The sequence below is a fragment of the Podarcis filfolensis genome (assembly GCF_964270895.1).
Source record: "Podarcis filfolensis genome assembly, chromosome: 3".
In the NCBI taxonomy this organism is placed as follows: domain Eukaryota; kingdom Metazoa; phylum Chordata; class Lepidosauria; order Squamata; family Lacertidae; genus Podarcis; species Podarcis filfolensis.
In genome coordinates, this window is record NC_139606.1 from 75,320,920 (window position 1) to 75,442,815 (window position 121,896).

Here is a 121,896-nt window from a genome sequence, read left to right on the forward strand (position 1 = left end):
GGGGGTGTCATAAGTACGCAATGACATGCAGCTCTATCTGTGCCATATGAATCAGCAGAGGTGGGTCAGGTGCTGGACTGTTGCCTGGAGGTGCTGTGCGCCAGATGAACTTGAATCCAGACAAGATGAGAGCATTGTACATAGCTGGCTCTCAGGTCCAAGAAGGGAGTAGATGACCTGTTATGGACAAGGTTGCTCTCTCCTGAAGAAATGAGGGAGTACTCCTCAATTCAGCCTTGTCACTTGAGGCTCAGGGAGGCTTGGAGTACCTATTTCCATTTCTGGCTTGTTCACCAATTATGGACGCCCGTGACCAGAGATCGCTTGACTGCAGTAACCCATGTTCTGGTAACCTCCAGACAGGACTATTGTCGCAAACGCTTTGTGGGTCTTCCCTTGATGGTTTGGAAGCTGCAGCCAATGCTGAATGCAGCAGCCAGGCTGGGGGAGAACACACCACACCGGTTCTTAAAGGTCAGCACCGGCTGCCGGAGTGCTTCCGAGCACAATACAAGATGCTTGCATCAACATATAAAACTCTATAAACAACTTGGGCCCTCTTAAGAAGTGCCTCCTCCCACATACATCTGACCAGATGTCATGTTCAGCAGGGGAGGCCTTGCTGGTGGTCCCACCCTGCTGTAAAGTATGTAATATAATAATAATAATTTATTATTGATACCCCACCCATCTGGCTGGGTTTCCCCAGCCACTTTGGGTGGCTTCCAACAAAATGTTAAAAATACAATAAAACATTAAAAACTTCCCTAAAAAGGGCTGCCTTCAGATGTCTTCTAAAAGTCAGATAGTTGTTTATTTCCTTGACATCTGATGGGAGGGCGTTCCACAGGGCAGGCACCACCACCAAGAAGGCCCTCTGCCTGGTTGCCTGTAACCTCACTTCACGCAGCGAGGGAACCACCAGAAGGCCCTCGGAGCTGGATCTCAGAGTCCATGCTGAATGATGGGGGTGGAGACGCTCGCTCCTTCAGGTATAAGGGGTGTAAGGCTCCCCTGAGATCTGTAGATATAGGGCAGTATACCAATAAATTAAACACATATGTGGGGTTTCTCTTTAGTGGCCCCCCGCCCTCCAAAGTATTCTGGTTCCATCATGACATACCGTACCTTTTTGCACTGGCCTTTAAGGGTGCAGTCACGAGTATCACTTCTTCTGCTACATCGCTGCTGCATCTGCTTGCTGTTTGATACGGTATAACTGATGGCTTACTATTGTTAAATACTACATGGCTCATTTGTTTTAAGTAGTGTGTAACCTGCATTGAGACTGCATCGTAAAGGATGGGTATAAACGTACATGACATCCACACATACATTAAATAAACTGGACCTTATCGGCTATGGAATACGTGGCAGGGTACAGAGAAGGTCTATTTGGAAGCAGACAGCTTCCCAGGACCCCAATTTGGAAGGAAAATATGTCCTTCCTCTATTGCTATGCGCTGGAGTGAGCCGTGTAACAGCACAGACCTATTTTAGGTTGTTAAGAAGAGCTAGCTCAATGTGCCATTTAAGCACCAACAATGAAATTGACAGCAGCCCATGAAATGCACCCCTTAGGACATGCAAGGAGCCTCATGCTGGCTGAGGGTTATGTAAGTAGAAATCATCAGACTTCCTTTGGGGTAGCTGCATGGGGAGAGGAACGCTGTCTGTAAAACAGGCAGGCCAAAGAGCCATCAGAATTTATTTTCAGAGGGGAGGGGGAATGATAACGTTCCCACAGAAAGCTTGCTTTTAAGTATAGCCCACACTTTTGAAAAACAAAACATCCTAAGGCACATCAGATTATAGGCTACAGGATACACTTCCTACTCAAACAGGCAAATTAGGTGTTATTGTTTGTTGTTTCTTTAAAGAAACATTCGAGAACAGTGTGTAGCTTGCAGTATACCAGTATCTACAACAGTATTAAATCATTTAATTCATATATACCAAGTCATCACACTGTTTGGAAAAAAAGAGAAGTCAGAATGAGCTGCATTTTTGAAAAGCCATGATTTTTGCGGCCTTATGAAACTTGACTGCTTTATGGAGTGTATGGTTTGGTATGCGGCCTGAGCAGCCCCCATGTGTTAATAGTAGATAGGCAAAGTTTCCACTCCCTTTCCAGCAAGCATTGTACTCCTTTTGAGCTCCCGATAAAAATGTAATCACCCATCTTTTATTCCCATTGTACAGGGGAGCAATAAAGGCGGTAGGGTGTGTGTGTGTGTGATATTGGCCCTTACATTTGAGTCAGTATCCACATACCCACAGATAACACCAAAGCCCTGCATACAGAAAGTTCAGAAAACCAGATGTTAACTTCTCACCATTATGAGTTTATTGTTGACCATATGCAAGCAAGTTAACATACAGAGTTTCTGTGCAATGGAAACTTATTTTCCAAGCTATGGCACTGCAGGAGCAAACATATTTTTATTGAATCAGGCTCATTTGACTCCAGTCAAGATTTCCACTACACTTTGAAGCTTTCAGCAGATGATGTGTATTTTATGCATTGCTCCTAGCACACCTGAGTCCCATAGATTCTGGAATGTTGGTTATGTCAAACTAAGTCAGACTCAAGAGTAGACCCAATGGAATTAAGTCCATGGATTTCAGCAAGTTCACCTTGTGATTTAGTTGGGATTTGGCCTCGATCTTACAAGTAGTTCAACTAGGTCAGGAGCAACATTGTAGCCAATTTTTATCAAGGGGTTTTGTAGAACCGGAGCCTATGCCTAATGAGGCCGTTAGGAAAAGACACAGCTTGATTACCGTAGCTCTTTAATAAATAAATAAAAGTTCCAATTATAGGATTTTCTATATCTGATTCAAAGTATTTGTAATGGTAAAATGGTTGTATATGCATTGAAGGATATGTACCCAAAGAACTAAAAACAAGCTCTTTTTGTAGTCATGCATCCCAAGATAAGTTAAGGAACATCATAGAAAGAAAGTCTGATGCCTCTTCTCTCCAGCAGACTTCCTGCATTCCAGAACAATGTGGAATGGGCTGCAAGATGCCACTGGAGCAAGGAGAATCACCCAGAATTGGGCTTGGATTCCAATAAACATGGAGTTTCCCATCCATTCCCTCCCCAAGTAACCCAAACCCCACCGTATATTGTTCGTGGAGGCTCCCACCCTGCAAGAAAGGCTTTTTAGGGACCACAGAGCAAACTTTCTTCTATAAACTTCCCTTTCTTTCACTCATCTTAGAATCCAGGCCAGACAGTTTTTCTTCTCCTTATGTACATACACTGTTACGTTTTCTCCTGGAGCTGGAGGGAGAGTTTAGAATGGAGGAATGGCATAGAGAGTAATAGGTTTACATTTATTTTTTAAAACCTTCCTGCAAAGCCACTGCCCCGATCCAATTTGGGGAGCCCTGTAGCTATAATTTACTCAAATCTGCAAAGTTAGGCTATCTGATCATGGCCCTCCTACATCTTGTGTAGCTTGGCCGTCTGTAATATAGATCAGTTTGCTACACTAGAAAAGGAGAACAGTCCCGAAAGGTTGAAGCATCATTTAATGTTATTTAAACATGGCGTCAATGGAGGTAATCACAGATAAGCACGATAAGACACATGTAATGCAGACTTGGAAGAGTTTGTTTTTAAACACATTTTAAGAACAAGAATGAACAAAATAAGCAGTCCGTCCAATTGTGAGGGGTTCCCCCGCTTACCCTTGATTTTCCCTTATTACCCTTACTCCATTTTGGTCTCTTTTCCTGGTTACTGTGACCTACTTTTTTATGAAGAGGGGACACCAAAATGCCTAATAAGAGGAGTTGAAAGGATTCAATATTTAAATCACACTGCAAGTGAAAGGACTCCCCCCTCTTTATTTCCCTCTGAAACTATGCACTGCTAGTTATGCTTTTATTACTTACAGTAATCAGTAACAAAACGACAGACTTATTGTATGCATTGAAAATTAAAAAAAAACAATGTAGTGTTCTACATTCTGATGGGCCATGCAAGTCTATGGTCCCTGGGAGTGTTTTCCTGGGGCTATGGGATGAATCAGACCTTGCTCTGAATATAAAAGTCAAACCAGGGGTAGGGGTGTGTGTGTGTGTTGAGATAGGACCTCCCACTGCAGAAATCTCTGTGGCCCTTGCCTCACCAACATTTGAGGTCCAACATCATCAGAGGCCTAAGGGAAGCATGCTGGGGGTGGGTCAGGGAAAAGCATAGCTTTGATGGATCTCACAAGTCCCCTTCTCAGTCCCCTGAAACTAAAGGAAACGTATGTAAGCCCTGGAAGTCGTGTCTGTGCATTCTCTCCCATCAGAAACAACAGGAGAGGAATAGTTCCCATTAAAAAAAAAAAATCTGGAAAGGCAGAAACCGTTACTTCTTCCCTCCTGCAACAAGTCCAGCAGGGCTTTGGATAACTCTGAATCTCTGCTACTGCCCCCACCATCACCACCCACTGAAAAGATGGTTCTCCCAGCTGGGCAGGAGAGGGCTGAGTCAGTCTAAAGCTATTGCCAACAGTGAAACAGGAAACTTATCCCAACCAGGTTAGGAAAAATGAGAGCCACTGAAAAAAATGTAGGCAGCAACTTCACCTAAGGCTGGAAGAAAAATACTTTAGTGCCCTGTGTGCTAAACAATTGGGCAAGTAGGTGCCTGGGATTTCCGCACTGGTATTTCTCATGTACAAGATGCAGTGAGATCTGATGTGGATTCTGTTTGCAGGGCTTGCATGTGTAGACTGCATTCAGATATAATGGGAAACCATGGTTTATTGGTATAGGAACAGGGCCCCCACCTTGAACTCATGTGCTTCCACCTGCCCCTAGCTTCCACCTGTTTGATCCTAGCTTATTCTAAGCATGGAAGCCTTGGGTTCACATGTTCTTCCTCCCCTTTCATGTGCCAACATCTGCTTTGGCTTTTGAATTAACCACAGTTCCCAAAGCCTGGACTCACAGAGAACTGTGGTTAGTTTAAAAACTAAAGCAGATGTTGGCACATGAAAAGGGAGGACAGGGAAACATGTAAATCCGAAGTTCATTCATGTAGCAGAAAACCATTGTTCCTCATTATGCCTGAATTAGGCCAGTTTAAACCTAAGATGATAATGGAATGAATAAGAAGCCTACTTTAAAGGCGGTGGCTGGTGGGAGGAGGAATCTTGACAATACAGAAAAGGAGACAATAACTTAAGGCTTTTGCGCTCATTTTGCAAATAACAGGTTCCTAAACAGCTCAATCTCCAGAATTCAGAACATTGCATTACTTAATTAGAAGAGGAATTTCTATAGGTAGATATTGGAGCAAATAATATTCCACATTTTAGATCCATCACATTGTAATCTATTGCAAGGGCAGGCCATTTTGTTAAAATATAAAATATACCTTTGAATTGTCTTGAAAGGGATTTGGGTCACCACCAAAATGTGTTGCATGTCGGCTAATGTTCATTTTGTTCAAAGCAATATGGAAGACCATAAGAAATCATGGACAAAGCATGCAGCCCAGGTAGTTACCACCACTGCTAGCCCGCATTTGTGATCATTTAAAAAAACATCATTTAAATCACTACATGAAAATTGACAGGGACAGATTTGGTATATTTTGAACCAGGACCAATTCCTATGGCCATGCATTTACCTGGAAGACTTTTCCATTGGCATCAATGGATGGATTTCCTACTGCTTATGACTGATAGCTTGCTCTAATCCCACCTCACCTTATATTGATAGGCACTGAATTCCATCATGCAGAAAGATGGCCCTATCTAAGGTACATAAATGTGCAGTACCTGACTATGTGAAAAAGACTATAATGTAATTAGTTGAGATTATCTTGTAGAAAACATCATCACATTGACTTAGACCATCAGATACATACATTTCACAGGTATTTGGTGCATCGTTTAAGGGGAGGATTACATCCTTTATAAATTGATAAAAAAACCTGTCATGGGGTCTCTAGAAATAGAAAAGCAACCCAAGGCTATTCAAAATATCATCATTATTATTATTTTTTATAATTTGGCAAGCATGCACATTTACACCATGTAAAAGATCTGTAAGTCAGGGGTCTACAAATAAGATGCAGTTATGTAAGCAGCTCATTGTGTTAAGACATCCCTACACTGTGCATGAAGTAGGCATATCGTCTTAAGAAAAATATATAGGATTTACGTGCAGATTCTGCTAAATTTATCAAACTATGGATGTTTCTGGAATGCATGATATAGTTTCTGAAGATGGCAAGACTGAAAATGGGTGCGTGGGAAGCCAAATGTCATTAAGTAGCACACATTTTCTAACATCCACCTGTCAAACTCTGTCCTCCTATAGTCTTTTCCTGGTTTCTGTGTCGCCTTGGCACCAGAGGCCTCTGCTGCAGCTCCTCCCACTTCTGCATGGAGTCAATTCCTCGGCCCAGCTTCTGGTTTCACAGAAGGGTGGGGTAGTTGTCCCTTGGCAACAGAAAACTCTACTTACTCCGGGTGGGAACCTTCCACCTAATGCACATCAACCAGCTCCCTCAGGTCCTCCTCCCACCACCTCCTCCTCCTCCAATGACAACGGATGACTTTTAGCAGCATGTAGAGCTGTGGAATTCAGTCCGTGTGCTCTGGAATAGAGAGATTTTGAGCTAATATAGCTTTGACCCGCTCCCAGTATCCAACTGCTGTTATCAAAGCCTTTGCAAAATATACTATACAAAACAGCAATACTTTTTCCACCAGGATTTGGAGAGGTTTTTCATTTTGTCTGGAGTCCGGCTTTTCGATTTCTTTGGCTGCTGCTGAGTATCCGAGTACTGAATGCCAGCAACAATGGCTGCATCAAAGACTTCTTTGAGGTTTTTCTGAGTCAAAGCGGAGCACTCGATGTAAGAGGCGGCTTTTATTTCCTCGGCACAGAGCCTCGCGGCCTCCTCCGCCACGGGCTTTTCTTTGCATTTGTCCAGCTCAATGAGGACCTTGACGTCCTCCCGGAGGTCCGATTGTGTCCCAACGAGGATAATGGGTGCTTTGGGGCAGTGGCATCGGATTTCAGGAACCCACTTCTCGTTCACGTTCTGGAAAGAGGAAGGGCTCACCACGCTGAAGCACAGCAGGAAGATGTCTGTGTTGGTGTAGCACAGGGGCCGGAGCTTGTCAAATTCATCCTGGAGGAAAATGGGGGAAAGAAGCGTGAATGTTGAGAGACCGTTTACTCAGCCACAAAAAGCCCTTCAAAGCTCCATGGTTCAAGGTGAGGGAGGGAGTTGTTCCAACTCCCCAACTGCTTAAGAAATCACCCCACATACCTAGGAATTCCTGCACAAACCCTACATCCTCTCTGTTGCCTCTTCCCCTTCTTTGCAACTTCTAAATAGGGCTGCAGCTGAACTTACAGATCAGAGCTTTCAGGGAAATGCTGGGATATAGCTCTCCTGGGACTGCACCCACTGTATGATACTGAAAGGAATTGCATGTTTGAATGCTACCCCATTTTAAAAAATCCTCATAAACCCAGCAAATCAGGGCAAAGACTAGGCTAGCCTCCATATTCCCCTGACAAGCAAAGGAGTTTTTGGCATGGGACATCGTTCCTTTTTATGATCCACCTCCTGCATTAGGAAGTGGCAAAGTCCTATAAGACTGTCCCAGATGATTCTGCTGAATGCATAGCCATACAGGAGGGATGATGCAATAAAAGCAGGCCACGCATCCGGCAAGAACTGACAGGCAAATGGGAAACTGAATTGAACCAAAGGAAAGGCTTTGCTGAAAAGACAGCTTTTACCCTTTTCCTAGTGGAATTCCTCAGAGATTACTATTGGGTTTTGTTTCATATAGCTGTTTTCATTAGTGACCCTGGAAGGGAAGTGGGAGCACGTAGATGAAACTTACAGATGGCACTAACTTAGGAGGCACTGTAAATACCAGAAGGATTGATGAGAACTCATGCGGGATGAATGGGATAGCCACCTGAACTGGTGCAACACAAAGGGAATTAAATGGAATTAACACAAACCTAAGCAAAAGGAAAGAAAATTGCCACCTGGAGATTTGGCAGCTGGAAAAGAGTCATGCAGAACCTGATCTCCGGATCTTGTCTAATCACAAGGTGGCTATGAACTGCCAGTGCAAGCAGTTGTAAAAGGGAAAAGGCAGTTCTCAGATGCATGAAGCAATGCAGAGATCCAATCTGACGTACTTGGCCACAATCCAGCAAAGAGTTAGGTAAATTTAAACTAGAAGTGACTTTGCCCCAAAACATGAGACAGTGAGATTTTCTAGGGACCGGAGTGAATAACAGCAGCACTTCTTGAACTCTGCACCTCACCAGGTGTCAGTGGGCAGTTTTCGGGCTCCAGTGCATACCAAGAGACTGGGTTTTTGTACCTCTGCTTAAGCCCATTGATAAGATTCTCACCAATGGTTAATTAGGACTAGCTCAGAGTAAACCAGCTACAAGGAACTACTACAGGAAACAAATGGGGAATTTCTCCTGTAAGCAGAAACTAAAAGATCTTGACTTGTTTACTTTAAGATGCTGCAAACGTCCCACAGAAAGTAGCACAGCGATCTGATTTCCAACCTAACTGTGTTGTACCAATTTTGCAACCACAGTCTTCAAACTAATATTAGAGTAACACTTAATTTGGAGAAGTGTAAAACACTCAGGAATATTCTGCGGAAGTAAGAGTTCAAAGTTCAAAAGAGAGCTGCACAGGTATTTCTGGCTATTTGTCCTGGTCCTTTGGGCTCTGTGGTGTTAGGAAGGGCTTGCTGCCCCCTCCCCCCCCCCCCCGAATATGGGAACAGTGTGGATGGGGTTATTTTGTTTAGGACTCCCCTGGTCAATCTCTGTATCAGGTTATCTATTAACCCTAAATTTGTAAACAGGCCACTTCCTGCTGCCTCTACGTGGCTTGGAACATTGTCTGAGTAATCCCAGGCTTCGTTGCTCTGTGGGTACCTACTCTCAGCTTGGACTGAGGCTGTGGTCTGAATGGATCAGGCTGGCCTAGTCTAGAAGAGCGCCTTTTGACCTCTTTCAGCATTATGCAATGCAGTCTATGTTCACATTAGCAGCTTGAAATACAGGGAGGTAATTCCCCCACCCCCCTGCATTTTAAGCCCCATTCGCATGGTTTTGTTCACATCAGAGAGAGGGCAGGGATGCCTCCACCCAACATGCACTATGTCTTTTTGTTTCCTTGCCCCCGCAACTTCCTCCCCCCGTCCCTGGAACTCTTATTCATTAAGCTCTCTCTCCTGCACATGCACGATATGCACGATGGCTGCTAGGGCATGTTCACATTGGCACTTACTCTGCATCCAGTTTTCTAGTTGTATGGAAGCTGGTTTGAGGAAAAGAACACATCAAGCAGCAGTGTTTGTTAATTAACTTACAAGATCAATATGATTTGTGTCTAATGGTCCTATGAATGAAGCTTCTAAAGCCAGCAGTAAGATAGCACTGCATGCAGAGTGAGTGGTAACATGAACGGACCCTGAATATTGTTTGTTTGCTTGCTTCCTATTTCAGTGTGTTTCTTATTTTGATTTGGTTTATCCGAATGGTTTATTGACTGAGCAGGGGAAAGCAATGGATCTGGACAACTGAGGAATTCAGATGATCAAGACTCAGTTGATGAGAGATTTCACACTAAATCCAGGCAAAGCTTGATACAGGAAGGTGCGAGGGATTTAGCACCACACTGTCATATAACGTGATCCTCTGGAAGGATTCATGATTTAATATAGCCCTTCAGAGGCCTGCTGTTCCAGGTTCATATTTATTGTTGTCACCCAATTTTCATGATCTACACTTGACACACTTCTGGTGCCATGAATAAAGAACACCCTTACGTTCACATTTCCCAATGTGCTGCCTCCCTCCCCACTCAACCTCCATGCTATGTGCCCTTTTGTAGCTCTTTCTATGCAGCAAAACACGGATTTTGCCATGGGGTATGATTTTCTGATTTGTGGATCCTGTGTGATGATCAGAGTGTTCTGGTCCTTTGCAGTTTATAGTCTGTTGCAGGGAGAGCCTAACAAAGGAGAGACCTTCCAGATCCTGTTTCAGATCACGGCAGTATGTGTCACTTCTGAACCACTAAAGATTCGACTAACTCTTACATGAAAATCTAATCGTGGGGAGGAAAGTCGCCACATACCACTCATGAAAATCAGCTTAGTTATGTAGCAGTGTTTTTAAGTGTAGGGTTACAGGTAGGTAGCCGTGTTGGTCTGCCGTAGTCGAAACAAAATTAAAAAAATCCTTCCAGTAGCACCTTAGAGACCAACTAAGTTTGTTATTGGTATGAGCTTTCGTGTGAAGAAGTGTGCATGCACACAAAAACTCATACCAATAACAAACTTAGTTGGTCTCTAAGGTGCTACTGGAATGATTTTTTTAATTTTGTGTAACTGTAGGGTTTTGTGTATGTTTTTTAAAAAATTGCCAGTGGGACTGTTCTAGATCCTAGTGTGGGTTAGATTTTTAAAAATCCTTCATTCCCTGTCCTGATTCAGAGCCCCATAAAAAGGACTCCAGATCTGGACTGAGGCCTCATGCCGACAATGTATGCAAAACACACACACACACATACACACACACGGGGGGGGGGGGGAGAGAACTCCACTCCACTTACTGGCACAGATATGCAGCTAACCAAATCTTTTGTTAGGCCCAGAGGCTTCAAGAGGAAGCAAACCAACTCCTTGCCTGCACCCAACCTTTCCTTCTTGCTGACAGCAGGACAAAAGCACAACCTCACCGGCCTCCCAAACCAATACAATTTGCCTCAGTTGTGGTAGCATTTTAATTAAAATACAGCATGCTTCCAAGGGTTTTAAATTAAGAAGAGCGAAGAGCAAACACAGTCCGAGATGCACCTCCAGTACCAATGTTTTGTTGCCAAACTGAAACATGCATCTTAACTTGCTAAGGGTCAGAGGTTCTTACTTGGAAAAATTTTGAAGGAACACAGACGTGCAGTTCTTCAAAATACATCTAAAGAAATTACTACAAGCCCCCTTCCACTTGAATACACTTCTTTTCAGGGGTACTTGCAAAAGAAGACTGAGGTTTACAGGGCAAGAGTCAGGGACACTGGGTTCATGAGCTCATTTGTTTCCCAGATTTAAGCCCCTTAGGAAGCAAGGCTAGAGCCAAAGACTCCTGTCACTTAGCTTCGGAGGCACAGTTTGAACTGAAGCATGCTGTACCGCACTGAAGCTGTGGGCCGCGGTTACAAATATTTGCACTATTAGAGCTTGTTTACATGTCCTCATAGTAATTGTCGCATTGATGTCATTGTGTTGCTTAAAACTGGAATGCGTTCCCACAAGGCGTAGAATTGAGGAGCAGATTCAGAGATTGAGATGAATTAGGAGTGCGAAAGAAAGCCCTAGATTATCAAGGCTCTTTTTCCATCTCTTATCTACAGCTAACAGGCCACGGGAACAATGGATCTAGGACAAAGATGTCACGAGCAATCATGGCTCCAAAAGGCCCTCCATAACAAGATGGAGAAGACAGCCACTAGGTGCCCACAGCTCATTTGCTGCCAGCTGCTGGATTACCCAGTATCAGCCAGCAGGAAACAGGAAGTCCCCTTATGCATTGTGTGTTAGAAGCGACCACTCTATGAAAATGCACTCAGAGAGCTTGTAAAGAGAAAACTCCCATGCGTCCAGTGTGTAGCGCAGTATATTTTTGCAAATCAGGTAGTGAGCTGCTTGCAAATTCACATGTAAACATGTGCTTTTGTTTCACACATGGGTGACTCATTGCCACCCACCTTTGCGCAACAGAAGAATACTCCCACCGCAAATCAAAGCAGGAAGTCTTTCTCCTCCCACAGTAGCCGGTCCTCCCTGTGTAGTCCTGGTACTCACATTACTCTGGCAACAAGGGAGCTGTTGCAGGGCTGTTTCTTCCCATGCCCTCAAGGTAACTGAGAAGCTACCTGGGACAAGGCCATGCTGCAGCCCTTCCCCACACAAAGCATCAAGCCTTGGGAAGCTGGGATATTCCCAATGTGGGGGGGGGACCTGCATTTGGGCTCCTGCTGCCTCCTCCCAGCCTTCTCATGTCACCCAGGGAAGCAGCCTGGGAAGAAGTGACAATGCAGAGCACACACCACTCCACCCAAAAAAGGGGCTTAGCTCTTTCTTCCTCCCCGTTCCTCACTCTGCCCCAGGTTAGGCCACCCTACCACTCAAGTAAGTAAGTAGTTTTACTGACCTGGCCAGCTGTGTCACAGAGCTGGAGCCTCACTGGCCGGCCATCAACGGATACAACAGCTGAAATGGAAGGGGAGGGAAGAGTCAGTGAAACTTTCATCCACTCATGAAGAATTAGGTGTTTCCTCGTATTTATTTGAACCAGTTGTGATTTAAGGAGCTCAAAAGCCGCCTCAGTCCCAACTCTGAGGCCTACCCAAGCCCTTCAGGGCTTTAAAAATTTGGTACACTCCAAATGGGCTAAGTAGCAAAATCACTGAATGATGCAAAAGAAAGAAGAGAGCTGCCCCCAAACACTCAGGCAGTTTTGTATCCCTATTCCCTTCAACTTGCTTGAAGATTGATTTTCTTGTCACTTCTCCCCCCCCCCAAAGTCCTGGCACAAAGGAGGCCCCTAACCCAACCCCTCATTGCTTTAAAGCAGAAAAGACAATGCAAATATTGACACATCCCTTGCGAAGCTGCTGCTCTTTTTGCATCCCTTTCAGTTCTGACTAGAGGATTTATCATTCCACCCTCAGAAAAGAACTAGCTTGATAAAGAACCACGTGTAATCACAGGCCATTGTTACCATCGCTTCCCTGTTTAAGCACAATATACTATTTTTTAATTGAGGGGGTGGGCTTTGCTTGGTTTAATCCCCTCCCCCAAAACGGTTGCAGATTTATTGCTTTTGTCACTTCCTTTTGCTGCATCAATTTTCAATACTGCAGAAAAACTGTGCCCTTCGGGTATTTGCTTACTGCAAAGCAAAACCGCTTGCAGTTTAATGTGAGGCAGTAACGTGCTCCAGAAAGGAGCAGCTGTCTGGACTGGGCTCACATAAAGTCTCTAAACTGTACTGCTGGGGAAGCAGCTGAGCACACCTAACTCCCTTTGAACTCTATGGAACTTACTCCCAAGTATACCTGCTGCAGAGGGCTGAGTTGCTCGGGTCTAAGCTGGTGCAAAGGACAGGGAGAGCACCTTTGGTGACATGAGGTTGTAAGAGCCTGTTCTTCAAAATGAGAATGTTTCACCACAAAGGACAAAGGCCACAATACAGCGGCAAACAACGAAGACGACCCCAGCACTTCCACAGCAGGTCAGCAGTGTGTTTTCTGTTTGAAGGGCATTTGAATATCTGGACAGTGAACACACACAAACCACATATGACTGAAACTCCCAATAGTAGGTGCGTGTTTATTACATGTTCTCAGACATGAAAATGCCCTTCAGATGTTGAAGAAGAGACACAGTCAGCACAGAAATGCACGGGGACACCTCTTTTCTGTAAAATCGTGAAGTAGCTCTAAGATTCGAATCTATCCCCGAAGGAGTTAAGCCAGGACTGATGACCCAGCAGCTTCCACTCAACACCCAGAAACCTTATTAAAAACTGGGAAGATTGACAGGGGCTATTTAATTACAACAATTCACACGGCAAACAGCAGAAAGCCATCTCTCCACGCTGTTCCCTGCCCCCGCCCCCAAATCAATGGAGATTTAAACTAATAGAAGATGGGGGAGGGGACTGGACAAGGGCTTACTTTTCCCCCTTCTGAACCTAACTAAAGGGATAAGGATTATGAGACAGCCAAGAGGATTTGCAAGATGATAGGAAAGTGTGACGTTTTGGGAAAATAAAGAACAGAATTATCTGTGTGGGCACAGCACGCTCAGCATAGTGCCTGAGCCCGGGGTAAATCAGACCCACACAAGCCCTTGGCAATAAAAGTACTTTGCCCTGAAAGATGACTATCCGCCATATAAAGGCATGTTTATATATACACCCACCCACTACAGGTTGCCCCCATAAGAATTAGTTATAATTCAAAGGATCCTGTTTTTAGTTGTTACCAAGTTCCTAACCCTCACGCCTGGAAATGGCATGGAAAATACTGTTATAAATGGTGGAGGCTTCAAAACTCAGAAGCAAACAAGTACATTAAGGAGTATGCATGTGTCAGCCTCATTTAACACAGTGGAACTTAATTCCAAGTAAAAATCGCTTGTACAGAGTCAGACCATTGGTCCAGCCAGCTGCGGTTCTCCAGAATTTCAAACGTGGGCCTTTGAAATCAGGGACCCTCTGCATGAAAAGTCAATGTTGCACCGCTGAGTTACAATCACCCTTGACCTCGGTTGTTTCGAAGTCCAGGTCAAGATTTGTAAAAACCTTTCAACCTTGCAAAAAAAGGGGGGGGCGTATTCCAGAGGAAGCACAGCACGTCTGCATTTTAGACGGCGCGTGTTACATACAACTAAATACGAATAATTCGGTTTATGCAGGGCACTTCTTCAGTTCGGGCTCTCAGTTATGATCTGGAACGGGCATGAGAAAGGAAAGGAAAGAAAGGAGAGTTTCTTTTTCACGTATCTCTCAGAGCTTCTTTCTCTATTAGACGATCCTCCCGAGGAAAGAGGCTTAATCTAACCCGTTTGGTCCCCTGACCGTAAGACTGATCCTTTCCCAGTATATTCGGACGTGGAGGTGGGGGGTCCTCTTTCGGCCCCTCCTTTCTACCTGCATCCACCTGGAGCTCAAAGAGCAACGCAGCTCTTCCTCGCGAACTTCCCAAGGAGGGGAGCCGCCCCTTTTTGAGTCTCAAGACTGGAAATGGACGGCGATTGAAAGAGAAGCCAGAGTCCACGCGGCGCTCCGAGGGAGAAATGCGCCTGCCCAGCCGGATCGCAGGCTGGAGGGGGCGCCTCGCCGCGACCCTGCTGCCCGGAGGGGAAGTGCTTCCTCGGCAGCCTCCGCCGCCGCCCCCTTACCTGAGAAATTGTCGAAGGCGGTGGGGATGTACTCCGTGGGGTAGCCGTTGGTGGTGTAGCTCACCACCAGGCTGGTCTTGCCCACCGCGCCGTCTCCCACCAGCACGCACTTGATGCTGCGGCGAGGCTCGGCTCCGCCGCCGCCGCCAGTCCCGCCGCCGCCGCCCGCCCCGGCCCGGCAGCGGCTCCCCAGCGCGGCCCCCAGCGCCGCTGCCCGGCTGCTGCGGACCCTCCGCGGAGGCACCGGGGGCACTTCGCAGCCGCCCGGCAGCGGCTTGCTGATGTAGCCCGTCTCGCCCTCTTGCTGCGGCGGCATCCGCCTGGCTCCCGGGCGGGAGACCCCCTCCGAGGACAGCGGAGCCACCGGGGGACGAGGGGAAGCAAGCCAGGCGCGGCGGCGCGGCCGGCCGAGGGGAGCCGTCCTAGGCAGGAGCGCCCAGCCGGCGCAGCTCCGGATCCCTGCACAGCGCTGCCGCCCGAGAGACGCGCCTCCCGGCTCCTCCGCCGCTCACTGCGCGCCGTCTCGGGGAGCCTGGCCGGGCGCTCCGCTTGCAGATGACATAATACACCAGGAGACCCGGGGAGCGAGCGAGTGAGCGAGCCGAGCAGGGCGGAGGGCAGCCGGAGGGGAGGAGCCAGGCGCAGGAGAGGCGGCCGGCAGGCGGCGCTACAGGCAGCCCAGGCGGACGCGGGAGGCCAGCCGCCGCCGCCGCAACTTGTGGACGGCGTGGAATCCTGGCTACGTTCGAGAGCGCTTCTCATTGGACGGCCGCTGTTCCTTTCGAACGCTGACGGCAATTCGGACGACGCCTATTGGCCGGGCATGTTTCGCATAGCTCCCCCTTGCCACGCTTCGCCCAAGGCTAACGCGCCGGCCCGCCCCTCCTCTTCTCACCTGCGAACGAAGCCCCTTCTCCTTCCTCGGCGGCTTCCTGACCTCTTTCCCGGGAGCCCCTTCCCCGCGTGGCCCCCCGCTTCCGAAAGGGCAACCGCGTTGAAGAGCGACAAAGAGCCCGGTGGCCCCTTGAAGGCGGCTGCATTTAGGGTGGCATTGGGCTCTCGGCCCTAGTGAAGCATCGGCCCTAGTGAATGCCCTGGTCTTCCAGGCGGCACAAGTCACTGCGTGGTATTTGCAGAACGATACTCAAATGCTACATTTAACACGCTGGGAAGCCCACCGACTGGGGGGCGGGGACCTCATGGTCTACGGAGCTGAGATAGCCTCAAGGGGCTGCTGCCGGCCCAGGTGTCCTTTCTCCAACCCCGTACGCTCACTCATTGTGCATAAGCAAAACGGGTTTCTTCCCTGCGAGCCATTCTCTTCCCTTCTTATCCTTTCCCCACCCCCACTTCTCCAGGCTGAGCTGTAAAACTGTCTAATCTTATCAAAGCTCAGCCTGTTTCACAGAGGGAAAGCAAGTTTCTTAGCCAATTTATCAGTATTAATGAGACAACTATGTGAAGCTATGTGCTTCGGTGCAGCTAAAGGCACTCTTAAAACTGCTCTAGTTTTTATTCCTTCGTGTGGTTTTGCCTCCCCAGTTCTGGATTATGCCTGAGGATGCTTCCAGGCAGGTGTTTATTCTGGACTTGGCTCTCAATGTTTGCAAATGGCTTTCCCCCCATTGCAGCATCCAGACAACATCACTGACAAAGAAATGCCAGCCCAACCCCCTGCCCCACAATTTAATCCTAATATGCCTTTTCTAGGGGAAATATGATAAGTGTAGAAGAAGAAGAAGAAAAGAGCCTATTGCCAAAGACCTGTTTATGATATCTCAAAGACCCATTTGCAACTAAGCCCCTATTTAGAAGAGTCTTAAGAGTAGAAGAGGAATGATGCCACCTATAACTATCATTTTTCCCCCAGAATATTGGAAATATTTGTTCTGGGTGGCTTCAAAGCAGAAGAGGGAAAGCAATGTTTACTTTGTGTTCTCTCAGGAGAACACAGACATTTCAGGACCAAATGCAAACAATACGTTTGATATTTAGCAGCCTCTCTCTGCTGACCCTATTATATCCCCAGCCTATGCAACAACTGGTTTTTGTGTGTTTTCAGACCTGCAAATGCCCTTCAGGCATTATAAAAAATGCACCCTCAGCAAAGCTGTGGAAATGGGTAGCTCTTTGTAACATCACCTTCAGTAGTGAGAGACCCTGAGCTTTGAAGGACAAGGTACCGTATTTTTCGCTCGATAACACGCACCTGACCATAACACGCACATAGTTTTTAGAGGAGGAAAACAAGAAAAAAAAATTCTGAATGAAACAGTGGATGTATCATTTTTGTGCTTCATGCTGCGGCCACAGACATGTGATTTGATGGTGAGTTTGGGGTAGCCCAATGCAAAGATCCTGAGGATCCATGTGGATCCATGCTTTGTAACCACGTTTTTGCACCATTGCAGCCCCACGCAACAGTGGGTGCGTGATTTTTTTGGTGCAGGCTGTAGCCATGGACATGCTATGTGATCTGATGGTGAATTTGGGGTGACCCAATGCAAAGATCCTGAGGATCCATGTGGATCCATGCTTTGTAACCACGTTTTTGTACCATTGCAGCCCCAGGCAACAGTGGGTGCGTGATTTTTTTGGTGCAGGCTGTAGCCATGGACATGCTATGTGATCTGATGGTGAATTTGGGGTGACTCAATGCAAAGATCCTGAGGATCCATGTGGATCCGTGATTGGAACCACGTTTTAAGTAGGGAGGGAAGGAAAAACATAGAAGCGACAAGGAGAGGGGTGTGCAGAGAAGCAGCTGGCTAAGAATGCAGGAGAGGGGTTTTACCGGAGGGAGGAAAGGAAGGCAAAAGTCCCCCCCCCCCCCACAAGCCAACCAGCTCTCTCTCTCCCCCCCCCCCAAACCTGCATGTTGCCTTCGAGTCCCAGACGCTTAGAAGGAAGGACGCTCTGCTTGCCTGGAGGGGAGGGGTTTTCTCTGCTCTTTGTTCCGTTTGAGCAAACACAGTAAGGAAACAGAAGCGGGTGGGCAGTAAGACCCTGAGGCAGAATGCAGGAAAGCAGCAGCTTCCTCCTTTCCTCCCTTCTCCGGACGATTTGATATTTGCCTGATTTTTGCCTTCACTCGCGCTTGTCAGCTCCAGGGACCACACATTCGCTCAATAACACGCACAGACATTTCCCCTTACTTTTTAGGAGAAAAAATCTGCGTGTAATAGAGGGAAAAATACGGTATTTGAGCAGCAGCATATCTGAGGTGGCTCAGCTCTACTTTAAACTAGCTCACACCTGTACGACAGAGATGGGGAATTGGTTGCCCTCCAATTGTTGTTGGACTACAGCTCCCATTATGCCTGACCTTTGGCCACACTGGTTGGGGCTTATGGGAGTTGGAGTCCAACAATGTTGAGAGGGCCACAGGTTGTATTTGTTGTTTTGCAATCCTTTCCTGATGTCGCCGCATTCCTGCCATCTGGAGGCGCCCTTGTGCACAACAAAAGCAGGATAAAACAAGCCCAGAACAATTGTTATATAAAAAGTTAGGTTGCTTCCACATTTTCACTATTTTCTGTTGAGATTCAGTCATGTATCAGAAAATTCAGGTTGCACGATCATAGGCTGCATGCCCGCTATACCTTTTAGACACATTTGAAGCACGTTTTCTTCCCCTTTAAAGAATTCTGGGCACCGTGGTTTGTTAAGGGTTGCTGGGAATTATAATTCTGTGAGTGGTAAAATGCAGTACCCATAATTCTTTGAGGTGGGAAACGAGTTTCGGATGGGCTGTAAAGGTATATTGTGTACACACCCACTGCAAACCCATTCCCCCCAATACTGGACATTCTGCAATAAGAAAAGTGCTTCTTTATTCTGCTCTGTGTCCCCAAGATTATTGCATTATTGCCGCCTGGTGGGCACTCTTGCACCATAGCACAACAAAAACAGGACAAACACCCCCAAACACCACAACATGATGTAGTACAAAAAGTTACAGAATTTCAGCAGGACGTTACAGTACATGATGCAGCGAATGAAGCAGTATGCCCCCCCCCTAAAAAACACTTGCAGGTGCAAACAGTATTGCAATAATGAGCACAAATAATCATGAATGCACAATAAAAAGAACATTGGAAGGGTCCCACAGGCTGCAGCAAGAGCTTTCAAGGCTTAGAGCTGTTGAAATAGTGCTGTCTCTCTAGGTGATGATATTCCCCTCACTGGGCTTCTTGCTGCTGCAGAAGCCTTTCAGTGCTGAGAGAGATAGTACAGCATCCTCTTTTGGGGGGCAATGTCAGTTCCTCACCAGGCCTCTGTCTGCTGCAGAAGCTCTTCCTTACAACAAGAGCTGATCATTTCTGCTTGTCACGAACAACTATGCTAGGATCTTTGATGCCATTGCTGGGATATTGTAGTCATGGCATGTGCTGTCAGCAGCAAGTGACAGTCTCTCATTAATGCCATTATGATCTATTGTCATCAGAGAAAACAAATCAAAATAGAGGGACATCACTGATGTAGAAAAGGAGCTATGATCCTGGGGGTGAAGAGATTATGACAACACCTTTTTTGTGTGTGGAATAAAAAACAATTGCAGAGGTAAAAATAATTTAATGGAACTACTGCATTCTCTTGACAAAGGACTTGTGTGCATTTTTAAAAAAGCAAGTTTAGTACTTGGATTTCAGTGCAAGCTCAGTACTTGGATTATGAAGTACAAATGTCTGACTTGTTCCTGCCTTTTCAGGATTGGGTTTTGAGAATTCACCCCTCCACTATGGCTGTGTTGAATTGTAATGTAATGTATCCTACTGAATACACTAGCCTTTTGTTGAACAGTATGATCAAGCTAGTTGTTGTGCAGAAAAGAAAAAGAAAAAAGCCCTAGTGAAACAATTTGTATTGTGATGGCAAATCAAAGAGAGTTTGTTGGTGACAAGACATTCCAGTATTGCTGAATCCTTATTGGCGAATGAGAACAGTAGCATTTACTTTGTGACAATTCTTGAATGTTTTAGCTTCCGGATGAAACATGGAGAGATAGATTTGATTCAAAGACATTGATTGGAGCTAATTATTTAGTCAATATTGCCAGCAAAATGTTTTATGAAACAGATCCAAAGGCTGATTCTTGGAAATTATATGTCTTTAATGTCAATGTTGATTTATAGCACTGCATTTTTGTCTTGTTAGTTTTTACTGATTCCTCACACGTCTTACATTAACGAAGCCCTTCATTTATAGGGCAAGTAGCTATTCCTCGCTGTTATTGTATCAGATCTACTACTGTATAAAATAAAATAAAAACCTCACTAAAATTAAAACCACACTTTCAGTCCTTTTATCTGGAAAAGCAAATCATTTTCTTGAAAAAGAATATGAAATTAGCTAGTGTAATCAACTTCAAATGAAACCATGGTCATCGAATCGTAGGACTGTAGAGTTAGAAGGGACCCTGAGGATAATTTAGTCCAACCCACTGCAATACAGGATATCCAGCTGTCCCGAACCTGCAACCTTGGTGTTATCAGCACCACACTCTAACCAACCAAGCTATCCAGGTATGGTGATCTGAGCTATGATTCCTACCTTGTCTTTAGTTGGAGACCTTAAACACCACTGAAATAAAACTTATAGGTGAGTCAAGCCTTGGGCGGCGGAATCCCATGGAGGTGGTGCTTCTGGTGAGATCTCGCCACCACTTCTCACTTCTCCTGTGGTGAAGGTGGGGACACCCTCCCCTTCCTCTGCCGCTGCCCCCACCAACAGAGTAGCAAGGAGAAGAGGCTGTGGCTTCTGGGTTCCAGCAAGATCTTGGAGACATCTCACAAAATCTCACCGGAACCTGGAAGCCACAGCCATGTGACCTCCAGTAAGTGGCCCCTTCTCATTTTGTCTCAGGTGGCCAAATGGGATGAGTCATCTCTGCTAACAGGTATTTTACCTAAGTCAATTATCCATGTTTTTTCTATATTGGTGCACAATTAGCTGTTCTTCAGTCATTAGATACTACTCCAAAGGACCTTCTCGGTAGTGGCACCCCCCCTTGTGGAATGCCCTCCCATCAGATGTTAATGAGATGAGTAATCATATAATATTTAGGAAAGCTCTGAAGGCAGCCCTGTATAGGGAAACTTTTTAAGATTTAAGGTTTCATTATGTTTTTATATATGTTGGAAGCCACCCAAAGTGGCTGGGGCATCCAGTCAGATGGGTGGGGTACAAATAAATTATTATTATTATTAAGCTTTGCTTTTAGAACTGCTGTTTTCATAGTTCTCTTAATATTCTCAAGAGATCTGTCCCATAATTCATTTTAAGAGATTTTACTTGTAATCCTCAAAGAACTTTAGCCCAATGGTTGCCATTAATTTGATTTTGAATTGATTTTAGAATTATTTGATTTTAGAATGCATTTCAATTAATTGATTGTGATTTTATGTAAACTGTGTTACTTTTACTGTTGTTAGCTGCTCTGAGCCTGGCTTCAGCTGGGGAGGGCGGGATATAAATATATTATTATTATTATTATTATTATTATTATTATTATTATTATTCATTACTTTACATCAGTTTTTTTGTCAGCCGTTCTTTGTTCCTGGCATTGTTTGGTATTCTTAATTAACAACTCAGACAAAATTTTCATTTAGTATATTTATAAACAAAGCATATGATGTGTTAGTGTAGTATGCATGGCTCTTGAATCTGGCCTGTTTCCGGATGTCCCATGGAAGGGCATTCACTGCATCTTATTTCCATATTGCCACTGGACAATTGTTGTTTAACACTGGGTGGTCTTCTGAATGATGCGGTGCGCCACCACTTCCTTCAAGGCAGATGGTACTTCCTGCTCCTCCAGTGAGACATTAATAATTCCCTGGACCCACCTTTTCAGCCCCCTATGGTTATCTCTAAGAAGCCAAGGCGGGCAAGGGTCAAGGGTTCAGGTGGTGTGATATAGAGGGTGTCAGTGTATTGAACCAAGGGGCAGGCTAAGATCTGTTTGAAATGTGACAAAAGAGGAGGAATAGGAGGCTTCTCATCTGAAATCAATGCCATGTGTTAACTCTGACAAGGAGGTGTGCAAGATGGGCCACAGCAGGTGCTTATGCACTTCCTCGTTAGGTAAGATTAATTTCAGACAAGACAGGAAAATGGGGAGAACTGAAAGCACAAATCAATTGCACACCTTGTTTCCCTTCCTCCTCAACTTTCCATCTAATCCAAAATGGTCCTACAATGCCAGTGGCAACCCAGGCAGAAGGTGGAAACGAACCTCCTTTCATCAGTAAAAAAAAATGGTGGCAGCAGTGTTACCCATCACCTGACTGGATATGCACCTAGAATCCTTCATGATTGAAATGATTTAATTTTTTACAATTTTTTCCTCTCTCCTAATGAACCTTTGAGGCTAAAGTTGATCCAGGGCTTCTGCTAAACAGAATCCACTGTTTTAAACTGATCTGTGTTATGTCTGAAATTGATCGCCTGTTCTGCATCCCATATATACTGCATTCCATATATGCTGATGTAGGTCTGGTGGGTCAGTTTGCCTGGGGGTCTGAGTCCCTTCCAATCCTTGGGATCCTCTACCCAGTACGGGTTAGAAGCAGATTGCTAAGTAGACAATTGTAAGATAATGGCATTGGCTTGCCATTTAAGTATAGTCGTACCTTGGAAGTCGAACGGAATCCGTTCCAGAAGTCTGTTTGACTTACAAAATGTTAGGAAACCAAGGCGCAGCTTCCGATTGGCTGCAGGAGGCTCCTGCAGCCAATTGGAAGCCATGGAACTCACGTCGTACATTCGGGTTCCAAAGAACATTCGCAAACCGGAACAATCACTTCCGGGGTTGCGCCGTTCGGGAGCCAAAACGTTTGACTCACAAGGCATTCAACTTCTGAGGTATGACTATACCTTCATGAGTATAACCAAAGAAGTTGTTCCATGCCCAGAGGGCAAACTGCTTCCTCACCTGGCTGGTAGTTGGAAGGAAAATGGCCAGGGCAGTTGTGTGTGAGCTGAGCTGAAAGCAGGAGGCAGGCTGAGAGACAGAGATGTGCTTGGTTTCTGCTGAATCCAAAGCTGTGACTAATGGAGAAGCAAGATCTGTTGGTGTTGAATGCTGTGAGCCCCTCCATCTTGGGCTCAGTGTGTATATATGTGTAAACAAACCTTATATCCTAAGGACAACACAGTCTCTGTTGACCTTCGTTCCAGGAAAAGCAAACCCTGGGTGAGCACCAGGAACCCCTGGAATCTCTCGCTGCTCAGAGATTGGGGTGGCATGTAAGACAACATTCAGAGAAACTTCAAGGAGGAGGGTGAACTTTGTGATAAAGCAAGGAAATGCAGTTTAACGGGTACATTTTATTGGGGGAAATTCATTTTGGCTCCATGTAGTGTGCAGCTGATGAACATGGCAGACCTGCTTAAACACTCATTGTAGACTGGGGGACGCAGGTCTCCAGGGAACATCAGTCAGAGCAAATAATGAGAAAAGCAGATATGCCATATCTCTTACCTATGATGTAATGCATACCAGCCTGATGAATGCCTCATATATGAATTCCAACTCAAGTTCCTGTTAAACTGTTATTCTTCTTCTCTGTTTTTCTGGAAGAATCCTCCTCCTGTAAGAAATAGGACCACTTGCTCCCAGTTGTTGCTAACTCTGCTTCCATCTGACTGGCATATAATAGTGAAAGGTGAATAAAGATTCTAAAACTTTCCCCTCCTAATTGGATTACTAACGACTTGGCATATGGCAAAGCTCCTACAAAGAAGTCACTTACACATAGGAAGTTGCATGAAACCCATATGCAGATTGTCACACAGGATGATCTTGTGTGTGTGTGTGTGTGTTTGCTTTTTAAATCTACTAGAGACATAACAGATGCATACATTTCTGTATGCACAAGTCTTTGGTCATGTAAGAACATGTGGATTTTGGACTTTAAGAATGGGTGCACAAAGTGTATTTTTCCATGGAACAGCAAACAGATCCCCACATCACTTACCAGTGTGTATCAGGGCACCAAACCACTTCACTCAAAGACATTGTAATACAATGAATAAACAGCTGAGTTAACGCTTTTGACACTTTGATTCAAAACTACCTCTGCCATGAACATATTGAGCCCAAGGCAGTAACAGTGACTTATTACCATACAGGGCTGGTGTGAAATGAAATATTCCAATTTTATTTTTTCAAATGAAGCGTCCAAAAACATAACGGGGAGTTTATGCTAAGCAAGGACACACAACACCCTTGGCTTCTTTGAAAGGGATTTGACTCAATGCACAGGAAGCGGAGATTTTGCAGATCTTATAGCTAACAAGTCTAACTTTGAAGTGTAAAATATAGTGGAGGGAATGTTTTTTGTTTCTCTTTCAAAACTATATATATTCTGTTATAGTGGAGGGAGTGCTGTGGCAGGCAGAAGTTTCTCCAGTTGCTGTGGTGCAAGGGCGATGCAGGGGACAGGAGAAGAGGGAAGTCTTGCAGATGATGGTCCACATTGATGGGCGTAGCCAGGATTTTTTTAGAGGGGCAGGCAGCGGCAGAGCATATGCCTCCGCTGCCCAGTGTGGGCACGCTCCTCTGAGGGGGCGTGGCATGCCCCCGTGGGGTGTGTGGCATGGAGGGTGCCCTCCCAGGCGTGGGATAGCCACTCAGGTGCCCGGAGCAGCATGCGTGTCCTGCAGCTGGGGGCTGAGCAAGCCACCCACGGGGGTGCAGTGAGCCACCCATGGCGGACATTCAGCGCGCCACACGCCCGCGACTCCCAAGCCTCCTCCAAGCTGTCAAAATGAAGGGGGAAGGGGGGAATGCCGCTGGCAAAGCAGCACAGCTCCCCCCCCTTACCCCGATGGCTCGGGGTAAGCTTGGGAGTTGCAGGCGGGCAGTGTGCCAAATGTTACCCCCCTCAGTGAGGGTACCCGGGGCAGTATGCCCCGCTTGCTACGCCCCTGGAGGCAGACCTTTTGTTGGGGGGGGCAGAACCTCAGTTAGCTATGCATTTTTATTGATTTTTATTGATTTAGGGGTGGCAGCTGTCCCTCCCTGCCCCCCCCCCGGCTGCACCCATGTCCACATTTGCTGGCACATCTCTAATGTTTGGACATTCTTAACCAGAATCTGAGACTTTCAACATTTACATCTGCGGACATTCACCAAATTCCAGACATTCACTGTAATGTAGCACATACCTGGACCCTGACAACAGTATGAACAAATCATTAACACTAACGTAGATCCAGTCGAAGTGAAAATATTATCTCCAATGTTGTTTGAATTAAATGTACATTAAATGTGAGCTGCATATTCGTCTCGATTAACGTTTCGTTCATCTTGCCAGGATTCTGTCCTCCACCTGAGCAGCAGTTAACACCCCTCCTCACCCGCCCCCAAAAAGTCCGTGGAAATCCTTCCAAGTCCAGAATCCATTTAATATGAAAAGAGTCATTTTTAAGTCGCACAAAAGAGCCAGTTATGAGGTAGCTGCCTATGTCCAGATGCTTCCTTCCAGGCAAGAATGGATGGAGACGTTTGCTGGGTGACCGTCGGATCACTATAGCATCCTCCTGGAGAAGGCAGCTAAATAACTGGGAAGAAAAGGCTTAGCACAAGCTTCTGCAAACAGCAATTTAATTGCAGAAGGCATTAAGGAAAATTCAGCAGAGAACCACGAAAAGAGCACTAATATTTTCACATAAGCTGGCTGCTTAAAGAGCACCATAAAACGGCTTCAAAAAGTCAGAATGACTGTTTATTTTATTTTACTCAGTGGTGCTATGCTTGCATGAATAACCCCTGGTTTATTGCATTCCACTACCAGCACAGAAAATGTGGGCTATTAAAGTGGTTCAGAATACAGCTGTGATAATTACCCCACCATCTAGCCCGATTTCCTAGGAAATGGGACTCAAGGGAAACATGGAACTCAGCATAAGTATAGTAGGAAGCCTTTGTGATTTCTTGAGCTCCCCATACCCTTGGCCCAGAAAAGCATCTTGTCCCAGTTATTTCCATGATCGGCATTTATTTTGTTCAGGTACATTACGCTGTCAAAATTCATGACAGTTAACACAGTGAAGAGAGATGGATCCTGCTTTTTTCTGGGACACCTCCCAGAAAATACCGATCGAGGGATGGCTTAAATAACCTGCACTAAACAATGATTGTCCGCAGTGCTCTGTTATTGATGGAGGAAACTCTTGCGCAGATACATGGACATACAACAGTCCCCAGATAAATAAATCTCAATTATATGCAATGTGTGAATTTTACATTCCTGGTTACTTGGGTGCCTCCAGATGGAGCCTTCATATTGCAAACAGAGAAATGTAACCAGCACTTAGTTACTGTGTATCACAATAGCCAAAAAAGATGCTTGTGATCTTTGGAGAAGGTGATGTCTACTTCTCTCTCTCTCTCTCCCTCTCTCTCCCTCTGTCTCTCTCTCTCCCTCTCTCTCTCTCTCTCTCTCTCTGTGTGTGTGTGTGTGTGTGTGTGTGTGTGTGAAAATATGTATCAATACTGAGGTCTTGCACAAAAGTGATTATCTGCTCTTTAATTCGGCTGGATTTGGGATGGCATAATCCAAAACAAGGAGTGCCCCTCCACTGCAATAGGCCCAGCAATTAACATTATGATGAAGAGATATTGTGAAAGACCTGCGTATTAAAAATTAAAAGAAAAATGCCTAAGTGCATACTACAGTTACAGTCTCCAGGGAGCTAAACCATATGGTACTGCTATATACAGGAACTCAGGAATCTGCTTTTATACTGAGTCGGACCACTGGTCCATGAGTATTGCCTACACTGACTGCCAGTGGCTTTCTATGTTTCCATGCAGACAACATTCCTAGCTCATCTGGAGACTGCGCCTGGGACCTTCTGCAGGAAAAGCGGCTGCTCTACAACTTCATCTCAAGGAATATACTACACCCATCCGTCAGGTGAGGCTAAATGCAGTGCTGCAGTCTGTTTCTTCTATTGCCTCTTCTCTCACCTGACGCTTTCGCTTGCTCCAGTACTGGCACACAAAGGCTGCTGTACACTCAGCTTCCCCAAGTGTTCTCCTATGCTGGAAAGAAAGACTGTGTTGGCAGTTGATCACAGTTTATCTCTGTTTTAAACTAGGTAAACTGCAGGAATGTGAGACCAGCTAAAGATCAAAGCCCATTTAAAGAAGGAAAATTCTATGCACTCATTGATAAGGTTTTTTTGTGATGTTTGTTGCAAGCAGCTATCTGCTGACGTAGTTAAAATGTCAACAGGGAAACAGGAAAAGAGCACCTGCAAGGATAAAACAACATTGCCCTGGCTGATTATCCTTCCCCAATTAATCACCAGGCTTAAGTTTTAATCACCCTTTCCTTCATTATTGCCTATCGCTGCTGCTCACACACTTTCCAGGAGCAGAGCACAAAGAGCGACTGGTTCTTATTGGGCTGATATTTAATTTTGTCTGCTTGCCCAAACAGCTTCAATTTCTATTCTGCCACGCATGCAACTTACTGAAACCTAATTAAGCGTCAGAGATCAAACAGTGAGATATTTCCTGGCTATCTGCTATTAATATACTTCTCAGAGGTGATAGAACTGGCTGTAGCTGCAGCCTGCATTCCAACTTAAATCGCCACAAATCCACTGGCCATAAGTGAAAGTCCTGGACCCGGATCCACAGATATTTTAGATATTAACAGGGGAAAGCTGGTTTGATGTGGATATTCTTAAAGACACTAATCTTACTTACCAAGAAATAAATTCCAGTAAACAGAATGTGACCTGCTTTGCTTCAGAGTCAATCCGTTTTAAGATCAGGCTGTAAATGGAGGTTTGGGGAACAAACTCAGTCAATCAAAAGCACATTATTTTTCAAAAAATAATAATGAATGAATGAAAACTAGCAGCCTTACACATGTTTCACCCATGTTCCTCTGAAAGCATTTGGTAATGTTGAAACCACATGTTGTCCAATCACAGAACATTTCAGGGTTTTGGCCCTTGAGTCGTGATTTGCAGTTTGGAAGTTTAGACAGCCAATCTCGCTGGGAGCATGACCCTTGTTACCAAGTTAGGCACTTGGCAGGACGGCGTTACAGATCAAGGAGAAGTTTCAGCTAATATATAAGTACAGCTCAGAATTCTCTTTTGACATTTGTGTTGCCATTCTCAGTCAACGGAAACAACCAATACATATTTGAATCTGACAGAGACCACATTAAAGTCCTACTGCATTTATTTTCTTCCCACAGCAAAGTAAGATCAAACTCTTTCTTTTCTCCTTCCATTTTTTAAATTTTGTTTTATTTGTTTTATACACACACACACACACACACACACACACACCTCACTTGATTGTAAAATCATCATCATCATCAAATCACCATTCTCAAAGCAGGTTGCAAAAAGAATATATTTTATTTTACATAGCAAGCATACATAAACCAAACATAGAACATATATTCAAAATCAAAACGTATCAAACAGGGTCATAGTACCCGGAAGTAATACCGGTACTTTAGATTAGAACAACTCACCAGTACCTATTACTTTTCTCAATGCGGGGTCCATAGAACTGCAAGCACTCACAGACAAAAGATGACCATGCCCCTATAAGTTCACGGCCATCTAAAGGCGCCACCTTGTGGCAAAGAGTAGCCATAGCGCTGTGGTCTTTTGTGACTCTCACCAAAGGTTTTCAGCCAGTGTGCCGTGGCACCCTGGGGTGCCTTGAATCACTGGCAGAGGAAGAGGGGGTGGAGGGAGTGCACCGGCCCCAACACAATCCTGGTGGGGTGCCATTGCGGCTGCTCCCTCCCCCCGCGCGTGCTGGGCGCCACACTCCCTGGACACATGCCACACTCCCGCCTGCTCTCTGCCCCCGGTGCCGGAGCATGAAGCTCCGCCACTGCCTTGAATGATGGTCAGGGGTGCCTAGGGCAACACTGGCCTCTGTCCCTCTTTCCTTCCCTCCCTCCTCTGATGTCCTCTCCTGTCTCTGCCTCTGGAGTTGGAGCAAGCAAGCAAGCAAGCGGGCAAGGGAGCCCTGCCAGCCACTCCACCAGCCCTTGCTGTTGGGAATGGACAGACAAGTCCCAAACCTCAGTGGGGCAGTGTGAGGAGGCACCTCTCTTTGGAGCAGGGAGGGGGCAGCTCAGAGACCAGGGGTGGCAGCAGTTGCTGCCCAGAACTCCCAAGGAGAGGGGAGAGGAGAAGAGGTTAAGGGAACACTTCACAAGGTTCGATAGAATGGTGAGAGGCTGCCCGCTCTGCTGGCAAGGGGTGGCATAACTGGGCTCTGGAGTCCTACAGGGGTGCTGCAGAAAGAATGTAATTGGTCAAGGGAGCCGTGGATTCAAAAAGGTTGAAAACCTCTCCTCTAACCTGAAGGCAGCCTCTCCTATGTGAGTGTCTGAGGGTCCTGCTCCTTCCTGCCACTCACCACTGGTTGATGATCTCCAGCGGGCTAGGGACAAAGGTGAGAGCTGTTTACTAGTTCTGCTGGATCTCTCAGCGGCGTTTGATACCATCAACCATAACATCCTTCTCAACCGTCTTGAGAGGCTGGGAGCTGGGGGTACTGTCACACAGTGGTTCCGCTCCTTCCTCCTGGGCCGTGTTCAGAAAGTGGGGGGGGGGGCTGAGTGTTCAGACCCCTGGGCTCTCACTTGTGGGGTGCCTCAGGGTTCTGTCCTCTCCCCCATGCTTTTCAACATCTACATGCAGCCGCTGGGAGAGATCATCAGGGGGTTTGGGCTGGGTGTTCATCAGTATGCGGATGATACCCAGCTCTACCTCTCTTTTAAATCAGAACCAGTGAAGGCGGTGACGGTCCTGTGTGAGTGTCTGGAGGCGGTTGGAGGATGGATGGTGGCTAACAGATTGAGGTTGAATCCTGACAAGACAGAAGTACTGTTTCTGGGGGACAGGAGGCGGGCAGGTGTGGAGGATTCCCTGGTCCTGAATGGGGTAACTGTGCCCCTGAAGGACCAGGTGCGCAGCCTGGGAGTCATTTTGGACTCACAGCTGTCCATGGAGGCACAGGTTAAATCCGTGTCCAGGGCAGCTGTGTACCAGCTCCATCTGGTATGCAGGCTGAGACCCTATCTGCCCGTGGACTGCCTCGCCAGAGTGATGCATGCTCTGGTTATCTCCCGCTTGGACTACTGCAATGCGCTCTACGTGGGGCTACCTTTGAAGGTGACCTGGAAACTACAACTAATCCAGAATGTGGCAGCTAGACTGGTGACTGGGAGCAGCCACCGAGACCATATAACACTGGTCTTGAAAGACCTACATTGGCTCCCAGTACGTTTCCGAGCACAATTCAAAGTGTTGGTGCTGACCTTTAAAGCCCTAAACGGCCTCGGTCCAGTATACCTGAAAGAGCATCTCCACCCCCATCATTCTGCCCGGACACTGAGATCCAGTGCCAAGGGCCTTCTGGCGGTTCCCTCACTGCGAGAAGCCAAGTTACAGGGAACCAGGCAGAGGGCCTTCTCGGTAGTGGCGCCCTCCCTGTGGAACGCCCTCCCACCAGATGTCAAAGAGAACAACAACTACCAGACTTTTAGAAGACATCTGAAGGCAGCCCTGTTTAGGGAAGCTTTTAATGTTTGATGTATCACAGTATTTTAATATTCTTTTGGAAGCTGCCCAGAGTGGCTGGGGAAACCCAGCCAGATGGGCGGGGTATAAATAATAAATTATTATTATTATTATTATTATTATTATTATTATTATTATTATTATTATTATTGCAGCTCAGCAAGGGCTTGATAAATCTTGTGGTTTTTTCTGTGTGCAAATACCTGGTGGGTGGGTTGCATTTGGCTTGAAGAATGCAAAGCTGTGTTGGCTTCATTCAAATGAGCTGATGCAAATTCTAATGCCTGCTTGAAGCAAATTAAAGAATTCCTAGCGGTACCACTCAACAATAGGAGCCAAAGTGCCTTTTTCGCTTTCTGTGGATAGCGGGTGGGCAGGGTGGCATTGGCATATTGTTCTTGCAAGGCTGCTCCATTTCCGATGGACAATGCTGCCTCCTGCTGCACAGACTGCACTGTTGCATTTGTTACTGCCAGTCTTGCACCAATGTCTCAAGTCAGGGAGGTGACGATGATGCTGGGGAAATGGGGGACACTCTGTTGTGCAGTCTAAAATAAGGAGCACTTCTGTTGTTTTAGGGAATGGACCAATCCTTTAAAACAGATGCCCTATAAATAGGACAGCTCATGTCTAGCCAAACCTTATAGTCCCAGCTTGCATATATACTTTTATCCTTACCAGGTGGCATATTCTCATGTGATTACACACACACTGTATTTTGCTAGTTGCTTGCAGTCTTCACTTATGCTGGCTTGGGGTTTTTTCAGAAAGGAAAAAGGTACAAAGCTAATCACTTCATGTTTAAACACAAGGAAAGGTAATTTGGAATATTGTTCCAGTTGCAATGGGCTTAAGGCTGAAATCCTAAATTTCTTGGGAGTAAGTCTGTTGAATAGCAGTGGGACAGATTTCCAAGTAAACATACAGAATTGTACCATAAGTGCATCAGACTGAAATGTATTCAATTCCATCCACCTCATGCCATTTTTCTGTTGTTGTTGCTTAAACAATTACTGTATTTTGCAACTTGATAGTCATTGTCTTTCCACCAATGGGTTGCTAGTATCTAAATATCTTAAATAATAGTGATTAAGACTCCTCATCATATTTCCCACACATTCATATATTGACCAAATTCCACCCACATTTTCTTATTTAAACACAATACCCATATATACATTGTCTAGAAATACAGCTCTGTTTATTATCATTTCCACCCACCCACCATATTTAGCAATGTATAAAAGCATAACTACAGAAATGCGTACTCCAACTACAGATGGAGGGCACAAGGAGAAGGGGACGACAGAGGACGAGATGGTTGGATAGTGTTCTCGAAGCTACCAGCATGAGTTTGACCAAACTGCGGGAGGCAGTGGAAGACAGAAGTGCCTGGCGTGCTCTGGTCCATGGGGTCACAAAGAGTTGGACACGACTAAACAACAACAACAGAAATGCATGCAGATTTCACAAATGCACTACTCCTGTGCACAAGTGCTGGTGGTGGGGAATCCAGCTGTTGTTACAGCAGGAATTACAAGGTAGTCTACACCCTGTAGCCAGGAGCAGAACCCCCTAGGCATTTAGACCTGAGAGTAAGAGTGGCCTGGAAGCTTCATGGAAGTCTAGTTGCTTAAATTTACTCCCTCTGGCCTATTGCAGCTAACAAGTTTTATTCTTTGGCAGGCTGAAAGTGCCGGCCCTATCATCAGGTAGAGCAAAGCTGTTGCCTCAGATGGTAGCCACTTAGGGCTGTGGGAGACATCCATTCCCTGGTCATTCCTCCTGAGCACACACCCCTCCCGCCCCCAATTTCAGGCCTGTGTGTGGACTTGTTGTCTTGCATTGAAGGATGCAGTTTCGTTGCCATTGTTGATGCAAGATCCAGCTTCTGTCTGTAGAATTGAAGGAGGCGTCTTGTCCTTCATCCAGTGGCATAGCTAGCCATTTGGGCACCCAGGGCAGTGCAAGGAGGCAGTGGGGCGGGGCAGGGCACACAAGAATCCCAGTGCCCAAGCCCCATGCTCCTGCACCCTGCAGGCCTGTGTTGTTTTCTCGAGCAGCGTGGAGCCTGCAGAGAGTCCACCCGCCACCTTCCCCTCAGCTGTAGAGCGGCTGAATAGGAAGCAGAAGGCAGATTCCAGCCCTGTGCTGGTTGAAAAAGCAGCGCAGAGCCTGCAAGCGCCTCAACCACCGCATCACTCCCGGGAGAGACACGTGGCTTGGGCACGGTAAGTGCTGCCCCCCGCAGTATGGCGCCCAGTGCCCCCTGCCCCTGCACACTACGCCTCTGCCTTCATCTCAGCAAAGAAGAAGAAGAGGAAGAGTTTGGATTTGATATCCCGCCTTTCACTCCCCTTCAGGAGTCTCAGAGCGGCTAACATTCTCCTTTCCCTTCCTCCCCCACAACAAACACTCTGTGAGGTGAGTGGGGCTGAGAGACTTCAAAGAAGTGTGATTGGCCCAAGGTCACCCAGCAGTTGCATGTGGAGGAACGGAGACGCGAACCCGGTTCCCCAGATTACAAGACTACCGTTCTTAACCACTACACTACACTGTCTCTCTCTCTACAAAATGTAGTGGACCAGCTCAAGTGGGTGGTCTTTGCCATTTCCTTCTTGGCCAGTGGTTGGGTCTGTCTGTCTGTCTTTCTGTCTCTCTGACACACACAGCCTTCTCCCCAGTATTCTTCAACTGGTCAGAGAGAATAAAGGAAAGGAACCTCAGAAACATGGTGACATGATATCTACAGATCTTTTATGACTTGGGGAATATTGAGGAGGGAAAATGTGAGTGCTGTTAATGCCCAGGGCTGAAGATGTTTTTCCTCCATCTCTTCAAGGTAAGATTTTCACCCCTGAGACCATTTTCTCTAACACATCCTTTGTAGAACTTCTGGCAAAACAGTGCTTTTTATAGCCCACTGTGACACAGACTATTTACTACCAAGCAGGAGAAATTTAAACCATCTAGTTCATCTCATTTCTAGCAAAAGCTGAGCCCTTGGGAATCAAATTATTCCCAACCAGCCCTTGGCTCCAGAAAACCTCCTTCACATCACACCTTCAAAAGCTGCAGGGAACAAGGTGCTAGGGATCTTGAACATTGCCTGGTTTTACAGGGATACCAATATTTAATATTAAATATTAAATATTTTTCCTTTTAATGCTAGTATACCTTGATGGGATTTGGGTCTGAGGAGGCAACATATTTTAAAGCAGCTTCTGGGGATCAGAACTGCTGATTTGAGATCAGCTGAATTATTGTTTTTTTATGTATTTATAGAAAAACCTTTCCTTTTAAAATCATCCACACAATTAGTCTATCACCAGCTGAACCAAATTAGGGACAGATTATGAAACAAAAAATAATTGATCATCAATATCAGAGATAGCGGAGTTTCAACATGTATGGCTTTTGCATGACGAACATGAAATAAGACCAATTTTGTTAGAAGGCAGGGAAAAACTGGTTAAAAATACAGCAATATTCCTCTCCATTTATAACTCAGGGATGAAGCTCCCCGCCTTTATTCCAAAGCTGTCAGAAATATTAGAATTAATGCCCTGCAGCAAAACACTCAATAACCATCTCTCCTCAGAGAAGGCAAATACATGGCACTTTCCAATTAACTGCTCCTCTAAGCAATTATACTGATCAAATAAATGAATAAGTGACGGGCATGTAAATGGTAGACACAGCTAATTTCATTCATCTGGAGGTTATAGCACTACTTCTATAAGCACTTAATGTGTTATTTCAAGCTTCAATGAGAAACATAAATACAATTAATATAGTCCAACAAGGAGAACTTGGGTGCACACAATATGGCTGCCCTCATTATCAAGTGAATATTGCAATAATGAAGGTTTCTGGCCTCCAGCTTGTTGAATGATGTTGGTGCTGGGGCTTTTTTGCCCGGCCCCCCACAAGGTCTGAGGAACAGTGAACTGGCCCCCTGCTGAAAAAAATTGCTGACCCCTGGCTTAGATTCAAGCTATCTGAAAGATCATATTCCAGGCTTATATAAACCTGCCCAGGATTTGAGAACTTCAGGGGAGGCCCTTCTTGTGGTTCTGCCACCCTCACAGGGATGCTTGATAGGGATGCAAGAGAAGACATTCTTGGTGAACTCCCTCCCTATATAAGCTGGACTGGCTCCCTCCTCGCTGTGTTTCAGACTTTATTGCTCCATCAGGCTTTAGGAAATTGACTGCTTTTAATGAAAGGACTGGTGCCGGGCTGTTTTATTGTACAGTGGTACCTCCGGCTGCACACGGGATCTGTTCCAGAGCTCCAGTCGGATCCCGAGGTGCCATTTCTGTGCATGCGTGCGGCACGGTTTAGTGCTTCTGTACATGCGCACACAGCGCAACCCGGAAAAATACTTCCTGGTTTGCCGCACACGTATCCCAAAGGACACGTAACCGGAGGTGAACATAAGTACAGGTATCACTGTATTTGTATTGTCTGTCTGTCTATAATTTTAATTCTATCAATGTTTAGTTCTTTTAAAATGACTTCTTCACAGTTACTGTTCTTATTTTTATCTGTAAGCTACTTTGACTTCTTGTCAGTGGAAAAGGCGGGTTATAAATAAATATATACAGTGGTACCTTGGTTTACATACGCTTCAGGTTACATACGCTTCAGGTTACAGACTCCGCTAACCCAGAAATAGTACCTTGGGTTAAGAACTTTGCTTCAGGATGAGAACAGAAATCGTGCTCCGACGGCACAGCAGCAGCAGGAGGCCCCATTAGGTAAAGTGGTGCTTCAAGTTAAGAACAGTTCCAGGTTAAGAACAGCCCTCCGGAACGAATTAAGTACTTAACCCGTGGTACCACTGTAATAATAATAATTTAAGAACATAAGGATTTGCAAGGTGAGTCACACCAAAGTCTAGATGAGCAGTCTATCTCCAATTCAGTCTTTGGACACTCACATACAGGAACAACCTGCTATGAGAATGTCTGTGGATGCATTAAGCAAGCAGGTATTTGACAGGAGAGCTTATCTACAGCTGTTGAGTGTGTAAAGATATGAGGAAAGTAAGGGCCTAAAAGGAAGTGTATTATGCTCAGTTGCACACGGTCCTGAAGACCACAATGCCATTCTTAAGTTCATCCCCAGCATCAACTATTCAAGGGCATACTGCTTCTGATCCCGGAGGCTCTATTTAGCCATTATGTCTGATTGCAATTAGTAAACATAGCTTTACAAAAGGAATAGACACTTTCATAGGATCATTGCCCTTTGTGAACCAAAATTCTATTCATGTCATCTTGTGTCTCCGCACAGCAAACATGCATGGAGAGAGCATGGGCAGTAGGCTGTGTAATATGCAGAATCCCATGCCATTTCCCCCACTCCTAATTATAGCATGGAAGTCATAGCACAAATGGTGTTAATGTGGCATACCATTGATCACTGGAGCAGATCAGGAACTAGGGTAATTGGTATAACTCTGCACAATTTTTTTAATATCGGTTTTGTTTAATAACTAAGGCACACTTGGATGACCTTGCTTTCTTACCAAATACTAAAACACACACATTCATGTGCTCAATACTCCATATCAGGGCTTACTTGACACAAGGTTGCAGAGTTCTGACCTCTGTCATCAGCAAAGGAAGACCATTGTGGCAAGAGGGAAACCAACCTGGTCCTACTGGCCAAAGACAGAGCAGCTGCAGGTGACTTTCTTCCCCTCTCCCCGCCAGAAAGAACACTGTGCTCCCACTGATGAATGACTGTGGGATGCAAAAGCAAGAGGAAAGGGCACTCTGGCCCCATCCATCAGCCAGAGGAGCAAGATCCATCAATTGCTATTCAAGCAAGAACACAATGAACATTAGATTGAACCTGGCCCCAATGCATATGAATGCTTGTGGTTCAAAACTTTGGTCTGGCCTTGAAGAACTGATCTCCCTCCTCTGCCTTTCCCCATCCTTGTGTCTCTTTTAAGTTTGTAAGCTAGATGAGGCATGTAAGCTATGGCCAGCTTCTCTTTCTGTCTCTCTTGATGAGAGGTGCTTTGAGAGACACTTAATTACCTGAAAAGTGGGATGAAAACACAGCAAACAAATAAACATAACTACTTTGTTATATATGAAGCTGCCTTGTCTTGAGACATACCATTGCTCCACCTAGACCATTACAGTCTACTATGACTGGAGTAGTTCTCCAGGGTCCCAAGCAGAGGTCTTTTTCTAGCCTTCTTACCCCAGAGTCTAATGCTCATTGTTCATACACATACAGAGGCTTAAGAAGACAAAACACAGTTTGAAAGATTGTTAGGGCACACTTTTTAATCCAGTCATTTGTGTTAATATACAAATACAGTCTGCATGTTTAGGCATTATTCTCATTCATAAATAATTTGGCCTCCATACATTCACAGGCATGATACAAACAGAATCGTAAGTTACTAAGCACCAGGACTATTTGTTATTCGTCAGAAACCCAGAATTGCTCTAGAAACATAGTTCAGTGGGCCCCTCTTCGGCAGTCTACTGAACACCCAATGAGGAGTTTCTCTGTTAATTAAATGGCAGCTTCTTCAGTCTGCTGGATGAACAGTCCTGAGGGGGATTTCCTTGTGTGTATTAAAAAAAAAAATCATACATACAATGACTGGAGACTGCAAAGCTGTTTTGTGTGTCACACACACAGAAAGAGAGAGCAAATAATTATACCGGCTATCCTTTGGCATAACTGCCCATATACCATGAATGCATATTAGACAATATGTTCAAGCAGGGATGGGAAATGTGTGGCCCTCCAGATGATGTTGGACTCCCAAATCACATCAGGCCCAGCCAGCATGAACAATGGATTGTGGGAGTTGTAGTTCAACAACTTCCAGAGGGCCACGTATTTCACATCCCCACACTAAGCATCTTCTACACCACACTCTTTTAGAGATCAAAGGAAGATGAATTGCACTACGTGTGTCACACTCAGCTGAGCCCCGTTGCCATCCAGCCACTGTCAGCGAGAGGCAAAATTAATCATTTGCAAGATGTGACTTGCCCCACAACACTATGCATTGCGCCACCCTTCTCCAACCAGATGCCCTGAAGATGTTTTGGACTAAACTCACATCTGTTCTGGCCACCACGGCCATGCTGGCTGAGGCTGATGGGAGCTACAGTCTAAAATATCTGGAGGGCACAGAGCTGCATCATATCAAGCAACTATTTGGACCAAACATTTCTACAGTGCTGGGCAAGGAAGTAATTTTTTCATATTACTTTTTTGGGGGGGCCAACTATCGGTACTCTCACAATTATGCTTCCTTTATCATTTTTATGGTGAAACCAGTTCTCAAGACCAGAGGGAACAGATCTCCAAAGGCCACAATTGTGAATTAAGGCCTTTAATACTTTTCAGCATACAATCCAGACATTTTATTTTACATCTTTTTAAAGAACATTAGCTGTTTCTTCTTATAGTCCATGGAAAAATGTCCCCTGGTGTCATTAACTATGGTTCAGTGTCAATTATGCAATCCCAGTGTACAACATGGTGGGGATTTCACAATATGTTAGGCAGTATTAAATTTGCAGACATAACACCTACCTATGCTTGAAAAGAATAAAAACCTAAACCCCTCTACCTACATTATACACAATCATACTGTGTGCAGAGCTACAGATGAGCCTGCTAGGAATAGGCCTTGGTTATAGTTCCTACAGGTTTTCATTGTCTACTGCACACGTGCCTCTACTCCCAAACCCTAATTTTCACTTATGCTAACTCAAAAGCTCCTTGCTATTTATACAAGGTCACTTCTCACCCCTGGTGTACCCTTCATCACTTGATCACAAATGGGTAGTTTTTCACATCATGAACTCTCCAGGGGTTCCCTTTATCAGGCTGATTTGGCAACATGTAAAACTACTCTCTGTTTTATTTGTTTTCAAGTCATTATTCTTGTTGATTACATAAGCAGTTATCAACCTAGATTCGATGATACACCTTTCCTTCAATTAACACATCTGGTGGCAAGCCCCCCCCAAAAAAAATGTATAGAGGGCCATAATGGGATTGTGTGCATGCTTTTGACACAGCACTTCCCACAGCTAATTTAACAATGCAGGTTTGGGTGGTGTTTTTTTTAGAAATCTGAATAACAGATTTGGCCCTTTAGCTGCCAAGGAGCTGTGACAAAACTGCAAAAAACAATCTCCAAGTGGAACAACAGTCCGTGCAACAACTGACATTCAATCCAATTCTCACCTGCCGCAAATGAGACAGGATTTGACTTTGACAGCATTTGTATTTGACCACCATCTTTTATGTTTATAGATTTATCATTACCAAGAATCAGTAATGCACACAGGAACTGCTACACGTAAGACACTGAATTCCATGCTCCTGCCAAGTTTTAATTTTCAGAAGAATTTTAAGCCACAAATTTTTGAAAAGAAGCATTTGCTGTAGTTTTTACAACCTTTTTTCAAGTTATCAAAGAGGGAATTATGCAAATTTGCTTTTTGTTTCTCAAACTGATTCTTCTCTTTCTGAAGGTCAATATAATAGAAGAACTAGGTGTATCTCATCATTTATACTTCTGTAAAATACTTATCAGAAGCTATTCTTGATCATATTAATTATATTTAAATAGTTCATTAGCCTTTGGACCAAAACACACTTTGACACTAGATGAGCTCCTTTATCTAAATGCCACAACCAGACCTTGAGGAAAATATACTAGATGTGGTTCGTCTACTAAAGTACTTGCTTGAATTCTTCTCCCTTTGTCTTTGTCTCTCTTTTTTTAGGGCATAATTAGTTAAAGGGAATGTTCATGTATGTTTGAAAATGTGCACATGTATACATGACATGTTATACTAAAAGAATGAGAGAATACATTTCACACTACAGAGGTAGTACTTTCAGGATTAACACGCACCGGTTTCGAAGTATTCCTCAGATCTTGCAGCTGCTTAGCTGGTTTCCCTACTCCTTCCTCAAACCTCTTCTCCACAACAGGAAGGACAATTTCATGAAGGAAAGATGCATTCTGCCTGATGAATGCTTTCTTCTCAGGGTCCTGTTCACAGCGTAAACTGTAATCAACATGCTGTATGGCCACAAGGATTATCTCCACCAGACTTTCCAGCAGAACCATATGCAGCTCTGGGAAGTACAGTTTGAGAGCTTCCTCCAAGAAGGTCATGGTCTGTTTGGTGAAAGCCACAACAGTATAGCTAAGATTTACCCAGCAGTCATCACCAGTGTACTGATCAAAATTGGTCACACCACAGCTCTTCATCTCCTCTCTAAGTTTTCCTAAAGCTTCAGGGGTCATCAAGTTCATTCTCCTCCACATCTCTTCAGAGTTACGATGTTTCGTAGCCTCCATTATGATATCTTTGTAGCTCTGCAAAGCCCCTTTGATATCCTTCACTAGCAGGGTATGAATGATGAAGGTCAGATCCAAGCCAATCTCACTGAGCTGCTTGCAGTGTTCCATTGCCACCTTCAATAACAAGTTACATGATTAATTTTACTACATCTTTAAGCAGTTGCACAACAGAGACACTCTAAAAGATAACTATCATCCCATTATGAACAGCAGGAAAAACACATGACATACATTCAGGGTTCGAAATGAGCAGGACGCCAGGCACATTTTGTCCCTTAAAGATTCTCCATTTGAGAGCACCTCAAAAAGTCTGGGTGCCATTTTTTGCACCCAACATATTGTCTATCTTTAACATATACTTTGAGGCTTCAAAGCACATACATTTCAGTATCCCTTGAGTGTCAGTCAGGTGCAAAAAGTCTGGGTGCCATTTTTTGCACCTGACTGACACTCAAGGGATACTGAAATGTATGTGCTTTGAAGCCTCAAAGTATATGTTAAAGATAGACAATATGTTAAGGAGTTTAACAATAAAGGGTAGAGTGTTTTGAAAACTGAAGTATGGTACCAGTATTTTTATTGTAAACACCAAATTTAACATGTCATTTCTGCTAAAAATGTGATATTAACAATGTGTCACTTATGTGAATTGTGTATTAATTCATGGTTATCAAAATATTAAATAAAAAGTGTTGCTGACCGCCCCCCACCCCGCCCAGTGGCAACTAGACATTCTGTTTTGGTGCCCACAATCCAGGTCCCAGAAGGCATTTGGCTCCTAGCTTTTCTATCCAAGTTTCTAACACTATATACATTATGGAGAAGAAGATATGACCCAGCATTAATGCCTACCATTCAGCATTAATCCCTACCATTAATCCCTACCTCAGAAAAAGGCAGTCTGTATCCCAGAGTGGGAAACATTTGTTATCCAGAGGGTTGCATTCCCTTGTGAAGAACCTTTAGGGGGGTGTCATATGCCAGTGATGTGCATGACAAGAGACAAAAGGGCCCGAGCAATGGCTGTGACCCTTATTTTTGTACAGTAAGTTGCAACCCAACAACACAAAACTTGGCGATTCTACCAATCTCTCCATCTAGGCAAGCAGGAGGCACTGTCAATACAGTCATACCTTGGGTTACAGACACTTCAGGTTGCGTGTTTTCGGACTGCGCACCACACCGAACTCGGAAGTACCGGGACAGGTTACTTCTGGGTTCCAGTGCTTTGCGCATGCACAGAAGCGCGACCTGCGTGTGCACAGATGCGGCGCTGCGGGTTGCAAACACTGCAGGTTGCAAACGTGCCTCCCGCATGGATCACGTTTGCGACCCGAGCGTCCACTGTAATACATTTCTACCAGGCAAAAGCATTTAAGGAGGATGTGGAGCAGAGCAGGTAAGGGGTATGGCCTGCGAAAGGGATATGGCTTAAAGAGAGTCCAGAGACACCTGGAGGTCACAAGCAGACCCTGGGCAACAGGTTCACTACCCTTGCTGTATCACATTGGATGGAGCAGCAGGTTAACAAAGGTTATCCAGGCTGTCTCTTTCCTTGCAGGATAGGATCAGCCACGACAGTCTCCTTCACCTACATAAAGCAAAGACATGAGATCACCTTTTCCCACTAATCAGGGCAGCTCACTGGAGGAGCAGGTTGCAGAGCAATTCTGTCCACACAAACTTCTCCAAACTTGGGTAAAAGTAATTGCTCAGAACACATTTATTTATTTACTGCATCTTTGTCCCACCTTTTTCTCTAAGGAGCTCAAGGTGGCATACATGGTTTCCCCCCTCCTTTAATCCCCCGCAGCAGCCTGCCCACTAGTGTTCCTAGTTTATTTGGGACTGCCACATGATTAGGGCAGGAAGCGGGTGTGGGCCCCTACACTCCTCACTGTTTTTGCTGGCTGCAGGGAGGAGGCACCTTGGATATCCAGTACAGACTGCCTTTTCCTGAAAAACAAGTAACAACTCCGGAAGGTCTCAATGCCCAAATATAGCAAAATATACTTTGATCAGATAGATGAAATCTGTAAAGTCATGCCATAGCTGTCAACGGTTCCCTTTTTTTAAGGGAAATTCCCTTATTCTGAATAGGATTCCTCACAAGATAAGGAAAAAGTTGACAGCTATGAGTCATGCCACACAACTCGCCCTTTCTGTTGTTCCTAATCTTAAAGGGGAAGGGCTCCTTTATGCTAGAAAAGCAAGAAATGCTTGTGCTGCTCTCCTTCAGAATTAAGCAAAAAGCACTCTAACATTATAAGAGAGTTGAAAAGGGAGAGAGGCACCGAGTGATGGAGAATGTGGAGTACAGGATAGCTAATGCTTCTACTGCAATAAATTATTTACACAGCTACTTTACAAACAGAACACCCCATTTCAGGGCTGGGAACTGGACTAAATGACTCACTGGTTTCCTCCTTGCCCTATATTCTATGACATTATCTGGAAAACTGAAGTAATTAATGTATAAGAATGAAATTGTGGTCATCCAGTGCATGTGTAGTCATGCATAATACACCCACATTTGGGCCTATATTTTCCTCATACCTTCACACACTCGGCAGCAGTGGATAAGCTCTCCTTACTGTCAAACACCTGCTTGCTAAATGCATCCACAAACATCCTCATAGCAGATCGGGCCCAGACAACAAAGGCAGAATAACATCCACTGTTGCCTGCAAAGTCTGTCTCGAACTCCCTTGCAGTCTCTAACAGGCTGGTGAAGAAGACATGGCAGAGCTTGTGAATATACAGCAGAGTGGCACCTTCAATGCGCAACTGGCGGATGGCTGTGTGTACTGCAGCTTCCCTGTTCCTCAAGAAAAGTTCACATGCTTTGGTTGATTGACCCAAGCGGATGAGCTGAGAAACAGCTCGGCGGGTAGCTCTAGGCCCACCCCGTAGAGACCTATCTGGAGAAAGTTCAAACACAAGCACATCCGTGAGCTGTCGGACTCTTTCGTCCACTTTTGTTCGTAGTTCCCTGACTGGCTGGGTCACAGGCTTATCTCCCAGGTACTCATTCAGTTTATCTAGCAAATCAACTGCCCCTTCAAAGTCTCTCTGAGCAATGCAGACATCCAGATCCTCGGGCAGCTCCTGAATCCATTCTAGGGACAAATCCACCACTTCTTCTTCTGGTGTTGCCTCCTCTTCATCCTCCTCCTCAAAAGGATTGGTGGCTTCTGGAGGGGAGGGGGGAGGGGCCCGCACTGGGGCCTCCTGCTCCAGCCGCCGCTTCTCACTGAGGACCCGATTCCTCTTGGTCTCCTCCAACACTTCCAGCCACTCTTTCTTGATCTTGGCGTTCTCCGCTTGGAAGATACGGCTCTCGGGGAACATGAGCAGCTTGAACATGTCCTTCATGGGTGGGTTGTCCTTGACGTTGACCACCGCCAGCCCATCCAGCGGGTAAAGGGCATCGTACCGGTATGCGCCACGCCGGTTGGGGAGCCACGCCGCCACGAGCAGGCAGTCGTTCATGAGGAAGGCGTGTACCCTCTGGACCTGCACCATGTGGTCGGCATCATACTCCACGAGGTCCCCGTTGTAGACCAAGTACTTGCCGGGGCTCTCCGGCAGCAGGTCGCGGCAGCCCTCCACCTTCTCCAGGAGGGTGGTGAGGGTACGCTGGCGGCCCTCGTCGCTGGCAGCGTTGTCTTTGGCCGAGAGGGCCAGGAAGGGGTTGGTGTGGGGGTCGGCGGCGGCCCGCCGGGCGCCCCCCAGGGCCGGGTCGTCTCGGTCGGCGGCGCTGGCCTGCTGCAGGAGGGCCTGGGTGACGGCCTCCATGATGCCCTTCTGCTCGGTGAGGATGTGGCTCAGCTGGTACATCTCGCTCTCCAGGTAGCTGATCTCGCGCGCCGTCTCGATGAACTGCCGGTAGTTCTGGTAGACGTTGCGCTTGAGGCTCTGCGCCGTTTCCTCGCTCAGCGCCTGGATGCGCTGCCGGTGTTCCTGCAAGTCCCGGTCGCCGTCCGACTGCTGAGACAGCTGCTTCACGTACTCCTCCGCCGCGTAGCTGCCGGACTCCAGCTGCCGCCTCAGACGGCTCCCGCCGCCGCCGCCGCCCGCAGCCCCCTCGCCCACAGACAGCGCCATGTCCGAACCCGGAGCAACGAGAGAGCGGAGCGAGGGGCAGAGAGGAAGCAGGCCAGCGCCAAACGCCTAGCCGCAAGAGCGCCTGCGCCGGACGCTGACGACCTCGCGAGCGCGACGGAAGAGAGAGGGCGTGGAGCTGCCGGCGCAACGGCGAACCAGACCCAGCGAGTAGAGCTACACACGGGGAGGTACTTCCGGGCTTAGCGGGGCCCCGCGCAAGCGCGTAACGAAACCTGAGTGGATGGGGATGGATGGAGGAGAAAGGGAGGCGCGCCTCTGTGCTCCTCCTAGGGCAAGTTGTTTGGCGCATGCGCCGGAGTTTGAAGAGTTCGCGACCGGCGGCTGGCTGGCATTCTGCCTGGGCGAGATGGACGGCGACTTCTTGCTGGCCCTCCGGCTGCAGGCGGAGTGGGAGGCAGAGGACGGGGAAGCTCAGGGGGCCAAGGCGGTGGCCGCCGCCGCCTCCCCTGCCGCCTCGCCCGGTTCCCCGGCGCGGCCGCTCTCCGTCGTGGACAGCGCCTGGGAGCTGCTGGACCCGAGCCCCGACGTGCGAGGCCTCTTCCTGCAGTTCAACGAGACCCTCTTCTGGGGCCGCCTGGCAGCCGTGGAAGTGAAGTGGAGCCCGCGCATGACGCTGTACGGGGAAGGCGCTGCGGGACGAGGCAGAGGCGGCTCTGAATCGCCCTGAATGTTGCCCTTAAGGCTGTTACTCGCTCTGGGACCTGGGGGGCGGGGAGGGTAACAAATGCTAAAAAAATCATGATAATAATAGTGGTTTTTTGTTTGCTAAAAATGTTTAGGGGTACTCTCATTTTGACTCAAGAGACTTTGATCTAGTTTTGGTCTTGTTCCAGGTGGCATGAGCCCTGTATTCACAAGCACACAGTCAGAAAACAGCTTCTCTGTACAGTGGTACCTCGGGTTAAGTACTTAATTCGTTCCGGAGGTCCGTACTTAACCTGAAACTGTTCTTAACCTGAAGCACAACTTTAGCTAATGGGGCTTCCAGCTGCTGCCGCGCCGCCGGAGCCCGATTTCTGTTCTCATCCTGAAGCAAAGTTATTAACCTGAAGCACTATTTCTGGGTTAGCGGAGTCTGTAACCTGAAGCGTATGTAACCTGAGGTACCACTGTATTTGTATACTGTGTGTGGGCTCCTGGTGCTTGTTTACAACTTGAGGAGCATATTGTATTCTGTCTTTTATCTGACCTTTGTGAGAGATGCAGTTCTTATAGGAGAGGGCGAGTTGTGACCCCCCCCCCCAGATATTGCTGTATCCTGACAATTCTCCATGCTGAATGAAACTGGAATCCAACAATATGTGGAGGGCCGCAGGTTTCCTGCACTACATGGTATCACAAATTTAAAAATCAATAACTTGTTATGTCTCCTAGCATACTTGCTGCAGTGTGATGACATTGTTTGTAAACTAAATATTCTAACTCGAATTGTAACAGAATTGGAGAAAGTGCCTGCTTTCTTAACTCTCAGGAGGTCTAGTCCAGCCACTAGCAGTGGGACCTAATGTTTAATAAGAGTACCTAATGCTTAGCAAGTATTGTTTGTGTCTCAGTAAACAATTTGCCTTTCTTATTTGTATTTCTAGGTGTGCAGGAGTTTGCTGCTATGAAGGCCGTGGTGGAATGTGCTCCATCCGGCTCAGTGAACCACTTTTGAAGTTGCGGCCAAGAAAGGATCTTGTAGAGGTATTCCTCTTTTGTATATAGATATGAACCCAAACATGTGCATTTCTTGCAGCTGATATGTACATTCCCAAAGTCAAGTGTATCTTGTAGTTTTGGAAACAAACATGTTTACCAGTGCTGTAAATAGCTATCTTGCAGCTACTTCTGCAAAGACAGGAGAAGCAAGCAGCTCCTTGCTGCTTGCAGAGACTTCTCCATCCTCTCCTGTCCTTTAGTGGTATTTTTTACCCATCATTTCCCCTTATAATGTAAATGTCTCCTTGAAATATTGTGTTTATTTCTCACAAAATATTTCTATGTGATACCAGCATAGGGTGCAGTAATATAAATAAAATCAACTGATACAATTAGAAGCATAAAAGTAAAAGGAACAGATAAAATCACACCAAAAGATAAAATCACAGCAATCAATCAAAATCTAACTATGTAGTCGACCCTCCCTCCCCCTGAAAAGTCTGGTGGAATAGGTGTGTTTTCAGCTGATCCCCAAAACTGTTCTGTGTTTTAAGGGGGAGGGTATTCCATAGTTGGACTGCCAGTACAGAATAAGCCCTCTTTGCTGCATAACAGGTGCCCCTCAGATGCTTACTGTAACAACCAGGGAGGCATCAGCTGCTGATCTTAACACATGGAAGTATTGGTGTGGGAGGAAACAGCTCTTCAAATGTCTGTGTCCCAAATTAAGATTTTATGAAGCTGGGATCATGTCTGACGTATCCCAGAGAATGGAAAACTGGAAGCAAGAAGATTTTAAGGCTTATTTTTTAATTAACTACCATTTCTTATCATAGCCAACTTAACAGTAAGTAATCAAATGTTTTATGTTAGGACATAGCAATTTAAGTAATCGTGTAATATTTTTAATTTCAGACCCTCTTACATGAAATGATTCATGCCTTGTTATTTGTCACTAATAATGACAAAGATCATGAATCCCATGGCCCGGAATTCTGCAAACACATGCATCGGATAAACCGCCTAACTGGAGCCAATATTACAGTAAGCATTCTGTGTAACGAACACTAGTTTGTAGATTTGTAAAACTGATTTTGGAATATAAAATGAATCTTTTAAATGTTTAGATTTAAAAGATACTGCGGCAAACAAGCACACTGGAGTCAGTGGTTATTTTGACATTGGTAACTTGCAGTGTAAAATCAAATATATCAAGCTGATCACCAGATTTCTTCTGATTTTGATAAGGTGTGAACTGCAAGTTTTGGCCATAATCCAGAAAACTTGAATTAGCATAGAGAATCTCTGAAGTGTACTCTGGCCTGGTCCAGACATTGCAGCCAAATCATGGTTTAGTTGTCAGGAGCATGCTGCAGGCTCTCTCCTTCTGTATCACTAATGAATGGTGATCCCATCTCCCACTTCCTGCTTTGTTGTAACCAAAGTGCAGTGTCGCAGGTGGAAGGCCACACTCCAGAGTTGCACTTTGGGAAGGGCGTTTGGACGCCGCCCTGAACATCTTGGTTAAAGCGACTTTTATTATAAATGAGGGAATATGTTTTCTCCAGCATACAATACCCTTCCGAGACTGCGCTCTTTCTTGTACAATAAAAATCAACACTGCTGTCCTCTTCCCCAGTTAAGTCCCTTATGGTGCTGTGGTGTTGCTTGGGTTTCCCTGTGAGGCAGTGCTCTCTTGCTGCTCCCCTGGCACTGCAGGCTGCCAGAGACTCCTGCACCTTACAGCCATTCTGTCCTCCACAGCCACTCCCAAACAGTGTTAGAAACTGAGATATGAAAGCCAGGACCTAAATGGCATCTTGAACCTAGGTCATGGGTGCAACAACGGAATATCCAGGTGTGCCGAAAATGAATGAACTGCAGCTAAAATATTACGTTCATTTTTCACATAGTCTAGTCCTTCCCCTGCCCACCTCTCTATTATTCTTAAGAGGGTCTCCTCTCCAGTCTTCAGAGAGTAGCTGGAAGTGGGGAGGCAGAAAAAGGTCCTCCTTTCCTTCCACTATGCAGTTTAAATTTGAAATCTCAGGTGCAGTACTGCGCCCAGAGTTCAGAAACTGCTCACGCTAATGAAATTCCCTGTCACAAAATGCACCTAGAACAATGGGAGTTTCGAACACTGCTCCCAGAACTGAGTCACAGTCTCCCTCACCAGATGCATTTCACAAACACTATGACATGTATTTTTTCCTCAGTAGCCCACGATTCCGTCTCTTCTCCCCCTAACTGCCCCAGCTTTCTCCACATTCCAATTCCCCTGGCAAAAGTTGCCAAGAGTGAGATTTTTACTTATCCTCAGGCAAACTAGCCTTATGAAATATATCAAATCCAAAACAGAAAGATTTTTTAAACCCCCCTTACTAAGCCCCATGAATCATTTACCACAGCAGCCTTCCCCAACCTGGTGCCCTCCAAATGTTTTGGACAATACTACCTAGTACGTCCAGCTGGAATTAGTGAGAGATGCAGTCTGAAACATTTGGAGGGCACCAGGTTTTGGAAGGTCTCCATGGTGTGATGTGTGAGTTGGGAACATTGTGGTTATTGTCAATCATAACTTTCTTATGATTTCTTAGAGCCAGTGTGGTGTAGTGGTTAAGAGTGGTAGACTTGTAATCTGGTGAACCGGGTTCGATTCCCTGCTCCTCCACATGCAGCTGCTGGGTGACCTTGGGCTAGTCACACTTCTCTGAAGTCTCTCAGCCTCACTCACCTCACAGAGTATTTGTTGTGGGGGAGGAAGGGAAAGGAGAATGTTAGCCGCTTTGAGACTCCTTAGGGTAGTGATAAAGCAGGATATCAAATCCAAACTCTTCTTCTTTCAAATAAAAATAAAAAATATGGTTTGGAGTGGGTTTAAGATTCTAATTTGGATGCAAATGTTGTTAACAATAACCATCGCTCAACTGCTTCAGACATTACAGCAAACTGAATATCGCAAGACAGGAAATTAGCATGTGTCTCTATAGAACTGAACATACACGCCCCTGAATACCTCCAGTTGCCAAACCATGGTGTCGCCTTGATATTTGAAACAGACCACAGAATTCTGGTGTTAGTAGATACCGTTTTATTTACTTCTGTGTTTGGGGGCAGCTCCAATATCCATGTGGAACTCTTGCCTGTAGTGACTTGGGAACCCCGGTAGGCCTGATTCCATCAATCTTCACGGTGGGCTGTGAGTTAATCTGGTGTCACTGCAAAATGGAAATGAATGTTCTGCATTAAGAAAAACATGTTGGTTATGTTTAGATCTATCATGAGTTTCATGATGAAGTGGATTCCTATCGCCAGCACTGGTGGCGATGCAATGGTCCATGTCAAAATAAAAAGCCGTATTTTGGCTATGTGAAGCGTGCAATGAATAGAGCGCCATCTGCAAATGACTTCTGGTGGGCTGAGCACCAACAGACATGTGGAGGTACATATACCAAGGTCAAGGAGCCGGAGAACTACACCAAGAAAGGCAAAGAGAAGGTCCCACAATCAAAATTCCTAGCTGATGGCAAAGGTACTTGAATATCATTTAGTTATTACCATCAGAGGATGATGATGTTATTTCCAGCATCATAACCATTTATACACTGTTTTTCATCAGTTGATATTTCAGGGTGGTTTATAGCATAAACCAAAGAGTACATAACTAAAAGTGTTAAGTGGGGGAAAAGATTTTTCTGATGAATGATCGCTCCTAGAGATGTAATAGAGTGCTGCTGGTGAATTTTTTCCAAATATGTGATTGTTCTGTGTATTTCTGATGTATTTGCAGGAAACGCTAATGGAGGCAATATGCAGAACCTTATTCCTTTTAGTGGAAAAGGATATATCCTTGGAGGAAAAAGCACTCTGTCACCATCAGAGAGGACCACAAGTCCAAGCAATGATAAGAACAGATTGCTGCTCAGTTTGCAGCATCATTCACCTTCTGGTTTGATAAGATCGAATCCTCAAAATGCAAGCATATCCTCACCATTTCCTTCTGAAGGTGATAAGAATAGCTTTGCTTCCTATGTTACACTGCCTAAAATATCAGTTGCTAACAAAAAAGCGTACACTAATGTTAATGGCTCACCCATTAAACATGTTTCTTTTAATGGAGGAAGATCAAAGTCAAGCCCTATAAATGTTACATGGGACTTACCCTCGAAGACGACACCAGTAAAAAGCATTTCTGGACCATCTACTTCAACTCCAAAACCCCATAGTTCATCTCATAGAAATAGCAGCACACCCAGTGGTGGACCAACAAAACGGGCAAAAATGGAAGACACTGCTGCCTTTGAAAAATACTTTATTCAAAAAACAGATCCAGAGTTGACCAGCCCTTCTTTGAAGAGAAAGCATGAACCAATAGCTTCAGAAAGGCCAGCTACTTCTGCCACTGATGAGAACAGAAAAGTTTCCTGCCCTGTCTGCAGTTCTGAAGTTTTGGAAGCTAAAATTAATGAACATCTAGATTCCTGTCTCCAAGATACCTTAACATGATTCTGACATTAAGACGGTGCTTTGCTCAGGGGTTATCAATCTTGACTGTTTCATGTGTATTTATTGTCTTCCATATTTTGGTGGGAGTGGGGAGGGGACTTATGACATCCTCTTCTATGTGAAGGAAGTTTTCTTCAGCTTGGAATAGTGCTAGTAATGCCACCAACTGTCAGCACACATTTATAGCCATGAGAGAAACAAATTCTGTTCTAAAGCAGGCATAGGCAAACTCAGCCCTCCAGATGTTTTGGGACTACAGCTCCCATCATCCCTGACCACTGGTCCTGTTAGCTAGGGATGATGGGAGTTGTAGTCCCAAAAACATCTGGAGGGCCAAGTTTGCCTATGCCTGTTCTAAAGAAAGAAACATGCATGGTTTTTAACTGACTTATTTTTAAAAGCCTATTCACTTGTTCAGAATACCTGTTTGTTTTATCTCAAAAACTGATTTCAAGCCTGTTTTGCAGACTACTGTTTTCGAGCTGTTTAATATCAACGGAATACAAAATGCATGTGAATTCATATACTTTCACCTTTGCTTACATTTGAATCAGACTTAATTTCCTGGAAGCAACACATTTTATTATAATAAATAGAGATGGTTAAAGCTGCACTCATGAGAAGTTTTCACAGAGCTTTAAAATGTTCTAGGAGGGAGGGTTAAGTCTCCAGAGTGAGGCACTGTCCCTAGAACTGTTCATTGGCCCATCTCATTGTTATAGATGCTGCTAATGTGTCTGAAGATTATGGGAAATGTTTTTGTGAGAGAAGATGGGATAGATGAAGTAGGACAAATACCTTTGTATATTTGAGGAGCCATATGTGACATAATGGTTTATATCCTCAGGCTGTCTGCAACAGATGAGATACATTTAATTCTGGAATCAGACTGAGATCTCACAAGTCTCACTTTTTAAGTGATGCAGAAGAGCAGTTTGCTGTTAAAAAATCTCCACTTTCTAGAGTTCAGTTTTGTTCTAATAATTTATACATTCAGCAGGAAAAATGTTGATAGAGATCTGGGATGTATTATCCCTCTGCTTCATGCCATTCTGGTTATGTTCATTTCTGAGCCCCAAGTGTCAACATGATTGCTTGTTGACAATTAGTATGTACCATTTTTACCCCCCCAATGGTTGAATTTGGTTAAATATCTAGAACTCTTTCCACAAGCCAGAAGGTCTTCTTTTCATCTATTAGGTACACGTGTGCCTGTAAATGAAGCTTTCAATTACGTTGTATCTTATGTTGAGCATTTGACAGCCAACTGATAAATTTTAAATAAAAATAACTTTTCAGAAACAGCACTTGAAATTCAGGGTTCTGTTCTATAAAAGTGGGCTAGAAATTCCAAAATCTGCCAATTCTAAAGGTGCTGGAAAATTCAGTGCAGGTTAACGGAATTCAGTATTGTTTTATGTACCGTATTTTTCGCTCTATAAGACGCACTTTTCCCCTCCTAAAAAGTAAGGGGAAATGTGTGTGCGTCTTATGGAGTGAATGCAAGTGGGAGGCTCTGCTCAGTGCTCCCTTTAAAGAGCTCCGTGGAGTGTGTGTGCGGCTCTTGGGGGCTTTTGGGGGAGCCTTTCTCTCGCTGCCCTGAAGAGGTCCCATAAGCCAGCAGCGATCCCTCTTGCTGTCCTGGCTTCTGGCTTAGCCGCGTGCAGCCTCTTCCAGGCAGGGGGAGCCTTCATCCTGCTGCCCTGAAGAGGCTTTGCCTGGCTATCCCAGAAGCCAGAACAGCAAGAGGCTATCCCAAAAGCCAGATCCCTCTTGCTGTTCTGGCTTCTGGGATTCAGCATATTTTTTTTCTTGTTTTCCTCCTGCAAAAACTAGGTGCTTCTTATGGTCTGGTGCATCTTATAGAGCGAAAAATACGGTATTATTTTCATTGTGTTTAAAGAAAATTAACACCCCATTGTTATTGTGGTGATTCAGACTATATATTCAGCTGGTAACAAGTATCCTGCAGATGTAGACCACACTGTTTCAGTGATTTGATGTGATGTTCTGTGATATACTTTTTCTTAATCAGTAAAGTAACAAAAGACATCTGATCTCAGTGATCAGCATGGTCAAGCATCTGTCCATGTGCCTGCAAATACCCCGCCACTGACTGGAGCTCCTGAAACTGGGTACTACTGGCAAGGAGGAGAAGGAGCAGCAGCTACCATCTTATTGCTGCTCAGCCAGCAGTTATTTCACCAGGCTGTTCTGTTAGGCCTCTTGTCATTGCCCAAGAGACTGAGAAGTGGCCTTCAACAATGAGGAGAAGCAGCAGCAAATACGTTGATGAAATGGCTGCTGAATAGGTGAGTGACAGCTGAGGAGAGGAGAAGGTCCAGCAGCTACTGCCAGTGAGCGGGTGAGGATCTGTGATCTTGGCCCCACTTTTAAGGGATATATTGCCTGAGTGTCTTCAAGTCATCAGACCCAAAAGTTAGTCGGGATTTCCCTCACTGAACTAATCAGCGCTTTACATTTGAGAAGCCTTGTACTATTATCAGGGCAATTAAAAAAAAAAGTGCAATCTCCAAGTATTGAGGGAAATGCTCCAAAAGACCTCATTTAAAATTGCTCTGTCCTGTTAGGGTTCCTGTGTTCCAGTTACTTAATTGTGGAACACAGCAAAAACCTGTCCTTCTCAAGGAATGCAAGTGGTAGCAAATGCAAGTTCAATTTTTGTGCACTTTATAGTAAACTAAACATGGGTGATGGTTGCAACTAGTTGTGGTTTTTTTACCAAAACATCTGTTAATATATAATTAAGAGCAATAGAGGAGGATTCACCCTTCATTTATCCCACATGTCAAATAGGCAACTATCTTCAAAAGTACTGTTCTGTGGCTATCCTTAGCAATACCGACTCTGCAAATCAAATTATTAAGTAGAACTTAAAGCAGGCACTTCTTGTTTAACAAGTTATGCAAGAAACACTCAAGATTTGTAGTCTGAGAGCATATGAGACTTGTCACGAGATTTTAGTGAGTACTGTGCAATTTTGTGCATTCAGACTGAGCTATAGAAATCCACAATTCTCTGATTAAAAGCACTAATCCAGTGGTTGCCAACATGGCAACAATGGATCTAAAGGCTAGCATCTCCAGTTCTAATCCTTACAAAATCTAGGCTGCTTGCGTATTCTTTTTTTAAAGATGGTTTGTCTAATGCAGAGGTTTCCAAACTTTTCATATTGGTGACACGCTTTTTAGGCGGGCATCATTTCACAACACAGTAATTCAGTTTTACTAGCAAACCAGAGGTTAAGCAAACCCCTTTCCAGCCCCAGTAGGAGCTTTGGGACCATTCACATGACACACAGTTTGGAAAGCTCTGGTCTAATGAATGGTTAAGGAGAGTTAGGAAGCCTGGAACTCTGGAGGGACAATAGTTACACAGAAGTAAGAAAGTGTGAGCACAATGCCTGATACCTCCTACTAAATTGGTAAACCTTATCAAGAATAGGCAATACTTGGAGGCAGTGTGGTCTGTTCTTTCTCTCCTTTTTAAGCCAATGACTGGCTGGAAAACGTGCTTTTACAAAAGTGGGATTGAGGAAGATACCCAATTGTGTGTTCAAGACCATACTGTGGGGATGCAGTAACAAGAATGTCTAGTCTCCCAGAACAGGTAAAGAAAGAAGTACAGTGGTACCTCGGGTTAAGAACTTAATTCGTTCTGGAGGTCCGTTCTTAACCTGAAACTGTACTTAACCTGAGGTACCACTTTAGCTAATGGGGCCTCCCGCTGCCGCCATGCTGCCACCGCGTGATTTCTGTTCTCATCCTGAAGCAAAGTCCTTAACCTGAGGTACTATTACTGGGTTAGCGGAGTCTGTAACCTGAAGTGTCTAACCTGAAGCGTCTGTAACCTGAGGTACCACTGTACTCAAGAAAAAGAAATGTTTTATTTATTTACAATATATGCCACCTTTCCGCCTGACAGTAGGCCTCCTAACAGACCAGTAAGCAAATTAATCATAATAAACACGTGTTTTTTTAAAAGGCACTCGCTAATGGGAGATCTCCACCCTCCAAGCCTTACATGCTGCTGTTTTAGTAGGGCTAGAGTGAAACACGGGTACAGTATTATTATTTATGTAGTTTTGCTGTTATGCAGCATTGCTCAACACTTCTGACTTCCTTAAACTGCCACTAGATGGTACTCTACCCAGGGCAGAGCTTAATTTGAAAATGAACTTTACAAAAAGAGAATTTCCCATTAGTACTGTATACAAAACTTCGAATGTGTGAACATGTGCACATGCAGAAACATGTAGGTTAGAAAATTCAAGGAAATAAAACGTTAAAAGCAAGGTATTGAGCCAGTAACTGATGCATCTAAACATGATGCATCCACTACTCAAAGAGGCAGTGTGGGAGTTCTTCAGACTGCCCTGTACCCATGTAGCCCATGTGACTGCATAAGATCGTGTTTCCTTCCTATATATCAGGAGTGGGCTGCCTGTGAACCTGGACCTAATTCAGACCTGAGGCAAGAGTGATCTGTCCCTGTCCTGGCATCCTGCTGGGCAAGGAGGAACAGAGATGGATAGGGGAGAAATAAAAGTGGATGGTCGTGCTCATAACTAGCATGTGGCCCCTGACAGGGGGACCTTCAAGGAAACGTGGCCCTTGAGAGAGGGAGGGAATTGCCTGCGCCTAGGCTATAAAAAGCTCCCTTGACTACACTGATTCCCTCTCACCTGGGAGAGCTGTCTCAACAGGCACCATATCTTGAGCTGTGTGTTTTGTTTTTAATCTGAATATGCAGATTGTTGGGAGATAAAATACAGTGTCCTTGTTTGACTCTTGTACAGTCTCCAAAAGTCAAGCTATTTGCTAGTCACTGAAACAGCTAGCTTCTCAGCCTTTGGGGGTGTTTTAGATGAACATACATACTGCACTTGTGTCAGGATGACTAGGCTATCTGAAAAAGGTCTTATTTGTCAGGAACAGAGCTCTTTGTCCCGTGCAAATGGGAGGAAAACTACCTGACAACTTTCTTAAGTAGAAAGAAACAGTACGAGAGACTCTGGATCAGGCCGAGGGTCCATCTGGTCAAACATTCTGTTCTCTCATCCCAAGTGGGTTACTACACAATATAATTCCCATTCACCATTTATATAATAAATATTTCAAAGATCTGATAAAAATTACCAAAACAACTACTAAATTACTAAAAAAAAACCCCTATCCATATACTCTCTCTCTCTCTCTCTCTCTCTCTCTCTGTGTGTGTGTGTGTGTGTGTGTGTGTGTGTGTTATTGAAAGAAGGAGAGATAAAACACCATTTTGACAGAATGCAGAATTACAACTCCAGGAAATCAGAAAAGCAGTCTTCATATATCATACACGTATAAAGCAGCCTTCCTTAGTTTATGCAACATTTGCAAGGACATGATTGTGAGAGTGAGGGCTGAAAAGATTATGGAAATGATACTGATTAAAAGCATGAGACTCTTAATCTCAGGCTTGTGGGTTTGAGCCCCAGGCTGCGGAAAAGAGTTATGCGTTGCAAGGGGTTGGACTGGATGACCCTCGTCCCTTCCAACAATTCTACAATACTTCAGTCACCTTGTTATCTGGGAAGCAGTCGAAACTGGTTATCCCCAGTGAAAACAAGATGAGATTATATGTACATTGTGCTACTTGACTGGATATGACTCTCAGAGTAAAAGGTGTCTATAAGAGTCTCTTTCTTAAGATCCCATTCTATCTGTCAGAATGGCTACTATTAGGTTGCACCATTTCACGCTTGTGTCTCATGTATGGAGCATCCTACATGGAGTCACGGCCAGGAAGCTCCTTCTCATTATTCTGTTTTGCGCTTCTGATCTCTAGCCTTGACTCTGGCTTCCTGTGCCAGAGTCAAAAACTCTCTTATGCGTGTCAAACCAGAAGAACTTGCTGGCAATTCCATTACCCAGGAAGGTTTGGGTGGTAGTGGTGGTGTATGGGCAGAGCCTTCTCTGTGGTAACTTCCTGCCTGTGAAGTGACTTCTCCTCTGAAGTGGAGGATTATTCTTTCATCAACATTTGAAGAAGCACCTCATTAACCCAAGCCTTGGGGAGGGATTGACCTTTTAACCATTCACTTTTTTTTTTTTTGACACATCCTTTTACTGCTGTGGATGTTCAGTCTTTTATCACTGTAGCATTTTATAGTGTCTGTGTTAAGATATTATGTGACATATTTGTTGCCCTGAAAACGTATGATGAAGGGAATAAAATAAAATAAAATAAAATAGGTAACCACAACATGATTCTCTTCCATTAGGTGAGGGATAGAGGTCTGGTTTAACTATTAGCTAGACTCTCAGTTTCCATGCTCAACCACAAAACTCACTGGGTGATTTTCAACCAGTCACTCTATTTTAGCCTTATCTTCACCATTAAGTTGTCATTATGAGGATGAGATTGGGGAAAGAAGTATCCATGTACCGTATGTAGGCTGCTCTGAGCCTCTTGGAAGGATGACACCATTAATGCCAAGCCAAAACAGTAAGAGAAAAATATTTGAAGAAACTTGAATACTTTTGTTAATTTTGCATCATTTGAGGACTTTAGGATTTTTGAGATGTCCCTTCCAACTCTACAATTCTATGATACTACTTAGGCCTTTGCTCCTATTAGGCCAAGACCCCTCACACCCGTAACCTTGAAAGCCCAAAAACCTGCTTTATGGAGGCGGATATGCAAGACAGTCTCCCTGGCCAGCTTGGGGTTTCTCCTCCCTTAAGATATAGGCTTGGTGGTCTGTGGTGACAGTTAACAGAACAGGGAGTCAGGTGGTCCAGCAGAGATCATGATCTGTAAGAACTCCTTTCAGTTGTTGTCGGCCCCCGTATTCTTTCTCTTTTTTTAATCAGCAGAAAGAAGGGAAATGAAAATGAAAATTTACCCAACACAGGATATGATGAATACGACAGAAACTGACCCAGGGCAACTCGTACTAAGAACATTCCAGAACCAGGCCTGGGCAAATGAGACAGTTGGCATGGCCTTTCTAGAAAATCCATTAACGAGGAAGAGTTTTTATTTTCATAGATTCAGGCTCTCCCTGAATGCATCAGCAGGAAATGCGGAAACCAGTTTATTTTCCCCAAGGTAAGCTGATTTGCATGCCAGAATAGTAAGACTGGCACGCCGTGTTCAGATTCTACAGCAACTTTCCCTCCAATAGCTGAAAGGCAGGGAGAAGCTTGGCAAGCGCTGCCTTTTCCCATCACTGAAGTGCTGTGATCTTCCACACCCGGGAAACCTCTCCCTGCCAGCCTCAGACTTCTTGGAAGAATGCAAATGTTACATAAGCACCATAAGCACTAGGCAGGCTTCAGGTTTATGGGGGCTACTTTGGTTTTGACTAGACTCCCAAGGCCTATGAACCAGAACCAAGTCCCATCAAGTATCTGGGGAGAGAAGCAAAGATAAAACAGGAGTTCTGAGCGCAGAGTCAAGTAGTTTCTGCATCCCATGAGCCTTTCACTCAATGACTTGCATAACATACTCCTTGCTCAGGGCCAGTCGGCCCATAAGGCAGGTGAGGTGACTGCCTTGGGGCGGCAGATCCAACCTCCAAGGAACGCATTGCCTGCTTCTGCTGTTGTGGTGGTGCCAGCAACAGCTGCAGCTGCTCCTTGGCTCCTCTGAAGCCGCCATTTGCTGCCTCCATAGCAGCCTCTTGGCGAGGAGGAGCCTCATTGGCCTCTTCCCACCTGGTTCCTCATCTTGATCCTTATCCAACCCCCAAACCCCCAGTTACTGATGTAGATCTTCCCAGCAGGGTGGGAGACGCCATTTTGTGGTTTGCCTAAGGTGCCAACATGTATTGGACTGCCCCCATTCTCACTTTCCTATTTTCCACCTACAAGTGCCACTGCTAAGTGTATACAAAACTGTAGCACCTATGCAGAAGAGATTGGTGTTACGTTTTGCTTAGGGAAATCCCTGGGGTTTGCAGAAGCACAATGAATCCTTTTTTTCGGGGGAGGGACTCCGAAAACAGTTCAAAAAGGACTGAGCATGCCAGTGGCGGCAGAATGCTGGTTGATGGATTGATTGGGAACCAGGGGAGGGGGATGGAATGGCTGGAATCCCCAACATGACATGCTACAACGTTTTGTTGCAGTTCGCACTTGCATAAGTATAAAGAATCTACCTTGGAGTTATTACAGATCAGGGTTTCAGTTGTTGCTATTGTTTACATCAGGCATGGCCAAACTGTTTTGGGACTACAATTCCCATCATCCCTGACCACTGGTCCTGTTAGCTAGGGATGATGGGAGTTGTAGTCCCAAAACATCTGGACGACCAAGTTTGGCCATGCCTGGTTTACATAGTTTGGAGTAAGAAACCCTTGCTGGTCTGCTTTAAGTTATCCAGCAATCTATCTCCTGCCTACAATTACTGTACAGGTTGCTACATGACACTGTGCTACAAAGATCTTGGGAGACAGGGAAAGAGCCCTGTGGCATGGCGACAGCCTTTCCAAGGCTGAAACAAGAAAGATGGCCTTGAAGAGCAATATGCTTGCTAATGCCCAAGAGACCAATGGAGCTGGGAGGGGAGAGTGGTTAAGATAAAAAGGCCATGAGGAAGAGCAAAGCTGCAGGCACACATTGCCTAAACACAGGGCGGTGTGTGTGTGTGTGTGTGTGGAAGCAGATAGTAGGAATAAATGGGCGACATAGAAAGCACTCATGTCTTTTTAACCCTCATATGCTGAAAGGAACAGATAAGGGTATCCTGAGAACGTATCTCCAAATATGGGAATTATACAACTGGGGAGCCACGATCAAGAAGGCCCTACCACAAATCACTATGGGGTGTGCTGAGGTTAAGGACAGTAGTAACGGTAGGGTCTTCCCCCCCAGATGTTAAGAGCATGGGCTGGCACATAAGGGGAGAGGTGCTCCTTCAAGTATCCAGGTCACAAGGGATTAGTGAGATGGGGTTATTTTGGCATTTCCCTTTTCATGGCGCATGGGCATTTGGACAGGAAAATTCTAGAACCGGCTGACATAATAAAGGCTAACACATTGCCTGGTCCAGATCATATCTACCTGTTAGTTCTTGGAGAACTCAAATATGAAACTGCAGTGCTCTTCAGATTATGCTGTACTGAGACAGAGGCTCAAAGAACTTGTGTACTGCATTCACACAACAAGGCTTTTCTTTAGATTACTGTAGCTCCTCACATTCCCCTGAAAACCCTGTTCCTGACACATAGGAGATTCTTTGAAACAGCATGCAGTGCAGCTGGGTGATGAAACCGACACTCCTCCCTGAGAGAGCGTATGTGTCTTCTGCTCATTTAAAAGGCACTTGGTATCCAAGCATTTATTATTACTGAAAGGAAAGCTGCTTGAAGCCTCAGCTTTTAATTTGCGACTGTTTTTTATAATGTCTTACTGATGTTTTATTATCAATAGAGATTACCAAATGATAAAAAAATAACAACATGAGTGGGAGATGCTTTAGCAAATAGATAAACATCAAGAAAAATTGTTATGAAGAGTGTCCAAATACAGTAAAGGACAAAAATAAAATAAAATTGCAGAAGAGTCAGAGAACCAGGTTTTACTTAAGGGTGGTTCATATCACCCCACGGAAAACAGCAGTGAGAAGGCACAGCAGGTAGCTGTTAAAAGCAGGTCCTCATAATATCTTCTGACAAGTAAATGTTTTCCTTTGCTTCTAATCATGAGAAGGCAACCACGCAACATGCACAGTTTACACTGTGCGACAAAAACTCATTAGCACAGGGAGAAGTTTCCTGCAACGTGGTACCACAGTGATTGAAGTCTTGAAACAATGCATCTGACCCGCTAAACTCAATCTATGGACATGCTCTAAATGCTTACCTAAACACCTAAAATTCAAGATGGTTATTTTCAGAAGGAAAAACACCTAGGTAGCCTTTCCACGTGACCAGAAAATAAAATGTTTGTATTGGAAATGCCAAGTTAGTACCAGGCTACAATTGGCAGTCTTGTGTGTCCCCCCCACCTTCTCCTTTAAAAACAATCACAGCTAGATAATTAAAAACAGGGTTTATAAATGAAACTAACAGGAGACCCTTGACTGCAGCTGCAATGTCACTGACTGCTAAAAACAGACAGACACACCCCATATCAGTTTACTAATTAGTTGCTGTGTAGGAGGCTTTAAAAATATTACATAATTACAAATAACCACCACATTGTTTCAAGAACCTTTATACATCTTTTAATTAGATTAGCTTTACAAGCAACTTGAGAGCTCTTTCAGTAATGAACACTGCTTTTCAAAAGTTACATGACTTTATAGGAAATCTGCAAATTAATTCTGAATTTCTTTGCCTGCTAGATAAAAGTCTTGTGTTTTACAGCTGGCTAATGTCATGAAATAAAAATAGCATTATGAAGCTTTATCTTTAACCAGGACTAAACACATATACAGGCCATAAGACAGTTTAAAAATAGTCTGAAACAGGTTCCTGCTTGGTAACGCCCAAGGCTGAAGATTTAACTGACATGAACAGCTTCTAAATGGACATTAGAAGACCCAGTTTGGTGACCTTTTGTAAAATAACCAACTGAGAGATTTAAGCACATTTTAAATCTTCCCAACAAGCACAAATGTAAGATGTTGATACTTTGAATAGAGGGACAAACAAACAAAAAATGTAAAGGCTTATTATGTTGTCCATGTCTAACACATTTAACATAATACAAAAGCAGTTAAAAGTTAGAAATGGTGTTTCTTAGGCCTAAAACAGTGCATTGCACTGCAGACCAGACAGTAGAGAAAATTTGCACTCCTTGGTCAGGCTTGCAGAGGCACTTACAGTAGACATGTTTTCTTCGGATTTACCAGGATTAAGAGAAAAACCAAACTGTTAAAAGTTTTGACAGCTAATCGTTTTAAAGGGGGTGGGGGAAACAAAAAAAACCCCAAAGACTTTTGCCAGATGTTCCCTTAGTATGCTATCACAATACTGAATTTCCCACCTTTTGTCAGTTGTCACTAAACGTAATCCTTTTTTTTCATGTTTTACATGAATAGTAAGCTTTTTTTAATAAAAATTACTGAGCTTTCCATAGAAAAGGTCTCTAATACAAGTACAAACTATACAGATGCTGAAATAGGCAAAGTTGTACATACAGAAATACTTCTGTACACTCACATTGTTTTGGTTAAGTGAGGGAATCAAGGGATAAAATATGGAGCCTTTAAATGGGGAGGCTCCTGTTTGTAAGGCTGCTAGAACTCAGAAGCTTCCCTCCAGGGGGTTACTTTTGAGCACAAACCAATCCCTTCAAAATAAAACATTTCAAAATATCTGGTTGAATTAATTTTATTCTCTGTTGCTTCCTCACTTAAAAGTAATTTAGTTTTTCCTTGTCAAAAACATTTTCGTATTGATCAGAGGCCAATGTTATTTTGGGGAGAAAAATTCTCAGCAGTAGGAAAATATTTACATATTAAGCCTGCAGTGATGCACTTCAGTCTTAATGCATTAAATATACCCCTTGATAGTATATAAGGGGATCAAGGGACCCAACTGCAAATGAGGATACTACTGCTTTGGGGGGAAATCTCTGACGTTTCATGACCTTACAAAAAAACGTAGCAGAAAGTAAGCTTTTGAAAACAAGTCAAGATTGAGATCTCCCATCAAAATAGTAGAAAGGATGTTGGTACACCTAAAAGCCTAGGAAAGCCCTTATGTTCTAGGGATTTGATACTTATGGGCAGAGTCCACCTGGCACTTCATCTGCACAAGCCCCACTGGAAAAAGCAGGAGCTGCACATGTGTACTGCTGTGTTCTTGAATGATTTTCATTCACACTGAATGGCTCTCATAGATGAAGTTCCCAGCGGAACTGCAGCCACAGTTCTCAACATGAAAAAGACAGTACGGATAACGTCAAGTCCACTTAGTGCTAGCCAGTCACTTAGAAAACCCAAATGACACAGATACAGAAAGCTTGCTCTCTGGATACAACATATAAAACCACAAATTTAAGGAAGTAATTGACAGCAAGATAGGCATCTGTTTCAGTTTTTTTAAAAAAAAGTTTCAGAGAACACAAACACAATACAGCAGCAATCTTTAAAAAAAAAATTCAAATTAGTGTAAGATATGAAAATAAAACAACTGGGTTCTTAAATGGGAATTAAAGTGCTCCTTTTCAGACTTAAGTGTAAAGACAGAGTGATCATCAGTTACTGGCAATTCTTATTTAAATTAGGTTTTACATGGTAGGAGAACAGTGCGAACAGCAAATTTACAAAAATAGTTAAATGCCATTTTGGAGAAAAATGTTTGCTTTGCTCGATGTTGATCAGCTGTACCTGGTTATACAAAAATTATTTAAAATTCAAAACTTTTACCACATTTTTTTAAAAAAGGGATGATAAATAGCATTGAACTGGATGATTGAATGGCAAAATATGAAGGATGGAAAACTTCTATGTAGGGCACTTCATGTGTAAGCTGTTTTTTTCTCAATGCTTATCGTCACATAAGCAGTTAACAGGACTAGAGTCACAATCATGTAGTACAATGCATAAGCTATTAGAAATCCATTTGATGAAACACTGAAACCCATAATTCATTTGTTTATTCCAAACGTTGATTTGGCGTTGATTTTCCTTTATCTCATTATTCACATTCAAAAGTTAATAGACAGCGCCTAGGACTGTTGTGGGGAGGGGGAGATGGACCAGGACGTAGCACAGGGAATTACTAGATCAAAGGCTTTATAGAAGGTCTTTCCCATTTGAATCAGGAGGCTTGTTAAGTTCAGTCTCCACACCTTTTTCACCTGTAAGACAAAGGGGGAGTTATTAAAAAAACACAGAAATACTATACCATTACAAGTTAGATATGTAAGGTGGCCAATCACACTCTTTTTGCGCATGCGCGCGTGCACACACACACACACACAGGCCACACCATCTCCCTAACTCACACACTCCACATATACACAACTACACATGTGTGCATCTCTCACTCACGCATACATACCTTCCTGCCTCTCGCACACAGACAAACACATACCACACAGAGATCTCTCCCTCTCTGGCCAAGTGCACCTCTCCCTCACCCCACAGACCTCATGTATAGATTTTCTTCTCTCTCATATGCACACAAGCAACATATAGATCAATCACCCCCATATATCTCTCCCTCACTCTCACAAATCATACATACAGCTCTCAATTTCACGCATACATGCACTACTGGAGCACCCCCCCTCCCCGCTTCAATTCAGAGAAGCACCTCTCTGAAGCACAACAGTATACCCAAAGCAAAACTACAAGGCTCCTGGAAGTATGGCAAAATCTGCCCCAATGGATGCTCAACCTTTCTGGTGCCAGTCAAATTGATCTGAAGGTAAAGGTAAAGGACCCCTGACAGTAAAGTCCAGTTGCGAATGACGCTGGGGTTGCGGCGCTCATCTCGCTTTACTGGCCGAGGGAGCCAACGTTTGTCCGCAGACAGTTTTTCTGGGTCATGTGGCCAGCATGACTAAGCAGCTTCTGGCAAAACCAGAGCACTGCATGGAAACGCCATTTAGCTTCCTGCCGGAGCAGTACCTATTTATCTACTTGCACTTTGATGTGCTTTTGAACTGCTAGGTTGGCAGGAGCTGGGACTGAGCAACGGGAGCTCACCCCATCGCGGGGATTTGAACCGCCAACCTTCAGATCAGCAAGCCCTAGGCTCAGTGGTTTAGACCTCAGCGTCACCTGCATCCCTCAAATTGATTTAGGAGAATGCAACACTCTATTAAGCTTCTCAAATATATACACCTTTCCTTTCTCCACATTTTTACATGACAAAAATCCAACAGATCTGTTCTTCAGTTCATTTGTTCTAAATTTTAATTCAACACAATCTTAAACACAACCTCAGACTGTATCATTTGTGCATCCAATTCAAATAATAAGGGAATGTTTAAAGACAGTAATAGTGTTTGCTGCACATTCATGGAAATCCATTCCCCTAATGCATCAAATGTTTTAATAATTTTCTAGAAGCTTTCTTGGTTGGGGTGACTTAACCTTATGATTAAGCAGGACTGAAATAGTTTCTTCAGTGTGCATAATATTACAGTTGGGTATTTTTCCCCTGTGTGGCCTTTTAAACTCGTTGCTAGCTCTGAGCCACTATGGGTGGGGCAAGAAATAAGATGAAATTAAGGCTCTTTCCACTTCAAGATACTCAAGATAGTGGTACCTCGGGTTACAGACACTTCAGGTTACAGATGCTTCAGGTTACAGACTCCACTAACCCAGAAATAGTACCTCGGGTTAAGAACTTTGCCTCAGGATGAGAACAGAAATTGTGTGGTGGCAGCAGGAGGCACCATTAGCTAAAGTGGTACCTCAGGTTAAGAACAGTTTGAGGTTAAGAACAGACCTCCAGAACAAACAGACCTCCAGAACAAATTAAGTTCTTAACCCTAGGTACCACTGTATAGGTCTTACTGAAGTTCATTATTAATTACAGCTATAATATCACTGTACAGTAATGCCTTCGCGAGCGTCTGCCTTGTCTAGCGTCCATTCCAGCAAACCCGGAAGTACTGGATTGGGTTACTTCCGGGTTTGCCGCTCGCGCATGCGTAGAAGTGCTAAATTGTGCTTTGCGCATGCGCAGAAGTGCAAACCACTCTGCGTGCATGCACAGACACGGCACTTTGCCCTGCGTCCTTTTCGGCTAGTGACCGGGGCTCCGGAATAGATCCCAGCCACAAAACGAGGTACAACTGTACTCAGAAGCTGCTGTTGTCAGTTACTTTTACAGCTACGCACACTAAAATACAGCTGATTTTAGAGAGAACACAAACATAAAAAACAGGGAAATCAATTACCTGTTAAGTATTTTACTTTAGCACGGGCTCTTTCATCTGCATCAAAATACCACACTGTTATTGCGTACCTTTAAAAGATAAAAAGAATGAAATAGTAACACACTATATTAAAAAACAACACCTTTTAACACCCTCTTAGATCCCTCCAATTACATGACAGAACCGTATACCTGAGCCACCTAAACAGCAGTGTATACTGTCAACTTATTCTGTGTATTTGTAACGTCATAATTTGCAGAACTTAATACAATCTGTTACTACTTTGAGCTGAAAATTCTAATTTCCGAAACAACTCAATTCTTGGCAGACTACTGGCTCAGGCAATTCATATTAACTACAGGAGAATAATAATAATAATAATAATAATAATAATAATAATAATAATAATTTATTATTTATACCCCGCCCATCTGGGTTTCCCCAGCCACTCTGGGCGGCTTCCAAAAGAATATTAAAATACTGTGATACATCAAACATTAAAAGCTTCCCTAAACAGGACCGCCTTCAGATGTCTGGTAGTTGTTCTCTTTGACATCTGGTGGGAGGGCGTTCCACAGGGAGGGCGCCACTACCGAGAAGGCCCTCTGCCTGGTTCCCTGTAACTTGGCTTCTCGCAGTGAGGGAACCGCCAGAAGGCCCTCGGTGCTGGACCTCAGCGTCCGGGTAGAACGATGGGGGTGGAGACGCTCCTTCAGGTATACTGGACCGAGGCCGTTTAGGGCTTTAAAGGTCAGCACCAACACTTTGAATTGTGCTCGGAAATGTACTGGGAGCCAATGTAGGTCTTTCAAGACCGGTGTTATATGGTCTCTGCGGCCGCTCCCAGTCACCAGTCTGGCTGCTGCATTCTGGATTAGTTGTAGTTTCCGGGTCACCTTCAAAGGTAGCCCCACGTAGAGCGCATTGCAGTAGTCCAAGCGGGAGATAACCAGAGCATGCACCACTCTGGCGAGGCAGTCCGCGGGCAGATAGGGTCTCAGCCTGCATACTAGATGGAGCTGGTACACAGCTGCCCTGGACACGGATTTAACCTGTGCCTCCATGGACAGCTGTGAGTCCAAAATGACTCCCAGGCTGCGCACCTGGTCCTTCAGGGGCACAGTTACCCCATTCAGGACCAGGGAATCCTCCACACCTGCCCGCCTCCTGTCCCCCAAAAACAGTACTTCTGTCTTGTCAGGATTCAACCTCAATCTGTTAGCCACCATCCATCCTCCAACCGCCTCCAGACACTCACACAGGACCTTCACCGCCTTCACTGGTTCTGATTTAAAAGAGAGGCAGAGCTGGGTATCATCCGCATACTGATGAACACCCAGCCCAAACCTCCTGATGATCTCTCCCAGTGGCTGCATGTAAATGTTGAAAAGCATGGGGGAGAGGACAGAACCCTGAGGCACCCCACAAGTGAGAGCCCAGGGGTCTGAACACTCATCCCCCACCACCACTTTCTGAACACGGCCCAGGAGGAAGGAGCGGAACCTCTGTATGACAGTGCCCCCAGCTCCCAGCCCCTCAAGACGGTCCAGAAGGATGTTATGGTCGATGGTATCAAACGCCGCTGAGAGATCCAGCAGAACTAGGAAACAGCTCTCACCTTTGTCCCTAGCCCGCCAGAGATCATCAACCAGTGCGACCAAGGCAGTTTCAGTCCCATGATGAGGCCTGAATCCCGACTGGAAGGGATCCAAATGGTCCGCTTCTTCCAGGCGTGCCTGGAGTTGTTCAGCAACCACTCGCTCAATCACCTTGCCCAAGAATGGAAGATTTGAGACTGGGCGATAATTGGCCATCGTGGCCGCATCTAAAGATGGCTTTTTAAGAAGCGGTTTAATAACCGCCTCTTTCAGCGGGTCTGGGAAGGCTCCCTCACGGAGGGAAGCATTCACCACCCCATGAAGCCCATCGCCCAGTCCTTCCTGGCTAGCTTTTATAAGCCAGGATGGGCAAGGATCCAGGAGACAGGTGGTTGGTTTCACTCGTCCAAGCAGCCTGTCCACATCCTCGGAGGTAACAGATTGGAATTGATCCCACACAACTTGACTAGACAGGACTCTAGCACTCTCCCGCCCTGGCCCTGCTCCCACGGTGGAGTCTACTTCTTCCCGAATCTGAGCGATTTTATCTGCAAAAAACTTTGCAAAATCATTGCAGGAGATCATGTGGCCCGTACTGGGCCCCGATGTCGCAGGTGGTTCCGCTAAATTGTGAACCACCTGAAAAAGGAAAAAGGATCTTTACCAAGCAAGCAAGCCTCATTGCATTGTAGACTGGGTGTTAAGCTTAGCAGAGGGAGCCCTATTGGTTGTTCCACCACCCTTAGAAGCTCTGGCCCAGCAGAGGGCATTCTCTGTGGAAGCCCTTAAGTGGTGGAACTCCTTCCCCACAGAGGTGCATCTGGCATATTAATTATACAGTTTGTGGTGAATGCTGAAGACACACCTCTTTACCCTGGCCTTTGACACCAGATTAGTATTTTTAGGACCCACCTTATTTCTGTGATTGTTAAGTTGCTTTAAACTGCTTTGAATTGTGTTTTTAAGTGTTGTAACCTGCCCTGGGACCTTAGGGAGAAGGGCAGGTAAATAATAGCACTAATAATAAATTGGTGGCACTGACAAGTAGGAAACATCTAACCCTAATCATCTTCAGCTTTATTGGAAAAAATGGTCCTTCAGACTTTACCCAACTAAACAGATGTCTCCTTCCAATGAAAAGCAAATTGATTCTTAAGAAAACAACAGGGCCCCTGCAGGATCAGAGCAAAGGTTCATCTGGGCCAGAGTTCACACTGGCCAACCAGATGCCTATGAAAGGCCCAAAAGCAGGACATGAGTGCAATAGCATTCCGATGCTTGTGATCCCCAGCAACGTTCCTTGATTTTAGATAGCTTCCTTGTTTTATAACTTTAAGGTTGCAATCCTATACAAACTTGCTTGCCAGCAAGTACTAAATTTTACTGAACTCAATGGGACTTCCAAGTAAGCATGCCTAGAATCAGACTGTAACTCAAAGCTGTTGCTTAAAAAACAAACCAACAAGAATATATACTTCTAATATATTTTATACCAGCAAACTCTCCTTCAATTTTCACAACATATTATGAAGAAGTAGGAAGTAAGAAATGAAGTCTGCAACCCTAAGAGCATAGGTCTAGCACTTGAGAGAAGCTCCAGACAGATTAGGTCAGAAAGGACAGTCTAAGAAACTTGGAGGTTTCGCTTTATCTACCTGCTCTTTCCCTTGGAGACACATCAAACTAAGTTGCATCTCTACACTTCCAAGAACTGCCCCCTTTCACTTCAACAGAATGTTAATTACAAGGTTTATAAATTTAACATTTGTACAGTACCAAAAAACTGAACTCCATTCACTCAGGAAACAAACATCTAATCTAATGCAGTGATAAATTTTGCAGTGTATGTACGTAAAGCCTTATTTCAAGAGACATTTACAAAATTATTTATTCTACTGATACTCAGATGTACATGCACTTGTTTAAAAGCCTAATCTCCATATTTATTAATACACAAACACCACCTTTACTCTAAGCAGCTCAAGGTGGCATACATGGATCAGGCCGGCTCAAGGTCACCAAATGAGCTTCAAGGCCAAGTAAAGATTTGAAGTCTGGTTTCCCAGGCCCTAGTCCCACTTTCTAACTACTACATTGACTCTTATAAACACAGCTATTTTTATCCCTTTTTTAGTCTTCCCAAATAATAGCTCTCACACACCTGTTAACAATTCATGACTGGCCTAAGTGATCAACTCCTATGCCTTCATCTGCTTTATATGACATGTAAATTCAATTTTTTTTTAACCTGAGAAATAAACTGACATGTCTACTCCCCATATATAGGCCTGCAGCCTAAATGTACTGTGGTCCAAAAAATCTCAGGGAGAAAAAACCCAACAACTTATAACAATGCATGACACCATTGATAAGACAATGACTTTTTTCCATTTAACTAACCAGCTATAAATCATGACAAACCTGAGCTTTTGTTGATCCATAACTAATGGTAACATAACATGCCACTAATCAATGCAAGTTAAAACTCTCAAAATTTGTCAAGCGAAAGTCATACATTATGAATAACTGAGGCTCCATTTATACTAGTCACTTTCCTGGGACAGATGAATCCAATTTTTGCAGATTTCCAATTCCTTCTCATTTCTGTCGTAAACTTACTAAAGTCTGCCGGTATATATTCATTCATCTTACCTTGTAGCAAATGCAGGCTGCACTTCATGAGGGTTGCGGCGGTCAGACCAGAAAAACAGCAATCTATCAAACTTAGGTTCAATGTCAGCAAACTGGGCTTTGCCTTCAGGAAATATTCGAAGAATACCTCCACTTACCTTAAAAGACATAAACAGTGCTTCACAATCAAAGATGCTATCAGCAATTTCAATGTACTAATAGCACCTACATATAGCTTCCTTTTAACTCAACTATTTCTAGAATAATTAAAGCAGACAGTAAGATTTCCTTCTCACAGTGATCCAAATAGAAATATCTTGCACTAATGAAACTTTTTTTGATGTTCATATGTTGGCTCTATAAAATGAACTAGCACAGACTGAAAAATTATTCAAACAACCAAAATGTCTCAGATTTTTGTAACATACATTAATGAATGTGTTCTAGTGTATATCTAGATAATCAATATTAATAAAATGGAACATTTGCAAAACCAAAAATTACTGTTTTATGAGAAACAAAATCTCTGTGCTGATATTGTTAACTGCATACAAATTCTGAATGAGTGGTCCACAGAATGAATATAAATACCACCTTTAAAAATATTGAATAATGTAGGAACTCCTCCACTGGGTTAAATTAAAGACCCCATCTAGTCCAGTATCCTGTTTTCACAAGAAGTAGAACCGGGGTACAACAAGCACTTTCCCTGGTTTTCTGACAAGCAACTAGTTTAGTTGAGTTTCAATTGGGGCAATTACCAGCCACTAGTCTGACCAATTTCTACACTTTGCCCAACATTCTCATAGTTCCTTGAAGTTAAATATGAACAATGAGGAGTCAGCACCACAACAAATGGCTATCAAATGCCTGAAGAAGGAAATAAATTCTAGTCTTTCTCCAAAGACGACCAGGGAGATCAGTGAATATATGTTCTATAATTTATTTTCACTATAACAAATAAATATATTCTTAACAAAGTTGAAAGCGTCTCATAACTTTAGTATTAAAGAAGGCAATTCCTCACATTTACACATGAACTAGAAGAGTTGTTTCATGTTTAACATTAGCATCAAAACTACACAGACGTTTACTGCCACAAAAACAATAAGTGGGATTCAAAGAGCTACTTGAGATGCATTTAAAACTTTCAGCATGCCTAGTGTGATTTTTGACAGTTTTCTAAGGAAAGTATGTTTTTAGATCCTAACTGGAGTGGAAGGGAGACCAAACACGAGGTGAGGTGCCCTGGATATAGGATCAGATGCAGCTTCAAAGCATGTTTACTAGGTGTACAAAATATTGCTTTAAAAGGCATGACACATTATTCAAACATGTAAAAAAAACCCTCTCTAAAATAGAATTACCTTGGCATCCCAGTCTTTATTAAGGTAATATATACATGTGACACATCTTCCATCTCCATTTGGATTATCAACATGGCGCACGTATCCTGTTCCATTGCCTGGATAACAAGCCACCATTGCCTGTAATAAAAACAGAACAAAACTAGATAAGAACAGACTGTTGGCTACAATAGTATGCTTCTTTCAAGCCAAACTTCAGGGAGAGGACTTTGAGGGTTCCAGGAAAGGCCTCTCTGAGAATATGCACCTGCAAGAATCACATTCCCAACTCCTGCTTTATGCAATTCAACCTAATGTCATGCCTAATGATTAGCATTCCAAAGCCCTGGGAAGGGGAAGCACCAAGTAGAAAGCTCTAGAATGGGTCAGAAAGGTTTACCTCGCCTGGGCCGGTTCACTCCAGCAGAGATCCGTCCATGGGCTCCATGAGCATGTGATTTCTGGTGTCTGCATCTGCACAGACACGATTTCCGGCACCGCGGAAGCGAGTCCCTGTGCCGCGCCGGTTTAGCACAGCGTGCGGGGACTCGCAGAGTGGGTGGCTCGGTTCGGGGGCGGCTCGGGGGCCGGTTAAACGACCCCCGTGGGCTGCTTGTGGCCCATGGGCCTTAGGTTGCAGACCCCTGCTCTAGAAAGTGGTTATAAATTAGCAACCCATTTCTCATTCATTTAAAACTGGCAGGCTGATTCCAGTACCCATTTATTTAGAGGGGGAAGGTGCTGGAATACCCCACCCTTTGAAAATCCAGAGACCATAAAGGAAAACACGTTTTACACACTTCTGTTGTTTTTGTTTTCTGTTATTTCCCAAATACACAAAGGGTTAAGGAGTCATTGTAGAGATAAACCTGGAGATAAGTGCACCTTCTTACCGTTTCAGAAATGGTTGACCATCATGTTTACTAGAATACAAGATCAAATGAACAGTCAACAAAGCTATTTCCTAGGGGTCAGTAAATATCTTGCTTTACAGTCATGTAGAATGCATGTAGCTCTGTTAGATTTAAGTAATTTTGCTGTAGTTAATACACTGTTGAATACAAAACACTAGCCCTTTTCTACTGTATCCCCCCTAAATGTCCAATTCTTTGTGATAAGAATTAAATATCCCACTAGATTTAAAATAGGCGGGGTGAATATATGAAATGCTTTTATTTCCACTCTTTTTTGCTAGCTATAACAAAACAAGCTGAAAAGGTTAAAGGTTAATAACAAGGAAACAGCTTGAAAGTAGATGGACATGAATTCACTACATGCTAAAGAGGAAGTGCTGGAATGAGCAGCTGCTACAAAAAGACTATTTAAAAAAATCTAGAAGAGACAGGTGATTATAGGAGCAAGCACAGGATGTATTAAACACAAATCCAAAGGAAACTAGTACAATAGTAATTGAAGAATACACCGCAAGATGTAAACTAGAAGAGCTTGCCTGACTTTCAAAACTAGACCCATACCTTAAATAATGTTATTTAAATAAATTATTTAAATAATCAATATCTGGGAGTAAAAACAAGAGACCAAGCAATTTTAGCAGGTTAAGATGCACTACTATCATATTTTGCTCACTGCAAATATAAATGTGATGTGAATTTAGAATATCAGAACACAAATATAAGCTTATTTTAAAGATACTAACTTTAAGGCAGGAATTCTATACACATGTACTTGGAAAGAAGTCCTAGTGAAACCAAGAGGGCTTACTCCAAGTAAACCTGCAGACCACAGGAGATACTTAATAAAATTTTAGCCTTGCTTAACATCCTATTGGATATAAGTCCATAGACTCTGGCCCTGATAAAATTATCAAATCCTCAAGTTTCACTGACGGCATCATTACAAGCAAGGCACATGATTGGGAATAGCAAAGGATTTTTCAGCTAAATTATCAACTGAATTTCCCACCACCCAGCTTCATTGGATGACCTTGGTTCTAGCGTTATGAGAGAAACTTCTCTATCCACTTTCTCAACACTACAAAAATGTATCTTTTGGAGATAAGGCAAGAAGAACTGTATGGTTTTTCCAAGTGTGATCCCACCGCAGATTTCTGTAAAGGCCCCAGTAAAACTGGCAAATGTTATTTTCAGTCTTGCCTATAATGATCCTTAGCACAAAATCTATAGGTCAGAGCTTTTCAAACTTTTCATGCTGGTGACACCCTTTTTAGACATGCATCATTTCACGACACAGTAATTCAGTTTTACTAGCAAGCCGGAGGTTAAACTATCCCCTTTCCAGTCCCGGGAGAGGCGCAGGGAGTGTTCGCGCAATACACCTACACTCTGCAGCTGACACACTAACGTGTCGCGACACACAGTTTGGAAAGCTCTGCAAATCCACTGCACTCTTCACCACAACCCCTATCTCTCTTTCTCAGTTAAAGCTAGCTCATATCAGGGTAAGCAGGAATACCCAGCGCCAGTCCAGAGGTGGAACACTGTCTGCAGTGAAATTCTCTGCCCCCGCATGCTTCTTACTGCTGGGCTGAGTGCTCCTCAGCTCCTTCCTGCTTCCTCAACCTGCAAGAGCCTGCTTACTTGTCTCTCTGATTCTCAGGACCTGAACAGTAAGTCAGCAGGCTGCTACACCCTTCTCTCCCCAACGTGCTGCAAGCCTAGCCATCACAGATGCACTGCTTTTTTAAAAAATATTTTATTAAGGATTTTCTTGTTTTACAGTGTAAGTGTAATGCCTCGTATTTTTTCTTCCATGTAACATTTTTACAAATCCGTTTCATTTGTTGAGGCATTAGGGAGAGAAGAAAAAAAAAAGAAAAAAAAGAAAGGGGGTGGAGGGAGGGGAGATGGATGGGGGTGGGGTCGGGTAGCGGTGTTTCTATTATGCTTAATGTATGTAGAGTTTGGTGTCAGCGTGCTTGTGTTGTTCACTTGTGTTCCTTTGGTGGTGAGAGAGGTTGGGGTTGGCCTAGGGTGTGATTGTTTGTTTGTGATTGGCTGTGGTGATCTTTGTTTTCGTGTGTGAGTGAGGTGGGTGGGTGTTTTGGATCAGGTTAGCCATATTGATTTGTATGCTGTTGGTGGATTATTGTCGTTGTCCTGTTGGGCTGTGTATGTGATAAAGGGGAGCCATACTGGGGTGAAGGTGTCTTCTTCTGTTTGTCCCCGTGTCAGTTTCAGTTTATTAGTTAATTTTTCTAGTAGGGCTGTTTCCCATACTATTTGGTACCATTGCACAGATGCACTGCTGAATAAACAAACAAGATGTTATACAGACCTTTAGCTCAAAAGTGAAGAAATAGTGCTTCAATTCAAGTAAGCACAACTGAAGCTTTTAACCACCTAGAGAGGCTGGCTGAGAGGGAGAGGCCTTCTCTACAATGGTGTCCTCTCCCTTTTCCTTCCTCCAACAGGCAGGCTGTTTATCTTTTGTAATATTGTACAATGGTTTTTGCCTTCAGGTAGGCTCCTAGTCCAATCTCTGTCCAATCCCAGGCACAGGGCCTGAACAAATCCAAAATACAGATATCATTCCAAATATTGGTTTTATTATATGAGCTCATTCTAATTCAATCTGGTTCCACTGGATGCAATAAGTTTACCCATATTCTGAACCCCTCTTTTTTCTAGATCTTTTCAGCGTTTATTTGTTGATTTATTGTGTAACTGTGAGATTTTGAAATTTAAAAAATTTAATATATATAAACATTTAAAAAACTTTGTACAAAACCAAAGATTCTTCAGATGGTGTTCCTGTATGGGGGGAGGAAACTCTTCAAATATTCTTTCCTCTTTAGTTCTGTTTTTTATTTTATTATTATTCTGGTTCAGTTTGATTTTCTGCTATCATGTTGATTAACTGACATTTCTACAGAAGACTTAAGAAGCAATCCTATGGATGCTAAGACTGCAATTCTATAAATGTTCACTTCTGAGTACACATGCATAGGATCACACTATTACAAGCCTCATTGAACTCTGCTTTCAATAAATGTGCCCAGGATAGGGCTATTAGTATACTTGATGACCCTAAAACATTCTAGATGACATAGAGTAACTAAACACAATTTAAAGCAGATATTATAGTATCTGTCGGAAGCTGAACAGGCAAAGGGGTTTAGTGAGAAGGAAGAAGCTGGGGCAGAAAGCAGTCCTGATGTAGAAGCTGGAGGTTAGGGGGCAGGAGTGAGGCAGGCTGCTGAATAATCCAGGGCGTCTCCCTCTCCTGCTGTGACCAGCTTCCTAGACCTGGTCAACCAGAACATGCAGAGAAATGAAAAGAGCAGAGGAGGGATTAGGTGTGTGCAGACACAATCTCCAATTGCTTGGGAAAAACCCTGCAGAGGAGGGGACTTAGGCAGCTGTGGAAAAGTGGGGACCTTCAGTCTTTGCAGCTGCTTCCCTGGGGCAAGACCTACTGGGAAGAGTAGCTGAGATCACTAGGCTTTCACTGTTTTTGGTTTCTTTGAATAAGGAGTTAACTTCGCTGACACCAGTGTTTTTTATTGCTGACCTACACCTGACTCCGGCTCCTGATATATGCAAACCTTAAACTGTAGTCCAATTTAACCATGGTTTGATGAAACAAATCAGCTTCATAAACCATGGTTTGTAGCTGGCATTTCTCAACACACAATTGTTAGGATAAATCATACCTTCTTGTTTTGTCTGGACCTATCAAACAGCAGTTAATAGAAAATGGAAGTGAAAACTTCCAGTCTCCTCCATGCAAGGGAAGAGGAGTGGGTGAGAAAGCAAGGCCAAGACATACTGTAGCTCATTCCTGTCATGATAAACCGTTATGATGCCCAAACTGGCTTATACTGTTCACATGCTCCTAATGTGTCAGAATTAGTTTGCTTTTAAAATTTGAGAAACACATTTATAGAGCAGACTATATATGATAACTCACGCTTTCTCCCATCTATGATTTTCAGCTGCTTATAAAATTGGGATTTTCAATTTGCACAACTGAATAAAATACTATATACAAAAGTATTCCACTTCCTTTAAAATCCACATTTTGTACCACACACCCTTTATGTCAAAATAAGCAGGTTTCCTTCCCTGTAGAGAACAGCTACAAGGCCTTTTCCTGTCAGACACTGAACAAGCATAGTAGTGGCTTAAACAATATGACATTTCACCAGCTGTGTGAGGCTAAGACAGTAAACTTACTTCATGAATTTTCTGCAAAACAATTGCATTTTCTATTCAATATTACAAGTTAATAATTATTTTCAGTAATATTATGAATTGTAAAGCCCTTGTCATTGTTTCTGTGATTTAAATTGTGTGACTTTTTATTATTATCAACCAATTTGCATGGAAGATTGACTCAAAACAGAATATTGTGACATAAAAATAAAAGGACTCAAGACTTAATAAAACCTGCGTTAGATGCATAAATAGTTGTCTTCATGCTTCTAGGACCCTCTCTTGCAGTTCTGATAGGAGGTATCACCCCTGGTTCACAGAAGACACCTGTTGCAGCAGAAGTGGCTTAAGGCCCTCAACCAAATACAGAATTAAGCCCATTTTAAGAACTTTGTTGCCATGGCAAGGGAATGGGAGAGAAAGCAAGACTCTTTTTATCAGCCTGCCTGGCTCAAGTGACATCTAGAGCCTTCGCTCTTGGACTCCATCAACAGCAAGCCACTCTGTATGGGACAGCGAGAGACAAAGTGGCCCTGGTTTTTCTTCTCTTTTTCTCCCTATTTGGGTCTCTCTTTCTGTGAACACCATAATACTGTGTTATACTTTGCTTACTTTGGGATATGTTGCATTAACAAATGCAGAAAGGGCCTATAGAAATTTAAATATGAAACCCTCTTTAAATATTTCCAGAAAAACGCCCCCCATATGGCTTCTAATTATTGGTTAACATGCAGGATAGCACCTCTCTTGCCCCAGAGACTATATTTTTGACAGCTGTACAAATAGGGCAAGTACTAATTAAGCTCTCCTACGAACTGTGGCATTGGAAGACAGAGAACACAATGTTCTGGATTCTATCCAACAGTGGGAATCAAAATACTCATACTTTCCTCTCCTCTCCCTTGATTCACTCCTTCAGGAAGAGGAAGTCTTATTTGTGGTCATTACAAATCAAATTAATAGCAGTGTTTTCAAATAGTAGAGCTTTTTCAGACTTTCAATATATTCTAAATTCCCTCAAAAATACTAGGAAGGGTTTAAAAACTAGACTTTAGGTATAACAAAAAAAGCCTAAGATTTGAAAAATTCATGCTGCATTAAAAGGGGTATGAAGGATTAGCCTCTACTCTAACAAAGACAGAAGATTTCTTAAAATGAGAACATTGATTAAGAAGTGCTCTATTTTCTGCCAAAATCTGTGTCAACTGGACGTAAGTCAGTCTTTGGATGAGAGAAGATGTGCTCAGTGTTCACCTCCATAGAGAACGTTTCGGATGATAACCAACATTTTGTGATTGGACTTCCACTTGTGCAATGAGACCTGCTCTTCCTCCCCCAGCTGTCCCCCCTCAACAGCCCAATTTCTTCAAGAGTTTTCTGAACCTATGGAGCAGATTTTGGAAGCACCGGGGGCTGCAGGGGTGAGGTGAGAAAAAGAAGGCCCTTGCATGCATGGAAACCCTTAGCACACAGGAGTGGATGATAATCTAGGAGAGAAGAACAAGACAGAGTGAACAAGACAGTTGAAAAGCCAAAACAGTTTGGCATATAGTACAGTAAAAATCCTTTGTTAAACTGCTTCCTTATTTGGGATCATGAACAGGCACCTGTTGGTACAACACAGCTCCTTCTTCCCTCCATGACCCCTGTGCTCTGGGGCAGATTTTGGGGGTGCATAAAGGAGGGGAGAAAGAGGAGAAAACGGAAGACCTGTTGTGCAAAAAGAATTTCCTTGTGCAAGAAGGGAGACATTCCTGGATGTCACCCATTCTGATTACTTTGGGGGTGATTCTCGCTAACCCTCAATTACATTTCAATCCCTCTCACAAACATAAGTTTTATTTTCCATGAGAAGCACAAAGGTGACATGGAAGAAAAATACAGTGTCAAGGGCAAGGCAATGTATAAAGTAAAACAACTGATTTCCTTGTGCTCATGGAAGGGCTTTTGATCCAGCAGATACATCAACTAACAGAAGAGTGGAGGCAATTATTGCTGATTTCCTTTCCCCCTGCAGCACCTACTTCCAACTGTTCTCCCTACTCTAGTTGGGGGTGGGGGTGGGGGCAGGGCACTGACAGTGTAAGGCAGGGGTCAGCAAACCTTTTCAGCAGGGGGCTGGTCCACAGTCCCTCAGACCTTGTGGTGGGCTGGACTATATTTTGGAAAAAAAAAAATGAACCAATTCCTATGCCCCACAAATAACCCAGAGATGCATTTGAAATAAAAGCACACATTCTACTCATGTAAAAACATGCTGATTGTCCGACCATCCGCGGGCCAGATTTAAAAGGCAATTGGGCTGGATCCAGCCCCCTGGCCTTGGTTTGCCTACCCATGGTGTAAGGGAAAGAACCAGCAAAAATAGTGCCCCCCCTCCTCCTTTAGCAGATGCCTCCACTAAATCAAAAGCACTTCGTGAACTCAAGGATATGCACATATAGTTTATAAGGTCCTGAAAATTAACATCTGCTTAGCATTGTAGACTGATCTGTGCTCTAAGATTACCTATGATCTCTGCATAATAAAGCTGCTCGTTCTTTACTATAGTGAAAACTATCTTCTTTTCACACTGGCAGTTTCATGAGTAGATTTGTCCCCCCATAATGCTACTCCTGTTGGGATCCTGGTTATTTAGGAAAAAAGAACCAACCATATTATATTTGTAATTTTTTGTTTCAATTTATACTATTCAGGGTCTGTCAACATCACTGGTGAAGGGAAAAGAAAAAATATCCAATGGCAAGTCATTGATTCTAAAATTGGATTTGATGAACCGAGTGGAAGTTTTGCCCTACCTGTCTATGGAAGTCCACAGAAGCCCTATTTCATTCAAAAAAGAGGTGGCTCTTCAGCTGAGCTAGGAATGCTCTAACATGGTCTGCTCTTTGTAGTTAGGGAACCCCTAAGAGCTTGTGCCACAATAAATCCATCAAGCCTTTATAGTGCCATAATTTTGTCATACTTAAACTGCACAAATACCTTCTAAACTGTAACACAACTGTGGTTTGTATTCAACAAAATCAGAATATATCCACTGAAATAAGGGGATTTAAGTTAGTCACATTCATTGATTTCACTTCATTTATTCTGAATATGGCTAACAGTGGCTACAACTCTGAATCTTTTTCAGCACTTTGACAAATATAGGAATCCAGGTCCTGAATGCCCACTGAAGGAGGTTCTTCTACTGTTTCAGCTAAACAGAGAGGTACAGTGGTACCTCAGGTTAAGTACTTAATTCGTTCCGGAGGTCCATTCTTAACCTGAAACTGTTCTTAACCTGAAGCACCACTTTAGCTAATGGGGCCTCCTGCTGCCACTGCGCCGCCAGAGCACGATTTCTGTTCTCATCCTGAAGCAAAGTTCTTAACCCAAGGTACTATTTCTGCGTTAGCGGAGTCTGTAACCTGAAGCATCTGTAACCTGAAGTGTATGTAACCTGAGGTACCACTGTATACATTTGGGGGAAGGGAAAACTCACACCTTTATTTGTTGTTTTTTGGCCGGCTTTTTACTAACTAAACATCTGCCAAATATGGGCTATTTCAAATCAACAGTTACCATATAGAAAAGAGCACTAGATCTAGATGGGCATATGCTTAAAGTTTATACAAACTTCAAAGCTGTAAGTCAGCAGTCCATGTTGTATTTATGTTTTCAATACAGTTAATCTTAAATCCTAAAACACTCAGGCTAGATCCCATTTATAGACTCACTGAGGAATGTCAACAAGGGGCATGCAAAACTAATGGAAGACTGCTGGAGCAGAGTGCCCAAGCAGCAATCTCTGTGGTTGAGCATAGTCTAAACACTGCCAACAATTGTCAAGTTTTATCCCACTATACAACACTGAATCTATACATATGGCTGGTCTCCAAGATTAAATAAGGCTTTAAGCAAGAACAAATGATGTATCTTTTAGCTGGCAGGCTAACACTATCATTTTCCTTTAAACCACCTTCTCGTATCCCAACTGTTTGAACTTCAGAAAACATTTCTGATTAAAGCCAGGTTAGCAGTGTACAAGCAATACCAAAGCTCCTCTATGGCTTCCTCTGCCAACATTCTTCATTCTTAAGACAGCAACATTCCTTATGTTCCATTTCTGGCTTTTATCAAATCAAGGCTATGCAATGGAGGGCAATTCCTGCATCCTTTTTAACAAAAAAGAGGTTGATAATGAAGCAAATTACTGACAAATAATCACAGGAACTACTTCTTTGATATTCTTATCATCTATGGTCTGAGAAACAAACATTAATTTTAGGCACCATTGTCATTTTCTAATGTTATATTTATTACACATTATGTAACTTATGAAGAATTAGTGCACAATTTTGCTGTTTTCCCTTCCATATTTCCTTTTGAATCATGCGTACATTTAGATTTCAAGTCTGCAGATAGAGATGGTACTGTTTTATGTTGTTTATATAAAGTTTTAGGTGCTTTACAAATAATAATCTAATTCTTTTTGTAAGAATTACTCAGCACTGTCACTCAATTAGAGTTTCATTTCCAATCTCTCTCTCTCTCTCTCTCTCTCAAATAAATATGATTTTACTTTCTGAATGGGAGCTCAAGTTTAAAATAGAATAAAAAACAGTGCTTATATGTCTACATTTTATCAGCAGAGTGGCATAACTTGTTCACAGAACAAGGGATGAAGAGCGGTTGTTCTACAAAGTTCAAACCACCAATGAAGTGTTCTGGGGAGCAGTGATGTAAGGTGGAATTTTTTTCAAGTGCTTTCTTTTTTCTGTGGAAATAAGTTAATTACTAACAATAATTGGATATCAATTGCAAATACAATTAGACAATCTTCACTATTTCCAGGCTGCAGATCACTATATAATGTAATTATAAATTAATTTTGTATACCATCCTATACCCATAGATCTCAGGGCAGTTCACAACATAAAATCACAATATAAAAAACAGAAATACATTATAAAAACAAAGATAATAATCCTCCCTTCCACAACATATTTTAAAAGGGCACCTGATGTCAATCAGCCAAAGGCCTGGTTAAAGAGGAAGGTTTTGACCTGGTGCCTAAAGGTGTTTAATGAAGGTGCTAGCCTTCTTTGGGCTGTTCTATGGGCTGCTAAAATTTATTAGCATATCAATAGCCCGTCCCTGCTCCTGCCAACCTAGCAGTTCAAAAGCACGTCAAAGTGCAAGTAGATAATAGATAGCGCTCCAGCGGGAAGGTAAACAGCATTTCCGTGCGCTGCTCTGGTTCACCAGAAGCGGCTTAGTCAAGCTGGCCACATGACCCGGAAGCTGTACGCCGGCTCCCTTGGCCAATAAAGCGAGATGAGTGCCACAACCCCAGAGTCGGTCACGACTGGACCTAATGGTCAGGGGTCCCTTTACCTTTACCTTAAGGATGTACATGCCTGGGTATAATGAGGAAAATCATAGAGATTTCAGAGGTCTCTTCCCAAGATGAACTATGTTGTCAATAACCAAACCCCTTGGTCAGACAGCAGGCCCCAAAGAATATATGCATTGCAATTAAAAATCTATGTAATGTATTATCTCCCCCACACATTTCTAGTCAATTACATGTTGTATATTGATACAAAAAATTAACATGGGTACTTTTAAAAGTTTTGTTTACTAAATGTAAGTAAAATAAGTAAAACCACCTTGAGAAATGTGGGGTGATGTGTGTCTGAGGAGAGTGCATTCTCTGTGGCAGCCCTTAAGTTGCAGAATTATCTTCCCACAGAGGTACATCTGGAACATTTATTATACAACTTTCATTATAGGCTGAATATACATCTCTCTACTATGGCCTTTGACACATGAGAGATATTTTTAGGACCCATCCTGCTCTTCTGATTGTAAATTGTCTTAAATGATTTACCATAAATCTTTTTATTTTTACATTGTTGTAATCAGCCCTTCAATCTTATGGTGATGGGAAAGTAAGAAATCAAAATCAAATCAAGTAGTAGTAGTAGTAGTAGTAGTAGTAGTAGCAGCAGCAGCAAAATATTAATTAACCTCAGCCACTATTTTAGACTAATCCTCATCTCTACAGCCCCAAGTCCACACCTGCAGCAAACCTGCAGCAAACTAGTCAACCATTATCAATATTAGATAACATTTTATTTAGCAAGTTATATGAACTTTTATTAGCTCAAGCTGTTCTTATCAACTTGTGAGGTTTCTGTTTTGTTTGTTTTTCTTTACAAGGCTAAATGACAACTTCCTTCACAACCGACCAATAGGATTTTAATTTCAATTAACAAGCTTTAGTTAAGATTCCTGCCTTGTAGGGGGTGGACTCGATGACCCTAGGGTCCCTTCCAACTCTAGAATTCTAAGCAATAATAACATATTTAATGATTTTTTTTTATTTTAATTTTACTTTGGGGTAAATATTAACCAACTAGTGGAAAAATGGAGACAATAATGCAAACAAAGCTCCAGTACAAACTGATACTTTCATTGCACTGAAAGTCAACCACACTTACTAGAATGCTAATTAAAGAAAACATGCAGTAATTCAAATTTGACACTGTTCAATATCTGGACCACAGTACTACCCACTGAAGTTACATGCCCTGACAATTAAAAGGCTTTCCAAGCCAAAAAACCCCCAAAACCTGTGGTCTAACCTCATCAGCAATAGCCTGTTACAGAACTGGGCTCAGAGTAGCCCGCTTGCAAAAAGGTCTTTTAACCTTCTTTAAAATTCCAATCTATAACCTAACAAATCAAACTGGGTACAGGAAGACATTTTTTAATTCCTTTCAAGACCATTTAGTTTTATTGGCTTTATACCTATTTAACTAAAACAAGGAGGTGTTTCCTGCGTATATCTAAAACAGAGGTTAGGAAGTGACAATAAATGACAGAGTCAACACAATAAAACTGCATGCTCACAGCAAGATGTGATAAATGCAGGTAGCCACAGTGATCCAGAACAAATAACTCCAGAAGTAGTACAAGGGTAATATGTTGGTTTGGCGCAAGTAAAATGCCTTACATAGCATCAGATCATCTAGCTCAGTATTGTTTACACCACCCTCTCCTACCTGGTGACCTTCAGTTATTTTGGACTACAATTCCAATCAGCACCAGCCAGCACAGTCAATGGACTGGGATAATGGGAGTTATAGTTCAAAACACCTGGAGAGCACCTCGGTTAGAGAAAGCTGGCTTACACTGACTAACTGCAGCTCTTCAGGGTTAAAGGCGGAAGTCTTTTCAAGCCCTAGTTTGAGAAATTGTACCTGGGAACTTCTGCATTCAAAGCATGTGCTTTACCACTGAACCATGTATTCTCTTGCCCCATATACTAAGCAAACCCAGAATGTGTTGACTTGCCTTTTGTCAGTGCCATGTTCATCTGAACACACAGACTAGTTGCATTGGTCTATTAAGACTTGAAAATCTACAACTTCCAAATATCCAAGAGGTGCAGCACACTGTTAGGAACAGGATTGGCAACTACAATTTTTGGGCTGAAAACTAAGCCTCACCAAAATGTGGAGCCTTGTATAGGACGAAGAGAAATGGTGGTAATGGCAGCTGTTCCAAGTGGAAAAGTCAACAGGTGACAAGTGCCTGAAAGTTTTAAAATGGCTCTTACTGGTTTGTATTTTTTTATTATTTTAAAAAGGACATCTTTATTTCAGTTCCCCAGACACAAATCAGGTATCTGCTCATTATGAATAGTCAAATACCCTTTAAGGCAGGCATAGGCATACTCTGGCCCTCCAGATGTTTGGGACTACAATTCCCATCACCCCTAGCTAACAGGACCAGTGGTCAGGGATGATGGAAATTGTAGTCCCAAACATCTGGAGGGCCGGAGTTTGACCATGCCTGCTTTAAGGTAACATAATGCTATACAGAAATAATATTGTCAGAGGAAATATTCAAAAATGGAATTTCTGCACAATAGTGTCCTGAAAAGATGTTCACAAGCAGTTAAGCACTGTTGTATTAGAAAAATTTCTAACTGATTTTAAGTTAAAGCTATTTTAATGACCACCTATATTTTACTAATCCTGGGGCCTGTAAATAGCCATACACCTTCAAAAGAAAATTTTTACTAATACCAGTCTTCTTTGGGGGTTTTAAATTTCATGCTTGACTTATCTACTTGACATATTTGCTTTGATAGCAGGACCGGTCACTTCTGCGGACTTGTCTGCAAGACTGGACTAACCTAAGTCTGAATCTTTTTACATATCCCCTGCCCCAATATTAAACATGTTAACACAGGTCTCTCTCATTTGTGACACTAAGCACACTTTTATTAAATCTGTTTAAGATACACCTGTTTCATTTCCCTACACACATATTAACCTACAGTACTTTTAAGAAGTTATCTGCCTCTCTGCTCCATATTATATTTAAATGCTTGGTATGCCTTTAAATGAAGTACAGTAAAGTCTGCTTAATAAGCTGTATTTTTTTGGCAAACTTTTTTGCAGAGGAAGTTTTACACTGTATATGTTAAGCACCTTCTTATCTAGCACTTTGTGGATGGCTACCTCAGCAGCTCCCATGTGCTTAAGCCTGGGTGCTTGTATAGCTCAAGTCTCACAATTTAGGAGAGCGCATTAACAGTTCAATCCTATACATGTCAATTCAGAATTAAGTCCCACTGAGTTCAATGGGACTTACTCCCAAGGAAGGGGGTTATGATGTTTCACATTATCTCCAATCAGTGTTTGAAATTCCCATTGTTCTAGGTGCATTTTGCGACAGGGAATTTCATTAACGTAAGCAGTTTCTGAGTTCTGGGTGCAGTACAGCACCTAAGATTTCAGATTAAAACTGCAAAGTGGAAGGAAAGGAGGACCTTTTTCTTGCCTCTCCACTTCCAGCTACTCTTTGAAGGCTGGAGAAGAGACCTTCTTAAGAATATTAGGGAGGTGGGCAAGAGAAGAACTAGACCATGTGAAAAATGAACACAATATTTTAGCTGTAGTTCATTCATTTTCAGCTTTGTATTCTTGTTATTAAAAAATGCGCCTAGACATTCCGTTGTTGAGCCCATAACTTAGGTTTAATACGCCATTTAGCTCCTAGCTTTCATATCTGTTTCTAACACTGTTTGCAACATTATTTATTTACTGCTAACAGCCTGCTAGATATTGTATCAAAATATATATATAATGTGGTCCCTGTACAGAGATTTATAAGTTAAATTAAAGGGGCAAGTCTATGGTAACTGTCAACAGAATATAGAATCAGCATTTAAACAGATTATGCAGGCCACAAAGGCACAGCTAATCATATCAGAAGACTAAAGGTGAAACTGTATCAGAATGTTTAGAATAGAGATATTTCAGAATATTGCTTCATTAACTGAAGGGCTCCACAATTCACAACAAGAAATCTGAGATGATCCTTTGCCCCTCTACAGCCCCAAGATGTAGCAGGCATACTTGTGACATTGAATGGATTTATAGAGCCTTTCTCTCTTAATGATATTCTGATGATTTAAGAAGTTCAGCTCTCTGTAATGTCTAGGTATGTTGCTACCTTATATCAATGTTCACATTTGAAATTAGTCATGCTGAGTTTCATGCCAAACACTGTTGCACAAATAGTTTCCACTAATATTTAGTAAAGGTACAATTCTGCTAATTTTTTGTAATTTAATTAAAGCCTAGTATATCATATTGTCTCATACTGAACACGCAGGTACAACTGTTAAATGACAGTTTTATTTGCATGTTCTTTATAACAGTGGTAGATGGGATCAGAACATCTTCCTAGATAGTATATATTCTCAAGGTTAAGTTGTTGGTTTTTTTAGTAAACATGAATTCTGATTAAAATGGTTCCCCTTAAAGGGCTTTGCTACATGCTGCTGAGAGAGCAGAACTATCAGGCACATGCACTAGTTTCAGATATCAGTTCTCACCCAACCTTATCATATCCGTTACAGGTCAGAAAAAAGCAACTGTGAAGTAGTCCTAGATACTACTGGCAGTTGTACCACCTCCAGCTAGGTTGACAGAACCACAGAAGAGAAATTTTATTTGATAATATCCAGTCACAATACTGTTCATGTGATGATGTATGATGGTGACAGCACTTATATGAGGAAACACATAGTTCTTAACAATAGCTTTAGTTTGTGACTATCTTGATTTTAATTCTTATCACAATACCTAGCTTTAAAAATGAAATATTACTGTGCTAGTAAAATTACATAATCCCTAAACTCCAAAATCCATAGCTGGCCAAGTGTCACAAAACTGCAGTAAGCTTTTGGTTTCACCAGAATTCACCATCAGGCAAGATGTTATACAACTCAGGGGGTGGGGTCAAGGAAAAACGTTATTTCTTGCCTAATTAAGAATTCTGGAGAATCCAAAAGCTTGCCACAATTTTGTGACGTTCTGGATAGTCCTCAGAAAGGTACTTGACCAACTGTGGATTTTGGAGTTTTTTCCCTTATGGATCAACATGGTTAAGTTTGCTTTTTAGGACTACTGTTGGTGCTGAGCACTAAAGTTTTGATGAGTGGAGTATTGGCAGTAGTGTTACATTATTATAGAGTGTTGAATTGCTCCTGGCATCTGAAACTTTGATATGATGGCCAACATATCCTATTTTAAATGCTGATAGTGTATAAATATTATCACACCTCTGCTACACATACCTTGATAAATAGGGGGAGAGGCACTGAACCTCCAGGAACATCAACAATGTGTGAGGTTGGTTCATTTCAAATCAGGGACACCAAACTGAGGAGATACACACCCAGTTTTGAACATGGCACAATCAAAACTGCTTCAGTAGTGTCACAAATCCAGCAATATGCCACACTACTATATCATCTTTTTGTGACTTATTCTCCTGGACTACTGGACTCTGTGAAACTTTTATCATTTTCAATAGTTTTTAGTGCTTAAAAAAACACCTGACTATAATACCTCCACTTGTTGCAAGGCAGAAGCGAATAGCCTAAAAGTTCGCAGTAGAGCTACCACAGTTAGCAGTCAGGCTCTCAAGCTGACTATAAATACAGTAAGTCTTTGCTGGAACTGATGGACAGAGTGTAGTAGCTCTTTATGAATGGAGGGATCCTACACTACTTCTTCCCTGACCACACCCATCTGATTTGACTAGTAAAGCAGTATCAAGTTACTGTGGTCTCCTTACAATCACAGCTACAAGCCAGTGTAGCACAATCACAACAGTATTAATTATATGCTTAGGGAATCAACGCAGTAATATTATATATTCTCAGCATTCCTCCCTTGTGGACCTGAAAACGTGATATGGATAGGGCTGCTCGAGTTGTAGGCAAAAACAAGTTTTGCCAGCAAATCCTGCTAAGTTTAACATTAACTATGCATTAGGATAGCAACCTTCAAGAATGTGGGAACCCTTCGCTGACTCTAGCCCTCGCCATTGTCACTCACCAACCATTTGAGAATCTTGCCTTTTAAGCTGCTCTGAAATATAATATTCCTGAAAATAAGCGTGACTAGGGAATTCAATAAAGAGGAAGGGGGAGCCACCACCGGCCAGTGAAAGTCGTGAACTTGCCGCAGGTGGAAGGTTTAGAGATGGTGAGAGGGAGGAGGAGGGGGTGTCACTCACTTTCGTCCTGCCGTTGATTTTGTAGTTGCCCAGCTTGCCGTTGCAGTGGCGAATGAGATCGTCCATACTGTTCATGAGCTTCCCGATGGTCATGCAGCCAGGCTCCTTGCCTTCCACCCAGGTGATTTTGTCGCCGCGGATGTCCCGAGAGGAGTCGCTCTTCTGGCTGACCAGCTGCCCGTCCGTGAAGTGCCCGGTGTGGTGCAGGGCGCGCACCTCCTGCTCGATCTGCCCGCCCAGCTCCTTGCCGAGGAATTCGTCCACCACGCAGATGCCGTGCTTGTTCATGCAGGGCACGATGTACTCCAGAGCCAGCCGCTGCGGCACCAGGGACTTCATCTGCCCGTTGGGGCGCAGCGACTCCTCCGCGCTCAAGTTGGACTTATCCCGGTAGAGGAGCGCCGCCTTCCCGGCTCCGGGAGCCGCTGCGGCCGCTTCCTTGCCCTCCTCCCCTTCCTGCCCTCGGCTCTCTGGCGCCACTTTGGCAACGTGGTTGTTCGTTACCGCCGCCGCCGCCTTCTTCTCTTCCGAGGTAGAGTCCGGCTGCGGCTTGGCCGGGAGCGCCGTTACCTTCTTGGGGGCGGCGGCCGCCCCGTCCCCTTCTCCTCCTGCGGAGGGCTGGGGGGAGCGAGCGTGGCCGTGGCCTTGGTGTCGCTCGCCGCCGCTCCGGTGCTGAGCAACGCCCCCTCCAGCCACCGCCGCCGCCGCCGCCGCCGCGCTGGGCTCGCTCCCCCGGCAGATGAGCTTGTGCTTCTTCCAGTCCTGGCGCTGGTGCTCTTTGCTACAGTAGAAGGAGCTGCGGCAGCGCCCGCAACGCAGCAGGTTTTCCATTTTCCCGCACAGCTCGCAGTACTGCCGGTCCCGCTCGCTGCTGGCGCTGCAGCCGCCGCCGCCACCGACACTGTTACTGTCGCCGCCGCCGCCGCCTTGTCCGGCCCCGCCGCTGTTGCCGTTGCTGCCGCCGCCGCCACTCCCACCGCTGTCATTGGCCATGTTGCCGCGTCCCCCTCCTCGGTCGCCCCTGCTTCTCGAGCGGCCTTGGGAAGGAGAAGGAGGCGAGCGGCTCACTTCATCATGGCCGACCCCAGTCAGCGCTGCGGCCCCCGGCTGCCTCGCCCGCCTCCCGCTCCGCTCCTGGTGGGCGGAGGACAGTCAGCCACCAAAGCCCAGCGCCGCCGCCGCCGCCCTCTTGCCCGCCGCCGCCTCCTCCGAGGCTCGCTTCTGTCACCGCCTCATAGCGGCGGCGAGCCTCGGTGGCGGGGCAGGGAAGCAGCCCCTCTCCCGCCGAGACTGCCCGGCCCTTTCCTGCCCGGCCTCAGCCTGCAGCGCTGAGGGGGGGAAAGCCGCCGCCGAGTGCCGGCGCGAGCCCCTCGGCCTGCCTGCCTGCGCGCCTGCCTCCTCCTCACTCGCTCGCTCGCTGTGGCTGGAGTCGAGCGCGGAGGAGGAGTTTGCGCCGCCACTCACGGGCTGCGCTCTGCACGTACGCCACTTCCAGTCAGCCCGCGCGAGAGGGGAGGGGGCCGAGAGGGCTGCCTCGCGCGCGCGCCTGCCTGCCTCCGAAGCGGGCGGGCGGCTTGGCGGGCGGGGCGGCAAAAGTGAAAGGGGGCCGCCACCGCCGCCGCCTCCTCAGCAGAGGTGGGCTGGGAAGGCCTTGCCACGCGCGGTTGGCGTGACCCTCTCTTCCCCTCTTTCTTGTGTGAGGAGGGCCGGGGGAGAGCGGCCACATGGCCGTCGCTCAGAAGGGGTCCTTTCGCTGTTGGGCTGAACGGATCTATTACTTTATAGTTATTTATTCGAAGCTCGAGGTCCACCAGCCAGAGCTAGCTGGAAAACGGGGAGAGGGGAGGAATAAGTACGTTTCGTATTACTCGAGAGCAGTATACGCTCGAGTAAACTGTTCAGCATATGCTTCTCAGCAGCTGGAGGAGTGAGCTCAAAGTTCTTTCACACGCACAGTGAATCACACCTCAAGCTTTCCTGTTATTCCTGTCTAATTCAACATCCAGAAGACCTGCTCCTTGTTTCTTGTTACCGCAAACCTTTGGAAGTCTTGCTGATCTACTGCAATGATTCTATGGTTCTAACCTGGCTGCAGAGCTAACAAAAATGCATCCAGAACTACCTTCTGCCAAGAGAACCTGATGGCCTTTGCGTTGCCTCAAGTCTTGCATCAAATGGAGTTTCCTTAATTCCAGAGGTTGGGGGCACACTCCCTGGCACAGATGGGTAAACAGTGTAGTAGCCTTGGTTTTGAAAAGGATGGATCAGCTATACTTACAGAGCAGTCTAATGTATCCATCAGGTGGCATGGCCACTACCCATCTACCAGTGCAAAAAAGCTGCATCCAAACCCCACTGCGGGGCTGAGGCTAGAGAGTGGGGAAGCAGCCCCCAGCAAGCCTGGCTACCATGTGCAAGGGGCCTGGACATACTGCCAGGGAGGTGTCCAAGCATTTCAAGCGGATTCATTAGAGCTGGGAGTTGCCTTCCATCCAGAGGGTCCCTTGCCAGCTGTGGTTGGGTTCCACATGAGCTGAGGCAGTCTCGGCCCTGCTGCCATCCTGGGACTTCCCCAGGTTGCAGGTCGCTCTGACAACTCCCACAGTAACTCGCCACATCCAGCATGCCTGGTGTATCAGACACAGAGCTGCTTGCGATGCTGGGGTGCTCACTTTGCAGGGAGGCACATGGTGTTTAACCCCTGAATGCCCACCTTCCATGGACCTGTGTCTTCCTCCACAGAGCTGCTCAGCAGAAGGCCTTATGTTACTGTGCAGCTCTATTGGGCACCATTTCTGTTAGCATATGTGCTAGATCAACACATTTGCCATCAGGAAAAGTTGCACTGTGCCATCCCCCAATACCTGTGGCCCCTTCCCTGTCTGACATTGAGTGCCGTCGGTCCCTTTTTTTGGCAGGAAGGCAATCGAGGAGCTATGCTGCTCCTGACATCCTGCCCCAACAATGAGGAGGAATGTAAAAGGGAGCCCACTGCCATTTTGCTTACCCCCTGCTTTGAGCCTCCACTCCCCCCCTTTGCCATATACATTTTATCTGTCCTTAATTGTCCAGCATACAGCTTCACTGGCTTTCCATGAGTTCTAGTATTATGAGAAAGGAAAAAGCATATATCCACCTTTTTGGGATGCGGGTGGCGCTGTGGGTTAAACCACAGAGCCTAGGACTTGCCAATCAGAAGGTCGGCGGTTCGAATGTCTGTGATGGGGTGAGCTCCCATTGCTCAGTCCCTGCTCCTGCTAACCTAGCAGTTCGAAAGCACGTCAAAGTGCAAGTAGATAAATAGGTACCGCTCCAGCGGGAAGGTAAACGGCATTTCCGTGCGCTGCTCTGGTTCGCCAGAAGCGGCTTAGTCATGCTGGCCACATGACCCGTAAGCTGTACGCTGGCTCTCTCGGCCAATAAAGCGAGATGAGCACCGCAACCCCAGAGTTGGCCACAACTGGACCTAATCGTCAGGGGTCCCTTTACCTTTTATCCACCTTTCTACACCATGCATAGTCTTACACACTTCTACATGTCACCTCTTATTCATCTATCCTTTAAACTAAAGAGCCCCAGATGTTGTAACCTATCCTTGTAGGGGAGACACTCTCCATGGACTCCACTCCCCACCCTTTGTGAGTCCACCTCCTCAAAACTACTCCTCTTCTTCCTCATCATTGCTACCCCTGCTTGCTTGCCAGGCAGAGAGCTAATGAGCAAGCAGGCAGTGGCACCTATTGCTCCTCCTCCTCACCACCACTACCATCAGGGCCTGGGCCAGAGTGACAGACACAAGCAGGTTGCAATGGCTGGAGAGGAAAAGCAGGTGCAGGGGGCTCTTGTCGATGAGCCCCTGCTGGGGTGTGGGTCCTTGGCAAATGCCAAAGTATGCTGACCTTTGATGCCAGTTGTCTCCAGGAAGGGAATGAAAGGAGGAAAAAGGGGAGAGGGAAAGGTATTGAAAGTTGAGGGTTGTTGTTAGAAGGGAGGGAACAGCTAACTGTGTGTTTTTTGTGCCATGGGAAGAGGTTGCTTTTCAAAAAGGCTACATGCACCTATTTAGAAAAGTGGACAAGACCTTTATCAAAACGTTTTTAAGTGTGTATCACAGAGAAATGTACTTTTTGGCATTTGTAGTGTCGATAGGCGCCTGTGATAATCACAAAGCCACCTTATATCCTCCATCAGTACAAATATTATGAATGCTACTAGTGTGGGATCGGGGTCATGCCAGCAACAACAGGTTGTGGCCTGAGTACAGTGGTACCTCGGTTTACGACCCTAATCCATTTCGGAAGTCCATTCTTAAACCAAAACCATTCTTAAATCGAGGAACGCTTTCCCTAATGAGGCCTCCCACTGCCGGTGCCCTTCCATCGTTCGGATTCTGTTCTTAGACCAAGGTAAAGCTCTCAAACCAAGGCACTATTTCTGGTTTTGTGGAGTTTGTAAACCAAATTGTTCTTAAACCGGACTGTTCTTAAACCAAGGTACCACTGTACTGTCAATTTTAAAAGCGAGTTGATTTTAAACCTATTTTCAGTTTTATTGTATGATTGTAAATGTGTGATTCATGAATTATCATCATCAACAACAACATCCATATCTACTCTGAAAAGATGACACTTGAGTCCCCCATAACAAAATAATTATAGGCACAGTAATCTTCGCTAGCCATAGGTAATACTATATTGAATAGGCAGTGGGTGTATTAGATATTATATGACTGCTAGATTCTTTTTAAACAACACAATACAAATAAGATACTTTAAAAAAAAATCTAATTCAGGGGACTACATATCACAGAATGATAATAGGATCCAAAAGCTGAAGACTATATTCAGCAGTAGCCTGTTTTTCAGCATTAAGTAATCATAACATGACCTTCTCACTTTGCATTGTGATGTTTAATACAGTTGCCTCATATGCCATGTTGCTGGCTCACTTTGTGAAAAACAATGTTAAATAATTAATCATTAATCTAAATCTGGTTTCTATCTCTAGTTTCCTCCTAAACTATAGTGATTGTTGCCCTGATAAGGGTTTTCATTTCTGTTTCTATTGTTGAGTGAATTACTGACAATAAAGGGCTAAAAGTACTGAGCCCTGATACCTTCCCTCTCCCCAGGCCACATCCCTTAGTAGCCATGCTTTGAACCCTCATTGAGTATATTTGTCTGGCTGGAATGTGCCCTTGAACTCTGGTAATACTTCTTGTTTGCTTGGATGGAGAATACAGAGAAGTCTGTGAAGCTGCATAGAAACTCGCCTACTGTACAAAGATAAAGTTCACCTTTGATTTTGGTTCCACCCACTACCAGCATGAGGAAAGTTGCTGTGAGGGGAATATGGAGGTAGCAGAATAGGTGCTAACTCCTCAGAACTGTCTTTTGGCCTAGGTGTGAAGAAGAAGGGCTGGATTTTGTATGCACTCGCACTTCGGTGTCATTAGCACATCTCCTGGTACCTAGTATCTTTAGAAAACATCCCAGAATTCACTGTAGGTTAGTTGGAATGTGTGCAGAGGAGGTCTGGGGATTAAAAGATAAATCATTAAGAATAAACCTTTCAACATATTTCCACAGCATTCTGCATGTTGGACTTACTTGCTTCGGGAAACTGTGACACAGAGTCTTTCAAAACACAGCCTTGCTATGGAGAAAGTGAAAGAACAAAGAAAGGGAAAAAGTTATGTGCAATATAGTAGCTCTCCTGTCTTGTGATAACCAGATTAGATTGAGATTGGGAAAATACAGCAGATAGTGGAAATCATAAAAGTTGGAGTGCAAATAGGACCTGTCTTGTGATAAGAAAAGGGGGCCATTGCAGCAGCATAGTCAAACCAGTTGTGACTTCCTGCTGGGTTTCCAGCAGCATTCAGGATCCCCATAAACCCCTAGAGATGTTTGCCATCTCCCCTTACCCATGGGACCCAAGTCATCTGCCTCATTTCAGTAGCCTTATTTTATTTTGTCCTGAAAGCCCTAATGATCAAAGAGGAAGGATTTGGAAGTTCTTAAGAGATGTGAATTTTATATTATTGCCTTGACAATACATAATCTATTAGTAATGCACCCTCAGCCTGCTGAAAACGAATGGGCTTGGTCTTCTCACGACAGTCTAGGGAATTATTTCATTTTATTAGAGCGGGTATGCTTTCTGGATGATAATTTTATTCCTAATGGGAGATCGTTTGCTGAATTATGGATGTTGCTTAAACTAAAAGTGGCACTGGAGCTTGCATTTAACTAGGGCAGGATGCAACTTCTTCCTTGTGATTGGCATGTGCTGGGATCATCACTGACTCACACACACAGGGACTTTTCCTGCTCACCACAACTTCCTCATAGCTCAGAGCGAAGCCAAAATACATACACAGCTTTGGAGCTAGCATACAGAGCTCTGGCTGAACAGAACACCCAATAACTGTTTTTAGCATCAGGTGTTTAAATTGCCTTTAAACATGGAAGACCCACTTAGCTATTAGGGCTAATAGATAGATAGATAGATCTCAGGGAAGAGGAACCTCCAGGTCTGGCAGCCAAATGTAGCTCTCTGGGCTTTCTGTACACCACACCCCTCACCAGCCTCCTTTTGCATTATCCTTGAGTATTTTTTTTACCTGACTGGACTGTATCCCTGGAATGTATCCCTGGACTCCCTACACTCTGAAAAAGCTGATTGCTTGCCTGGATGGAGGCTAGAGAGGGATGTATAAGTGTGTGTAGAAACTAGCTTACTGTACAAAGGTAAAATTCACATTTAATGCTTCATCTACCTTTATCTCTGGTCTTGCTCACCACTAGCGTGTGGCCAGTGAAAGATTGACTAAGAATGGAAGGCTCCTCACCCTTGAGATATTCAGTAACACTGCTTTACAATATACCATTTATTCTGTCAGCCATAAATTTAGCTACCTGAACCATTTTTGTTTTGTATTTCCAGGAAGAACTGCCAGAGAAACCTAGTACATTCTTAGAAATAAAATTAAAGCCTTAGCTGGAATTATGCTAAAAAACACAAAAAGTGGCTAAATGATGAAATTAACGTATGATTAAAAGAAAAGAGTCAAAGAATGTACATTTATTTAAAGCCATGGAATTTATTATTGTGAGTTGGAATGTGAAATCTTGTCATTTTATTGTGTGCAACAACTTTTTTTAATTTTCTTTTGACTACCCGTGGGTTGCTTATGGACAAAATTACTGCAATCCTGTGCATACTTATTCACCTGCTGATTTCTGCTGGTAAGTTGCTGCTATAGGCACAGGAGTAGACCAGGCTGTTTACTGGTCAGTGCAAGCCTACATGGGATTTACAACTTGATCTGAAACACCCTTCTCCAGTAGACAAAGTTAAGCTGCTTCTCCCCTATTGACACTTTTCCTGGGTAGGGAATCATTTCAGGTCAGAGCCAGCCAACAGAGTGTAACGAGAACAAGATGAGGAGGACAAACAGGGTGAAGAACTGTGTATTCTCTGCCTCCACCACTCATTCCTACAGCTAATAATAGTATCCCTAGTAAGAGGAGAACTTGGAAGTAGCAAGTCACAATTAGGAATGGGTGAATCTGTTAATTTTGGTATCTTCATTTCTCATTTTTCCTATTTTAAGTTCTCCACATTTCCACATCAGTTTGTGATTTTTTTCATGACAATTCATCAGCATTTTAGTATGAATTTATCCTGATATACACAACATTGTATTTAATTTTGCCTAATATAAAGCAATTACCCTAATGTTCCCAAATATGACATATTTATATGTGCACATTAGTACATGCATTTATGTACACATTACTGGTTGGAGAACTACACTGTAAAATTAAGTTAAGTGCAAATTTTGAAGGATGACTGTGTATTGGTCCGTGTATTATTTTGGAAAGTGTGAATTAGGTAGGTTTGCCTTTTGAAATGTGAACTGAATCTAATTTCTCCCCTAACTCTAGTCACAATAATAGAAACACAATGCCAGGGAGGGGGGTTCTGGTAGGAAACTCACTCAACTCCCTTAAAAGATTTCAAGGAGGAGGGCCAGAAAGTATGTCTGCCTGAAGTCTGGCAGCAATGCTAGGTGAAACATAGCCTAGGGTTATTCAGGTATTTTCTTAGCATGTCATAAAAGTCATAGAATCATAGAGTTGGAAGCAACTTCATGGGTCATCTAATCCAACACAGAAATCCTTCCCACAGCCATCCCTGGGTGAGCTTGAGCCACCAACCTTCTGGTTAACAGCCAGACACACTTTTAAAAATTGCTGGCTAATTGTCAACTATTGCAACCGAATTCTACTTACGTTTTGTTTGAAGTAAGTGTGCCTATGAATTTTTATAGCCGTTATGATTAGAACATTTACCAACTTTAATAACATTCATAGGAATTAAAGAATTGCTCGACTTGAGCATGCCGTCAGTCAGTGCTCCCTCAGTAATGGTGCAGCAGCAGGCACTAGTCAACTACAGTGGTACCTCAGGTTAAGTACTTAATTCGTTCCGGAGGTCCGTACTTAACCTGAAACTGTTCTTAACCTGAAGCACCACTTTAGCTAATGGGGCCTCCCGCTGCCACTGCACCGCTGGAGCATGATTTCTGTTCTCATTCTGAAGCAAAGTTCTTAACCCGAGGTACTATTTCTGGGTTAGCGGAGTCTGTAACCTGAAGCGTATGTAACCTGAAGTGTATATAACCTGAGGTACCACTGTACCTCATCTGCCTCCCCAAAACCCCACAAGGGTATCTGTGATGCTTTGGTGTGGGTGAGCCCTGTGATGGCTTGTATGGGATTCTAAGCAGCAGTGTCTAGGATGCAATGCGTTGGTGTAACTGCGTTCCCAGTTGTTCCTTCAGACTTCAAGGAACGCTTCCCGTGCTGATTTGTCTATACAGGAACCCCTGATGCGGAATTCCTGCACATCCCGGGACATTCTAAGATGCAAATGATGTTTTCATGGGAAAAGCTTGGCCTCGTTTGGCGGAGCTATATAAAGCGGGATTGGCTCCGTACATCTGACGTCGTAATCATGAAATCAACAGATTTGTTGGTCTTCAAGGTTGCCACAAGCCTCTGCAGTTTTTACGAAGAGGGGCTAGGAGGAACTCGCGCTTTCCGCCTTTAAGTTTTCTTACCTCTATGGCTCAGAGAGGTCCCTTCGCCACCTTTATCACGAAAACTACATTCCCCACAATGCCTTGCTCGGCCAGAGGGCTTGAAGCGGCTGCAGAGCGCGCGGGATGTGGCTCCACATCGAATGCCTGCTTCGTAAAGTCTTTTCCCTTATCCGGAAAAATAGTTAAAGATATGGCGGCGTCTAGGCCGGCTCCCACCCTCTGCTCTGAGGCGGTGGGAGACGATGCCGAAGACGCGGCGGGCTCGGCGCTCCATGAAATTAAACTCTGCTGTCAGGAATTTGAGAAGGACGCCGAAAGAAGGCGGCGGTGGGGGGGGGGGGAGGAAGAGGAGGGCGGTGAGAAGAGAGCGGGAAGGTCTTGGCAAACTGAGGAAACGGAGCGGCGGCCGAGCGACCCGCCCTCAAGTGGGAGCTGCGGCGTCCGTTGCGGTTGCTGCGCGTGGCGCCCTCAGAGTTCGAAAGGGGCGGAGCGGAGGCCTCTCGGGGCGCGAGCGCGGGCGACATGAGCGGCAGAGAAGGTGCCGGCAGCGGCGGGCTGAGGGGGAAACAGGGACGGGCCTCCCTCGTCGAGAGAGGCTCAGGCGGCCCTCGACCCGCGACTGCCCCGCGCCCCAGTCAGCTTATTTTGACCTTTCGCTCCCGTTTTCCTTATTCCGCTTCCCTTCGCCCATTTAGCCCCCAAATGCCAGTGTATTATTCCATTCCTATCCCGCCTTTCCCCCGAGGAGCTTGGCTGCGAGGCGGTGGTCGCCCGGCGCCCGTTGAGCTTTATGGCCAAGTGGGGGCTTGGAGCGCCCGCGGCCCCCAGTAACAGGCCTACGCTCTTAACCGCTTGTGGAGGCAGGACCTTGTTGTGTTCGGATAGTCTCCCTCTCTCTTCCTCTCCCCCCTCCCCGTCTTCCAGCATCGCCCCTTTTGGAAAGGCTCTTGCACCTGTGACAGCTGGTTGAGAGGCAGAAATGCAAGACCCAGCGCAGAAAAGGTGGTGAGGGAGAAGCAAAAAACCAAGTAACGAGTAGCGGTTACAAGTATGGTCTAAGAATCCTGCAAGAAAAGGTGGCCGCTTCACTGCGTCAAGCAGCATAGTTGCCCGTGCTGTTTTGTGACAGTACAAGTTCACACTTGAATGTTCTTTTGTGACCCTGTGCAACCCTCCAGGTTACTTGAGGTTATGCCTACGTTATCCAATCATATGCTAGTTGGATGAGCATTACCCATTACCTTTGGAGTGTTTACTACTTTAGGAATATATATAGGAATGCCTATATATATATATATATATATATATATACATATAGCACTTCTAAAAAGTGCAGACTTGCTAGTTGCTCATTCATTGTATTTTGCTAAGCTAGTGGTAGACTACATGTCAAACTGGTGGTGTGTTGAAAATGATGACAGCAGCGCAGCTGTTGCCAAAGCCAGGGTCCAGCTCTGTTTTTCTGTAGGAAAAGGAAAGGAAATTGTGCTACAGGCACTGGCCTGGGACTTAAGGAGTTATGGTAAAGGTAAACGACCCCTGGATGGTTAAGTCCAGTCAAAGGCGACAATGGGGTTGCGGCGCTCATCTCGCTTCAGGCCGAGGAAGCTGGCGTTTGTCCACAGACAGCTTTCTGGGTCATGTGGCCAGCATGACTGAACCACTTCTGGCACAAGAGAACACTGACGGAAGCCAGAACGCACAGAAACAGTTTACCTTCCCACCACAGCAGTACCTATTTATCTACTTGCACTGGTGTGGTTTTGAAAACTACTGGCTGCAGTTCAGTCCTAGGCCCGATATTGGGAAATAAATCCCATTGAGTTTAGTGAAATTTAATCGCTGAGAGATATGTGTAGGATATATTATTGAAGTAAGAGATCAGAAAATCAATATTTCAGTAAAAAGTACTAGGCACCTATTTGCTGCTATATTGATAATCAAAACAAAACTTTGTATTGTTAAGAACCATTGGCTTGTTATGAGGCACTCAGTAATTCTTGATTATGTTCACATCTAAAAAAATACCATGAGACCCATCTTTTTCAGGCCAGTAGCCTGAATTTAACATTGTATGCAAACTAATGAACTGAAGTGCAAAGTTTAGCATTGGCAGTACACATAACAATTTTTTGTTTTTTTTAAGTACAAGAATGAGCTCTCAAACTGTCTACCTAGAGCTGGGAAGAAGGTTGCATCTAGAGTTCTATTAGGCTTTGACGTTACTCTGCCCCAGAAGCTAGCTCTTGTGATCAACACTTCAGGGCAAGGTTGATGGCGAGCATAATTTTGACAAGCCAAAATTTGTGAACCTTTGTTTCTTGAGATTACAATTTGATGATGTTTATCTCTCATTTCTTTTCTTTCATATTCCTAGGAACAGGTGAGTTCCGAAAAAGAAAGCATGACAATTTCCCTCATGGTCATCGTAGAGAAGAAAAAGACAGCATTAATCCTCCTTCAGCTATGACTATGTCCTTCAAAGGTAAGCCATTGCTTAAAGGCCTGTGTACTGGTTTGCACATACAAACTGGCTGCCTTACTGCATTTCCTCTTATGTACAGTATTGAGGTCTAAGGGCTCTAATGGAAACAGTCTGAATATATTTTCACAGTTGGTAGCTGTAAATTTTTTTATTGTGATTGTAGATATGGCTTCAAACGCTTCCTGTGTATTGTCAGATTCATGCTGAACGCTCACTTCCACACACTTGAGAAACTGCACTGAGAAAAGAAGCAGCTGATTTGCATCTGTGATTTTTTTTTAAAAAAAAATATGTGTGTCAGAATTGATACGAGTCCAATGAAACCAATATTGGTAAAATAGTTTGCTCTGTCAAAGACAAGAAATGTTGCTACTTTTTCTGGCTTGCTGGTGGATGCTCCTTTGTGATATTTTCAACATATGCTTGACTGACGTGCTTCTCTGCCTTTTGTTCTCTTTAGCGTTCCAGGTGGAACTTGATACAAAACATGATAAATATGAGAGGCTTGTGAAACTTAGTCGTGATATAACTATTGAAAGTAAAAGGGTCATATTCTTACTGCATAGGATTACCAGGTGAGTAATTAATGTAGCTTTTTAATGCTCTTGATGCTTGCTCTGTAGGATAACTAGATACAAATGAGTAAAGGGTTTTGTTTCTTTAACATCTGTGTAAAAGTTGGAGTTGGGACATGTGTGCCTTTTTGTCCAGGAGTGTGGAAAGTGGGACCCATTAAATATGCCACTGTTAAAAATTCAGGAGTCTATTTTCTAGTGCCTACTGTCTTGCAGTGTTGAACATCTAATATCATTGCTCTGTTTAAACATGCACTGTAACTTTCCACAAACTTGCTTTATTTTGCTAGCTCACTGTAACAAAACCAAGTGGGAAACTAATTTGTACTGCAATTCCAGGGACAATCAAATCAAATGAAAAAGAGAGAGCCTAGGGCCTGCATTATCCCGGTATATCTTTAAAGAAAAGCTAAAGGCAGATTCCCATCGTGCTGACTGTCAGTGCTGCAGAGGCATATGTTTTATCTAGCTGCATTTGTGCAACACTGTTTGGTAATCCTTTTAAGGTCCCACCACCAAAAGAGGTTTGGCTGTTGGGAGCCTGGAGTAGGGCCTTTTCTGTGGCAGTGCCCCAATTACAGAATTCTCTCCCTAAGGGGATTATGCTGGTCCCATCCCTGAGGACATTCAGTGGACTGCAAAATATTTTTCTTCTCTACTGTGCCTCCTTAGGGCCATTTGTGATCCTTCAAGTAAACATATCAAAGAGTAAGCATGGTAGAAAATGGTTTATGAGAATCTGTTACATAAAGAGGTTATCTGATTACATGTTACAGAAGGCTTTGCCTAGATCAGGAGTGAGAAGCCTCCAAGTTTCAGTTCCCAACAGTCCCTGCAAGGGTAGCAAGTGACCAGGAGTGGTGGAAGTTGTAGTCCAGCAACATCTGGAGGGCCTCAGGTTCTCCACATCTGGCCTTGATTTTTCTATCATCCTAGTCTGTCTTGTGGCAGTGCTTTTATGAATAACAGTAGTTGTTGACAGCTTTAACAGCACTGCCTGGACTAGCTTGGCATTGTTAGACAATGAGTTGATTATAGTGGAAGTGAACATCAGTTATTTGGCCACATTGCTGTACTAGTAATCACAGCTGATGCAGCGGCATGGATGATAGTGTTGAGAAGTATAGATGAATAAGAGCTTGTGTGAATATCTGATACTTCACCATATTGGTTGATGTTTCTCACTGAGTTGTAATAACAGATCTTCTATTCCTTAAAAAAAAGCAAAACTCCACATCCGTCAGCTGAGTTTGCTGAAATGTCAGCTGGTTCCAGTCCACAAAAATTATGCTGCAATATACAAAGAATTTGTAATTTGTTACAATTATTTATGTTACAATTAAGAGCTAGGAAACATGTACTTCTGTTTACTGCTGCAGTCGGCCAGCCATGCTGTCCTCCCCAGTAGCCTCCCCACCCTGTGTTTTGTGCCAGTTAGTTAGTCTTTGTGGCCACTGGGCATGAATAGTCTGCAATGGCTTATTCCCTCCCCTATATGGTTTTTTCTTTTTTCGCTTTCTTTTGTACTTCTGCAAACCTTGGGGTACCCTGAGGTTCCTTTCCTCTTGTGTATGGATATTGCTGTTTCTGCTTCATAAGGGATGTCATCTGCTGCTGAACTTCAGGAATAGAAGGAATTTTGTGACATCTATTGTTATTGTATTTCTGATACTGGATGGATTCATTCAGTTTTTTTCTGATGGCAGAGGATTAAGCTTAACTGAGCACATTATACCCTTTGCCTCTTTGCTGCAGATACAGTATTACCACGTAATAATTCATTTTGTGTTGACAGTGCTCCTAATGGGGAGGAAATATTAATGGAATCTGAGACCAAATTAGATCTTGTGAGACAGAAGATAAAACAAGTAGCGCAAGAATTGATGGGAGAAGATATGTATCAGTTTCACAGAGCCATCTCTCCAGGTATGTATAAGAAATAAGGCACTGATTTAGTTGGGTCTGTTTTTATTTCATCACCTGACATGTGAACATTGGTCTGATTTTGTCGGGAATGGCTTATGTTAGAAGAGGAGTGGGAGACCTCAGGCCCAAGGATCAGATGTGGAACTTCAGGCCTCTATAACTGGCCTTCAGAAGTCTCTCTGGACCACACCCCTTCCTAGGCTGTGCCCCTTCTCACCAGGCTGCCCCTCTCACTGGCCCTGCTTTGTGCCTGCCTCTAGTACTTTTGCTTGACTGGAATGTGTTCTTGAACTATGATGCTGTCTCTTGCTTGCCTGCATGGAGGGAGGCAAGTGTGCATGGAAACCTTGACCTTTGCATGGCTGGAATGTAGTCTACTGTATAAAGCTAAGATTCACATTTGTTGCTCTGGCCACTTTTCTCTCAGGCCACGACCATCTCTGGCATGTGGCTGCTAGAAGGTTTTCCACAGGGGCACACACCCCACCCCTGTATTGGAATATTTGGATTTATAAGTTCATTGCGAGACTAAGGAAAGATGCAAGAATTCAAGTGGAACTTTTTCTGTGTAATTTGTAACAAGTTCAGTTGGATCAATAATGCTTTCTTTTTGTGGGAACATTGGCTGATTCAGAAGAGGAACTTGCATGTGTATCAGAGTTTTATGTGAACATGCTTGGGGGTTCTAGTGGGAGGGATGTCTGAAGTGCAAATGAATAAAAAAAACCTGAGCATGCACACATCTTGTGTATTCAAGATTAGTTTTGTATTTTTATTTTTGTAGACTCTCGATTTATAGGTGTTCAACCAATACTAACACAGTTGGTCACCTAAGCATCAGTAAAGTACTAATATTGTTGTTGCTTGATTGGTGAATGAAGGTGTAGTTGGCTGCCATGTGTATATTGATGACATTTAACTGTAAACCTTCACACAATTTCTTCCACTGGCTTTAGGAAGATGTTAAATACTAAATAGAAATACAGTGGTACCTCGGGTTACATATGCTTCAGGTTACATACGCTTCAGATTAAAGACTCCGCTAACCCAGAAATAGTACCTCGGGTTAAGAACTTTGCTTCAGGATGAGAACAGAAATCGTGCTCTGGCAGTGCGGCGGCAGCGGGAGGCCCCATTAGCTAAAGTGGTGCTTCAGGTTAAGAACAGTTTCAGGTTAAGAACGGACCTCCGGAACAAATTAAGTATTTAACCCGAGGTACCACTGTAATGGAAATCTAAGGCATCCCTCAGGATCATCTTCAGAAGGAGAAGAGTCATTTCCCACTATTACTCTCTGTGAATGTTCAGATAAAGAAGATTATAACCATTGTAATACAATACCTGGAATCTTCACAAGGATATTGAAGAAGAAGAAGAAGAAGAAGAAGAAGAGGAGGAGGAGTTTGGATTTGATATCCCGCCTTTCACTCCCCTTCAGGAGTCTCAAAGCGGCTAACATTCTCCTTTCCCTTCCTCCCCCACAACAAACACTCTGTGAGGTGAGTGGGGCTGAGAGACTTCGGAGAAGTGTGACTGGCCCAAGGTCACCCAGCAGCTGCATGTGGAGGAGCGGAGACGCGAACCCGGTTCCCCAGATTACATGACTACCGCTCTTAACCACTACACCACACTGGCTCTCTAAGTGATCCTATAGAAGTTGCTTATTTTTCTATATTGGAACCTACTGAGAGGTCAAATAGAAAACACTTCCTTGTCAAGCTCCAGATGAAGATCATCTACCCCAGGAACATATGGAAGTTTGCATTGTACATAGAGTCCTAGAGTAGCAGAGCAACAACATGTTTAATTGCCTTCCTCAAGAAATAGATGTTAGGGGACAAGAAAGTGTTAGTTCTCAAAAACACCAATGCTGAGGATTAGTTTTACCTTGCTGCTTCATATGCTTAGGGCAATCTTTCACTATTGATCCAACTGGTTAATTTTAATATTTAAGAAGATACTGAAAACCCATCTATTTATTCGTGCTTCTCATTAATGGTCCCTCCTTAAGCATTGGCATTTTTCTGTTCCCTTTGGAAGTTTCTGTAATACCCATCAATTTCTCTTTCTTCTTATCAGCCAGGATATGCAAGAATTAATAAATCATATGATTATACACATATTTTAAAACAACATGCCACATCTAAGAAACTGAGAAGGTTATCCAAGCAAATGCGACAAGACCTCCATCTTGGACTCTGGCTTTCAAGTCAGTTTGAATGTAAAATAGCTGTAAAGTTTTATCACAACTTCGTCCAGGTGGGTAATGGGTAAATCTCAAAATAGAAAAACTGGGGACAGAGCAATCCATTCAACACACTCAGACCAACTCTAGGTGAATTATTGTGTCATAATTTTACTTACCAGCATACAACAGCACCATTCAAAAATTAAGAGATATCACTGCACTTGAAGCCTTATAGTCTAATAAATTAAGATATGAGAGAAAGTGAATTCAGATGAAAGAGAGTTTTTGTGCCAATTGTCAATAGGTATAAGAAGGGACCATGAATGAGAAGCATGAATAAATGGATGGGTTTTCAGTATCTTCTTAAATATTAAAAGAAACCCCTTGGCTCAATAGTGAAAGATTGCCCCAAGCATACGAAGCAGCAAGGTAAAATGAAAGAAGCTGAGAAATAGCACCTGAAAATGTGGCTTAGCCTTAACATAATACAATGTTACCTCGGGTTACAGACGCTTCAGGTTATAGACTCCGCTAACCCAGAAATAGTACTTCGGGTTAAGAACTTTGTTTCAGGATGAGAACAGAAATTGTGCTGCGGTGGCAGCGGGAGGCCCCATTAGCTAAAGTGGTGTCTCAGGTTAAGAACAGTTTCAGGTTAAGAACGGACCTCCAGAACGAATTAAGTTCTTAACCTGAGGTACCACTGTATTAGTAAGTTAAGAGCAAAAAGAAAGAGGATGAAGCAATAGCAAGGACTAAGTTTGTGAAGACATTTGATCATGAAGAAGTGAATGACAGAAATTTATGCTTATTGCCTGGATACCTAGCTGAGGAGAAATATTTTGCTGCTACTCTTACCAAAGTATAATTACCAAATAGGCTGCATTTGCTTTCTGTATGCAACAGCTGTTTCCCCTTCTCATTCAAAGACTTGGAACTAAATCAAGGAAGGATCTGCCAGAGAACATTAAGAAGCTATAGATAAATAATGCCAATCTCATCCCAGGTTCTCCTTCTGAGAAATTAATGATATCCTAAGGATTTATATATGCTTTGGAGATAAAATCAGTGGCAGAGTTCTGTCATTATTGTTATGTGAGATATAAATACAATAAGACAATTACAGTATCGGAATGTAAACATTCACTTTTCATAATAGCAAAATGTTTTCTCTCCGTCATTTTAGTACTGCATTCTATTCCTTACTCCAGGCATAGGCAAACTTGGCCCTCCAGATGTTTTGGGACTGCAGCTCTCATCATCCCTAGCTAACACGACCAGTTATCATGGATGATGGGAATTGTAGTCCCAAAACATCTGGAGGGCTGAGTTTGCCTATCCCTGCCTTACTCAGTTCAAAAATCCGTATGCAAAAAATAAATTTGAGTATATTTCAAGCAGGCATTAGTGTTCTACTAAGTAAAAAAGAAACCCAATATTTATATCTAAAAAACCCAGTCTGTACAATTAACATTTGACTTCCTACAAATGTTATCCATCGGCCTAAAACCAGACATTAAATATCCTATTCTTTTTCTTCCCTTATACATCTCTTTAAAATAGTTCCAGGGGGCCCAATCAGCCTTCCTGTGGAAAATGTTTAAATTAATTTTTATTTTATTGAGTTACACAAACAAACCTGCTGGGGGATGTGCATGTATTTGGTGTAATAATTGTAAATCTATAAATAGACATATGATCCTTGGGAGTATTGTTTGCCATTTGTAGTTATGAAATGCTTTTTTTGGGGTTACTCCAAGCCGTTGTTCTTTTGACTTAAAGATAAAACAATTCTGGCAGAGCACTAAAAGAAGTTTTCTGCTTTCCCTCATTAAGAATAGTGCTAATGGCACGCAGAGCATTTCCCCAAAGGATACTTGTATGAGCTCAAACGCTGAGTGTAGTACTAATAATTGAACAATAACAAAAAGGATGCCTGTTTTCTACACGTTTCTTAACAGTACAGATTGTCCCAAGGGATGACTATACAAGCAAACAGAGAGATACTGAAATAACTAGTTTAAAACAACAACAATAGAGAGCTACTCATGCATATGGTTAGGAATAGTGTTCTTTTGTGATAACTTTTGAAGTCAAAGCACTTGTACTATAGAATCCCTGTCTCCTAGTTTATAGCATATTCGAAGCATCCCTTTTTGACAGAATGAGTAATATGTATTAAAGAAGTGTTAGGAAAGCAGAAAATTGATGCTGGCTTCCAGGTGTAAAATAGCAATAAATGCCTTCCTTGTTCCAATTGTACTGTGACTTCTGGGCCTCTTTTATAAAAATATGTTTTTAATTTTGGGGTGTAGTGAATTTTGTGTTTCTGTTAATGATTTTACATTTTTATTCATTTCTATAGCTTTTATTTATTTATTGTAAGACACGCATATAGCTTTGTTTCGGGATGGCATTCAAATAAAAATAAAGAAAGACATTAAATTCAATGTCCTGCATTCAAACTAGATCTGTTGTAACCAAAACTTTCTTAATGTATGATAAGCTGCACAGTGGAATAGATAATGCATGAAAAGACTCATGGCTATGACTAGGGCTATGTTAATAACTGAGAAATTGTTGGTGAGCAAAGACGAGACTCATCCATTGTAGGTATATTTACTTCCATTTACCTCCTCCCCTTGGCCCACTCTGTCAATGAGAATGGCACCTATCTATAACGTAGTTCAGAAAGGGATGTTGTGGTGACCCCAGTGATGAAGGCCTTGCCAGTTAACTGGTTAAACTGCCTGCCTGTCACTAACATGCTAAGCAGTCAGCAGGGCTGCAGTGATTGAGCTAAACAATTATTAAGACAAAGTAGGCAAAAAAATCTAGGATAGGAATAATGAGCCTGAAAGTGGAAATGCTTTAGAACAGAGATTGCAAACTTTTTTTGGCTTGAGGGCTGCATTGAGGTTTGGCCCAGCCCTCCAAGGGTTGCATGCCAGTGAAGGGCATGGCTAAACTTGCCAATACACACTTGAATACACATATAAACACACACCCAGACAATCCTCTTGCTCTTCTGATGATCAGCTGAGGAATGGGAGCAGAGGGGTTTCTGATTTATCAGAAGAGCAGAAAAAGTGGTTTCTTCCACGTCCTAGAACTGAGCTAGGAGGACAAGAAACTCCCTCCTAGAAGGAAGGGGCTCTTCTTCCTGTTTCCTGAGTGCTATAAGAGAAGAGAGCTTTGCAATGTAAGTTTAGAGCAAGAGGACTTTTGGAGAGTTGCCAGGCCACTTGAAACAAACTCTTGAGTTTGCCACCCTAGTTCTAAAAGAACATGGGGAAGAGGAGATGCCATCAGGTATGAGTAAGAGAAGGCAAAACTAGGAGAGAGAATGTGTGAGAGCTGCAGAAGTGAGGTAGACTGAAGCTTCACATATGTTTGAAATAACCAGGCAAATATTTATTTGTTTCCTAGACTTCAAATTTATACTGGTTTCTAGGAGCTATACCATGGAGTGGGCAACCCTCAGTCCTAGGACCATGTGTGACCTGTGTTTTCAAAAGCCCTCTGCAAGTAATCAGCTTAGATCTCTACCTATCTCCTTGCAGCCTCCTTTTTTGGTTGGGGAGGAAATGTGAGAAAGAGGGGGGGGTGAGTGATAGAGAGAGAAAGAAATTGATGACCCCACCCACTCTGACAGATTCCTTAGGGAATGTGGCCCTCAACAGAAAAAAATTATTGCCCCTGCTGTAAAGTAACTACAACAAAAACAAGACTGTATATTGTATGCAGGTTTACATAGCAGTATGCATACAGTGCAGCAGTAACCCAGAAATAACTAGTTATGTAATAAGTGATACAATGTAAATTACAAATTATTTCCCAGGCTCACTGGGGAATAAAAGATCTTAAATTCATGAAAAGGGAGAATTCCTTGAAAAGGTCCATTGGATTGCTGTGTAAAATTAAGACCGCTGAATAACAAAGAAACAGGATGTAGCGAAAAATTGAAATAAGCTCTTCTCCTTGCTGTTTTTGACAACAGAGATAAGATTCCAAATGTGGAAATGCAGTTTCCTGATTGGACTACTGAAGAAACTAATGTCATCATTATTAAGGACTTCTACACAGATTACTTAAAAGTAATTTCCCCCTGTATCAGTTAGCTTTGTTCTGGGATAGTTGTGCATTTTCCCTTGTTATGTTACAGGTGGGCTATCTTGGTAGATTCCAATTTGCTTCTCTCAAATTATTTGGGGTTTTGGTCATTCTGACATCATTGCTTTTAAAGTACTAAATAATCTTTTAATGGACTGCCATCAGATCTACTTCATTTTCTTTGGGTCAAGTAGTGAGATATTGAGCAAGCTAGCATACATGCAAGCATCTCTATAATAAATTAAACATACTTTTGTAATTTAGTTAAGACCTATGCTGCTCAGGAGCATGATCTAACCAGTGTCTTTTTTGCACTGGATTTCTAGCAGCTGTGATATTTGAAACATAAAGCATTATTTTAAAGGAACACTTAATATAACTAAAATTAACAATCTGTATATCTATCTATCTTTAAAGCACTAGCTTTAATCTACTTTGAAACATGGCATTTGTTCAGGTAAGCTGTAATTGCAATGAGATCAAGGGAGTAAATTGTACAGGGTAAGCGGGGGAAAACAACTTTGCCAGATTTTAAATATTGGATCTTTATTCTGGGACTTGTTTGTAGGACTCTTAGGGCCTCCTTTTTGGTACATATTTCTGCTAAAGTTCTTGCCACCCTGTGAAGGTCCTAGATAAGTTAGCAGAGTCATGTGATATATACAGTGGTGCCTCGCAAGACGAAATTAATTCATTCCGCAAGTTTTTTCTTCTTGCAAGTTTTTCGTCTTGTGAAGCACGGTTTCCCATAGGAATGCATTGAAAATCAATTAATGCGTTCCTATGGAGACCGCCTTCAGACCAGGTCCGGGGACAGTCTGTCCCCGGACCTCTTCTGAAGGCTGGCGGGGGGAGAAGGAATTTTCTCCCCACAGCCAGCCTTCAGAACAGCCTTCTGAAGGCTGGCGGTGGGAAGAAATGCCCTTCTCCCGCCGCCAGCCTTCAGAAGAGTTCCCCCAGGGCTGCCTAGGCTGCGGATAGCAGCCTGCTGCCCGCGCGAGGGGCGCTCTTAAGCAGAGCGCCCCTCGCGCGGGGCAGACATTCGCAGCTTGGGCAGCCCTGCAGGACTTCCCCGCAGGGCTCTCCAAGCTGCGGATAGCAGCCTGCTGCCCCGCGCGAGGGGCGCTCTTAAGCAGAGCGCCCCTCGCGCGGGGCAGACATTCGCAGCTTGGGGAGCCCTGCAGGAGTTCCCTGCAGGGCTCTCCAAGCTGCGGATAGCAGCCTGCTGCCCCTCGTGTGGGGCAGCAGGCTGCTATCCGCAGCTTGGAGAGCCCTGCGGGGAAGTCCTGCAGGGCTCCCCAAGCTGCGAATGTCTGCCCCGCGCGAGGGGCGCTCTTAAGCTCTGACGCAGAGCGCCCCTCGTGCGGGGCAGCAGGCTGCTATCCACAGCCTAGGCAGCCCTGGGGGAACTCTTCTGAAGGCTGGCGGCGGGAGAAGAGCTTTTCTTCCCACCGCCAGCCTTCAGAACAGCCTTCTGAATGTTGGCGGTGGGGAGGAAAACCTTCCTCCCACCGCAAGTCTTCAAGACAGGTCGGGAACAGAGGAGAAGCGCTGCGCACCTTCCCCTCTGTTCCCGGACCTGTCCTGAAGGCTTGCGGTGGGAGGAGGGCTTTCCTCCCCACCGCCAACATTCAGAATGCTGTTCTGAATGTTGGCGGTGGGGAGGAAAAACCCTCCTCCCACCGCAAGCCTCGGGAACAGAGGAGAAGCGCTGCGCGCCTTCTCCTCTGTTCCCGGACCTCCCACCGCAAGCCTTCAGGACAGGTCCAGGAACAGAGGAGAAGGCGCGCTGCGCTTCCCCGCTATCCCCGGAGATTTCCCTGTGGGCTTTCGTCTTGCGAAGCAAGCCCATAGGGAAATTCGTCTTGCGAAGCCGCTAAAAAATCGGAAAACCCTTTCGTCTTGCGGGTTTTTCGTTTAGCGAGGCATTCGTCTTGCGGGGCACCACTGTACTGGGTTTCCTATACTTCCTGCTCCAACTATTTCATTGCTTGGGGAAGGGCCATAGTTCAGTAGTAGATCATTTGCTTTCCATGCAGAATGATTTCCCAGCATCTCTAGGTAGGGCTGGGGAAAACTCCTTGGGTCTAAAACCCTGGAGGGTTGCTGAAAGTCATTGTAAACATACTGAGCTAAATATACTAATGGTCTGACTAGCATAAGCAGCTTCCTATGTTGTAGTGTTCTTCCCAAAATGGACAAGTTTAATTTGTCTATTTTCAATCATATGTGAATGCTGTATTTCATTATTGAGAAAACTGAATGCAGATTAATTTTGGAGGGAAGTCTTTGAAAAAATACACTGTCCTAATCAAGAAAAGTTGTCCTTGCTGGTAGCTCCTTGTCATCTTTATCATGGATAAGCTGCTGGAAGCATTAAGAACCCTGCACTTTTGTAATATGTATATAGAGTAGAATTTAAAAAGCTATTTGAGAGAACAGAAAAGAGGCACAGAAGACTATAGGAGTACCATCTACTTGAACCGGTGACCAGATGGCTCTTGAAAGTTCTCACTTTTGAGACAGAATGTCAACATTTCTTTACTATTCTTTTCGTCTGCTTTAATATCTGAGGAAGTGCTGGCAGATGCAATCATGGATTTTTAATTGGCCTTCCCAATGTTCACTCAGGGAAAACAAACTACACAAAGGCAGCCTTATAAACTATTCTCTTACTGGCAGCATGATCCTTAAGTAATCCTTTTCTTGGAAACAACCCAAAACTGAGAGCAGGAGGAGGAAGGTATTGTTGGATGGAATAGTGAAATGGGATGGGGTTTTTTTCACCGTTGGGATTATTTGCTGAAAGTAGCGGATGTCCTTCCATTAAGTTACAATATAATATATTTAAACATCCTTTTACCTGCTTATTAAAAACACCTTATGTCAAGGTCTTAGGTCATTCTAAATGTCATTTTCAAGCTGCTTTTTGTGGAGGACTTCTAAAAGGCACGTATTTCATGTCTAGTTTATTTGATTATAATGAGGAAAACATAGTTCAGTAGTCATTAGGGTAAGTCTAGAACAGCTGTTAGTTAGTATCCTGACTTTATTTTGAAGGACTCAATGAAGATACCGTATTTTTCCATGTATAACACGCCCCCATGTATACGACTCCTCCTATTTTTGGGGACTCCAAATTAAGAAAATGGGGGGAGATGGCCCAGAGTTGTTCAGTTTTTTGGGTGGGGGGATTGCCCAGAGCTTCATAAGGCAGTTGGAAGTTGGATTGTTTCAGACTGTGTGCTAAACCACAATTAGTTGAAAATACAGTGGTACCTTGGTTCTCAAACTTAAACCATTCTGGAAGTCGGTTCCAAAACCAAGGCATGCTTTCCCATGAAGGAGGCACAAGGTCTCTGGGAGCTTCCCAGGACCCTGCCGAGACCTTCCCAGGACCCGGTAAGTAAGGAAAAGCTGTTGGGTGCATGGGTAGGGAAAAAATAAGTAAATGGAGAGCGGCCACCAGTGGGTTTCCCTGGTTCTCCCTTTATTTTTCCCACAGGTTGCACTCACATATGTAAAGTGAGTGTATGTTGTGGTCCCACTACTGAAAAATGGTCAAGATGAAACCCGTTTTGATATCACTAAAAATAGTGAGTACTTTAGCTCAGCCATATACAGCTCCTGACCCACAGTGAAACTGCCTTTTTGGTTTAATGTGCCAACTAGAGTTTGTGAGAAAAGAGGGTGGCAACTTTGGCAATAGTAAAGAGGTGCTGAATGTAGAAGGAGAGGGCAATGAGAATGATGTAATCTGCAACTGAGTGACGTATAGGGACACTGGGAGTTTGCAAGTGACAGGATCATTCATCTTTCAGGTGCCTTGCCCCAAAATGTAGCTATTTCCAAGGCATTGCTTTGAAGAGAAATTCACTGATGAGGTTTACTGCTGGTAGCTGCCCAATATTTATTGCCCTCAGTTATTCATGAGATCCTGAACTTGAGGTTGTTTCTTCTCTGCCCTGTTCTAAGTAAAATAGTCTGTTAAGTCCAAAAGGGATGAAGCATTTCAAAAGATTTACTACAGCCTGTTTTTCAGTCATCTCCACTATTAAATGCCGTGGTAATGCATTTTCCAAACACACCAATACAGTGGTACCTCGGGTTACATACGCTTCAAGTTACATACGCTTCAGGTTACAGACTCCGCTAACGCAGAAATAGTACCTCGGGTTAAGAACTTTGCTTCAGGGTGAGAACAGAAATCGCGCTCCGGCGGCGCAGCAGCAGTGGGAGGTCCCATTAGCTAAAGTGGTGCTTCAGGTTAAGAACAGTTTCAGGTTAAGAACGGACCTCCGGAACAAATTAAGTACGTAACCAGAGGTACCACTGTATATAAAGGGTGTGCGTATTCTTCTACTTTCATGAAGCATAGAGTTTTTGTTGTTTGCTAGGTATACACCTGGCTAGTCACGGAATTCATGTCATTAACTGAGAATAAAGTTTTAAAATGATCTACATTTTGCCTTGTGAGTAGAAAGCAACAAATTCTCTTTGAGTCTTCAAGAATTTTAAGAAAAAACATGCCACAGTTACAAAGGACAGAAAATGTCATTAAAATGGCAAAGAAGCCTGCAGTAGAAGAGGTGTATAGCAGCATTCAGAAGGAAACAGTCTGGTGGAGGTTCAGTCTGAGAACATGAAATAATCAAATTGATTAACTAGTGGAAGAAACAGACTTACTGATGTGTTGTGCAATATTTTATACATTTATCGTAGTCAAAGTGTGCCAAGCAGTTGTAACAAAAACATGAATCCCCACGGTTATAAGCAGCATAATTATTTATAGACAAATACAGTTGTACCTTGGTTCGCAAACGCCTTGGTGCTTGTATGTTTTGGCTCCTGAATGCCACAAACTCAGAAATTAGTTTTCCAGTTTGCGAACGTTTTTTGGAAGCCAAATGTCCGACGCAGCTTCCGTGGCTTCTGATTGAGTGCAAGAAGCTCCTGCAGCCAATTGGAAGCTGCAACTTAGTTTTCGAACGTTTTTGGAAGTCGAACGGACTTCCAGAATGAATTATGTTCGAGAACCAAGGTACGACTGTACTACAATCCAGCACACAGTTAACCACATCATAGTAATTTTAGGGCCTGATCCTACACATTTAAACCTGGCACAAGTGACATGAATATTCCCCACTGCAACCTGTAAATTTCAGATAGGAGTTGCAGCATGCATGGTGCTATGATGAATCTTCCATTTGCTGTACAGGGACAATAATATTTCAGTGTAATATATGGATCCCTTTGTGCTTTTTTATTTATGAAATGTTCATCCACATTTCTGTTCTTGGCTGCATAATTGACACACTCTTTGTAGGAACCCTTAGAATATTACTGAAATAATTTTCATAATAATTATGGGTGAAATGTCATTTGTTTTATTTTCCCCCACTTTAACCAGGTCTTCAGGAATATGTGGAAGCTGTCTCATTCCAGTATTTTATCAAAACTCGGTCATTAGTTAGTATAGAGGAGATCAATAGGCAACTGATATTTTCAGAAGAAGATAAAGAGGAAGAAGCAAAGGTAGTAAAATGCTTGTTGGCTTTCTAATGAGCTAAAATCCATTGTGTTTAACAGAAACGGTCCATTACTTGGCATTTCTATCTTATTTAGTGTATTTTAATATGTAATCTTGGAGGTTTTTTCCCTCTCTCTCTGTCTCTCTCTCTCTCCGTCTCTCTCTCTCCACCCCCCCCCCCAAGCTAATGAAATTATTGGAAAATTACTGATGAACAATTCAGTCCCTACAATCCTACAACATGGAAGTTGGCCTAGGCGGCTGTTAAGCCTTCAGATTATTGCAACTTTCATCTTTAAAAATAGCAATTTGGTACCCCAGAGCAGTTGGCTGCTGCAGGGAAGCAGGATGGTGAACTAGAAGGCCCATTGGTCTGCTCTAGCAAGGCTGTTCTTAAGGGAAGGTATCTTAATGTTTTCCAGCACTTTCACTTATTCTCATCTTTTGGAAATGTCATGAAATAATCTTTTAAGTTACACATTTTCAAAGGAAATTCCAGTAAATTTTGCAGGTCCCCGATATATTATACCTACATTTAAGATACATGAATTAGAACTGATTTTGATTCATGAGGACTTGCGTTAAAAAATATAGCTTTACAGCCTGAGCAAGTAGCTGCATAATGTCCTACTTGTTTGCAGCAAGTAGCTGTATACTGTCTTTGAAAAGCTGGAACTGAGTCATAGGTGAAAGATAAGCACGCCGAGTCATCTCAGACCCTGATGTTTTAACATCTTGGTTATGCTTACCTCTAACCATACATCATAATGTTTATACAGTTTGAGCTGTTGACATGGGAAATTACATGACTCCTACAAGAACAAGTGGCGTACCCAGTTTTGCTATTACAGATGACTCATGGAGAGTATTTAGACAGAAGTCAAATGTTTTACTTTTTGTAGGTCCAGGTGTCTTCTGAAAAATAAGACTCCAGATACTTGCAGCTCAGTATAATAACGTACAAAAGTTGATAATTTATTACTTTAGGACCACAAAAATAGCAGGAAACCCCAATTATTTTCGTATATTATACCCATCCTTCCAAATAAAATATAGTAGGGAATATTCAGAAACTGTGGTTTAAATTAGAACATTATGATTAGTGGAAATGAAGCATTGGCTATTTATAGTAAACACATAGGGCTGTATCCATAATTTACTGTACAGTGCAGTGAGCCTTTCCCACCCTATCCTGCCTACTACAACCCCCTGAAAAGCCCTTTTCTGGCAGCCAGTGGACCTTCAGTTAAGACCTGGGTTGCAGGAGGAAGGAATTAGAGATAATTGGGCAGAAACAGCTTGTAGAGTAGGATCTCTACTCATGTAAACTGCCTCCCCCAATTTTCAGCAGTTGCCACAATCACAGCATTTTTGAGGCCCACAGTCCCCCTAGAAAGAAGCTTTTCTAGGGTTACATATAACTAGGCACCCCCAAACTCGGCCCTCCAGATGTTTTGGGACTACAACTCCCATCATCCCTAGCTAACAGGACCAGTGGTCAGGGATGATGGGAATTGTAGTCCCAAAACATCTGGAGGGCCAAATTTGGGGATGCCTGCTATAACTCTTGGATACAATCCCTTACTCGCATATTAGGAAATTCCTATTATTTAAGTCTGAAACAGCATGGCTTTAGCTTCATGAAATTTGTTTTTTCCTTGTAAACTCCCTAGAGGTTTCAGGGCCTTCCTCTTTCCCTTTTACCCCTATGACAAACAGAATGAATTATGCAAAACAAATAAATGCAGGTATGCAGTTGCACAATTTATGCAAGAAGTAAATTTTGGTATTTTCTGGGCTGAGCACACACAGGCTCAGGCTCTCATTCCATCATTTCTGTTGGTGTTACAATGTTACTCACCCCAAATTATGAGCCTTGAAATAAGCTTCAGTAAATTGTTGCTACTGGAAACCCTCAGTGCACTGTTTCCTGGTGTGTGAAGCGGCACCATCATTTCTTTTCTTAAACCAAGTATTCTCTCACTTTCTTTTTGCACTTCTTCACAAACCCCTTCACCTCCGGGGTTTAACGCCACACTAAATGTTCACGGTGTTTTTTGTGAAGGCCCATCTACATTTGGCAGCTGTCTGTGTGCTGTAGGATTTGTGACTAGAAGGGGCATATCTCTATCCCATGTGTCAAGGCTGGAGACTGTTGGTTCTATTAAATATCTTTTCAGTCCTTTGAATTGCCAGGATTCCTGGAACTTGAATGGGTTTGTGTGTTTTTTTGCTTGAAACTGACGAAGTGTGGTATTCAACAAAGTTTCACTCAGGTTAGTCCCACTGAAATTAATGAACACTATTAAGTTAGCCTGCTAATTTTAATTGTCTACTCTGAGTAAACTTTGCTGGATACCACCCAAGGCATTTGCATTGCACCTGCCTAAGTAACATTGGCCATCCTCTTTAATCAGCAAATTGATCCTCTTGGACCATTTGTGCCTCAGTTTTCGTCATGGTAGTGAGTGGGAATCTGTAAAATACGTTTTTGTTGGTTAGAGGAATTGCAGAGCTTAAAGCAAACATTTGCATGCACAGTCAGTAGATGTGCATGCACTGCAAATGAAGACATTGTTGTCCACAAACAAAAAATAAAAGAAAGTGGATTATCTAATTTGGATGGGAAACTACTGAGAGCTCCATGTGAGGGAATGATATAAGTATAATAGTATCATTTAAGAAGAACTCAAACAACCCAAGTATCTGAATGTAGAATAGGTAGAGTTGCCGGCTGTTGAGTGGAGGCACTTCTGTAACTTAAATGCCGCATGACAGGCAAAAATTTAGTAGGTGATGCTTTTCCTGGCCTGAAGATGAAGCCATGTTATTATTGAAGAGACAGGACACCTGTTGGGGAAAATAGTAGAGAACCACATTATGGTTAAGCTGTTAATAATTGGGCACAACATAGGGATTAATACCTGCCTAACTGCAAATAAATAACGGGAGACATACATTAACCATATCCATGTGTTGACTAGTTCAAAAGAAAGACCATGTTCTTTCCAGAATTATTTTTATATAACTAGTTGTTTCTCTGAATTATCTTTAACAAGTTGCAATTTCACTGGTTTCTAAATTATCCATTTTATTCTGTTTTGTTGCTAGCCATCTTCTGATTGTCACAACAAGCAACATAACACTTCAAGCCTGAAGGTGACTCCTGTAGATTACCTCCTGGGAGTGGCTGATCTGACTGGAGAGCTGATGCGGATGTGCATTAACAGTGTTGGCAATGGGGACATAGATACCCCATTTGAGCTGAGCCAGTTCCTGCGCCAGATCTATGATGGCTTTTCCTATATTGGCAACACTGGACCATATGAAGTTTCTAAAAAACTCTATACCTTGAAACAGAGTTTGGCCAAGGTGGAAAATGCCTGCTACACATTAAAAGTCAGGGGGTCTGAGATACCAAAACATATGTTAGCTGATGTGTTCTCCAGCAAAACTGAAATAATTGACCAAGAAGATGGGCTTTCCTAAACTACTTAGAAACTTCATGGCAAAAAATAAAAAATGAGAGGGGAACTGTAGAATTGTAAGAAAGTATTTCGTTACTTTGGATTTGTTTATCAGAAGTATCTTTTTCTTTTTAATTTCTTATGTTTTGGGATAGAAGAAGAACCAGAATAATTTGTATATATATAAAAATGTTCTTAGATAGTGACTTTACAAGCCCAGTAGGCTCATTGGTCAGTGCAAAATCTACTTTGTAATTTTTATTCTCACAAATGGCACTGTTTATAGTCTAAATTTTATTGTTATAGACCCACTTCAATCTCCCTTTGTAATTGAGAGGTATTGGGGAAGGGTCATAGTGCATACACTCAATGTTGTAACATTTTTTTCTCATTTCTGTTTGAGTTTCACTTCCTGAATAGTGACGACTGAGAAGAAAAAAAGTATTATAATCAACACGTCAAATTCCAAGGGACTTAAAAGAAATAGAGAATGTTTGAATGAGAAATGTACCTTGGAGAAACTAATTAACTAAGGTTATGCAATATTTTTGGGCCCTTACTCACCTCTTTGAACATCCTGCCTTAATGCTAGCTTTCTGTTGCTGAAAATGACGCCAAGCAAAACAAGCCTGGAAAAGCTGTAATAATTTATCATGCTTGTTTGTAACAGAAGCAAGTTCTGACAGTTCTGAGTAATATTAATACATACACACTGTTAATGTAAACTTCCAATTCCAATACCTTACTGTTCAGTTGTCAATGCCGTGTTTTTAAAAATGAAGTTTTCACTAGGCTAATACTTTGCAAATTACTACTTGTCTTTGCTAACTGTATTGCTGAACAATGATACAATGATGCTTATTGACAGTTTGTCATCTAACATGCGTTGGTGCTTATGACCAGCTCATGATTCTTATTACTGCTTCATACATTGCCAAATTACCAGGATCATATCTGTGCAGGAAATAGAGCAATTTCCATATATAGGTTGTAATGCTTGTTCATATGTGAGGAAATGGCTGTTGGCAGCAGCTTGTCAGTGTATATATGCCCAACAATTTACGCGCACACACATTCCTCATCCCATTCTGATATACTATGAGTAAGACATGTACCCAGGCCTGTGTGTCATTTGTGCTCTTCATCAGAAGTGTTTGACACCAATGGTAGGTGAGATCCACAACTCACTTGTTCCAAGTTCAGATGTTGTTGATTTCTCTTCTTGATTATGTACTTTGGCTTGAATCCTCACTTCCTCTCTTTGAATAGAACAGTTCCATTAATGGAACAGGGCTTTCCTGCTCCCCACTTCCCACTATAGCACCCCACGTTCACTGGAAATCCATTCCTGTGGAACCTTTGGAAATGGTGTGGGATATGCTGTTTGGGATTACACATGGAAGGGAAAGCCAGTAGAAATCACCACCCCTTGTGCAAATGGAAGAGCAACTTGGAATCCAAGCCATTGTGTTGGGGGAAGAGATGGGAAATAAAATTTATATACAAAAAAATACTTTGAAGTAGTAGAAGAACCAGGTCCATTAATGACATAAATCCCTGCCTTTGCTTCTGTATGGCAAATGGTCTGTTGCCATGGCATAGTTTCAGAAGTATAATATAAGAGCAAATATTTGTCATTGGTAATTATCACAGGTTTCTCCAGTCTGTAATAAGAGTTTAAAATGTAATGTATCCCCCCATTATTGAATGTTATGAGTGTTGGTGTTTCTATATTTCTTTCCACAATAAACTAATGAAAATAACCTTCTGGTAAAGAATGTTAGCCATTAACTACCATTTTATCTTTGGCAATATGGTTAATCCTCTTGTGTGTTCACATCAAGCCTTTAATCAAGGGAATGGTTTGCTGTGACTTTTGCCATATTGCAGCATAGTCACTTTACTGCTGAAAAATAAAACAAAGAACACTTTCAGGTACCTGTTTTGAGTTTATAGCCTCAAGAGGTATTCTGAGCACTCATGGCTTCAGCTTAAGTTTCCAAGATCACAGGAGTTATCTTATTTGCAGTTTGCTTTTCCTGAGAAGTGTGACAACGTAGTGTTAGAGTCGCAAAGAGCTTTCAGTTTAAGATGGCATTTAAAGATTTGTTTTGTTTTGTTTGATCTGATAACTATTTGGATTGCTGACCACTATTGCATCTGCATTTAAAATTGACTGGAGACAGCTTAGGGCCCAGGAATCCTTAAGTACTGTCTCAAGGCAAATCTAAAAAAAATGTAGTATAAACACTGACAACTGGGAAACACTGGCCTGTGAGCGCTCCAGTTGGAGAACAGCCTTTACCAAAGGTGTTATGGGCTTTGAAGACACTCGAACTCAGGATACAAGGAAGAAATGTGCTAAGAGGAAGGCACGCTTGGCAAATCCATACCGTGATCAACTCCCGCCCGGAAACCAATGTCCCCCACTGTAGAAGGACGTGTGGATCCAGAATTGGCCTCCACAGTCACTTACAGACTCATTATTAAAACCGTGTTTATGGAAGGCAATCTTACTCGGCTATGAGTGATCACCAAAGAAGAAGTTTCTAAGATTTCTCCAATGAGGCAACACAGAGAAAATTTACATAGAGAAGTATAAGGAGAAAGGATGAAATTCCCCTGTACTGCTGTCCTGATCCAGTTTGGAGGGTCCTCTGGCTGTAGTCTTTTCAAACAAAAAATAAAGAGATGGGAAGTCAAGTCATGGCTCATCAGCACCTCATGATTAACCTTCCAAAGAAAGCTGCAAAAAGTTAAGTGCATTTGCATGAATACTGTGAATATTTGGGAAAGTGACATTTATCCACTAAACAATCAATGGCAGGATGCCCATTTCTAAGCCTAAGTCTGGTGTCGGTCATATGCTTGGTATTGGGCCAAAAAGGAGGCATAGTTAAAACAGATGTTCTGCTAAGAGAGATGGTGCTCGCTTAGTTTAGGAGCTATCAGTGAATTTGCTGAAGTGAGTAACACATATATATTATAGCCTTACTATAACATGTACCACCTACTTTAGTTTTCAACAGCTAAAGTTAGAATATATAACCAGAGTAATGTTCTTTGCATCACAGATATTGCCAACCTAGGGCTACATACATACATACATACATGCATACTAATGAAGGTACACCTGGAAGTTATTTTCATATCTACAAATATTACATTTAAGGGGCTTATCTAGAAAGTAATGTGTTGCTAAGTTGCTTCTGGGTTTGTCAGCCTTTCACGTATATAAATCTATTTTTATTTTACAAAAAATGTATCCTGTGCTGTTATATACAGTGAGCATCAAGGTGCACAGCAAGTGTAGAACAAAATATATTAATATAATTAAATGTAAGATGCATAAAGAAATACAAATGTTTGGGTGGTCCTACATGCTGAAACAGAGAAACTGCCTTCTGCAGAGATGAACATGAGCTAGGTTTAGAGTATTACTGGTTGATGTAGTCCTACAGTGACATCTTGTGGACTGTATCCTTTGCTGCCTTAATATGTTATACTTCAGCCTGCCTGAGGATTATTTTTAAACATTCACAGAAATAAAAAGAATATAGTACATTTCAGTCATTGCTTGATTGTCACCTGCTTTACTCAGGGTGAATGGTCCCCTATAAACACCCTTCATAAATAAATGGAGAGTTGTTAAGCCTGCAGCTCTGCAGGCAGAAGAGACTTGATTCAGTTCCCTTTCTCCCACCAACTTGTATGCAAATAAAGTTTAAATTTGGTTCCTCATTCCAGTTCAGCCAGTGCTGCCCCGCAGTTTGCTTCTCGTAGCAATTCTAACTATAGAACTGCAAACCCTGACAATGCCTCTCGTCTTGATGGAGGACAAATAGAGGTGTCTGTAGAAGCTAGCCTACTGTACAAAAGTAAATTTGTATTTGTTGCTCTCCCCCACTTTTTCCTCTGGCTGTGCTCACGCCAGCATATGACCTGGAAGGTTACTCAGAAGGGAATGTGGTCCTTGGGCTGAACAATATTATCAATACTTGATGTAATGGAACAAGATCTCCAGGGATCTATGCTGGAGATCTATCAAACTGCACAATTAGTCGATGGTGAACTCTTGTCACTGTATTGGAAAGGTAAACAGCAAACTCTTCCTGTTTAAAGGGAACAACCTTGACCACAGTGGAATAAATTTTCTAAGCAGCAACATAGCTGGAACAACATTTTACTGGGAAGAGTTATTTGACAACAAAAGCTCTGTACTATATGGGGAAGCTACAAAATATCAGAGTAACAGAACTTTATTCCCAAAACATCAAAGACCTCTTGTCCTACCATTTTACTTCTGGCTTATTATGTCATGGGCCTGCATAGTCTGATGCTAGTAGCTGTGTGTGTGTAGTTTAACCGGAAGAAGCCCTAGTTTTACAAAGCAAAGCGAAAGGCCCTGGAAATGTTACCGAAACAGTGGCGTAGCGTGGGGGGTGCAGGGGGGGCCGGCCGCACCGGGCGCAACATCTGGGGTTAGGGCAAATCCACGGGTTAGGGGGCGCAAATCCACGGGTTAGGGGGCGCAAATCCACAGGTTAGGGGGCGCAAATTACTTGCCTTGCCCCGGGTGCTGACAACCCACGCTACGCCACTGTACCGAAAGCAGCTGTGTCTCAATTTTATGCAGAGCACAAATGACTTCTGGATCCATAGGTGTGATTTACTTCCCCCTACACTTCAGAAGATACAGGGTATACAGTCTGCTACCGGTTACTAATAATCACAGAGGCATTATAAGCAAGAAAAGAATCATCTGTGCTACGCATTTCAAGCAGTATCATGCCACTGGAAACAGTCCTGGCTTCTCTCACAGAATCCTGGGAGCTGCAGTTAAAGGGGCTGGGAGTTGTTAGGAGAGACCCCCAGTTCCCCTCGCAGAAGCTACAACTCTGAGAGCAGATTAACAATCAGTCCTGGGAATGGGAGGTCTATGAGGGGAATAGGTTGGCTTTCCAGCCCAGGCTCAGCTAATAACTTTAATTCCCCTTTTGAGCTCCCCCCCCCACTTAATTATCCCAAATGTGTGGGACGTAGAGGCTGAGGCCAGGGCCGGATTTAGGTTTGATGAGGCCCTAAGCTACTGAAGGTAATGGTGTCCTTTATATGTCCA

General features: G+C 43.6%; 5 protein-coding genes and 1 long non-coding RNA gene across 12 annotated transcripts; 3 read left to right on the plus strand and 3 right to left on the minus strand.

The window, feature by feature from the left end:
• Window positions 1–3,523: 3,523 nt before the first annotated feature.
• On the minus strand, window positions 3,524–15,555 carry RHOU (ras homolog family member U). The gene is made up of 3 exons (XM_083606121.1): window positions 14,992–15,555; window positions 12,236–12,294; window positions 3,524–7,154 (listed from the first exon to the last, which is right to left on the minus strand). The coding sequence occupies exons 1-3, from the start codon at window positions 15,305–15,307 to the stop codon at window positions 6,699–6,701; spliced, it is 831 nt and encodes a 276-aa protein (XP_083462247.1). The 5' UTR covers window positions 15,308–15,555; the 3' UTR covers window positions 3,524–6,698.
• A 21,315-nt stretch (window positions 15,556–36,870) lies between these two features.
• Window positions 36,871–44,062, minus strand: EXOC8 (exocyst complex component 8; the record flags this gene model as incomplete). The annotated part of the gene is made up of 2 exons (XM_083606028.1): window positions 36,871–40,069; window positions 42,512–44,062. 2 exons carry the CDS (start codon window positions 44,060–44,062, stop codon window positions 39,461–39,463), a joined length of 2,160 nt encoding a protein of 719 aa, XP_083462154.1. The 3' UTR covers window positions 36,871–39,460.
• A 231-nt stretch (window positions 44,063–44,293) lies between these two features.
• SPRTN (SprT-like N-terminal domain) lies at window positions 44,294–51,534 on the plus strand. 2 transcript variants are annotated; one of them, XR_014546236.1, is made up of 6 exons: window positions 44,294–44,698; window positions 45,670–45,769; window positions 46,640–46,768; window positions 48,998–49,256; window positions 49,515–50,444; window positions 50,591–51,534. XR_014546236.1 is itself a non-coding variant. In XM_083606062.1 (5 exons), exons 1-5 carry the CDS (start codon window positions 44,304–44,306, stop codon window positions 50,228–50,230), a joined length of 1,599 nt encoding a protein of 532 aa, XP_083462188.1. In that variant the 5' UTR covers window positions 44,294–44,303; the 3' UTR covers window positions 50,231–51,534. The 2 variants fall into 2 exon arrangements, 1 of the variants encoding a protein (XP_083462188.1); XM_083606062.1 differs by having other exon boundaries at window positions 49,515–51,534.
• A 5,439-nt stretch (window positions 51,535–56,973) lies between these two features.
• On the plus strand, window positions 56,974–78,732 carry LOC310759199. The gene is made up of 2 exons (XR_014546259.1): window positions 56,974–57,340; window positions 78,486–78,732. It is a non-coding gene; the product is annotated as an uncharacterized lncRNA (long non-coding RNA).
• Window positions 60,438–88,882, minus strand: EGLN1 (egl-9 family hypoxia inducible factor 1). 2 transcript variants are annotated; one of them, XM_083606080.1, is made up of 5 exons: window positions 87,382–88,882; window positions 70,676–70,795; window positions 69,330–69,466; window positions 65,101–65,168; window positions 60,438–63,045 (listed from the first exon to the last, which is right to left on the minus strand). In XM_083606080.1, exons 1-5 carry the CDS (start codon window positions 88,372–88,374, stop codon window positions 62,981–62,983), a joined length of 1,383 nt encoding a protein of 460 aa, XP_083462206.1. In that variant the 5' UTR covers window positions 88,375–88,882; the 3' UTR covers window positions 60,438–62,980. The 2 variants fall into 2 exon arrangements, 1 of the variants encoding a protein (XP_083462206.1); XR_014546237.1 differs by lacking the exons at window positions 60,438–63,045; window positions 65,101–65,168; window positions 69,330–69,466; window positions 70,676–70,795 and adding an exon at window positions 82,155–83,517 and having other exon boundaries at window positions 83,949–88,828.
• Window positions 88,883–96,303: 7,421 nt separating this feature from the next.
• TSNAX (translin associated factor X) lies at window positions 96,304–118,540 on the plus strand. 5 transcript variants are annotated; one of them, XM_083606115.1, is made up of 6 exons: window positions 96,304–97,569; window positions 98,871–98,978; window positions 99,439–99,553; window positions 101,349–101,479; window positions 113,191–113,315; window positions 116,422–118,540. In XM_083606115.1, exons 2-6 carry the CDS (start codon window positions 98,960–98,962, stop codon window positions 116,797–116,799), a joined length of 768 nt encoding a protein of 255 aa, XP_083462241.1. In that variant the 5' UTR covers window positions 96,304–97,569; window positions 98,871–98,959; the 3' UTR covers window positions 116,800–118,540. The 5 variants fall into 5 exon arrangements, with proteins under 5 accessions (XP_083462241.1, XP_083462242.1, XP_083462239.1 ...); XM_083606116.1 differs by having other exon boundaries at window positions 96,304–97,495; XM_083606113.1 differs by having other exon boundaries at window positions 96,312–97,031.
• Window positions 118,541–121,896: the final 3,356 nt, after the last annotated feature.

What these genes read in the sequence shown, in the direction of transcription:
- TSNAX (XM_083606113.1), top strand. An exon ending in TATGACTATGTCCTTCAAAG is followed by an intron (nt 98,979 to 99,438) that starts GTAAGCCATTGC and finishes TGTTCTCTTTAG; the next exon opens with CGTTCCAGGTGGAACTTGAT. An exon ending in ATAAAGAGGAAGAAGCAAAG is followed by an intron (nt 113,316 to 116,421) that starts GTAGTAAAATGC and finishes TTTTGTTGCTAG; the next exon opens with CCATCTTCTGATTGTCACAA.
- RHOU (XM_083606121.1), bottom strand. Translation starts at nt 15,307, where the DNA reads ATGCCGCCGCAGCAAGAGGGCGAGACGGGCTACATCAGCAAGCCGCTG. An exon ending in CGCCTTCGACAATTTCTCAG is followed by an intron (nt 12,295 to 14,991) that starts GTAAGGGGGCGG and finishes CTTCCATTTCAG; the next exon opens with CTGTTGTATCCGTTGATGGC. An exon ending in TCTGTGACACAGCTGGCCAG is followed by an intron (nt 7,155 to 12,235) that starts GTCAGTAAAACT and finishes ATTTTCCTCCAG; the next exon opens with GATGAATTTGACAAGCTCCG.
- SPRTN (XM_083606062.1), top strand. Translation starts at nt 44,304, where the DNA reads ATGGGGATGGATGGAGGAGAAAGGGAGGCGCGCCTCTGTGCTCCTCCT. An exon ending in TGGAGCCCGCGCATGACGCT is followed by an intron (nt 44,699 to 45,669) that starts GTACGGGGAAGG and finishes TTGTATTTCTAG; the next exon opens with GTGTGCAGGAGTTTGCTGCT. An exon ending in CAAGAAAGGATCTTGTAGAG is followed by an intron (nt 45,770 to 46,639) that starts GTATTCCTCTTT and finishes TTTTAATTTCAG; the next exon opens with ACCCTCTTACATGAAATGAT.
- EGLN1 (XM_083606080.1), bottom strand. Translation starts at nt 88,374, where the DNA reads ATGGCCAATGACAGCGGTGGGAGTGGCGGCGGCGGCAGCAACGGCAAC. An exon ending in ATAAAGACTGGGATGCCAAG is followed by an intron (nt 69,467 to 70,675) that starts GTAATTCTATTT and finishes ATGTCTTTTAAG; the next exon opens with GTAAGTGGAGGTATTCTTCG. An exon ending in CAGCCTGCATTTGCTACAAG is followed by an intron (nt 65,169 to 69,329) that starts GTAAGATGAATG and finishes TATCTTTTAAAG; the next exon opens with GTACGCAATAACAGTGTGGT.